Raw genomic sequence first — 131,803 nt, forward strand, 5'->3', positions numbered from 1 at the left:
GTGTGGCCTCACCATTGCCGAGTAAAAGGGAATAATCACTTCCCTCGATCTGTTGGCAATGCTCCTAATACAGCCCAATATGCCGTTGGCCTTCTTGGCAACAAGGGCACACTGCTGACTCATATCCAGCTTCTCGTCCACTATAATCCCCAGGTCCTTTTCTGCAGAAATGGTCTAGATTTACTTGGTCCTGCCATAGCACAGAGAGTTGGACTTGATGACTTCTCAAGGTGCCTTCCAGCCCCACATTTCTATGTTTCCATATAAGGTATTTGTCTTGGTACTGCATGCCATTTTGATTGAGCAATTAGAATGATACAAAATCAACATGGTACACACTAACTGGATTAAAAACTGGTTGATTGGTTCTCAAAATGTAACTGTAAACAGGGAATTGTCATTGAACCAGTACATTTCAAGTGGGTCCCGCAGAGATCGGTTTTTGGCTCTACACTATTTAACCTTGCTATTAATGACCTGGAAGAAAACACAAAATCATTACTGATAAAATCATTACTGAGCCCAGTATGGGGGTGGCCGGCTCTGCGGCTCAGTTGTGGGCTTCCCCATTAAGCAGGTGATCTTTGCCAAGTGTGGCCCAGCCCCACATGGGGTCACCTAAATGGGTATTTTGTGGATTCTGAGCAGCAAAACAATCAAACCCTCTGGGGAATTAGCCCCCTGGTCAGGGCAAAGCAGCAAGGAGGCTGCAACCCCTGGGCGGGGCAAGGTAAGCAAACAATCAGTCTATAGACCTCACATTTCTCAGGACTGGGGCATAGTTTAGGCAGTTTCCTCAATGGGCGATGGCTCGGTTTCTACGGCAGCCTCCGTGGCTGGTGGGTAGTCCAGGTCACTGGGCTTTACCACCAGGGGCGCTAGAGGTACCCCTGGAGGAGGTGCTCCCTTCCATCCACACACCCTCCCCCAACTGGTCTGAGCTGCCTCCTTTTATCTGAGTTTTCCACTTGGAGCATGGGCAGCAGAGAAGAGCGGGTGTGGCCTCTTGGGCTCACAATGATTGGTCCACCCCTAGCGGCCCAGTGTGGAAAGAATCCACCTTGACTCTCCTAGCTCTAGCAGACTTTGCAGGACAGTGGTTGGGGTGGGGGAGGATTTTTTTTATTTTGAAATTGAGCAACTTTGATATAGAATCAGTAAGACAATATCAAGAAGAAACCCCACAATATTTTTAGAGTTGATTTTCATAGTTGAAATTCTAGCTGAATTTGCCATGAATTTTGTTTTTAAATACCTATACTTTCAATGTTCAATCATAGTGTAAACATAGGTGGTCTTTGAAAGTATGGACACATGGTAACATGATTTCAAGGAGGCTTCAGTGCAGCCTCTAAACTGTGACTCGTTTTCATGTTCAGCCCCCTGACTTTTCGTACATGCTGACAGCACTTACACATGCAATTGAGGGAGGTTTGTGTCAAAATGTTTAAAAGTTGACCCTGATTACAAGTGCCTAAGTTTTTGGATGCCCAACTTGAATATTCTGACTTTCTTTTTTGCAGGGGTGCTCACCACGTGCAGCTCTAATTGAAGCCAGTGGGAGCTGCAGGTATGCAGCATCTCTGAAAATCAAAGCCAAAGGGTCTCAGATTGAGGCATGCACACAAATAGTAAACGCTTTTGAACATTTAAGCCTTAGACCCCATATTTGTTTGAATAAATGTCACTTTCATATGCAGATCAAGCATTTTCCATGTACAAATGTAAGAACAACTTTTATGAAATTTTCCAAAGCATTAGAATTTAGAACTTAAATGGACTGTAATCAGCAGATAAAATAACCTGCAGTTAATCAGTCTTATTGTTGCATCCCTGGACAGTAGCACAGATTGGTCCTAGTGCTCTTTGGCCATTTTACAGGGAGTTGCTTTGGCAGCAGAAAACTCTGATGGGATTTACAGTAAGTGTGTTGAGCTTGCAAAAGTTCTTTTCGAGTGTGTTGAGGGCTGGTAGCTCAGCTGATATAAATGGGGCTAGTTTCCTGTGTCATACAGCTTGTTGTTGACTCAGAGTTTCAAAAGAACTCTGCTTCCACTTAGGTGCCTAAATGAAGTGGCCAGATTCACAAGAACTGCCCAGCTCCCAGAGAAATCAGTAAGGGCTACTGGGTACTCCGCTTTTTTTGAAAACTGGCCAACTGGATAAAGAATGAGAGTTTTTCACATGATTTTAAGGATTTTTAAAAATTAATTTTCATTGAAAAACAACTACTTTTCAGGTTGTTTTTAAGAAAACCTTTTTTTTTCTTTCAGAAAGCTGAGAAGTTTTGTTCTTTTGTATTTGTATTTCAAAGTATTATGTGTGGGGATTTTGGGGCAGTGTCCACAAAATATTAAAAACGATTTTGAGGACCGATTGTGAACCAGCTGTACTATTTATAGTGTGCCCAAAATGTGCTGCTCTCCTTGTCCAGTCCAGTGTGTTCACACTGTCTCCTACAATGTGCTGCTTTGTTCTCTGTATTCAGGTACTAGCACCCTTATGGAAAAGGTAAGGGCTATAAGGGTGTCTTGGCTGTTGACATGAAAATAGACACTTCGTGTTGCAGAATTCCCTCATCCACTACTGCCATGAGAAATAGCTTTTTAAATTAGAGAAAGGGTCATCCAATTCCTGAGTACCGCCAGGATGTGCTCTGCAAGTAAGAACTGTGGAAGCTTCCTTTTGCTTTTAGACTCTGTGCTTCATTGACTATGGGTTTCAATCTTTTTAATAAATGCTTTAGCTGATGGAATCATTAGATCATCTGGACGGGCTCTCTTATGCTGTTATGCCTAAATGGAAGAGTAAAGGAGATAGTAAATGAAATAGCTGTCAGCTGAAAGATGAGTTTTCATGTCTGCTTTTCTTGTGACAGACAGAAATTCAATAGTATGGCAAAAGAATTTCATAAACAATTGTCAAGTTCCAGACCATTGACAAATGTGGTAAGTTTAGTGGAAGCAAATTTAGTGACTGTTTCTGAAAACAGGGGCCCATTTGGTCTTCTGAAGGTACAATCCCTGCCCTGCCCCCCCCAGTTATGCTTATGTAGCTGTAGTTCATAGAATCATAGAATATCAGGGTTGGAAGGGACCTCAGGAGGTCATCTAGTCCAACCCCCTGCTCAAAGCAGGACCAATCTCCAATTTTTGCCCCAGATCCCTAAATGGCCCCCCTCAAGGATTGAACTCACAACCCTGGGTTTAGCAGGCCAATGCTCAAACCACTGAGCTATCCCTAGTTGCCTGATTTTTCTGTATAAGACATACCAGGGGAACAAGTTGGAGTGGCCAAAGGTATCTTGAGAGCTGATATTACTAAATAAAAAGTTGTTAAATTAAAATAGCACACAGTGCTGAAGACGGGTGTGAAAACTTTTCACACATCCATTCTGTACTTCATCTGTATAAATCTCAGTTAAAACTCAAGGTTTCCCTTGGACTAGATTGTCATTTCTCTTTAGTAGTGGTCAAAGGCTTGCCCATTTAGGAACATAACTCTAGCTTGTGATTTCCTGATTGGACTACTAAGCAGCATGCTGCATCAAGGGACTTTTAGCCAGATGCAGGGTTCATCTGAATCACTCTTCTAGAAGGGAAGGTCACTAAGAATTTTTTCCCATTCAAAGCTATGTATTGAAAGAGTTTAGTTTAAATTTGGTATTTATGAAATCTTTTTCAGTCTGGAAAAAACACGTTTTTAAAACCTACTGTAGTGTGCTGTGACAAAAATGGAAAACATGCATCTGCCTGGATAACTTTTATTGCCAATATGAAGTATAATTTATATATAAAGATGCGGGGCATGAGTTCTAATCATGCATCCACTGAATGTGCTTTGTATGGTAACGAGATCATTGACAGACCATTAGAAACCTCCATGTTTGTCCAGCAAACAAAGACCTTTCATAATCAAATATAAATCAGTCATAGAAAGGTAGGGCTAGAAAGGACCTCAAGAAGTCATCTAGTCCTCCCCTGCCCCTTAGAACAGGACCAAGTATACCTAGATCATCCTTTACAGATGTTTCTCTAACTTGTGCTTTAAAACCTCCAATGGTAGGGATTCCACAGTTTCCCTTGGTAACTTATTACAGTACTTAACTATCCTTATTAGGAAAAACTTTCCAATTATATCTAACCTAAATCTCCCTTGCTCTAGATTAAGCCCGTTCCTTTTTGTCTTACCTTCAGTGGACATGAAGAACAATTGATAACTGTCCTCTTTACAACAGCCTTAACAGTCTTCTTTTCTCAAGATTAAACTTGGCCAGTTTTTTTTTTTTTAACCTTTCCTCATAGATAAGGTTTTTCAAACCTTTGATCATTTTGGTTGCTCTCTTCTGGACTCTCTCCAGTTTGTCCACATCTTTCTTAAAGTGTGGTAACCAAAACTCTGTACAGTATTCTAGCTGAGACCTCCCCAGTGCCATGTAGAGGGGAGCAATGACCTCCTGATCTTACAGTAATTTTCTCTAGGCCACATTTTTCTAGTTTTCTCATGACAATGGTACTGTGTCAAATGCCTTAGTAAACTAAAATCAAAATTACTGTACTAAAATCAAAATATACCATGTCTATTGCTTTCCCCCAACCACTAGGCCAGTAACCCTGTCAAAGAAAACAAATCATACCAAACTAGTCTAATTTCTCTTGTCAAATCCATGTGACTCTTCCTTATGACCCTATTATCCTCTAGGTGCTTATAAATTGATTGTTTAATAATTTGTGCCAGAATCTTTCCAGGTATTGAAAGGCTGACTGGTCTCTAATTCTCCTCTTTGTTCCCTTTTTAAAGATAGTTACTGTGTTTGCCCCTTTCCTATTCTTTTGGACCTCACCTGAATCCTCCATGAATTCTTGAAGATAATTGCTAACAGTTCTGATACTGCTTCAGTTTGTTCACTAAGTACCTTAGGGGTGCTTCATCCGGTCCTGCCACATCTAACTTACCTAAATATTCTTTAACCTGTTCTTTCCCTATTTTCATTTGCATTTCTCTCCCCTTGTTAATATTAATTGTGTTGAGTATCTGGTCACTGTTAACCTTTTTAGTGAAGACTGAAGCAAAACAGGGATTAGACACCTCAGCTTTCTTGGTGGCATTAGTTATCTCTTTTCCCCATCTTTCTCTTGCTCCAATGTATTTATAGAACCTGTTTTCATTTCTTTTTATGTCTCCTGCTAGGTGTAATTCATTCTGTGCCTTAGCCTTTCTGATTTTGTCCCTACATGCTTAAGCTTTTTTGTACTCCTCCTCAGCAATTTGTCCACGTTCCGCTTTTTGTAAGTTTCGTTTTTAAAAAATGTTCAGGTCATTAAAGAGCTCCTGATGGAGACACATTGGCCTCTTACTATTGTTGCTTTTTAGCCTTTGCAAACTAGGCAGTGGTGGTTTCAGAATAGATACAAAGGACTGAATGGAGAGACCAGTCATCTTGGCCCCAGAGGCAGTACCTCCAACTTGGAGTTAGAATCTTTTATTATTAATTCCTATTTATAGAAGAGGTTTTTGATTTAATAGAACAGTGCTGCAGCTTAGCTGTGCCAGTCCTCTGGATAGCAAATAGTTAGATTTAAGAGTTGTCAATGGAGTACCTTTCTGGAGCAATAAATTAATGGATACAAACATTAATAGCAGCCAGTATCCCCTGCACTGCTAGGTGGGGATACTACCTCGACACAGTTATTCACTGCACCCGGTTCTCCTCTCATTTACACTGATGTAATTCTGTTGGTTTCAGTGCAATTGCTCCTTATTTTACTCTGCTGTAGGTGAAAGGAGAATCACCCTCCCTATCCTGATTCAGCATGTGTAACTCACCATGAAATCTATGGCTTGCTTGTGAGCAGGGTACTATTACTTACCTACCAAAGATGATTGAAACCACTGCTCCCTATGGGTACATGTGATGAGTTGCTGTCACAATTTGTACCTTTTGCTGGCAGCCTCAGAGAGAGGCCATAGAGGTTGAAGTAACTTCTCACTCCTTGGTGATACTTTCATCCAGTTGAGGGATAAAGAGAAGCCTGCACTTCTGCTGTATGTGCTGTTCCTACCATGTGGACAGACAAAATTTCAGCCTCTGGAGAGCTCAGTTTGGGACTTTGCATATGTGCAAATATTTCACTTTAAGGAAAAGAAATCTCTTAAATAACCAAACAAAATACTTCTGTATGGGGGGGGGGGGAATTGGAGGCTTTAAATTTTCTTTGAAAAGATTATGTGGTGGGAGATGTCTAAGGTCTTGCAGGCTGGCTTCGCACTGGAGGATAAATCAGTGACACTGAGTACAGGTATATTCTAAAGTGCATGGGTGGTGGGTGAAGCTTCCCCTTGGGGAGGCTAGCCCTACCCCTCCTCTTCCAGCCATGGCCCCGCCTCTTATGGCCAAGGCCCTGCCCCTGCTTGCTGCTCTCTGCCCCTCTCTACCATGGCCCCAGCTGGGGCGGGGGTGGGAGGGGCTGAGAGCTCGGCCCCTCTTTTCCATGGCCCCAGCTGGGGCGGGAGGCTGAGAGCTCTCTGCCCTGGCTGGAGCTCTGAGCCCAGAGCCCCTCCCATGTTCTGCCCCTTTCCCTGTGACCCCACCCTATTCCACACACAGCCCTGTCCTTGTTCTGCCCCTTCCCCTGTGGCCTGCCCCGTTCCACCCCCACTCCACCTCGACTCCCCTGAGGCCCCACCTCCCTCCCCTGCTGTGTTCTTGAGATCGGAAAAGGCTCCAGGGCCATGGTGGGGAGCAAGAATTCCTCCAGCCCCAGGGCTGTGGCAGAGGGGATGTTTAAGGGGCCCCCAAATCTGCCACTGCCCTCCACCCAGTGGCGTGAGGTTTGGGGAGGCTTAGCCTCCCCTAGCCTCCATTATGCGCCACCCATGTCTAAGTGGAAGTTATTTTATTTACATACATACATAAGTCCTGAAATGAGATGGTCAAACAGCATGCAGGACAGTTCTTCCTTTCAGCCTGAGACCAAATGCCCAGTTCCCATGTACTTCAAGAATTGACTCCAATCAGAGACCAAGGTAGAGAGCACACTCTTTTGCTGCTGCTCAGCTCTCTCTGCTCATAACCTTGCATAACAAAAACTACAATCACCACCACATTTCTTCCCACAGCTGAACATTTGCTCGTATGCCAAGAAAAAACTAGACAGACTGCGCAGTGTCACCTGGTGACATGTTGCCAATAACAATATATTATTTTGTGAAAAGAGCAGTTTTGAGTTTTTGATCGGGCCTGGGTGAATAATTGCTTAATTTTTTTTGAATAAGCTATTAAACGTTGTCTTAAAATTCACTGAATAAATGGTTGAAAACTATATTGTGTCATGCTAAAACTGCACAAATAATAAAAAAATGGAATAATTTATTGAAAATATATTATGAAATTGACTAAATTATTCAGCAAATATGTTTGACCTGCTCTAGCTCTGACTAATAATATGGAATAATAAATTATAAGTAGGGCAAAGCAGCAACACTACTTCCATTGATTTTTGGTTGCTGCTAGTACCACGTATTAAAATGTCTTAGTATCTTTGGTAGTTTTCCACTATGATTAGTAAATTCAGATATCCAGGAAATACTTATGACACATTAGCATTGCTGAATGCAGCTATTCCAAAATAGTTTGATACCAGGGTCAAGTAATCAAATCAGGATATTTTGGAGGATTATTAAGATTTAAATTTTTCTCCTTTGATGTCTCTTATAAAGTGGCAAACAATTCCACCATATCAAATGTTTTTGAACCATGTTTCTGAAGCCTTTTAAAATCTTAATTTGGGTGAAACTCAGTTCTGCCTTGCAAAAACTGTAAGAATATGCAAACTCTTAACTTGATTTTTTTATTAAAATGCTCTGTCTGATAAATGTTTTTTTACCAAGACTTCTAAGTGCATTAAAATGTATTAGTCACATGTCTTATTCAGTGCCCATCACTGTAACAATGGGTGCTCAGGGCTGAGGTGATAAAAAGGTGCAACAAAGGTGTTGCATTTGAACAGTCAGTGATACATTACTTGTAGTTCACAAGGAAAGTTCAACTGAACAAGAAAAAGCACCCGTTTTTTGAATTCGTCTTTCCCTTTTTCTCCTTCCCCGTTAAACATTCTCCAAATGAACAATTCCATTAGTAACGTTCTTGCCACAAATACAAATTTAAAACCATTTTGTCAAATTTAAGCTGACACGACTCTGTCTGACTTATCAAAATGAGAACCCACAGGAGTCTCATTGTATCTTTTTAACACCTTCTGTCTCACTATAAAGAAGTGTGTGCACAGTTGGGGACAGCTTTTAAGTACCTCTTGTGGAAACACTGGGAACAAGATGGTTCAATGAGAGAATTAAAGTAATGAATGTAGAATCAATGTCAGAGTCAGCGAAGAGGTCCTCTAACTTCCCCTACTGAGAAACAAATGACAGCACAGGATGCACTTGATACCTTTTTGGCTCTTTATGACAGAAATAGTAAGGGGAAAAACACATTGGAGACTTGCTGCTGTACATTAGATGTCTTCACTAATTGAGACTTCACAATGAGGTTGATTTTTAAAATGTTGTTTAGTTTTGTCTACCTCCAGCACATTGTGAAGTGAAGAAAGGAAATAGCTATGAGACTGAGGTACTTAGATACTTGCTATCATAGGCCTGGTCTACATCAGGAAATTAGGTTGGTATAAACTACATTGCTCAGAGTGTGGAAAAATCCACACCCTTGAACACAGGGCCGTCCCTAGCTATTCTGGGGCCCTACGCAGCCCCCCCGCGGGGGTGTGGGGGGCGTCCCAAGCTCTACGGGGGTGGGGGTGAGGCTGGCCCAGGCCTCCGTGGGGGTGGGGCTGGGGTTGGCTTGGGGGGCAGGGGGGACCTGCCCCCACAGCACTCACCGGCGGCGCAGCTGGAGCCGGGTTGCTGCACTTCCTGCCACCAGTGAGTGCAGGCCCGGCCCTGCTGCAGCCCTTGGGAGTGGGGGTGGGGCTGGGGTGGAGCAGGGGTGGGAAGAGATGGGGCAGGGGCTGGAGCAGCACACAGCTGTGCAGGGCACCAGGAAATTTGGTGCCCCAAATTTCCTGGTGCCCTATGAAGCTGCGTACTTTGCGTATGGGTAGGGAGGACCCAACCCCCAGTGTAGACAGGGGCAGGTTGATGGGACAATTCTCCCGTCGATCTAGCTTCCGCCTCTTGGAGGAACCCTTAAAGGAATATTGTCTGTGTCTGTCTCTCTCTCATTTGATCTGTGAAAACATATTGGGTTTTATAAAATGTATTTTACACAATATTAATTTAGAGCCCAACCTACTTGAAAGTGGGTAAAATTTTCAAAAGCACCTAAATCATGTTGGAACCTAAATTCCATTGACTTTCTATGGGCCTTAGGCTCCTAAGTCACATTGGCACTTTTGTGGCTCTTATGTTTTGGGCACAATAATGAGTGAAAATGGTATTTTGTAATATTTTCACCTGAACAATATTGATGAATTGCAACTTCTTCCTAAGGATTCTGACTTCAGTGGGACTGCTTATGTGCTGAAAATTAAGCTAAGTGCTTTGCTAGGTCAGGGCCAGAACATTCAGCACTTTACAGGCTCCAGCTCTAAACCAACATTTTAGCTGGTCTAAAAACAAAGATGAAAGTTGTCAGATTGGCAGTGTAAACTTCCTCTAATCTGCTCTTTCCTTCTCAACCTGGCCTTAGAGGAATTAGGACTAATGAACATACTGTAGTGAACCTATTGGGTTGTTACTGGGCACCATGTTAACCTCCAATAATCAAGAAATCCTCTGTCTTATTTGAAATGTGCAAGTGTTCTTGGGAGCACAGCAAGAGCTTAAAGCCTTCAGCTTGGCGTGCCTACAATGGCTGTGTATAACCAGCATGCTACATTTGGGGAACTGGTGTATCACAACGTTTGGAGTGACACCTTGCAACGGAGTCAGTTATACTAGGTTAATTTAGTCTCCTTTTCCATTCTTGATCTCTCTGCAACTGACAATGAAGGTACCAAACAGAGTGGTAGTGATATGTGATATGAATACTTCTCTATTAGAAATTGATCTGAGACAATCCACTCACTTTACATAGGTGAGAAATCAACCCTTGTATTATGTTCTGTCACTGCTAATGGTAGATTTAAAAAAGTGACTTAGAGCTAAAGGCCAGTGCCATTCATGTTGCACCATGATTCCATTGCAGTGCAGGAAAGAATGATGTGTAGAATGGTGCTGCATTACAAGAGATTGTATTTATAGAGAAATGTTAATCTGCTTAGCTGTGATACAGAGTTATTTCCTTCGTTAATTTGGAAGATTCCTTTGGAAATATAATGGCCAAGACTGAACTGCTCCAGAATTGCTATGTAGAGAAGACTGTTCTTATGTAAAGAAATAACTGGACTGATCAGTCAGTGCAAAATGACAAGAATGCAGTAAACTCCACAGAATGCACAATTTAATAAACTCTGTTTACTTAAAATATATATGGCCTTTAACTGTTTTATAGTGCTTTCCGCAAATACATATGCTCTGTACCAGTATGGAAACTTTTTGCAATGGATTTTTTTTTTTTTTTTTACAGCCAGCCATTAATCTTGAAATGAGGAGGGAAAAGATATAATCCTCTGTAGAAAAAAACTATCAAATAGAGCACGGAGACATCCTAGAAACAAAGTTATGTCAGATCAAAGTAAATCGCAACAATTCATCTTGTACTCTTTAAAACACCATGCTGAGCCTCAAAAGAAAAACTCAATCCTTTTCCGCTCAGCCCACCAGACGGCATGTTCAAAAGGTAAGAAGCTGTTCTCATTATGAGTCAGCTGTTCATTATATTTCAAAAATAAGGTGCTTAATAACATTGGCTGAATTTTTTTTAAATGTTATTCTCCTGATTGAAACTTGCTCATATATCTTTTCAAGGGTACATAATTTATTATCTGAATATTATAATAGATCATATGGAACATGAGACCTTGATCGTTAAAACTAAATTTAAGCAAGTTTACCAATGTCTTCCTTTTAAATATGCAGCACAGTGTCTTTCATTAATGTTGCTTTAAATCCAAGGTTATTACAAAATTTTACGTACCCATCAGGCAATAAAAAAATAATATTCACCACCTAGTCCATAATGTTTTTGAAGCACATAGCAGGGTATACATACGTGTTTACTCTTCTGATTGAATAATTTATTTAATTGAAAATATTATGTTGGAAGGTGTTAATGCTGATTGATGAGCTAGCCGATTTGATTGGTTGCAGATGTGTATGCAAGGCAGAAAGCAAGAGATGCAGTTGTGAGCGTGACCCAAGAGGGAGCAGAGGCCCAGTACTTGCTGGAAGGACAGGCTTAGATTTCTTAGAATGGAAACTGCCTGCCTCCTGTCTGTTTCTATTGTAATCAGGGAAATAGGACTGAGGTGCAATCCTGTTTATATAAAAAAAAGGTACACGAGGAAATACCTGAGTCTTATAATCAATTTCTTCCTCCAGTGGAAACATCCTGGAAACGCCCCAAATAGTGGCTAGCCACTTAGGCCAAAAAAGGGGCAATTTATATATGTACTGTGTTCTGCACAATCCTGATTATATTCTCATTTAACTGGGATTTGATTATTGCCCCAGGGCTTTATTGTGTCTTTCTGATAAATCCCTAATCTGGCACTTGCTGGGGCATGGCACCATGTGCTACTGTGTTGATTGTGCTCTCAATCCCCTAATTATGGGGCATAGCCTCTGCTGGCTAACCAAAATATCTTCAGTGTCTAGGGGTCTTCAAAACACCACCTCTGTTCCAGAGCTGCTTAGTGTCAGAAAAGGTTTTCACTACACTCCAGCCCCCAAAGCGCAGTGTCTGAAGTAGGCACAACTAGCACTGGGAAAGTTAATCAGCTTGTCTTCATTAAGATGTGGGTTCTCTCCACCCCAGACTGCTGTCTCTGCACCAAAGCTAGATAGCTCACCTAGCTCTAAGATTATGAGAGCCTTTGAAGCGTAGACCTCAAACCTGGTACGCTAGCTTTCATTGTTGTTGACGCTCCCTGTAGACACCAGTTACTCCTGAGACCTCTGAATAACTTGGAGGTGGGTTGGAGTGTGTGTGTGAGAGAACTACATGAAAACTATCCTTTCTTCTTTTGAAAAAAAGTAGACATGGAGTTTGATCCTGCAGAGCAGAGATGTGGAGTTCTACATGTGTGAGCGCAAGTTAAAATGGTAATGAGAAGGGGCATGAATTTAGCAAGGTACTTTGAAGCATTCCCAAAGTTTAAGCATTTTTGCTAATATGCTTAAATACTTTGCTGAATAAGAGCCTAGGATTTGGCGCTCAGAGGAACCTAATCCTGCTCTGAGTGAGCTACATGTTAGGTTGGGATTGTTGGATTTGGCAATATCTGCATTTTCAAGTAATTTTTTTTCTTATAGCTCCTAATATTGACCTAAATGTTGAGTTTATTGATGCTAATCTTGATCAGTTTTGGAAATAATACGTAAGGTCATCTGGGGTAGAATAACCTCCTTTGCTGCTAATACAAAAAAATGGAGAAACAAAATACAATGAGCAGTAAATTGTAATGTATTTAATTGCATTAAATTGTGATGCTTTTTAGGCACCTAGAAACTTCATGGTTATACTTATCTTCAATACTAAGTTAATACAAGCACCCATTGAATGTTCTCTATTTAAACTGGATTTCTAGGAACCCGAAGGCAAGGGAGCATAGTTGACATTTTACATGGTGACAAGTAGCTAAGTAAGCTCTGTTGTCTAATCACTTCCTCTCTGATATGTAAGCTGCCAGCTGCATGACTTTAAATGTCCCTTTCATAGTAGGAGAGTACAGAGCCGTCTTCCTGCTCAATCTGCATGCAGAAATTCCATTAAATTGAGGAGGAAGACTCATTCTTGGATGAAGGAATATGATTGGACTCTCATGCAGTGTTGGAAGGTCAAACTACTGGAGTTATCAGCTTGTTAGAAAGTTCAGCCTCCTTTTGCAACCTTTGGTTTTAAAATAAACTTAGAGAAATATAAGGAGGATACATTTAAAGCACTGAGCAATCTTTATGTTCAGTCAGTTACTAGCTACCCAAATTTTAGATAATAGCATTCTGCTTTTTAAATGGGAAGCAGTCTTTTCACAGGCCTTTTAGAGTTAAAAAGGTGTTCTTAGTCAGACAAGCTCCCGCAACTGATAAAAGTTCTAATGGATAGAGTTACTTCTAGAAAGCAGATGAAAATGTCATTTTTTTTAAAAAAAAGCTGTCACCTTTTGCTCCCTCCTTTAAATGGAAGTGTGGCTTTATTTTTCACCCGGGTGAGTAAAGAGAGTGGTTTATCTCCGTCACTTTAAGCTTGCTTATTTTTCTTTTTTTATATTTGTGATGTTGGAGTTGGATTTATTTAGACAGGAGTTTAATATAATGGTTATAGTGATTGTTGCCACACTGTTCTCAGTATACTAACCATCGATGGTGTTTGTACAATATCTTTTTAATGAAAATATGTCCCAATAGCAGCATCTAACAGCTTTGACTTTCCCGACCTGGGGATGATTAATAAAATTGCTTTGTGGGGGGTTACGGGAGCTAGCATGGAAGCAAACTGCTGCTAGCGTCCCAAAGGAACAATTTTTATTTTAAAAAATATTAACAAAAAAAATTACAAACCTGTAATTACTAGGCCACATATATCCCTAGTATTATTCCATTGCTACCTATGGAGTGACAAGAGGCATGCATCTGGCCCAAATCTGTTGATACCAGAGAAATGCAGAGATGAATTCCCTAATTTATGTCTTTGTGTTTTTCACTTGCCAGGTAACCCTGCGAGGCTGACAGCAGAATTCTGCCTTGCCTGTACCAGGCCAATGTAAACTGGCTTTGTACAGGAGCGATAAGGTGTGGGAGATGGGAAAGGAGTCCTTCCTCACAGCGGCTTGGCACTGAGCAGCGCTGTGGCTGTTACTACCGTAGAGCAGGCACTGTAATACAGTTGAGGGGTAGTTTAGCTGGGTCTAAACTGCTGGGTCTGTACAGTGACAGACGTCTGGGCCACTGACTGGGCCTACGTCACTTGCTCCTCTCTTGAGGTAGCATGGAGTAAAGTAACTGCATGTGGAAGACCCTGCATTCCCTCTTTGTGGATTCAGAACTATGCGGGGTTAGCCACATTCTGGGAGTGAAGGTTGCAGCATTTGGAAGTTGTTTCTACAGTCACTTAGCAGACCTTCTTTCAACTGCCAGGGATAGCTGTCACTCCATAGGATTTCATTTGTCTGCTCTGCCTATGCCACCTTGGGGAAATATCCCTGTCAGAACATCAGTTGTCTTTTTTTTTTTTTTAATAACAAGCATATCCTCATGAGAACCCAGCACTGTGTTGATGTTGTGACTTCTTAGGGCTCAGAACTGAGTTGGCAGAAAGATGCATCCTTGCAATGTCGAGATAACCGATGGGACATTGCCCTCATATCACTGTGTCATTATACAAATTGGAATTCTGTGGCCGATGCGTGCACGTCACTGTGCCAGGGTTCTGTGTGGCAGGGATTCTTGACAATAATTATCATACCTACAAGTGTCTCTCTTAAAGGACATTAGGATATTAGTATTCAAACTGCAGTTGCAAAGAAGGCTTAGTGAGAACATTAACAAAAGAAACTTATTGACAACGTTAACATTAGTGGAAACAATACTGCGTTTGCCTTCAGTAGCTCACGCAAAGAAATACACGGATTGAAGGAGCATGGATTTTAAGCACCGAAACGTTTAGGTTTAATATGGTGAATATTTACTTATGTTGGACTCATCCATAATTATTTTCCTAAGGCACTAAAACCACCAACATGATAACCTCTTGAAATCAGCACCACTGAGCATTGTATTTTTCGTTGTGATTTTGGTGTACAAAAGCAGTCAGAAAGAGCCCAATCTTGCCAGGGACAGAGTACTTCCTGCAAGGGGATCTGTGCCCTCAACTAGCACAATAACGTGTGTTAAGTACTTGTCAGCCAACTGAGATAGAGAAAGAAATTCTGAATGTTGATGGCTTTATGGCATAAAGTTAGTTTGTGAATGTGTTTGGTAAAACCCACCCTATGGCAAAAACTGGATTTCTCTGTCTCCCTAAACCATTGGTTGTGTTTCCTCTATCTCAGGCCTTGTCTTCCACTAGGAAAAAGCAGTTTAGCTAAGGCCTCTGTTTCTATGCTGTGTGCCTGTTCCCCCTTGTGTCTAGATTTCCAGATCAAATTTCCTTAATTTGGTCCAAGAAAAAATATTGTTTTTCATTGCTAGCCCTGAAATTGACACTGTGATCTGAAAATCCAGCTGGAATTCTTCTTTTTTGGGCAAAATTCTGCCCTTCTTGATGGCTGTGCAATCCCAGTGCCTTCTTTTGGGTTGCAGAGAAGTCCCTGATGGCAGAAATGTGTCTTACCTGAGAAACTTAGTTAATAATTCTGTTGATGCACGAGGAGCAGGATAACTCAGTTCATTCTCTCACGATTGTGCTGGCTCTGCAAGTTTCGGAGTGGAAAACATATTTGTATTTCCTTTTTAAAGTAGAGCAGGTCTGTTGGCTTAGAAGGTGCTATTTTTTCGTTGTTAGTCACTTCCAGTTTAGAATCCCCCATCTGCATTTGTCTTCTCCTCCCAGATCTGCCTTTGTGCAATTTTAAATGCTACAGCCTTTCTGTATCCCAATCACCTTCCCTCTCTCCCTTCTTCAAAATCCACTTCTCGCGATTAGCTTTTTTTTCAGCATTCTCGGCTCTGTGCTGCTTCCCCTCATGCTCTGATTGTGTTAAAACGGAAACGCCTAAAAGTAATTAAGAACCACCATAAAACTGTGAAATTAAATAACAAGAACGCCTCAAATAATGCTCTTCAATCCATGGTTTACTTGTGGCACCTTAGAGGCTAACCAATTTATTTGAGCATAAGCTTTCGTGAGCTTTTTCCATTTTATGCATCCGATGAAGTGAGCTGTAGCTCACGAAAGCTTATGCTCAAATAAATTGGTTAGTCTCTAAGGTGCCACAAGTACTCCTTTTCTTTTTTGCGAATACAGACTAACACGGCTGCTACTCTGAAATCCATGGTTTGCCATTATTCCTGGACAGGGACTTTGCCTTGCTTATATGTAAAACATGCATACCAGTGGCACTAATACTGTTAAAACAAACAAACAATACTGTGACCTCTTGCACTACTAACACCCTATCATCAGTTACAAAAAACCACAAGATCAGACAGTGTTGGATCAAGAGAGGTAAAAGGGGAGGAGGGAAGAGTGACTGCATTCAAACAACAAATACACAATTTCAAGAGATAAGCTTTGGGTGAGGGGGGTTCAGGGAAAAAGGAAGAGGAGTTTACTTCTGAAACTAAAATGAAAAACAGAAATTGGAAGTTCAGAACAATCTGCTTTGCCAAAGTTATTCTGAGCGTCCTGTCAGCACCCTGAGCACAGGTTTCTCCTTCAGATCGAATTTAATTATGAAGAATTAGATTTCTTTCACAGATTATTCTGGTGTTTTTAACATGAATTTTCTACACATGATTAAATTCTTCAGAGGGAACCTTAGACTTTTAGCTGCTTTCAGGAAACTAAGATGAATTGTGGTCATTTGACTATACATTTTTCCACCTAGAGTGAGTCCAGGGTCCATAGAAATGCACAAGAACTCAATTATTCTCTGTTTCATCAGCAGTTTGAGATTTTCATGGGATCGCACTCCAAAGCCACTCATACACTGACAGGAGTTACAATTAGCAGCCCTGTTGGAGAGAAAGAAATATCTCCACAACATCAAAAGCTTGTTTTCTTGAATGATAATTAGAGTGTCTCCATGGGTGGACTCTTTCATAAATTATCACAGTATGAATTATTTTTCTGTACATAAACAAGATGAGATACTGTGACCATAAGGACCTCTGCCATTTCTAATTAGTTAAGACATCAGTATAAATACTAAATTAGCTAATTATGCCTGGCAAAGTAAATGAATCCAACAAACTTGTCATTTTTTGCTGGTAGAAATTGATTTTTTTAAAAAACACTTTGGTGGTATTTGCCAAGCAATTCCACTGTGATTAAGAATCGACCAGCAGTTGGATTGAAAATTAGGTCACATTCTGCTCTCACTTGCACTGATACAAGTCCATTTAGGCCAATGGACCTGATGCAGAAATTGGCTCCTCATTGTTTTAGGGGTATTGACTACAGCTGGATGAATTTGTTTTTCAGCAAATAGTAAATGCACTGCAAAATATTTTTCAGGACACCGAAACCTATTCACTAGTTCTTGTCAAATCTGGCAAATAGTTTTGCCAAAAAATTGGAATTTTAAGTCAAAACAGTTCATTTTGAAATGACAGTGTTGTGGTTAAGTATTGATAAAATGGACTTAAATATAAGTGCCAATTACAGGAGTATTACAGAAGTACTTACAAGTATGCTGTAGAAATAGTACAATGTATTTATAAGCATAAGTGCAAATACTTTTAACTCCCCTATTCCCTGCAATTGTCTAGTCAATATATGGACAACTACCTAAATAATATAAGCACATTGTGGAAGAGAAGCACAACAATGAAATTTTATTCATAGACACAAGCATGGAATAACCCTGAAAATATCTCTGGGAAGTAAATTTATAAATTTTTTTTATTTATATAGATGTATAAAATAATATGTACAGACAGCATCAATTCCATGAAGTGCGCATTTCTCTTCAATAATCTCGAACTCACCATCCTGAAGATGGTTCTGTCTTGGCAGTCCCCACTGCTGCTGGGCTGGGGAGCAAGTCTCCCAACCGCACGTCTAAATGACCAATCAGATGCGAAGGGGGCAAAGCCCCCACCCTTCTGGAGTGGTGCAACACCAGGGTCAACAAAAAGACAGCTGGAGCTCAGGGTCTGAAGCGCCCAGGCTGGGATATTGGGTTCTGGGAGCCCCCAGAATCTGAGACAGGTGTGAGGGATGTGATTGTTTCAAAAATCTATTTTGAAAAAGTACTTGCAAACTAAAAAGAAGCTATATAAAATAACTTTTAAATGTACTTAATACAAGTACTAAGTACAACAAAATAAGTAGAGTGCTTCAAAGTATTTAACTACATGGGAACACTGGAAATGAAACACCCAAAAACATAAAGAAAACCCAGAAAAAATCGTTTTGAGTCAAACAAAACATTTGCTTCAGTTTGAACTAAGGCTTGTTGTTTGCTAGGTTAAAAAGGACAGTTTTTGTTTGATCGAACCATTTTTTATTTTTCAGGGGTTTTTTTTGTTTGGGGGCCAAATTAATAAGTCAATTATTTGCTCAGTTCTAGTGTTGACTGCTTTCTGTTCAAAATGGGTCATTAATCTAGCTAAAGTTTCCTCCCTCCCCAACAAAAAGTCAATAAATTCAGCTTTAAAACTGCTCACGAAGTTTACAAACTCTTACAGAAAAGAGGGTTTTCATTTTTTGTCAACACCTTATATATGGGGTTTATGTTAGATATGCCTAGACACACACTAACAAGCATCTGAGGGATAGCCGTGTTAGTCTGTATCAGCAACGATAGTCTCTAAGGTGCCCCAAGGACTCCTCGTTGTTTTTACTAACGAGAATGTTGCCTATGAGCACTTCCAAACGTAGCTAGTGTTTGCTCTCCTTATAACCTAGTTTGAACTGAAGGCAAATTACGTAATCCGCTTGATCACCTCTAACATCTTGGTGTTTCATTTAAAACTCCCGTGTACATCTGTGAGTATATACATATTCCTGCTTTACTTTCATATTCAGAAGAAAATAATGGAAAGTAGATGGCTTAGTAATGTATATCAGTGCCCCATTCTAGCAATATGGTTCATCCAGGCTGATTAGGTTTGAATTAAACAATATTGAAGGGACACTATCAACTTTTAAATCACATATCTGCCTGACATTTCTCTTACTAGCTGTTGTTACAAGCAGCAACTATAAAGACTACATTTTTTCCCTCTTTCAGTTTGCCTGCTTAGTGCATCTGACAGTATTTTGTGTGTAGTCAGTTTCATTAACGATGTGCGGGGAATGGTCTCCAATATAACAGGAGCGAGAGAAACATCTTATAGGAAAATATGATTGTAAAACAAAATTCAGAATGGGGCCTTGGGCATATGAACTAGTTTTTAACTTCTTTTTTCCAAAGTGATTAGAGTGAATATAATTACTACAGATCCAAGCCTGCAGTCATTACCTGGGTAGAACTTCCATTAATTTGATTTCCACCACCCTTCCCCCCTCTCCCGCACCATTCTCCCCAAGATCTTCAGAATAGGGCCTTATTTAAAAAAAACAAACAGATGTGTATTAATCATTGCTAAATATTACAACTAGCTTTAATAAATGTGAATTGATCTAGAACTGAAAACTCATCTGATCAGTGAATGAGACACTGATAACACTCCCCAGAAGATCTGCTGTCCAGGTTTGTAGCACATTGTAAAGTATTCTTTATCTTGCACCACAATGACTCCTCAACCTACCTTTTCTGTTGATTATCCACGATAATGTTGTGAAAGTTCCAGGTTACAAACTTTTTTTTAAAAATGTATCTTAATATGCGAGATACCCTTTCCCCCCCTATTTTAAATAACTTTTTACTACTTTGCAAAAGTGTGTATTCAATTGCATTTTAGAGTTAAATTCCCCTTGATTTCTTATTTAAATATACATTATACTGAGTATATTTCAATATCCTAAGTAAAACCTTCTTATTGATTCTCCCATGTACCACTTCATGTGACCAATTTAAACTATTCAGGTGAGTTTGAAGACATGCTTCAAATCTCTTAACCTTCAGGTTAAGAAATGGTTTAGACCTTTACCTGTATATTCTTGCAATAGCCAGCTGGGACACTACTGTACTTTGCTAAGCAATAAAAAAGGTGTAACATGACTAAATCATGAAAGTGACACCTATTTTGTAATAATGTATGGACACATGGTACATCCTTCCTCTGGAAAAACAGGCACACAAAGCTAGTTCACACATGTCACTAGCACTAGCTGCTGCTGAATGGTATTGTTGCTGTCACTGTAATTGATTCTAATTCCCAATTAAAATGTATTGGTCTTCTAATTATGCAGACAATAAAGGGCTGACCCTGCAGAACAGCAGGAAGCAGTTTGTTGAGCAGAGCATGTGCACATACACACTGCAGAGATTGTGCAAGCACTGTGCTGTGCGAAGTGGAGGATGGGTGAGGATGCCAGGGTAAACCTCCTGTTGCCCATCCTGTCTGCCAAATTTGACCACACATCAGACATTTTGGGGTTTATTTTTAAAGTAGCAATTACTTCTCCTTAGCTGGAGGGCTAACTGGAGATTTGCTGCTGAGCCAGCTGCTGGTAAGCAGGACACACAGCCATCCGCTGTAGATGTCCTGCAGTCAGAGTATCCCCCACTTTTAGCTGATCCAAGTTTTATCCCTAAACATCATTAAATGTGTGGGATGATACTAAGCACATCTTGTTAGTTCCATTTTTAAAAAACATACAGCTGCCCCGCAGCTTCTATTTTTATAGGTAGAAGTGTGGGCCTTTAGGGAGGGATCTGAAGGAGGACAGGGTAGTACCCTGGGGTTTCAGCCTCAGGAGGACTTCACAAAGATAGGGAGTGGCCCAGGAAAAAAGAAAACCCATGATAGGAGAAGTAGACCTGTGGCAACAAGGCGGGCACCACTGGCTCAGTGAACCTTGTATTTATTTTATTCCAGCATAGTGTCATGAATGGATCTGAAAGAGTCGTTATTAATAAGACTCGAAAGCCCTGATTTATACAGTATATTTATTTCTCATGGTAGACTGTATGAGTGATGTATAATTCTTGAAGCTTCTTATACTTCACTCAATCATGAATTTGGAATATAAAATTTAAATTGGATTTTAAAAGATTTTACAGTGTAGTAATACTCTTTAGTGAGAAAACAATAGACAATTTATGGTAAAAAAATCTCTTATAAAAAGCAAACTTGGAACTATTTATACAATATGAATTAATGTTGAAATTTGAGTTATGAGTTTGTATAAGTAAAATGGTTCTGCATAAACACATTCATGCTTTATAATTCCACATGTGTGTATATAATCATTTATGAAATCATAAATTCTAAAATTTTTAGAACCACTCCTATTCATACCCATTCTATTAATTTCTCGTGTTTACGGAAAACCGCTCTTTTCAAATCTATCTTGGCTCTCCCAAATATCATCCTCACAATTAAATGGCCCACCTTATTTCTTTTCTGCCCACTCTACTATATGGGGCAAGACCAACAGAACCATCCAGTGCCTATCATACTCTGTTCTTTCCGCTGAGCCATAACCTGAACGGACATACTTAAACGCTATAAGTAACAGTGGAATACCCTTCCTTTTGCAACAAACTGTAAGGGGAGCACCACTCTACAGCATTAACTAGCAGTAAGGACAAAGAAACCTCAGCACATTTGGGGCCAGATTTTTAAGGGCCTAAAGCTACAGATAGGCACTTTTGAAAATTCTACTAGGTGCCTAACTACTATTGAAATCAATGGAAGTTAGGCATCTAGATACTTTTGAAAATCAAGCCTAAATAACTTTATAAATCTGTTCCTTAGCCTTGGTGAAGGACATTAGCTGCCAAATCTGAGGTGGCTTCTTGAAAAACCAGACTATTAAAACAATATCTAACTAAGTAAGGCCGCTTGGAGGCTCTATACCAGAGGTGGGAAAACTACGGCCGACCCTCCTGCCCGGCCCCTGAGCTCTTGGCCTGGGAGGCTAGCCCCTGGCCCCTCCCCGCAGCCTCAGCTCCCTGCGTCACTGGTGCAATGCTCTGGGCAGCGGGGCTGCGAGCTCTTGCCAGGTCACGGCTCGGCAGCTGCGCTGCCTGACCCGGTGCTCTGTGCTGCGGCTGGCTCCAGCTGTAGCACCACCAGCCACCGGTGCTCCAGGCAGCGCGGTAAGGGGGCAGGGAGTGGGGGGGGGGGTTGGATAGAGGGCAGGGGCGGGGGTGGTCAGAGGGCAGGGAACCGGGGGGTTGAATGGGGGCAGGGATCCCAGGGGGGCAGTCAGGAAGGAGTGGGGGGGGGTTGGATGGGGTGGCGGGGGGCAGTCAGTGGAGGGGGGTTCCGGGGGCAGTCAGGGAGAAAGGGTGGTTGGGTGATGCAGGGGTCTTGGGGGGCGGGAGGCCGGACAGGAATGAGAGGAGGGGTTGGATGGGGCAGCGGGGGGAGGGGAGAGTCCAGGGGCGGTCAGGGGACAGGGAGGGATCGATGGGGCCGGGGTCCCAGGGGGGTTGGATAGGGCAGGAGTCCCGGGGGGGGGGCATCAGGGGGCGAGAAACAGGGGGGGTCAGGTATGGGGCGGGACCTGGCCACGCCTGGTTGGGGAGGCACAGCCTTTCCTAACCGGCCCTCCATACAATTTCAGAAACTCGTTGTGGCCCTGAGGCCAAAAAGTTTGCCCGCCCCTGTGCTACATTGACCAAAAATCTCTCTCAGGACGTTTGGGGACTTTATATTGTACTTAGCGAATCTTTTAAACTAATGTCCTAGACTAAAACAATATATATATTATAGTCTTTTTTCTTTAAAAAGAATATACAGCATAGGCAGTTTTTGAGCTTCTGCAATTTAGTTTGGTAGAACTGGACATCCATAAATCTCCCTTTGTCTAGGAGTCAGCTGTTTTCTAAAGAGGATATGCTCTTACAGGGAACTCTCAATAGCAAATTTAATTGCAGTTAAATGCCAAGAGGCAACAGTAAAATGACTCTTCTATATTTAGTTTCTCTTTATGGTTTTCCTATTATATTTTCTTAGTTTACAGGCTTTTCTAACCTCCACTCCTGCAGACTCAAATTATGAGTCTTGTCTCTCTTATAGCACCCACAATGGTGATTTGCTAGGCAGAGAAGAATCCAGCTTGCTCTGATTGCTGTAGTAGTTCTGAAGATAAAGGCTTGGGATGGGAGATGACATCAACTGGAAGGAAGCAGAAATAGGGTGAGATCCAAAACTCATTGAAGTCAATGGAAGTCTTCCCTCTGACTTCAAAGGGCTTTGGATTAGCCCATACTGAATACGAACATGCCACATTTACTTTGTCACTTTCTGGAGGATTACCAAGCATTTAATAGAGAACATTAAGTATAATGGTTTTGAGATGTATCTTGTGGGCCATCAAACTAGAACAGAAGGGTGAACTAGAGTTGAGTTTGTCATCCAGAAGCCACTGCTCCTACTCATGGATATGCTATAAAAGTCTGATCCAGGAGTAGAGCAGCTAACCCTCAGAACAGCTCTTTCCCATTACAAAATCAATAGTGATAGCATTACCTTTATTATTTTTCATATTATAATTGGTTTCATTTCCCCTCAAAGGTATAAATATCTCTGCATACTTTTCTGCTTTGTTATTTAGGATGGTAATGAGTTGAGACAACTATTTTGGTGCATAATACACAACTGGGAATCATCTTCAGCCCACAGTAGGCTTTTTTGTTTTTGCTTAGCTAGTGTTTCTATCTGGGAAATAAAAAATGTGAATTAAAAATAAACTGGAGACTTGTCATAGTTAGAAAATGGCTAATTTTGCTTAATCAAATCCATCAGCTCTTTTTCTATTCCTTGGCTACTCAGATCATTTAAACTGCAGTATCTGTGAACAATCTTCTCAGCTGTGACAATGACCACTCTAAGCCCATGGGTATCTTCTCCCAGTTGACATCCAATTGCTGATGAAACCACCATCTCTAGATCCTTGTAGGACCCTCCGGCATTCCTATGGTAGTGTCCAGAAAATACAGCTTTAATGCCTGTTTAAAAATAATATATATTTATATTTAGTTAACACAGTCTATGGACAAAATGAGCTTAAAAACAGTATGATCTCCTTTTTTAGGCTCATGCAGCCACTATAATTCAACAGACATCTATATGACTAAGAACAGCTACAACTTGTCATGTTTATCCTTATTTTCTTAATGGGCATTTTTAATCTAATGATTAAGAAATTGTGAAATTAATAGAGAATCGTTTACATGATATTACATTTAGGAAGAAAATAAATATTAGCAACATATTGATATTCAGACCAACTAACCTCCCACTCCCTTTAAAAATATTGGAGCCCTGTATCTTTAAATTCAGATTCAAGCCAGCTATTTTCCCATTACTTCTTTGATCAAAAACAGTAAAACTGTGAGAGGATGTTCTTTTTGAAAGTCCTTTTGTAATTCTAAATCAAGTAATTAACCAGAGGATCATGCATGTAGATAGGAGCAGAAAGTCAACTGTTGGATCCACACATTACCTTCTAATTAACATTTGGAGAACTAAAGATAACAAGACCCTCAAATCTGTTTATTCAAAGGGATAATGATTATAAGAGTGAATGACATTAAAAGATAGGACAAAGTGGGGGAGGGAATATCTTTTATTGGGCCAACCTCTGTTGGTAAGAGACAAAAGTTTTTGAGCCTACACAGAGTTCTTCAGATCTGGAAAATGTGTCAGCTAAATACAAGGTGGAACAGATTTGTATAGTATACTAACTAGTTAATACACATTTCAAGTGAAAGTGGCCCACTAACACCTCTCCAGTAATGTGGTTGGGGGAGTATTTAAGTGGGTTCTAAATTGTTGTGATAAGCCATAAATCCAGTGTCGCTATTCAGTCCATGATTTTTAATGTCGAGCAAAGTTATGACTTTAAGCTCTTGTCTTTTTGAAGATGTTGTGCACGTTTCCTTTGAGGATGAGGACTGAGGTCACATAAGAGTGATCAGTTTGTGACAAGTATTCACCTACAAGTGATATGGTGTTTTCTGTGTGAATTCATTCAAGGGTGTAGTGATAGCTGGGTTTCATCCACCTTGTTGTTGTGGCCCTTAATGCATTCAGTGAGGTACACCACATGTTGTGATAGGCATGTGTGGAGCCCATGGATATTGGGAAGTGTGTTATGTGGGGTGTTGCAAATCATAGCATTGGAGAGATGTCTACAGGTTTTTGCATCTGTTCTGGGAGGGTCTGGTGTTGCTTTGAGTCCTTGCTGATGATGAGGTTGGGAGGTGGTTTAAAAGCCAGAAAGGGGAGGGGGATTCAGGAAAGATCTTTTAGGCTGTGGTCCCCATTGAGTATGGGTTATAATGGTTTGATACCCCATATGGTTGGTAGGTGACAACTAAGGGTGTGCAGTCAAAAAGGGTTTCATTTCTGTACTGAAGCAGGTTCTCCTGGCAGCATTTGGGTGGCCTGCTCCATGATGTGATCTACTCCTCTGGTGGAGTGTCCTTGTTTGGCATAGGCAGTTTTAAGTGTGTTAAGATGTATACCTCTGATGTTCTCCTCGGAGCACATTCTGTGGTATCTGAGTGCCTGGCTGTAGATAAGATTTCTTGGTGTGTTTGGGATGGTTACTGGATCTGCGATCACTTGTGGTGATCTGTATGTTTGTTGTCTGTCAGGTTCTATTGTTGAAGCTGATCATGGTGTTCAGGAAGTTGATGCTAGTGTGAGAGTGTTCTAGTGAGAGTTTAATGGAGGAGGGGTAATTGATGTTGTGGTGGAAATCTTTGAGGGTCTGTAGGTTATCTACCAGAAGATAAAAATATCATCAATGTAACTCAGGTATATGATTGACTTCATGGTGCATTTGTCCAGAAATTCTTCAAGGTGGTCCATGAAGAGGTTGGCATACTGGGGAGCCATCCTAGTAGCCATGGCTGTTCCTATGGTGTGTATGTTTAATGTAAAACTGTTACGAGTGAGGATGAAATGGATGAGTTTTGGGGTGGATATCTGAGCATTGTCCATTATCTTGTAAATGTTTGAGGCAGGCAGCAATACCATCGTTGTGATGTATGTTGGTGTATAGGCAGTTGATATCTATGGTGGCAAGGATGGAGTTCTGAGGGAAGATGATAATTCTGTGGCATTTCTGGAGGAAGTCAGTCATGTGCTGGCCCTTTGTGTGGTGAATGGTTTGAGGATGGTTTTTCTGAGTTCCAATATTCCTTCAGTAATGCTGCTGTGGTCAGATACGATGGGTCTGCCTAGGTTCCCTTATTTGTGTACTACAGGATGAGAAGATAGACTATAATCTCCTGTCCAGAGGTATTGGAAGGTACAGCCCTTTATGAAGGATGTCTGGAATATAAATAAGCCAGACACATGAAAGAAACCTGAAATGTGTAAGAGGCTTCTAAGTTAGATGAGAAGGGAAGGAAGATGAAAACTACCTGGAGTGGAGAGGCTGACAGGCCTCAAAGAGAAAGAGGTACTATAATAACATGAACTAACTCTTAAGGAGTATGTTATGCAATCGTTTTTTCTTCGTATACTTAATCAATCTTGTTTTTAATTACACCATTTGTATTTTAAACCATATTGAGGTAACATCACTAGGGCCTTGAAAAGAAGAAATACTTTTCATTTGATCTATTGCTAGAGACAACTGGGGAGAAAATTGTGCCTTATCCTCAAGAATGCTGCTCAGGTAATCCCCTAATGTGACCCAAATACTAGCTCTAGGCAGCAGGGATTTGGGGAAAGCTCACTGACATAAATGGTGGCAGGAAAAGGAAGCAAACAAATATGGTATACTTCATAAACCTTGAGATTCTGGGATGAAAAATGCTTTAACATTAGTAGAGCTGATCAGAAAAATTGTGATAAGCGATTAAAAAAATTAATCGCAATTAATCGCACTGTTAAATAATAGAATACCGTTTATTTAAATATTTTTTGATGTCTTCTACATTTTTAAATATATTGATTTCAATTACAACACAGTGTATAGTGCTCACTTTATTTTTGATTACAAATATCTGCACTGTAAAAAAAGAAATAGTATATTTCAATTCACTTAATATAAGTACTGTAGTGCAATCTCTTTATCATGAAAGTTGAACTTACAAATGTAGACTTATGTACAAAAAATAACTACATTCAAAAATAAAACAATGTAAAACTTTAGAGCCTACAAGTCCACTCAGTCCTACTTCAGCCAATTGCTCAGACAAACAATTCTGGTTACATTTGTAGGAGATAATGCTGCCCTCTTCTCGTTTACAACGTCACCTGAAAGTGAGATGTGCTGAAGATTCATATGGCCTCCCTTCATGCTTCAACCACCATTCCAGAGGACATGCGTTCCTGCTGATGACAGGTTCTGCTCGATAATGATCCAAAGCAGAGCGGACTGACGCATGTTCATTTTCGTCATTGGGTCAGATGCCACCAGCAGAAGGTTGATTTTCTTTTTTGGTGGTTCGGGTTCTGTAGTTTCCGCAGCAAAATGTTGCTCTTTTAAGACTTCTGAAAGCACGCTCCACACCTTGTCCCGCTCAGATTTTGGCAGGCATTTCAGATTCTTAAACCTTGGGTTGAGTGCTGTAGCTATTCTTAGAAATCTCACATTGGTACCTTCTTCGTGTTTTGTGAAAGCTGCAGTGCCAGTATTTGTAAATCAAACAATATGTGCTGGGTCATCATCCAAGACTGCTATAACATGAAATATATGGCAGAATGCAGGTAAAACAGAACAGGAGACATGTAATTCTACCCCAAGGAGTTCAGTCACAAATTTAATTAACACACTATTATTTTTAAATGATCAGCAGCAGCATGGGAGCATGTCCGCCGAAACGGTGGCTGACGCGTGAAGGGGCATACAAATGTTTAGCATATCTGGCACGTAAACACCTTGCAATGCCAACTACAAAAGTGCCATGCGAATGCCTGTTCTCACTTTCAGGTGACATAAATAAGAAGCAGGCAGCCGTATCTCCTGTAAACTTGTTTGTCTTAGCAATTACCTGAACAAGAAGTAGGACTGAATGGATGTGTAGGCTCTGATGTTTTAGAATGTTTTGTTTTTGAGTGCAGTTGTGTAACCAAATAAATAAATAAATAAATCTACATTTGTAAGTTACACTTTCACAATAGAGATTGCACTACAGTACTTGTATGAGGTGAACTGAAAAATACTATTTCTTTATATGTTTTATTATTTTTGCAGTGCAAATATTTGTAAAGTGCGCACTGTACACTTTGTATTCTGTGTTATAATAAAAATCAATATATTTGAAAATGTAGAAAAATATCCAGAAATATTTAATAAATTTCAATTGGTATTCTATTGTTTAACAGTGCAATTAAATGTGATAAATTTTTTTAATCACAATTAATTTTTTTGAGTTAAACTGCATGAGTTAACTGCAATTTATCGACAGCCCTTGTTTTCAAACTTTGCTGCTTCATCAGAATCAAAACTGCTTCATTTTGAACTTCAATTTTGATGAAGTTCTGATGACAGCTCATCCACCTGGTTCTAGAGCCAAGGACTCCAGTGCTGTTGGACAGTCCACCATGCATGCTGCCTGAAGCAGGAGCTCCATACCATTTCTGGTACTTTTAAAAAATACTGCAAGAATAAGAATGGTCACATAATTCCATCTGCAGGGACTAAAATAAGAAAATGCCCGTTCAGGTATGTATGATGGTGACTCTCTCTTTTTTCTCTTTGGTGAATGCCAATAAACGTGGCATGAAATTTAAACATAAATGTATTCTTACAGCTAAGTATTGCTAATGTGCATTGCTTTCACACTTAATACAAATCACTTCAGATACAGTACAATTTAGAAATATGAATTAAGCATAAATAGCAAATTTCACAAACAGAGATTTAGCACCTCCAAAACAAACAAACAAGACCAGCAAAATGCTTTGCATGTCAGGCTGTTACAAACTCCCTAAGGCTGCGACTAATCCTATTCCATCCCATTCTGCTTGAAAACACTACTGGACCAGATGGCTGAAAAAATCTGAAAATTGTTTTATAATTTATCATCACGTATAATGCATACGATTTAATTGTATACTTTAGGTTAGTATCACTATAGAAGGACTTTTATACCTGTTAGTTAAGATACTGTGAATGGAAAGAAAGATTTTCAAAAGCACCTAAATTACATAGGAGCATATCTTCCCTTGAAAGCCAATAGAATTTGTGCTACTAAATCACTCAGGGCCAAATTTACTGAGTTATGTAAGTGCACCATTTAGGTGCATGTAGCTCACTACACAGGTTGAGATACAGTTGTGCTATATTAAAAACTTTGCATACTACTTACCTCTGGTAGCAAGACATGCAGCCTATAATTTCTAGGCTAGCCATTTTCTAATAAATTAACATTGTGTTTAAAAAGCCCAAAATATAAAACAAAACAAGCTCTAAATCAAGCAACTTAAAGCTAAGAAATGTTAGCACAGAAATTCACTGTGAGGCGGAATGTAAATTGCCTGTTTAATGTATAGGCAAAGTGACTCCCCCGCACCCCAGGAGGAATAATGCAGTATTTAACAGGTTTCAGAGTAACAGCCATGTTAGTCTGTATTCGCAAAAAGAAAAGGAGTACTTGTGGCACCTTGGTTAGTCTCTAAGGTGCCACAAGTACTCCTTTTCTTTTTGAAGTATTTAACTTTATTCATTTCTGTGAGGAACTGGGAATAAGAGAGGGACCTAGTTTGGTTCCATTTTTAAAAGATATAGATACAAATTTAAAAACAGATGGTTAGCTGCTTTCAGTGTCAGTGACAACCCCAACAAAGGTTTTTGATCAGATACATCAAAGCCGCAGTTTGAGTGGAATACTGAAACAGCCATCTCTGTGTGCATTACAGCTGAACCACAGTTTAAGTAGCCTAAACAAAACAGTACCGACAGAGCTACTTTCATGCTAAGAGTATTTCCAGAATCAGCAACCAGATTCATCTTCTGCACTATGGAGGGAGTTCAGAGGCCCCATTTAATTCAAGGCAAATTATTGTTTCAGGAAGCTCAGCAGAACACCTTGCTAGAGCCACCATCATTTCAAAAAAGGGTCGTGTTTCCTCTGCTCTTAGGATTTCCTTTGGATTTGTTGATCATTCATGTGACAAGCAACAATAGGACCTGCATAACTTATTGGTACTTTAGGAGTGGAACAAGAAAGTACAAATTAAATCCTGAATGAAGCAAGAGAAGTTCTCTTGCTCCAAGAGCCGTTTTTTGGTTTTGTTTTTATTTAAACTAGTGCCCAGTGTGTGCTCTCCAAGCAGTTCACAACACAAGGCATCTAATGATTAAAACCAGGACAGGTAAAAACAGAATTAAAAAAAAAATTCAAATCAAATACAAGTTTAAAAAAAAAAAGAGCCTAGGTAATAATTTCAAATTAGGCCTAAATTTAGGATAGTCTATTAAAATATTTAAGCAGTACAAGTTTGTCAAAGTTTTAAAGTCTAGTCACTGATCTGGTGGAAGTCACTCTAAACTGGACAGTCTCTATGTAAAAGAATAAATGGACACAAATCAGACGTCAAGAATTATAACGTTCAAAAACCAGTTGGAGAAAACTTTAATCTCTTTGGTCACTCAATTAAAAGTCACAATTCTTCAACAAAAAAACTTCAAAAACAGACTCCAACGAGAGACTGATGAATTGGAATTAATTTGCAAACTGGACACCATTAAATTAGGCTTGAATAAAGACAGAGTGGATGTGTCATTACACAGAGTAAAACTATTCCCCCCCCCCCCCCCCCACTGTTCCTCACACGTTCTTGTCAACTGCTGGAAATGGCCCACCTTGATTATCACTACAAAAGGCTTTTTTTCCTCTCCTGCTGGTAGTAGCTCACCCTACCTGATCACTCTCGTTACAGTGTGTATGGTAACGTCCATTGTTTCATGTTCTCTGTGTATATAAAATCTCCCCACTGTATTTTCTAGTGCATGCATCTGATGAAGTAAGCTGTAGCTCACGAAAGCTTATGCTCAAATAAATTTGTCAGTCTCTAAGGTGCCACAAGTACTCCTTTTCTAAGCATCTTTAACCACTGTTTGTGAAAATGCCAAAACAGCTTTTGATAGCATCAGCAAGGGTAGAGAGAATATTTTCTTCATTTCAGTTTATTCAGCTAGCTCAGTTTAAAGTTTGAAAAAAGAAGAAAAACTTGTCCTCCAATCTGAATAAAAAATAAGGTGTGAGAGGATAAGATCTACTACATTTGAAATCTTAAAGGAAGTAGTAGCCTGAAATAATCAGTTAATTTCACTAACTACAGATAATACTTCCTCTGTTTAGTAAATCAGTTTTTAATGCAAAATGTGTTTTGCTAAGAAAAAATAAACTTGTATATCAGCACATTTAAGGTAGTTTCTTTAATTTAAAATTTTAAAATGCCAGTTTTTGTGCATTTTTAATTGAATTCCAATTTCCATCCAAATTCAGCTTGATACAAATCACAAGTAAAAAGTTAATCTAGTAAACAGAAAAAGGATGAATGATGCATTTTAGCTAATAAAAATTAAGAATCTGAAAGTGTTTTATATGCTTTTATAGGTATAATGCATTCTCCTGGTTAGCAAACAGTACCAAATTTATTGTAAAGGTTCAAAGGGCTTGTCTATACAAGAGCTAACAGCATGCTGGGGTGTAAATTTACAGCATAGTGCACACTCACTGGCTGTGAGGACCCTTCTGCTGTGCACTGAAAACTCTCTTGTGAGTACTGTCCTACCCAATGTGCACTGGGGAACTTTCTGTCCACAGGCAGAGTGACTGTGTGGCACACTTTAGATTTACACCTCAGCTTGCTCTGCACTAATGGGTCATACAGACATGCCTTTTGAGCTGCAAATCAATATAGTTTAATGGTTACCAGCCACTGAAAATCAACCTCTCTAATTAAAGTACAAATGCAAAAGATTAAAACTGGTTTACAGTAAGCCAACCTGGTTAAAACTACATAAATTTTAACAAAAGAGCAGCTTAAGTGTCATCTGCCTAAGCAGATGGCAATTCACACATTATCATGTCAACTAAGTTATTGAATCTTCAAGAAGTTAGCAGAAGGGTATTGGCCCAGCCCCCATCATCTCTGATCCCTACAAATATCACTTCAGCATCTTTGAACCTCCTAACTCCTGGACTTACAATTCCTGAAGCTGTGGGCTTGAAACATATTTTGCCTTTTAAAGCCTGACTATCAAGGGGAGTTCATGGACTTCCTGTTCAAATGCTTCACAAATCAACGTGTTTCAGGGAATTCTAAGAATGTGATCCTCCTGGTGCTCTTGAATGGACAAAAAGGAGACCTTGTGGCATCTTAGAGACGAACAAATTTATTTGGGCCTAAGCTTTCGTGGGCTACAGGTCACTTCATCAGATGCATGGAGTGGAAAATACAGTAAGCCAGTATAAATATACAGCACATGAAAAGATGGGAGTTACCTTACCATGCTAACGAGGCCTGCTCAGCTTTATCAAAGGCTAATTCAATTAGGGTGGATGTGCCCCATTCTGTAATTGAATTGGCCTCGTTAGCACTGACCGCCTGAAAGGCCTGCTCAGCTCTATCCAAACATTGCAATATATTCATTCAGAAATATAATATGGCTACCCTATGGCTTAAAGCCGCAAGAATAAATTCATGTCCCATACCTTTCATTAAACCGTTAGTATTAGTGGCTGTGTAATGGGTGTACCAACTGGCTGTGTAAAATAACTTTCTAGGTGAAATGGGAAGAGAGTACGTGCTGTCAATGTGAGGGGAAATTCTAAGTTTTTTCAAGAAAATATTGTCACTTTTAGAGATGAAGAAAAACTGCTTAGATTTCCCCACCCCCCTTCCCCTCCTGTTACTGTCACTTTTCTTGGCTCTTCTCTACAATTCCACAGAAGGCAGAAAATGTCATTTGAAAACTCAATTTCATCTTCTGGTCTTTTATGAAAAAGTTACAGTGATAAAGCTGCAGGGAGATGTTAACCTGTGTGACAATTTTTTTTTTTGAACTTAGAAAGGAAAATACTCTCTCTTTTTTGGTATGTTCCTAAAGTGACATCCTATTGCCTTCCCCAGAATCCTACTGGTCTGAAAGAAAACAGCCAGCAGTGACAAGCTGCCCCGCCCCCCAAACCCCCTTACTGTTGTATTGTCTTTATCATTGGAAAAGCAGTAACAGAGAGGCTATAAAAGCAACGTAAGTAGCACAGCAAGATGCAGTCTGATAGGTAACTTTAGTCTTGTGTTTTGCCCTGATCTAAGGGCTGTACCTCCTTCTATGACAACTCAAAACTTGTTCACAATGCTGTTGTAGCCATGTTGGTCTCAGGGGGAGAGGGAGGAGAGAGAAAGAATAGAAATCTATATTAAAAAAAGCCCCAAATACCAGGGCTGTCCCTAATCTGGTAACCCTTCTTCCACCAACCAAAGTGGGTCAAAAAAAAATTACCCCACCCACCTTGTCAACCTCAAAACTTGTTTAGGGGGCCTGTTACCATACTGCAGCAACTTCATACACCCTATGGGAAATTAAAATGTGGTAAGATACACATGAAAAAAAGGTTTCATACGAAGCACTTTCAGCTTTGTAATTTAATGGGTCTGTCGCCCCAAGCATATTTAATGTTTATTGATGCTAATCTGATTTAGCTACACTTATCAAGGCAATCCTTTAATACAGCACTGAAATAGCATCAGTGCCACTACAACAAGACCCACCCCTTTATAGCCAATGGCCCAGATGCCAGGACAACTCTCCTTGAAGGTGGGAGACCTGTTTTCAAATCCCTATTCTGCCTCATCTGGAGCAGGGGCTTGAACCCCGGTGTCCCACCTTCCAAAAGGGGGTGGGTCTCAAATTGTTCCACTGAAGCGGTTTCACTTTGTATAAATCATTTAAATATTTGCTGAGTGAGCGAAAGCAAGACAGACTGACACTACAGCCAATGATTACGGATGTACACAAGTCTTGTGCAAGTCCTGGCTCTTTCTTCACTAATGCACAGTTTGGGTTTGGGTTTTTATTTTTATTCACTCATCTACACTTAACTTATTTTTGTTAGTTACCATAAGAAGCCAGTGTGAACTACTCAATGCAATAATACTAAGATGACAAGCAGGCAATTTACTTTTCTCTTACCTTTGATCTTGAACATAAAAAGAATCTTATAAAATGTGTAATGCACTCAAATTTCATTTATTCACTTAGAATGTTTTGCTAAAGTAGTTCTGTCAAATTATTATTTCAGAAATACATCCTATTAGAAAGAATACTGCATTTTGTCCAGGCAGGCATCATTTAATGTCCTGCTTCAGAATGTCTGGATAAGTTAACTACAATTCTGTATAACTTGCTATGTTCAAAGAGCATGGTGTTGCCCGCTATGTTAGAGAAAGTATTGTGATTAAAGCAGTGGATGGTTGCTAATTCTTCATGTTGCAGGCATGCTGTTGATTTCTGAACTAACTGTTAGTAAAACCTCTGGTACCAAGAGAGGAAGTATAAAGCAATCAAACCATTGTGCCAAGAAATGTCCAAGCATTAGCACCTTCACAAGTATACATTACATCAGTTTAATGAAATATGCTTTAAAATCAAAATTGTTCTGTAAATATTCTGTGTTTACATAACCTGTTCACAAAAACCAGGACCTGTTACATCAATTACTATTCATGCATAATAGACTACTCGGTAAAAAAAAAAGTATATAAAGTGCTCAGGAAAGCAAGACATTAAATGCACTGGGCAGAGCCAGGAACAGTGCAGGTAGGTACTGAATAAAATTTTATACACTTATCTCTGCTGAGGCTCCCCTAGTCATGACCTGCAAAACTATTGTATCTAGATTTCATATTACACCTATCATTATGATACCAGAATGTCTATAAGGTGGGTAGAAAGTTGGCTAGATTGTCGGGCTCAACGGGTAGTGATCAATGGCTCCATGTCTAGTTGGCAGCCGGTGTCAAGTGGAGTGCCCCAGGGGTCGGTCCTGGGGCCCGTTTTGTTCAATAGCTTCATAAATATCTGGAGGATGGTGTGGATTGCACTCTCAGCAAATTTGCGGATGATACTAAACTGGGAGGAGTGGTAGATACGCTGGAGGGCAGGGATAGGATACAGAGGGACCTAGACAAATTGGAGGATTGGGCCAAAAGAAACCTGATGAGGTTCAATAAGGATAAGTGCAGGGTCCTGCACTTAGGACGGAAGAACCCAATGCACCGCTACAGACTAGGGACCGAATGGCTAGGCAGCAGTTCTGCGGAAAAGGACCTAGGGGTGACAGTGGACGAGAAGCTGGATATGAGTCAGCAGCGTGCCCTTGTTGCCAAGAAGGCCAATGGCATTTTGGGATGTATAAGTAGGGGCATAGCGAGCAGATCGAGGGACGTGATCGTTCCCCTCTATTCGACATTGGTGAGGCCTCATCTGGAGTACTGTGTCCAGTTTTGAGCCCCACACTACAAGAAGGATGTGGATAAATTGGAGAAAGTCCAGCGAAGGGCAACAAAAATGATTAGGGGTCTGGAACACATGACTTATGAGGAGAGGCTGAGGGAACTGGGATTGTTTAGTCTGCGGAAGAGAAGAATGAGGGGGGATTTGATAGCTGCTTTCAACTACCTGAGAGGTGGTTCCAGAGAGGATGGTTCTAGACTATTCTCAGTGGTAGAAGAGGACAGGACAAGGAGTAATGGTCTCAAGTTGCAGTGGGGGAGGTTTAGTTTGGATATTAGGAAAAACTTTTTCACTAGGAGGGTGGTGAAACACTGGAATGCGTTACCTAGGGAGGTGGTAGAATCTCCTTTCTTGGAAGTTTTTAAGGTCAGGCTTGACAAAGCCTTGGCTGGGATGATTTGATTGGGGATTGGTCCTGCTTTGAGCAGGGGGTTGGACTAGATGACCTCCTGAGGTCCCTTCCAACCCTGATATTCTATGATTCTATGATTCTTACAACATTTAAATAAACTGAGTGATCTACAGAGACACCCATTTATGATACTCTTTCCCTCCAGAGGTAGGTAGAGAAGTTCAAACAAATTTGTCATCCCATGTTCTTCTTTCCCCACTGTGAGAAGAAACAGAATTAGGAGGTTTTACTGTTTGGTCAGTTCTCTCTCAGAGAGGGGGTGCGCACAAATGCGTATCGAATGTTAAGTCTAGCTACATATATGGCTTTGTACTGAAGGTGGCTGGATTCATTATTACCCTCAGTTATAGAAAGGTAATGTACATGAAGCTCCAAAGCTTTAGGCTGGCTGTTGAAAAAGCTCTGTCATCTGCTTGGACTAGTCTTTCATGACCAATGAGAGTTTCATCATCCCAGAGAATCATAGGGGCCTGTTTCCTATAACTCCTGCTGATCCAAGTCATGACCATCTCTCAGAGACTAACAATCATGCAGAGATCTGTCAAGATTTATGATGCTGACAAAGTGTCGACTAGCACCAAACTCGATTGAAATGCGATTTTATATCAGGTCTTCAAGACATGAATCAATCAGCTACATCACCATGCCTCTAGTAATCTGAACTGAAACTACACTCAGATTGTGTACAAATATCTAAGAACATTGACATTCTCATCTGTAGACCGAAGATGAACTTTCATAACCACCTGAACACAAACAAACAGTTCAAAAATTCCTGAACTTCCTTTAAAATAGTGCCTGTCAGAGTTCCCTCCCCACTCTGGGGTATAGATGTGGGGACCCGCATGAAAGACCCCCTAAGCTTATTTCTATTGTAGGTTAAAACTTAGGTTAAAACTTCCCTAGTTTATCTTCAAATGATACTTAACAGTTGTTGCAAAATTTTGATAACTCTGCATTTATTGAAAATCTTGACCATGAAGTTTTAAAAGGTCCCTGTTTTTATTCTAACCAATATAAACATTAGATTATGTTGCTTTGACTCACACTTTCAGACAATATGTATTATCTAGTGGGACAGGTAAAGGAAGAATAAAATTCCTTCAGAAAGTAGAATGTAGTTTATATAATTCAAAACGCTACCTTTTAAACACACTTTATATGGATGCTTGATCAAGTAAAAAAAAAAGTATCACATTTTGGAGAAATGAAGCAACCTGCAGTGCACTGTTCTGACAAGAAATTATATACAAGCCTGAGCTTTTTGGTCCTGAGAAAATCCCCCTCCTTCAATCAGTCATGTTTAGTTTCACAACAACTAACTACAACATTTCTCAGAGTAGCAGCCGTGTTAGTCTGTATTAGCAAAAAGAAAAGGAGTACTTGTGGCACCTTAGAGACTAACACATTTATCTGAGCATAAGCTTTTGTGAGCTACAGCTCACTTCACTGGATGCATTCAGTGGAAAATACAGCGGGGAGATTTATATACACAGAGAACATGAAACAATGGGTGTTACCATACACACTGTAAGGAGAGTGATCACTTAAGGTGAGCTATTACCAGCAGGAGAGCGGGCGGAGGGGTGGGGGGGGACCTTTTGTAGTAATAATCAAGGTGGGCCATTTCCAGCTGCCCCTCTGCCATGTACATTGGTCAAACTGGACAGTCTCTACGTAAAAGAATAAATGGACACAAATCAGATGTCAAGAATTATAACATTCAAAAACCCGTCAGAGAACACTTCAATCTCTTTGGTCACTCTGTTACAGACCTAAAAGTTGCAATTCTTCAACAAAAAAACTTCAAAAACAGCTCCAACGAGAGACTGCTGAATTGGAATTAATTTGCAAACTGGATACAATTAACTTAGGCTTGAATAGAGACTGGGAGTGGATGGTCAATACACAAAGTAAAACTATTTCCCCATGTTTATTCCCTCTCCCCCCACTGTTCCTCAGACGTTCTTGTCAACTGCTGGAAATGGCCCATCTTGATTATCACTACAAAAGGTTCCCCCCACCGCCGCCATTCTCCTGCTGGTAATAGCTCACCTTAAGTGATCACTCTCGTTACAGTGTGTATGGTAACACCCATTGTTTCATGTTCTGTATGTATATAAATCTCCCCACTGTATTTTCCACTGAATGCATCCGATGACGTGAGCTGTAGCTGTAACTGAAGTGAGCTGTAGAGACTAAATTGGTTAGTCTCTAAGGTGCCACAAGTACTCCTTTTCTTTTAACTACAACATTGAGGAATGTAGAAGTGGCCAGACCAGAATGTTAAAGGATTAGAAACAATTACAGAACATCTAGGTAGCTAAAATTTAGTTACAAATTAAATCTTCAGCACCCTGAAATGTAATGTATGACGGACGAGGAAAGGTTTCATCTTTGAGTAGAAGCCACATATGAAATCCTAAAGAAGTCTATTCCCCTGTCAGCAAGAGAGCGGAGTGAGGTTATTTAGAACTTTAAAACTGCAGCACCATCTTCTTCTAATGAAATATAGTCTTACTTACAAATAAACCCTTTAGAATATCAGTTTTGCAGCACCAGGGAAAAGGGGTCAGGATGATTATGATATAATTGCACTGTAGTGGAACAGAGGAAGTTAGTTGTGTGTAATGCATCATAAGCCCTGGAAGGGTAATTCTATCACAATAATTACACCCCGGTCCTGCCTTATTGTTTAATTACACTTCTGTGATTCCAAGCCCCCCCCCGCCTCCCCCAGTACTGTTCTACTCTTATTTTCCCTTAGTAATGGAATGAGTGCAAGAACTGTGTGATGCTAGTGCCTCTAGCCAGCCTTTACAGGCTGGAAGAAGGAAGGGCTATGTCTCCACATGGACCAACAGAATTGGCTGGCCATTAAGTTGAGCATTCTCTATACCTTTTTAAAAGGGGGGAGCGGGGGCAGGACAGGGAGTGCATGCCAGAGAGCACAAAGACTCTGGAATCGCTCCCACCCTTGATGTGGGTGAGTCTATAAGGAACAATCCAGCTCTTAACCTCAGACTGATAATCTTCATCTTTATACACACTGTTGCCTAATATAAAGGCTATTTGTCTATTTCACCTTCAAATATATATATTTTTTTAAACCACAAGATAAATGTCAGGCTTTCTTCCTTTTTTAATTAAAAACACCACCACCACCAGCAGACCTTCCTTGCTTGCTGTTTTACCAAGAGGTTTTCTTCAACTCTGCATTTCTAAGCAGTACTCTCTTGGGCACAAAATCATCTTTTCAAAATCTCTCACATAACACTGTCTGTAATTTTGGTGTCATCCCTGACCACAAACTCCTCTTCCCTAATCTCTTTGGTCTATAAATCTGCTCACTAAACTAGTTCCCAGTTCAACAAAACTCTTAATTACATTTGTGTTCTGCTGAATTAGGGCTATCGGCAATCACTTTACTGGGTGAAGCACTTGCTAATCTAAGCAGTCCCACCAACCTCGTTGCTCGTGTATGCAGAGTACTAAGTGTTTGCAGGATGAGTACTTAAATTGAACTGTAGTTACATTTTCAAGTCACAAATATATGTAATTTACTGACAAAACTATACTTATTTAAATAAAATAGAGTCACAATTAATTATGCTTTGTACGAAATAAACAATTGTTCAGTTTTAAGAAACAGTATATATTTGTTCAAGTAATATGAACTAAGGGCCAAGCTTTCAGCGTGACCTGCACCCAGCCTTTCACATACAAAACTGTGTACACATACACTTGAGCCTGCACTTTTCAGGTGCAAACACCTGTGTACGCACTATAAAAATTTGAACAGCTGAGCACGCCTACAACTCCTTTAGAATCCATTGGCTCCAACTGATATTGCAGGTGCAAATCCTAAAATGCACAAGCGTTAGGGTAGGTCAAATATGTTTTCAGTCCATATGTTTCACATAGGTTTTCTTCACCTTCACTGAGCGAGAGAGAATGTGTGCGCACATAAGGGAGACTGGCCTTTTCAAACAGAGGTCTAAAACTCAGAAGTGAAAGCATTATAGTTTCAGAAACAAATTTCTATTTGCTGATAAAAACTGTTTTGGATTGAGCTAATCTACTATTACATTCCAAACCAAAAATCTCTGACTATAGGCAGGAAAATGGATAATTTGTTAGATATATAGTTATCTGTACGGTTTAACTTCATAAAGTAATAGTACACATTTACAAGTGCCAGATTTTCAATTTATAAATATTTATCATAAGGACATGATTTTATCTTTAATTAGCCCAACTGTTAAGGACACGTCTAACGTGAGAAATGTAATTCAGCATTTTGCACCAGATGTAGCTTCTGTCAGTTAGTCTTTTATCTTTGTTTGTAATGAATGAGATATTGAAATCAGATTAAAAACATGTTAAACATGCAACTGATTATTAGAGTAACCGCACCAAATCTGAGCTCTAAACTTGAAAAGGATATTGAGGTTTCTGAAATCAAGTTAATTAATCTGAAGAAACTTTATGCAATATTTGAATGCTAAAACACCATTTACTTCCTAAATATCTCCATGTACTTTTTCTTCATTTATAGTACAACCAAGTTTACCTATTGCTATATAGCCCTTTATTAAGTGCAAATGTTTTCCCTATTTCACTTTCCCTGGCAATTTCTTCCCCGCCCACCCCCAACATTAAAATTGCTTTTTGGTATGAGAGAGACAGACAGACAGACTTAAAAACAGGAAAAATATTCCAAGTTCAGACAAAAATATCTTGTTAACCTTTACAGAAGAGAATTCTTTACTAGAATTTTTCATCATTACAAACCATTTTGTATAGCATTTCAAGTCATTCCCACTGAGGCAGAGAAAAGTAGTAGAACATTGGCAGGTGAGGGCGTGGAGGGGTGTTAAAAAACCTTTCATTAAAAAGACAGAATAATTTTCTCAGATTAGAGTCAGAAAATTAGAATAAATATTAAGTGATCAGAAGGTTAACCTCCTTAACCTGCAAGAGCCAGAGTGTCTGGGTTTTTTTTTTTTTTCAGAAAATAAGCAGAGTACACTGGGACTTTATTATCTATTGTCTCTCTCTTTCCTCCATGTATGTATGAGGTGAATTATATGGGGGAAAACCAATTTCATAACCAAGGGTGTGCTGAAATTGATTAATTCTTGGGAAAAGCATAAAGATAGAAAATAACTGGTGTCACTACACATCTGTGCTACCATGATAACTGTTTTTTATACTCCTACAGAGAAGGCTCTTCAAGAGAATAAAAATAAAAAAAAAAGGAAGCAGAATGCATCTGTTACTAAGGAAACTCAGCCACAGAGAGTTCTGTTTTTGATTCAGAGAATTTTTCACAGCTTATTTAGTTAAGCTGTTGTATTGCTAGCTTTCTAGCGCTTTATCCTCATTTCATTTGTTTAATTAATACAAATGTAGTAAGTGAACCGAACACAATGTGGCTCTGGGAGTGGGTGATTTGTTCAATAGAGTGATCTTTCATTACTGTCTCTTTTTCCCATAAATTAAAGCTATCTTGGTATGATAAAGTTTTAACATATTTAAAGTATAGACATTTTAAGTACAGCTACCAATAGATTATTATGAAATATCACTGAAAGAAGAGAGACTATAAAAAAGCCAGGGATGCACCAAGTTAAATACAACAGTCATGTACTATTTAATGTTATCTTTAAATTAATTAACTCTGTAAAACATTATCTGAACAGATAGCTCTTTGAAGTGTTAACATGGTTGCAACCAGCCAGAAAATAGGAATGACTGACCTTTATCTACTGATAAAAGTTTCAGTCAACCAAGTTTCAGTTTAATGGCAGGATAAGTCTATGCAAGATGTAGTTTTGTGAAATACTCTGATAGGGAGAAGCACTGTATAACGTGAACTTTAAAAGGCAAGTGGAATGCTAATTTTCAGTAACACTATTACTCTGGGGGAATTCTGCACCACTGTGTGTGCATAATTAATGAGCAGTGCATATTTTTAATATTTTGCACAGAAAAAAGCTTGTGTGAGAATGTTGCGGCAGTTCCGCCTTTTGCCCACCAGAGGGCAGTGTGGTGCTAGAACACAGCAGCTGCTCCAAGCCAGCTGGGGAAGAGAAAGAGCTGGTCTTCTTCACAGCACCTGCTGTGGGGAGCTATGGGGAGACAGACAGCCTGGGCTGCTGAGGGGTCAGATGGGGCTCATAAGGGTTAGTGGGGGAGGACAGACTGGGGCAGGGGCTGAATGGGAACTGAGGTGCAGAGCCACATGGGTAAAGAAAGAGGGAGGTGCAGAGCTACAGGGGGCAGGGGGTGACTGAGTGGGGGCACAGAGTCACATGGGGACAGGGGGAAGGGGTGCAGGGCCATAAAGGAACAAGTGGGTGGCTGAGTGGGGGCACAGAGATACATGGGGGTACAGGGCCACATGGGAGTACAGGGGCAGATGTGCCTGACTGAATGGGAGAGGCTAGAGGTCAGCCAGCATCTACATGGGGGAAGCTCCCTAGCAGTCCCTCTCCACCCCCCCAACCTTTTCCATACTTGTCCCACCCATACCCAACAACCCTCCAAGTTCATACCTAGGCTCCTTCCCAGAAATTATTTCCCTCTCCTTCAGCTCCTTCGTTAACCCGGACTCCCTCAAACCCTTTTCACTGCTTCTGAGGGGTGCGTGAAATACAGTTCTGTATTGTAGTTTAAATGAATTATTATTACTCAGAGTTTTGTATTAATATGCCTAGTAAAGGAATCTGTTTGTCAAAAAACATTTTCTGATTCTTTTTTGTTGTCTGTATTGCTACAGACATACTTGCTGATAGGTATTTTGAAACAAATGACCAAAAATAATTGAAACTGCTGTGATTAAATTGTGTTATTTTGACAAATAAAATATGCAGAATATTGCAGAATTTGAAAACACTGTGCAGAATTTTTAATTTTTTTGGTACAGAATTTCCCCAGGAGTATATAATGCACTAGTGCTTTAATACAGTATCATTTATCATTTACAATGAAGGCATTTTACATAAATTAATTCTGATATCAAAGGAATAATGCCACAATTATAAAATGGTACCAAATGTTAGTAAGTCAACTGAATGAAAATGAACTCGGAAGACAGCAATGTTTTGACTCTACATTAATGCTTATTTACCTACGGGAGACTTATGACACCCATTTCATTTTAGGCCTTGTCTACACTGCAGAGTTTTATCGCTTTAATTAAAGCACTTTAAACTGCTATTGCATGTCCACACTGCTCGTTGTGTCGGCAGAGTACATCCACACTAGCAGCTCTTGCACTGGCATAGAGAGCAGTGCACTGTGGGTAGCTATCCCACTGTGCAACTGGCTGCAGGGTTCTTTGGGAAGGGTTTTCAATGCCTCATGGGGCAGGTACAGCATCACATGATGCAGGTTGCACAATCCCATCATTCCATGGGCATCGTGCTAGATTGCCAGCCGCTTTTCAACTGAAGTGTGCGGGGAGAAGCATGTGATGGGGAGTGTGTGTGTGTGTGTGGGAGACAGACAGAATGTGTGTCGGGGGAGTGTGTATGTGAGAGAGACAGAGTGTGCGTCGGGGGAGAGGGAGTGTGTTGGCATGCTGTCTCTCTAAGTTCAGCCAACCACCAAAAGCAACCAGTCCTGAGGCAGTGAAGGGGGACACCCCCAACATCAGCCCCCGCCTGCCTGCACAGCAGTCTCTCTCTCTCTCTCACACACACACACACACACACACACACACGCCTCTGCCTGCTTGCCTGTGTGTTCCATAGTGCGGGAGAGAGCAGCATTCCAAGGTAATGATTTCCTCTTTGCTGCCGGAGCTGAGCGGCATGCTTAGCTCTCAGAACTTCACAGAGCTCTGAAAGGGGAGGGGTGCCTTCCTGTGTAGCAGGAATGCAGGGCACCCAAGTTCAAAACAGTGAGGAGAGAAGTCATGACCGACATTGTGGGATACTGGGGGAAGCCAGTTACAGTGATATAATGAACGGCAGCATCTACATGGACACTTTGTCGCAAAAAGCTCAGTGCCTCTCATTGAGGTGGTTTTATTTTGTTGCTGAAACTGAAGAGTTTTGTTACCAAAAGTGGCATTGCAGCACGTACACCTCCATTGTTTCGTCGCCAAAAGCTGCCTTTTGGCGATAAAACTCTGCAGTGTAGACAAGGCCTAAGTAACACTATCTCACACATACATTTTTAAACACTTTAAAACAAATGTACAAGTATTTACCCGATTAAAGATATTTCCTATTAAACTAGTACTGATATGAACAGCTCTTTAAAAAACTCCATAAACAGATATGCATATTGTATTTTTCTTAAAAAATGCTAAACAATTTAATTCACAAAGATTAAAAAGGACAAAATGGAAAGGTTATATTTTGTACAAGAACCTCCACTATGATCTTCCAGGATAGTCTTGAAAGGGGATACTTTTCCTTATAACTCTTATATTATTTCCCATCCCTCTGGGACATTTTGTTTCATATTAGGGTGAGGTTGGCAGCAGGGATCTAATATCTAAAATAAAATGTGGCAGAGTATGATTTTGTAATAACGCATCTGTGAGGTATATTGCAATGTCAGTGAATCTCTGTGATAGAAAAGGTTTAAATTTTAACAGTACCAATGGATAGCTTTGGGTTTTGTTTTGTTTTTTAAAAACAAATGTATTTTAAAATGTTAAAATTCAAAGATGCTTGCTGAACTACTGCAATAGTTTCTGGGCTTGGGAAATAAAATATTGACAATTATTTTTGCAGGGAACATACACACCCATAGGCATAGACTTAAATACCCCTCAAAACATGTATGTGAAATTCTGGGTCACTGTTTTAGAACAACCATACCTATTCTTTTTTGCGACTGGTTCACGCAGAGTGCATTTTAAAAATGGACAATGACTAAAGTGATCAAGGTAAAATACATGGTGATATGCAGCAATGACATTTCATTGTGACAGCAGCTCTTCTTTTTATGGGGAGATGTAAAATGGGAGGTGTCCTGCTGAGGCTGTTGGCTCACAAAGTTGAGCTGACCTGCGTGAAACTACTCTTTACCATAGGTAAACCTTTACACCTGTCAGATCAAACAGATTTGTCAATCACATCATTCTAAACCAGACTTGAATCAGTATTATCTGGTGCTTCACTTGTATGGGATACAGTCTATTCTCTGGATCTAATTTTAAAAAATATTTATATATTATACACAAACACACACACACACACACACACACACACACAGAGCAGTGGGAGGCTTCAACCTGTGGGATACTGTCCATTCACACAATCAAGCATCTTGGGATCCATCTCTCTTACACTCTTGTCAAATAGGCAGTCTAAACTAATGGCTGTCAAGGAAGGATTATTTGTTTGTTTGTGTGTTTTTTTTTGGGGGGGGGGAGGGGGGGAGGAAGAGAGTTTACCTGCTGTATGTAGTTCATTTGTGTTACCCCAGTTAACCTCATTGTTTTAAATGCTATAAAAAGGAGCTTCTGCCCTGAAGAGCTTACTGTTTAAAAGATAGAACCTGTAAAAAGGTAGAGGAAAGAGAGACGAAATACACACACCCACCTCGTGATATTAGTCACACATCTTTTTTATATATAATAAAAAAAATACGTAGTAATATGTAGTAAGATAATAAAATGCATCCCCAGATGCTCAGATCTTTCTCATTTTCAATTTTAACCATCACTCCTACTTAATTTCTATTCTACTTATAAAAATATAACGTACTGCCCAACTAGTACACATTTACCTCTAACTGCTATTCTTTTTAAAAAGGCTAAAAGTAAAAATTTCCCTTCCTATGCCAAACCCAAAACAAAGCTCTTAACCCAAACGCCACCCAATGTCCACTCATTGTATCCCAGGATATGAGCTGTTCACATCATAGCGCTGAAAAGAAAAATCAGTTAAATGCAAGTAGCAGCGATACCTGCTTTATGAAACTTTTCCATCAGCTCCTGCCGAACCGACTTCTCCAAGTTAAAATAGTCATGGTCTTCATCCGGGTTTTGTAGAAATAGAGGAATATGCTGAAATACTATTACATGTTTACACGTCTGTTTTTCAGCTACAGCCAGTTGTGCATCAAGCCACTCATCTTGGGCCTGCTTTAACTCAGGACATTTAGAGGAATCAAAGTATAACTGTGAGTTAAGCACAAGAAAGAAAACTCCTCCAACCCAAAAACTGAAGTAATCATCTCCCCAGTGCTTGCAATAATCATCTATTGTTTCAGGTGTTGGAACATTGCCGATATCATGATTTCCGCTGACAAATACCAATGGAATGTCTTGGTCAATGTTCTTCAGGACATTTTTCAAATCTTGTTCTTGGTCCTTTCGCCACTGAGTTCCTATAAAAAGAATGGAGTTATTTTACCTTTTATGTTTATGCTACACTCTTCTACCACCACCACTTAAATTTTGTTAATACAAACAGCATGGACAGTAAAACCAAATGACACTGCTATCCAGATAAAGCAAATATGCAGCAGACAAAATGTATAATGTTATTCTTTAATTGTTTTTAATGTATCCATCAGTCATCTAAGCTTGACGCCTTCTCTACTGTCTGTTTCCTTCATGCCTCCCTCCTTCCTGCCATGGCCAGTATTCTGCCATTCTCTATACCTTTCAATGCACAAGACTGCCGAAGACAATTTACAGATTGCCCAACAGTAGATGCCATAAGGATGTGTGGTCAATATTTTGCACCAAACACATCATCTCTCTCCCCTTTTTTCCATCATAAGAACGGCCATACTGGGTGAGACCAAAGGTCCATCTAGCCAAATATCCTGTCTTCCGACAGCGGCCAATACCAGGTGCCCCAAAGGGAATTAACAGAACAGGTAATCATCAAGTGATCATAGAATCATAGAATCATAGAATATCAGGGTTGGAAGGGACCCCAGAAGGTCATCTAGTCCAACCCCCTGCTCAAAGCAGGACCAAGTCCCAGTTAAATCATCCCAGCCAGGGCTTTGTCAAGCCTGACCTTAAAAACCTGTAAGGAAGGAGATTCTACCACCTCCCTAGGTAACGCATTCCAGTGTTTCACCACCCTCTTAGTGAAAAAGTTTTTCCTAATATCCAATCTAAACCTCCCCCATTGCAACTTGAGACCATTACTCCTCGTTCTGTCATCTGCTACCATTGAGAACAGTCTAGAGCCATCCTCTTTGGAACCCCCTTTCAGGTAGTTGAAAGCAGCTATCAAATCCCCCCTCATTCTTCTCTTCTGCAGACTAAACAATCCCAGCTCCCTCAGCCTCTCCTCATAAGTCATGTGCTCTAGACCCCTAATCATTTTTGTTGCCCTTCGCTGGACTCTCTCCAATTTATCCACATCCTTCTTGTAGTGTGGGGCCCAAAACTGGACACAGTACTCCAGATGAGGCCTCACCAGTGTCGAATAGAGGGGAACGATCACGTCCCTCGATCTGCTCGCTATGCCCCTACTTATACATCCCAAAATGCCATTGGCCTTCTTGGCAACAAGGGCACACTGCTGACTCATATCCAGCTTCTCGTCCACTGTCACCCCTAGGTCCTTTTCCGCAGAACTGCTGCCTAGCCATTCGGTCCCTAGTCTGTAGCGGTGCATTGGGTTCTTCCGTCCTAAGTGCAGGACCCTGCACTTATCCTTATTGAACCTCATCAGATTTCTTTTGGCCCAATCCTCCAATTTGTCTAGGTCCTTCTGTATCCTATCCCTCCCCTCCAGCGTATCTACCACTCCTCCCAGTTTAGTATCATCCGCAAATTTGCTGAGAGTGCAATCCACACCATCCTCCAGATCATTTATGAAGATATTGAACAAAACCGGCCCCAGGACCGACCCCTGGGGCACTCCACTTGACACCGGCTGCCAACTAGACATGGAGCCATTGATCACTACCCGTTGAGCCCGACAATCTAGCCAGCTTTCTACCCACCTTATAGTGCATTCATCCAGCCCATACTTCCTTAACTTGCTGACAAGAATGCTGTGGGAGACCGCATTCCCAGCTTCTGGCAAACAGGGACTAGGGAAATCATACAGACTGATGATCCATTGAGGAAAATGCAGAATCATTGGAAGGTGTCATTCAAGTTCATGTACAAGGTAGCAACTGATGAAACGTTTGGTTTATACTTCATAGGTAGGTAAAAGAATGGAGTTTTTGTTCATTACTAGAACTGCTTCAGCAAAAACAATTAGTGTCTTGTAGAAACTCATTTAGATTGTTAAAACAGTCTTGTACTATTACTAAAACATGGGATTAATTTCAAGGAGGGGTAATTGTGCACTTTACCAATTTGTTTTCCTCCCTCTCCCCCTCCCCCGTCTGACTTATAATATGCTTGTCTAAAATATTTATCATTCTGCTGACAGGAAGTCCTATTACTCTTGGGATGGGTATATTTAAACACTGGAGAAATATACATGATGTCATGAAAAGTTAGGAAAATGTGTTTTTGAAGGGTGTTTGTTTATTTTACATTAAATAAAAGGATAGAAAAACTTTGCTTTACAGTTGAGAAAAGAATACTTTTTATATATAGAGAGAGTTGCTATTATAAATGAATTAAAGTATTACATTTCTAAAAAAAAAAAAGTATGTATTTTACCGCAGGGAACAATGTTACAAAGGTAAATTTCACAGTTGGATTTTAGAATCCAAGAAGCCATTTTTATAAAACTGGGTTTGGATTTTTATAAGTCTTTATTTACAAGGAGGTCTGAATTGAGACTCACATTGCAGCGGTGACCATAAATGTAACAACTATGCAAAACATGTTCACTTAAACAAATTTAGAACTCTCAACTACATAGATTTTATATAAAATCTATTACACAGTTTTTTTTAATTGCACCTATCACTATAAGGTTTATACAATTCTTTTTCATGCTTCTTCAAAGTTTCTAGAATCTGAATGCTGATATACCCTTGACTTAAAAAAAAACAAAAACAAAAAAACGGTTACTCACCCTTTTTGTAACTGTTGTTCTTTGAGATATGTTGCTCATATATATTCCAGTTAGGTTTGCGCGCACGCTGCGTGCACAGAAGTTGGAAACTTTTCCCTAGCCCTACCTGTCGGGCCGGCTATGGAGCCCCTAGAGTGGCGCTGGTATGGTGCTCTATATATGACCCTGCTGGCCCAACCCCCGTTCAGTTCCTTCTTGCCGGCAACTCCGACAGGGGAAGGTGGTGGTGGTGGGGGAGAATGGAATAGATATGAGCAACACATCTCGAAGAACAACAGTTACAAAAAGGGTGAGTAACCGTTTTTTCTTCTTCGAGTGCTTGCTCATATCAATTCCAGTTAGGTGACTCCCAAACCTTATCTTGGAGATAAGTCTCAGTCAAGGTATTGCAGACTGAAGAATCGCCTTGCTGAAGGCCGCATCATCACAAGATTGATGGACGATGGCATAGTGCGACGTGAAGGTGTGCACTGTAGCCCATGTGGCAGCCCTGCAGATTTCCTGGAGAGGTACATGTGCCAGGAAGGCTGCAGGAGGCTTGAGCTCTTGTGGAGTGAGCCGTAACAGCAGGCGGAGGGACATTTGCCAAGTTATAACTAGCACGAATACACATTGTGATCCATGAAGATATCCGCTGGTAAGAAACCGGCGCACCTTTCATTTGTTCCGCTATAGCGATGAACAACTGGGTTGTCTTGCGGAATGGCTTTGTTCGATCTATGTAGAAGGCGAGCGCCCTTCTGACATCCTGTGAATGCAGCTGCTGCTCTCAAAGATTAGCATGCGGTTTTGGGTAGAAAACCGGCAGGAAAATATCCTGGCTGACATGGAAACGGGATACAACTTTTGGTAGGAAAGCTAGATGAGGCCTAAGCTGAACTTTGTCCTTATGGAAAATGGTATACCGTGGCTCACACGTGAGAGCCCGTAGCTCAGAAACACGTCGTGCTGAGGTAATGGCCACTAGGAAGGCAACCTTCCAGGAGAGATAGAGGAGCAAGCAGGAAGCTAGCGGCTCGAAAGGGGGACCCATGAGATGGGAGAGGACTAAGTTAAGGTCCCAGGCCGGCACAGGGGGCTTCATCAGGGGATGGACTTTTTCCAGACCTTTTAGGAAATGTCCCACGATGGGGTGTACAAACATGGAACGCCTGGCAACGTCTGGGTGGACTTTAAGAGAGCCAAATGCCAGATGCTGGTCTTTTAAGTGCACTAGATAGTCCAGGATGCACGGGATTGAAGCCTGGAGCAGGAGCATCTGCTGTTGAGCACACCAAATGGAAAACCTTTTCCACTTTGCTTCATACATAATCCTGGTAGAAGGTTTGCGGCTTTCCAGGAGCACCTGTCTCGCCAACTCCGAACAGGCAAGCTCAGCCCAGTTCAACTACGGATCCTCCAGACCATGAGATGGAGACATTGAAGGTCTGGGTGGAGGAGACAACCATGATTCTGTGAGATGAGGTCGGGGGTGAGAGGTAGACGCAGCAGGGTGTGGATCAACAGATCCAAGAGAGTGGGGTACCAGCACTGGCGAAGCCAAGCTGGGGCCACCAGTATGATGTCCGCCTTGTCCCTGCGGACCTTGAGAAGCACCTTGTGGACCAGAGAAAATGGCGGGAAGGTGTATAGTAACTGACCGGACCATGGAATCAGGAAGGCATCCGCGATCGAGCCCGGGCTGTGACTCCGGAAGGAGCAGAAGGTTGGATGCTTCCTGCTGGTCCGTGTGGCGAACAGATCAATTCGGGGAAACCCCCAGCGGCGGAAAATGGAGTGGATAATGTCCATACGAATTGATCATTCGTGTATAAGGAAGCGTCTGCTCAAGCTGTCTGCCAGTACGTTCTGAACACCCGGCAGATATGAAGCTTGGAGAAGGATGGAGTGGGCTAGACAGAATTCCCACAGTAGAAGGGCTTCCTGACATAGAGGAGACGACCGGGCCCCGCCTTGTTTGTTTAAATAAAACAAGGCTATGGTGTTGTCCGTCAGCACCACTACACAATGGCCCTGCAAGTTGGACAGGAACACCTGGCATGCGAGGCGGATAGCCCTGAGTTTTTTTGATATTGATATGCAAGGCCAGCTCCTCTACCTGCCATACACTCTGAGTCGTCAGGCTTCGGAGATGCGCTCCTCAGCCCAGCATGGACGTGTCCGTTACCAGAGTCAGAGTGGGTTGGGGAGGGTGGAATGGGAATCCAGCCACCAATGCAGGGAATTGAGGGTATGCCGCAGGACGGTGAGCACCATGTCCGGACTGTCATGGCCCGGGCGATATATGGACGCCAGCCATGCCTGTAGGGGCCTGAGCCTCAACCTGGCATGCTGCACCACATAAGTGCAGGATGCCAAGTGACCCAGCAGCCTGACATACTGCCTCGCTGTGGTAGTGGGAAAACTGCAGAGACCGGCGATTATGTGTGCAAGGGCTAGACATAGGGCCTCTGGGAGGAATGCTCTCACTTGGTTCGCATCCAGGACTGCCCCAATAAACTCTGTTTGGGTTGGGGTGAGAACAGACGTGTTGACATTGAGAATGATGCCCAAGTGGTTGAACGTGTCTCTGACCATTTGCACCTGTGATTCTACCTGCTAGTGAGACCGGCCTCGTATGAGCCAGTCATCCAGGTACAGGTAGACATGCATGTGATGGTGGCGAAAAAAGACTGCCATGACCATAATGCATTTGGTGAAGATGAGAGGAGCCGTGTACAGGCCGAATGGGAGGGCTGTGAACTGATAATGCGTCTTGTTCACCACGAAGCGGAGAAAAACGTCTGTGAGACGGAGTGATTGAAATGTGAAAATAAGCGTCCTTCATATCGAGGGCGGCGTACCAGTCTCCCGGATCCGGTGAGGGAATGATTGTGCCCAAGGATACCACGCGGAACTTCAAGTTGACAATGTATTTGTTGAGCTCTCTGAGGTCCAGAATGGGCCGTAGGCCTTCTTTTGCCTTGGGAACGAGGAAGTAATGTGAATAGAATCCCTTGCCTCTGAGCTCCTGAGGCACTTCCTCCATGGCTCCTAGAGCAAGGAGGGACTGGACCTCCTGAATAAGGAGCTGCTTGTGAGAGGGGTCCCTGAAGAGGGATGGGCAAGGGGGGTGGGAGGGCGGGGAGGAACAGAAGTGGATAGACTGTCCCGCCTCTACCATGCGGAGGACCCATTGGTCCGATGTAATAAAGGGACCATGCATGTAGAAGTGGGATAGATGGTTCAGAAATGGAGGATAGCTGACCAGGATGTGGACTGGTAACCCATCCTCATGCGCATCTTCAAAAAGGTGTGCTTAGGGCTTGGAGGGGGCTTGGATTGTCCCTGGCTCTGCCCAGGAGGAGGGCACGATGGCCTGTGCCAAGAGTATCTGCTCTTCCTACGGGAGAAATCCTGCCTGGGTTTACTGGGGAAGGATCGCTGTTGGGTGGGCTGTGGCTTGAACGGCTTTCTCTGAGTTGCCGAAGTATGCATGCCTAAAGACTTAATGGTATTATGTGACTCTTTCAGGCTATGCAGTCTCAAATTGGTCTGTTGGCCGAAAAGGCCTTGACTGTCAAACGGGAGGTCCTGGATCGTTTGCTGGACTTCCGGTGGGAGAACTGGAACCAGGTGTTACGTCGCATGGCGATGCCAGATGCCAGTGTGTGTGCTGCCACGTCCACGACATCCAGGGAGCCTTGGAAAGGAGTCCGGGCCACTAGCCTGCCCTCCTCGGCAATGGCCTCCAGCTCTGTGCATGACTCAGATGGGAGAAGCTCCTGGAACTTCTGAAAAACAGAACAAGAATTGTAATTGTATCTGCTAAGGATCACGAGTGATTAGTGATCTGAAGGGAAAGGCCACCCGTGGAATAAACCTTTCTCCCAAAGAGATCCAGGCGTTTCGCATCCCTTGATTTAGGGGTGACCCTGCCTTTCTTTTTCATTAACCGCATCCACCACCAGGGAGCATGGGGTGGGGGAGAAATGGGTAAAAAGGTATTCGTACCCCTTAGTGGGGACAAAGTACTTCCTTTCAGCTCCCTTGGCCATGGGGGAATGGAGGCTGGAGTTTGCCAGACTGTTTTGGCACTAGACTGAATAATTTTAACAACTGGCAAGGCTACTCTAGAAGGCCCTTCTGGTGTCAGGATGTCCACCATAGGGTCCTCTTCTTCTACAATCTCCTCCACTTGGAGGTTCATGTTCAGGGCCACCCGCCGGAGCAGCTCCTGCAATGCCCTGAAGTCTAAGGGAGGTGGGCCGGATATGGACGTGCCCAACACAGCCTCGTCAGGAGATGAGGAGGATGCGACCGGCAGGACCGGGTCTGAAACAGCCCCCTGGTCTGTTGGGTCCGGATCCTCCTGAGCACCGGGAGTAGCCGCCACTGGGGGTGGGACTGGTTCCAGAGTTTGTGCGGGGTCCGGAGGAGGGCAGCTGAGGATTGCCTCGGGAAGACGGGACCCTGAACATGGCGGCGGAGGCACAACGTGTGTGTGTGTGTGTGTGTGTGTGTGCGCGCGTGCGCGCCCTGGGCCTGGTGGAACACCCAGAGGGTCCAGAATTGCCACTGGGGTTGCCAGTGACGCACTGAGGGGTCCTGTCCGAGACTGCCTGGGCCTGATTGGTGTACGTCCAAAGCGCCTGATGCCCTACCCGACCTAAGGGAGGGAGACTGGGAGCGTGACGGCCAAGGGGGCCAAGTGCACCAAGGAAGGCTCTGCGGCCCCCTGAAGGGTGGGATGGGTACCGTGAGGAATGGCGAGATCCGGATGGCAACCGGTGCCGTTGTGGAAAGTGGTGCCGTGAGGTCGACGGGTGCAGAGAAGTGGGACCTCGCCTCGATGGGGTGCGGCGTTGAGAGTGTGACCGTGACTGGTGCTGTGCCGGGGAGCGGTGCCATGCCGGAGACTGGTGCTGCGATGGAGAACGGTGCCGAGCCAGAGATCACCGCCATGCCGGAGAGCAGTGCCGTGATTGGCAACATGGAGGGGTGCGGTGCTGCGACGGAGAGCGGTGCACGGAATGATGTTGGTCTGAGTGGTGCCGCAAGGTCTCAGAGCAGCGCGGTGATGCTGATCTGGGGGGCAGAAATTCCAAACATTGCTGGTTTGCCCCTTCACGGTACCTGGGCTCGAGCTGGTGGAGGCCTCGAGGCCAGGGACACAGGCGCAGTCATCTCAATGAGCCCTCTAGTGGCCTCAAAAGTGTCCAGAGTGGAGGGCAGGGTGACTTCCTCCACCTGCTGCAGGGGCACTGGCAGTGCGGGGTTGCCCAGGGGGCCAAGGGCCTGTATGGGCTGAGGCCTACTGGAGGATCTGTCAGCCTTATGGGCATGGTCCGCACCGTGTCCTGCCGAGGCCGCGGTGTCCGCTTCAAGTCTCTGAGGAGGTCCTCCCATGGCCTGGGAGCGATGCCGGGGGGAGCGCTTCTGGGCCCCAGGAGATTGCCAGCCCCTAGGCGGGCGTGCCAAGTCCTTTTGTGGTGCTGTAGACAGCACCGCTGGAAGAGCGCTCCGCATCAAGGCGCTCGGGGCCAAGTCTTGTGAAGGATGGAGAGGAGACTCAATGAGGAATTGTTTCAGGCAAATGTCCCTCTTCTTTCTGGTACGGGTTTAAACGCCTTGCAAATTTTACATTTGTCAGCCTGGTGGGCCTTCCCCAGACACTGAAGACAGGAGTTGTGGGGATCGCCCGTGGGTGTAGGCTTGCCGCAGGAGCTACAAGGTTTGAAGCCCTGGACGGCATGCCCTGGAGCCCCGCGGGGCACTTGTTGCAGGGGAAGACCCCCCCCCCCCCCCGCAACTGCTATAAACTATACTTAGCACTAGAGATAACAATTAACTAACAATGGGTAACTATATATAGAGCTAAGAAAGATAGCTAGGGAGTAGTGGAGCACTTGAGAACAAGAAACCACTGTTCCAACAACCGTCACTGGTGGTAAGAAGGAACTGAAAGGGGGTCGGGCCAGGAGGGTCGTATATAGAGCGCCATACCGGCACCATTCCAAGGGGATCCACAGCTGGCCCAATGGGTAGCTCCTAGGGAAAGTTTCCAACTTCCATGCACATGGTGCATGTGTGCACACACCTAACTGGAATTTATATGAGCAAGCACTCTAAGAAGAAGAATAAATTTTACTAGTGACTTTTAAAAAAGGAATTGAAAATTTAACAAACACACAAGCTTAAAATAATCACCTTACCACTTTCATTTTGAATCTTTAACAAATGACAGAAGTTTACTCTAGTGTTTTACTACTACCACTAGGATTCTGTACAGGAGTGGAAAAAAGCTGAAAAAAAAAAAAAAAAAGCAAACTGGTACATGGCAGAAAAAGCCCTAACACTTTATTGAAAGCAATGCAGTGGTTTCCTCAATTAGTACAGTTTTATTTATATAGCAACACAGATGTACACGGTGCCTTACAACAATAAAAAATAGCAATCAAAACAAAAAACAAGGTCTCTGCCCCCAGAGCCTCGGTGGTTGTATTAAGTGGTCAAAAGAATAATTTTAGGAGAATTAAATAGTTGGTTTCATATTTTTATTAAAGATCCAGACAATTTTTATTTATTTATTTATTTTTTAAAAAATGAGAACAAGGAAGGGTAAAGGTAGCAGTGCCTGCGTATCAAGAGAAATGGAGAGCTAAGGACCTAGATGTTATTTATATTACAATGGCACCTGGAGGCTTCACTGAGGGACAAACAGAGAGAGTCCCTTAGCTAAGTGCTTACAATTTAACTAAACAAGATGGATAAAGAGTGAGAGGGGATCCCAGGCGTACAGAGAAAAACAAAAATAACTTGTCCAGAGTCCCAGTCATACAGTAGGGCATTGGCATAGCAGAGAATACAACCCAGGTCTCCTGAGTCCCAGTTCAGTATCACACTGCCTCTTAGTATACAAAATAACCAAGGACAAGGAAGAGTCAAAGACAGCAGCACCTTTGGATCAGATACTGACAGCAGTTGTTGCAGTGAACAAGTGTTTATTCTGGACGAAGTCAGGAGAATGTTAACTACCTGCACATCTTGGTACTTCAAAAGTTATATATGCAGACAGTAGAAAAATTAAATAGTACTAAAAAGCAGGTTGCTATAACAGAGTTCTTTGCTGTATTGTAGCGGATTACTATGACTGCTTATTCTTCTGTATTCAGCGTGCTTTGTGTGAGCTAGTATTTCCTGGCAACCGGGTTTGTTTGTTCTTATCTACTTTTCAATAAATGTGCACTCTTTCTAAATACAGAAAGTGATAGTACTTTTGTTTCCCCCACTGCTTATTCAATGGCCTCTCAATTATCCAAACTCCCGATTATCTCAATAAAATCCATGTCCCCCATGCTTTTTGGATGAACAGGAGTATGCTGTATGTAATCTAATACACATATCAACATAGTGTTCTCCATGGGCAAGGTTAAATAAAAGTGAAGTGATATTTATTAGTCTTGTATTTTATTGTAGCTGTTTCTTGAAGCATGAAAACAGCAGAGAGCGAAGGAGGACTGCTGGAAGGCATGACAGGGAAACTGACTTGGGAAGTGTCAGGGTGGATATAACTAAAGTAATGAATAGTTCATTTTTGTTCAGTTTATCCTGGAGTTATAATGTCACAATGCCTACAGTCACTAGCTATACCATACTATGTTGATATTCTATATTATGTTCTGTACATACAGCTTTGCTCTAAGATAAATGACTTTAAAAATTAATAGCCCATGAAGGATAGTTTTGCTTTTCAGGAATATAAAGAAGCTAGAACTGTCACTAGAGCATAGTTGTCTGCAATTTTCCTTTGAGCTTTCTCTATCATTTTTTGAAAGTTGAGTGACCTGAGCAAAAGTATAAAGGGGAAATGTCAACATCTCTATTGCAGTACATCTTTCTATTCTAAGTTATTTGTAAGTCTCTATTTTTCTAAACATTTCCAATAGTCTATTGCTCAAAAAAGTCAAGATAATCTTTCTTCTCTCACTTAGAGCACATTTCAAGAAAGGAAGAAGTCTATTTTGCACGTCTTCGCCAAAGCTTGCTGCAGTCAACAGGAGCAGTAGTTGAAGTTTATTCTGCAAAGGTAATAATCCTTTTGCTAATAATCCATGCTACAACTGACCTTGGTAAAACTGCAGAGGGAACCTATATATTTAAAAAAAAAAGTTTTTCAAATGCATTAGCTACGAATATGCTTTAAAACACCACATAACTAGTGCCACAAAGTTGTAGTTTTGTAAAAGTGTTTTATTGTGAATTTTACATCAAAAAGACAACTCTTCATTTATGTTAGAGTTCACCCTCCTTTGCAGTTATTACAAAGAAATTATGCAATATAGATCTTCTTTTTGGCAGATGCTATTTTTAGAAGCCCTCACTACCAACATACCACCACCTGCTGTTTTGTACGTAATCTGTATGGTGGGTAGACCTTTCTAGGGCAACTAGCACTACTGACTGCAAACTTGTGTGCTCAGTCTAGGTGTGCTGCATCTGGATATCTCCCACTGATATGCAGCAACAGTGGTGAGAGGTGGTCCCCTTTGGGTTCTGGTGGATGTCTAGTCAGGCACCATATAACAAGAGAGTTAATCATTGGAGGAGTCCTGTTATCCAGGTCAGTGGGGGCTGCAGGTCCCAGTTGTCCTTGCATCCTATAAATTGGGTGCCAAATAATCAGACTAGTCAACAATGGAGTGTGGACTCTCACAACCCTACTGGCTATAGAGTTGACACAGCACAACATATACACTCTCTATTCTGCGTGATTTCTCTATCTGACCTCCTCCAGATCAGAAAGGGCTTTCTAATTAGCTTTGTCCTACTCAAATTTGGTTTTACAGAGATAGATTGAAGACTGGGAAGAACTGCATTTTATTTTAGAATAATACAAAAAATGGTATTCTCATGCAGAAATAGTACCAAGTCCAAAAGAGTAAAAAGATGGCACAGCACCACTGATGGAGGAATGAATGAAGATATTGGGCCTGTTTCTTCTTTCATTTACAGTGATGTCAGTGGAGTTACATCACCGTAAAAAAAGACAATTAGGCCCATTTGAAGAAACACACATGATCACTAAAAACAGCACTCTAAGTCAAAGGCACATACACAGTATTCCATCCTAGAACCTCTTCCATCTGGCTTTCATCCCTTGCACTCCACTGAAACTGCTCTCACCAAAGTCTTGAAAGAACCCTTCCTTACCAAGGCTCAGAATCAGTACTCCATCCTCATCCTCCTTGGCCTGTCAGCTGCCCTTGCCACCACCTACCATGCTCTTCTTGAAATCTTGTCCTCTTCTGTGACTGTCCTCTCCTGGTTTTCCTCATCTCTCTAACTACTCCTTCAAGTGTGTCCTTTGGAGAATCTTCAAGCCCCCACCCCTTTCTGGGAGTTCTTCAGGACTTTGCCATTAGTCCCCTTCTCTTCTCCCTCAACACCTTATCTGTGGGTAATCTCATCTGCAAACTCAAATTCAGTTACCATCTCTATGCGGATGATTCCCAGATCTACTTCTTTCTCCAGACTTTCTCCTTCTGACTAAACTAAAATCATGGCTTGTCTCTCTGACATCTCCTTGTGGATCCAGCCATCAGCTCAAGCTCAACATGGCTAAAATAGTTCTTAAAACTTCCCATTTCCTCCTTTCCCAATCACTGTGATCATCATCCTGCCTGTCACTGAGGCCCATAATCTGAGTGGCATTTTTGACTCAGACTTCTCTCTGTATTCTTACATCCAGTCTATGTCTAAATCTTGCCAATTGTTTCTGCACAACACCTCTACATCCTTACTTATCCATCCACACAGTTGAAACTCTCAACCATGGTCTTATCAGCTCATGTCTCATTAACTGCAACATCTTTCTCTCTGGCTTTGACAAACGCAGTCTTGCCCCACTCATATCCATTCAGAATGCTGCTGCAAATATTTTCCTAACCAGTTTCTTTGACCATGTCATTCCTCTCTTTGTATCCTTCCTCTAGGTCCCCCCTTCTTTACCATTAACATAAGCTATTTGCTTCACTTTCAAGACCCTTCACAACAGAACTCTACACACTCATCTTCTATTGAGGTGTCAACTCCCACCTCCCCTTAGTCCAGGATGCCAGCCTCCATCTCCCACTTGTTAAATTTTCAAACAAGCACCTTCATGCTTTCTCCCATGGTGCCCCTCACACTTCAGAGGAGGTCCAATTAACATCCACAAAGCGACCTCACTATCATCCTTCAAAACTCTCCTTAGAGCTCTCCTTTTCTGTGATGTGTACAAAGAACTTGACAATCATTAGTGTGCTGAGACTGCTGTCTATCATGCTGACCAATGTGGTCTCTGTTTCCTTGTACTCCCTCATCTGTCTGCATCCAATCTGTTGGACCTCGTTTTATATTTAGGTTTTCAGATCTTTAGGGCAAGGATCATCTTTTTGTTGTGTTCATACAGTGCATAGCACAAAGGGCTCCTGGTTCATGATTAGGCTCCTAAGTTGCTAAAGAAATATAACATATTGCAGAAGTTTGTGGGTTAACAATTCATTTGGAATTGAAATAGTTATTTTACCACAGCTAAGATATGAGAGGCTGATTTAACAGTATTTTGGGGCATTCTATATTGAAGTAAGCAATACAAAAATTTAACTACAGTACTAGCTCTTAATGGATTATTAGATTTCTGAAATGACAGTGAAATAAAAAAACAAAAATGGAGAAAACAACCTTTCAGCAGCTTAACTATTCCTGGAGTTTCAATGCATTGCATTATACTGTTGACTGAACTAAAGCTTCTTTCCTAGTTTTCAGCAGCACAGGTGTCCATTTAACTAACTATTCCTTCAGATTAGTTCCACCTTCTGCTGTGAAAATAATCACTATGCTTCATTTAAGCACACTCAGCTCTTTTATCCACACACATACCGTAGCAATTTAGTCCTTGCATATCAAGGGTACCTCATCACTACCAATCCTTTGTTTCCGATTGTTACCATGACAAGACTACCATAATTACACAAAATTTACAAAAGTAACAAATAAGTTAATAGAGAGCCACTGAAGATGCAAACTACTAGTTTCCAATTGCTATTTTTTATTCAAGAGGCATGGGGGTGAAGTTTAGCTATGAAAACTTTAAATATATTCTGAGAGTTGGTTACTGCTTTTTTGAGAAGAAGCTCACCAGCTCGGAGGTCTTCATGATATTTTTCGTCACCTACTGAAGCATTATCAACACGTCTAATATCTACTGCAAATATTTTTACCGAACTGTGGGTTAGTCCCATTACAAGCTTGATTTAAAACCACCAAACCCAACAACTACATTCAACCAGAAAACTAAAGAAGTTTTTTGATGAAAGTGCGAAGATTGAAGGGGAAATTTCCCTACTCTACTGTCTTAGGCCTTGTCTTTACTTACTGTGGTTTGCCAGTATAGATATACTGGTAGAATGATACTGGCAACGCATCCTAGAGGGATGCATCTTATACCTGCAAAAGAACTCTTAAACCAGTTCTCTTAACAGAGTAACGGAGCAAACAGTCCCTGCACCAAAGAGTTTACAATTTAAATCAGCATAACAGACTGATGGGACAGAATGGTGAAGCAGCTCGTCCATGGTCTGTGGCAGACTCAGGAATAGAATCCCAGGACTCCCAGTTCAGTACCCTACCCAACAGGTCATGTGGTCTCCTACTGACTCCATGAAAACTAGCATACTGAGGTCTCCCCATCTCACTCCAGCTTGATTAACTCAGAATCAAACTTGGTGCTGGTTGGGCATGGACCATCATCATCCAAGGAGGAAGAAGTAGAAAACAATTTTCAGTTCAGATGGTCAGAAAAAAAGGCCTAAAGTACACCTTTTCAAAATTCATAGAATTTAAAATAAGACTGGGACCATTATGATCTAGTCTGACCGCCTTCATGATACAGGACATAGAATTTCACTTAATGGTCTTTCCTTAAAGCAAAGGACAGTTTCAAGAAGACAAATGAGGAAGCAAACACTATACAACAGAGTTTCTGTACTGTATAATGTGTCAGCCAAATGGTTTGTTATGCAGAATGCACACAGTATATATAAGCTACACCTCATTACTCACCCAGAAAATGGTATCTATTCACTGTTCAACATTATACTTTGGAATAATATGGCCTTCCATACCTGCAAAGTTAACATCAAGACAGTTTCTAAGAGTTGTAGTTGAGACATGTTCATAGAAATTAGCCTTCTACTATCGGAGCTTTCCTCAAATGACATAGAAATATCAACACTTACATTCACATCTCATCTTCTAGCAAGTATTTTCATACCACAAACAAATGGGATTGTTACCTTTAAAACATGGCTGCCAATTTTGTATAAATATATTTGTCGGTTCTTAGATACCACAGTGAGTGAGCAGCCTAACAACCAGAGAATAATAATATATGGAATCAAACCTCTTTGGGCTGGGAATCCTTTCAATTGTCTCAATAAATACTTGTAGCTAATCTATCTATACCTACACAGAAGAAAAAATAAAGATGTGGTGAAAAAAAAAAAAAACCTTAAATTTTATTTTGATGGATGAAATTTTTGCTAGGATATGGGAGGGAGGAGGGGGGAATCAAACTAGCCTCTTCAACACCAGATCTCAGTATACATCAAAACAAGATATTAAATAAATATAATTGGATAGACGACCCAGTTAAATTAGCAGACTCTGCAAAGTAAATATATATCTAAGGTTTTATAAGAAAGTTGATAATATATTGTATTATATGTTCATGTAGTTAAAGATTATCACAATATCTGAGCATAGGAAGAGTGGTAAGATTGTGTTAAAGTCAACAAGATTCTTCAGGGGCACAAGATTCACTACAGCAGATCTCATTGCAGGATTGGGACATAGCACATGAATAAAATGAGAGCACACTTGCTCAACAGATACAATTATTTTCCACTGCACTATGGCTCTTTTGGTCCCATAAGCCAAAAATATATTGTCAAAGAGATAAATCATGCCTTGAGTATATTTCATAATTCCCTGCTCATGGGATGATTAGAGCAAATAAAATTTCATACTAAGTTGTTTGGCGGTCGTGAGCGCTCCGTTAGCTTTTATTGAAATCAGATAATTGCACAAAACTATTTTCATAGTAATGTACAAATATAATGAATTTTATAGGGAATATAAAACCCCTTTGACAGTTTTTGCTCCATCTAGAAAGCTCTTTGGACATGAAAAATTACCAATGGGCTGAGGGTTTGGGGGAAAAATAGTCAAGTGTTCTTTGGATGTGGATTCCATTATATCTAAGCCATCAAAGTTTGTGATAGTTTTGGCTTCTTCCTAATTAGCAACAAATTTAAAAATAGCACACACACAGCCACATGAAAAATTTGTTCAATTAATTTATTTAACTACTTTATTGGCAGGAGTCTAGATCAAACACAGAAAACATGTGCAGAGTCCATCAGAAGTAAATCAGTTCACATTACTTGATGCAATGTCAGACATGTTAATATCCCAGTTATTCTCCCACGACTCATGTAGAACTTGAGCAGTTTAAACACCAGAGCAAACATTTTTGTAAATATCATCATCGCTCAAGTCTCAGCCTGGTATCTGAAAAAATCAAGCTATATTCTTCCTACTTTGCACTCCATCATGAATCACCATCCAACAAAGATCCTGGAATCAGGATTTAGCTACTGATTTTGCTGAAAATGCACGAGATGAAATAGAATACAGCTGACTTCTCCACAGCTGTGCAATGGTGATGGTAGTTAAAAAAACTAAACAAACTTGTTTCTGTCAGTAAACTAAGCTGATCAGCTCTCAGAAGACAAAAAAGGAGTAAATGTGTGTTCTAATAAGGTGACATGTTTACAGTCAGTCACTTTGTAAAATCATCATCATATTTTAAATATCATTGGAAGTATAATTTTTTTTTTAATCTAGTAACCACAGCAATCTGGGCCATATAAGCAGACAAAACAAATACATTAGAATTTATGCTGTCAACTTTTGGATGCGGAAGGGAATTTTTTTTTAAAATAAACTAAAGTATTGTTAATTAAAATAAAATCCCCATTAATTAAAGCAGACCTTATAAAAGGTATCCCCATCCCTTTTGGGCAAGCTGTAAGGCTTCAATTTTATATGACAAGCTTTTATTTAGTTACAAAGACAAAGGAGACCAATATCACAAGATTAATGACAGTATAACAGCAATAACAAACGTGCTTCTTGACCAAAGACGAGTGCTCAATAACTTAGTATATACTATGAGGAAAGCACTTTGAGAAAAATATTTAAAAATTTCAAGTATTTCTTTTCTTTGTAAATTTTGCTGATAATTCAATGCACACAACCTTAAAACTTTGTATGGGAGCCGTCATTTCTCTGTAAATTGCTCAATTCACAAGTGCATAAATTCTGCTTGTGTGCCTGAATGCAGATTGTCAGCATTACATCCATAGCACATATCGGGTGCAAAATTCCACCAGCAGCACCAAAGAGCTCCAAACCTTATTCAACTACCCAACTGCTAAAATGTGAACAGGATATTTCAGTATCCTTATGTAATAAACTATGAGTACTGTAGGCTCTTGTTTGGAAAACACATCAGTTAGTTTAAATCAACTGTAAAACTATGCTAAAGTTTACCACTTTGTATACCTTCACAGTGTTGCTGACTTCTTTTGATCAAACGTCAACAGCTAGATGGAGCTTCTGCCTAATATTATCTCAGTCTCCCTTTTGAGAAAAACACTGAAGGATACTTAGAGCCTCTTGGGATGTGGTATGTGACCTCAACTCCATTGCAATCAAGCGTTCAGTGCCTTTTCAGGCTCATAAGTGCCTCATAAGTAAAACGGTTTAGAATATTTATAATCGTCATGCCCCTTTATGGCTAGGGAAAACACTGGATTTTAAAATATAGCCCTTTCACTGGGAGAATTTTGAGTAGCGTATTTTTTCCCCTGTCTGTTCCACACTGAATAAAATGTGTTTCTCAGACAACCCTATAAATGCCCCCCAAAATAATCCCTTTAGTAGGTCTCAGGATGGATTGAAAAATAATGGTTTTAAAACATTTCAGTGATTATGAATTGAAATGAAACCTTCGTTCTACCTAGACAATAGCACTATCAACTTTGATGTTCCTTAATTCTAAAGCTCTCTCTTCTGAACATAAATAACTTCTCACTACAGTACACTAATCATGGTTTGTAAAAGCACCTTTATACAAGTACTGTACAGTTAAAAAAAAAAATCAATGTGCCTAATTCATCTTGTGTGCTGACCTTCAAAAGTTCCTGAGCAGTAAAGTCAGTGGGAGCAGCAATGATTTGGAAATAAGGTCACTTATCTAGGTGCCTAAATATGAACTTAGAAGCCTAATATTAGGCACCGATTTTTGAAAATCTTGGTAAATATTACCACTATTACTTTTCTCACATGGAGAACATCCACCTATCTGAAATTACTGAAAGCCTTGCCAAATTTGGGAACACATAGAAGCAGTACAAAAATGTTATTTGCTGTGCGAGTGTGTAGTGTAAAGAAATTGGGTAGTACTGCTTTAAATAGTTTAGGAGCTCTTCTGCAATAGAAGACAGCGAGGTTCGCTACTGGGAGCCCAGACTATTAAAAGCAATACTACCCAAATTCCTATACACTACAGCATGGATATCTTGTCTTGACAGACTAGTTGCATAACACAGTTCTCTGCCTCCATCAAGATCAGCAGACAGTTTTTCCTTCTTGTGGACAAAATGACTAAAATTCAGTTAGGTCTTAAAACAATCCACCTCCTGTATTACCTCAGCAAATCTTCTCTCTCCTGGATTAAAGTTCAGTCACTGCTACAATGAAACCCAAATGTGCAAAAAATTGCTGCAAACATACTTCACTTGGACTCTATTTTTTCTGTTGCTACATGAATTACTTGACAAGTTTCTTGAGGCAATATATTAACTTTACTATATCCAGAATTTCAGTCTGATACGTTTTGCAATTTCTAGATCCCATGATCTTTTGTGCAGACACAGTTCATTGGACTTGTACAGAATTTGGCCCCCATGTTTTTGACGACTGTAGTACTTAGAGATTGAAAATAACTAACTATTAGCAGATCATTGAGTCCATCCCCAGAGAGGACACAGTTCGTGGATTGAAGATTTATTAGATTTAACTCTGCTTGATCTTATCCATCAGGCCAAAAATGCCGGATTAATTAAACACATTGCTCCTAAATAAATAAACTTCATACCTTCTCTAGAGAGTGTGAGCAAACTGAAGTGGAAGACTGCTAAACACATGAAGGATGGAGGACCACACATGCCCTGAGCTTTTTACATCTCTCAATACAATCTGTGGGCAAAAAGCAAACACTTCCAACAAAATAGAGAGATCTAGGACTAGGTCCCAGGAAGGGGAAGAATCAAGGAGGTTTAAAAACCACCTTTAACCACCTCCCTCTCCTCAGCTTCATCAAGTGCTGCTCAGGTGCAGACTCTCTGGCCCCAAAACTATAAATCAAAATGATAGATTTCTGGAATGCAGTGTCTCATATTAAATGCACATTAGAGGGCTCACTGGAGTTTATTCATTACAATAATGAAATGAATTATTTAACATAGTACTTGAAAATAAAATCAAAAGGTTTTGAATAGGACAGTCTGAAACATTATTTAGTAGGGTCACTTATTCTGTATCAATTGCTAAATATACTAGTGTCTTCCACAAGAGTTTAGGAAAGGTGGATGAGAGGTGGGAAATGCAAGTAAAGCACCAGTGACATAAGCAAATAACCAAGGGATACTAGGGGATCCCCATATTTTTTTTAAACTATATTTTTTCCTTATATTAAAAAAAATGCATATATGTATAGTACTTGGTTAGTGGTAAGCACATTTTTTTTATTGAACCCTAAATCACCTACCAAAATACTGGTTTCAGGGTAACAGCCGTGTTAGTCTGTATTCACAAAAAGAAAAGGAGTACTTGTGGCACCTTAGAGACTAACCAGTTTATTTGAGCATAAGCTTTCGTGAGCTACAGCTCACTTCATCGGATGCATACTGTGGAAAGTACAGAAGATCTTTTTATACACACAAACCATGAAAAAATGGGTGTTTACTACTACAAAAGGTTTTCTCTCCCCCCACCCCACTCTCCTGCTGGTAATAGCTTATCTAAAGTGATCACTCTCCTTACAATGTGTATGATAATCAAGGTGGGCCATTTCCAGCACAAATCCAGGGTTTAACGAGAACGTCGGGGGGGGGGGGGAAACAAGGGGAAATAGGTTACCTTGCATAATGACTTAGCCACTCCCAGTCTCTATTCAAGCCTAAGTTAATTGTATCCAATTTGCAAATGAATTCCAATTCAACAGTCTCTCGCTGGAGTCTGGTTTTGAAGTTTTTCTGTTGTAATATCGCAACTTTCATGTCTGCAATCGCATGACCAGAGAGATTGAAGTGTTCTCCGACTGGTTTATGAATGTTATCATTCTTGACATCTGATTTGTGTCCATTTATTCTTTTACGTAGAGACTGTCCAGTTTGACCAATGTACATGGCAGTTTGACCAATGTACATGTAGGGGCATTGCTGGCACATGATGGCATATATCACACTGGTGGATGTGCAGGTGAACGAGCCTCTGATAGTGTGGCTGATGTTATTAGGCCCTGTGATGGTGTCCCCTGAATAGATATGTGGGCACAGTTGGCAACGGGCTTTGTTGCAAGGATAGGTTCCTGGGTTAGTGGTTCTGTTGTGTGGTATGTGGTTGCTGGTGAGTATTTGCTTCAGATTGGGGGGCTGTCTGTAGGCAAGGACTGGCCTGTCTCCCAAGATTTGTGAGAGAGTGTTGGGTCATCCTTCAGGATAGGTTGTAGATCCTTAATAATGCGTTGGAGGGGTTTTAGTTGGGGGCTGAAGGTGACGGCTAGTGGCGTTCTGTTATTTTGTTAGGCCTGTCCTGTAGTAGGTGACTTCTGGGAACTCTTCTGGCTCTATCAATCTGTTTCTTCACTTCTGCAGGTGGGTACTGTAGTTGTAAGAATGCTTGATAGAGATCTTGTAGGTGTTTGTCTCTGTCTGAGGGGTTGGAGCAAATGCGGTTGTATCGCAGAGCTTGGCTGTAGACAATGGATCGTTTGGTGTGGTCAGGGTGAAAGCTGGAGGCACGTAGGTAGGAATAGTGGTCAGTAGGTTTCCGGTATAGGGTGGTGTTTATGTGACCATCCTTTATTAGCACTGTAGTGTCCAGGAAGTGGATCTCTTGTGTGGACTGGACCAGGCTGAGGTTGATGGTGGGATGGAAATTGTTGAAATCGTGGTGGAATTCCTCAAGTGCTTCTTTTCCATGGGTCCAGATGATGAAGATGTCATCAATATAGCGCAAGTAGAGTAGGGGTGTTAGGGCCACACTATCAGAGGCTCGTTCACCTGCACATCCACCAATGTGATATATGCCATCATGTGCCAGCAATACACCTCTGCCATGTACATTGGTCAAACTGGACAGTCTCTACGTAAAAGAATAAATGGACACAAATCAGATGTCAAGAATGATAACATTCATAAACCAGTCGGAGAACACTTCAATCTCTCTGGTCAAGCGATTACAGACATGAAAGTTGCAATATTACAACAGAAAAACTTCAAAACCAGACTCCAGCGAGAGACTGTTGAATTGGAATTCATTTGCAAATTGGATACAATTAACTTAGGCTTGAATAGAGACTGGGAGTGGCTAAGTCATTATGCAAGGTAACCTATTTCCCCTTGTTTTTTCCTACTCCCCGCCCCCCAGACGTTCTTGTTAAACCCTGGATTTGTGCTGGAAATGGCCCAACTTGATTATCATACACATTGTAAGGAGAGTGATCACTTTAGATAAGCTATTACCAGCAGGAGAGTGGGGTGGGGGGAGAGAAAACCTTTTGTAGTAGTAAACACCCATTTTTTCATGGTTTGTGTGTATAAAAAGATCTTCTGTACTTTCCACAGTATGCATCCGATGAAGTGAGCTGTAGCTCACGAAAGCTTATGCTCAAATAAACTGGTTAGTCTCTAAGGTGCCACAAGTACTCCTTTTCTTTTTACCAAAATACTAGAATAATCACATCTAAACTTCAGTGACCTATTTCATATCAACTACTAATATTTTCTGCTCTTTACTAACCTTGATGCCCTTGCCAAATTACAGCATCGGTGATTACGTTCCATCTGTAAATTTATACAGCATACATTTTTCTTCATTGCATCTCTTAAAATGTGTGTTACCATGCATTGATGGTACAGAATGATATTCCATCCCAGAGACGACTGCATTTCAGCAACAGGCAAAATAAAGTAGTATGAAAGATAGAGGGCCAAGTTTGGCTTTGCCCCCAATGGAATTTGTCCCTAATTACATCAGGCCTGAATATGACCTAGACTTTTAAGCACTTAGAAATTCCTTCTGGAGGAAAGGTGCTATATATGGATGCTGCTATTCATTATGCCATCATTAATCCTGATCACACAGATAAGGCTGGGATGTCCTCACATATGTTCCATATTCAAACACCTCATTTAGTTAATGATTTCACAGAGACAGCATTATGCTGGATGTTTTACCGAGTTCTGAATAAGTCCAGCTGCCTGATGCAATAGTGTGGTATCAGAACTATTATCGCAAAACATGGCAGTCAATCAAGCCAACTAGAGATCGTCTGAGCAGTTAATGTTTCAGTTTGAGGAAAGAGAGCAGTTTTTTTACTAACAGTTCAACACATTCAGTTTAATCTAGAGTTTTCATTCTATTATAGTGGGCATCTTATAATTTAGTGCAGGTGAAATACTAAACTAAAATTGCTATGATACACATTTTCAATTATTAATTATTTATATTGTGCTAGCATCTAGGTGCTCCAGTCACAGACTAGGACAAGAATGATGAAAGGAGGGACCCTGGGAGAGCTACACAAATGACAACCTCAGTACACAGGAGCATGTTGAGGATTGCACGTGCTGCCTTAGCAGCTAAGGAGGAGAACTACAATAAGGCCGCAAATCAGCAAGGGACTTTAGCACAGGCTTCACTTTAAGCATGTGAGTAGTTCTATTGACTTCAATGGGAGTATTCACGTATGTAAAAAGTGACACTTGCTGAAGAAGCTTGCTGAGTTGGATCATCATTAAATAAATAAATGAATAACCTCAGCATTGAATGAATATGTGCTTGAAAACTAGAGTAACCCACTCATGACCAACCCTATGTCTTAAGCCCTTATTTCAAAATAGAGCAAGTCCCCATGGTAACAGTGGATTGGTATCAGTGGATTGAACAGATTCCACGCTGAGTTGTCTGGAACAATTCAGGGCAACAATAAAATTAAGAATAAGATACTGATAGGTCAAGCAGAAGAATGGTGATATCTTAAAAGTGACAACATTGATAACTATTCAGAGAATATTCTAAGAGAATATTCAGAGAATATTTTAAAAGGTAGATTTTGCTTTGCTTTGCTGAAAAGCATCCTTTCATACTCAAATTCTAACCTGATATCTGATTAGTGCAGAACATCCCACTGCACATGTTTTAATAAGATGTCATGGTTGATAACAATCCCTCATGTTTTCTATTACTATCCTGTCCAGAATTGGGCAGCTTTGTTTAAACTTGACAGTTCCAGCTTAATTCTCCCCAGCTGCCCCTCTGTTCTCTAAAACTACAACTCGTTTTTAAATGTCTGAAGAAATATCAATTTCTGTCATTTTTACTGGGCTGAACCTACTCATTGCATTTAGCATGCTAAGGATCTGAAAGATATCTTGGCAGGTATGTAAACAGAAGATCACACCGAGAAAGCACACAATAGCAAATGAAAGCAAGCAAAATGTATATTCCACCAGAAAGTCAACTTACTTAATACATATGGCAATCAAAGATACTTTCCTAACTTTTAGACTTGAATAAAGGAAATCATACAGTAATGATGTGACCCTAACATATTTAAGTGTAGTTAACCCCATACCCTTCATTTCATCTGAAATGTCAAAAATCCTACTGCAATGCTCTTTGCTCTGCAAAGTTGTGGTCTTTCCTTCGGGACTTCTCCTACTACACTATCTCAACCACTAAAATCTTGGAAATGCCACAAAATGTCCCAATATCCTTTGGTAGGAGGGAGGGAATCTCTCCTTTAAATATGATGGGCATCAGGCCTAAATGAATAATACTTCAAAAGGATATAGCAATACATAAAACCATATCTGAGGCAGCAGGGCACAAAGGTGGCTTTAAGTCACCTTACCACTTCCTGATTCTGGGGTCATTTGGGCATCAGGTTTACCAATAGCAGCCTAGAGCCTGTCTAATCTATGTCAGCTCTAACACCTGACCACTGCAAGAGCAATTCAAGACGTCAGGGGTTGGTAGGATGAAGGGATGCCCTGGCCACACCACCTCCACCACCACCAAGGAAGAAGGGAGTGTGACCCTTTGTCTGGGCATTCAGAACTGTAAGTCACCTTGTTATGCCACTGCCTTAGCAAGAGAGATTTGCTGGTGCTAAACTGAGTGACAACTCCCTGCCACCCCAGTTTGTTAGCCAAACAAATGGGACTTTGCCAGCCCTTACTTTGCATTGCACTCCAATACCCTGAGCCCCCCGGAAGAGGATTCTTCTGCAGCATCCATCCCATCACTGGACAACATCAGAAAGTACCAGGTATGCTGTCTCTAAAGAGACAATATACAAACCAGCCTATCAGCTAAGGATTTATACTTTCCTATAATATTACAGCCCGAGATGAATTTATAGTAAAACCAAGAATAATTTTATTAAAAGTGAAAAGTGATAAGCAAAGATAATAGAAACAGAAAATGGTAACAATAAAACAAAAATATTACAATTTCTAGTAACTAAAATTCAACTTAACCAGCTACAGTCCTGTCTAAGGCAGTTTCTCACCTAAAGTCACCTCTATCACCAACTCCCATGGCTGGAGATCCACCCTTCAGGGACACAAGAGAGACTGACCTCTTTGTTCCCTCATCGATGGATAACCAAAAGGTGTTTTTTCCCCTTCTCCCTTTAGTCCGGTAAACCTCTGAAAAAAGTATTATTTGTTCCCCAGAACGCTAGCACCATGGCCCCTTTTCTCATCCTCTACGTGATTTGCTTTTCCTGTTGACTTCAGATGCAAATATAATTCGTACTGACTTTGGCTTACCCTACTCCATTTACATTCGAGACCTAGGCAAACGGGTATATCAACATTTCTTTCTCTGGGACAAACTTGTTTATCAACTCTTCCCGGTTATATGGCTTGAGCATAATTTTAATACATACATACAACTTAATTGTTACCTTGCATACATCACACAATGATTATGATGACCGATACAAGTTCTCATTTGATACCAGACACTGCATTCTTTATAGATAAATACCAAGACAATCATGTGTTAGGTGTACTGTGTTTCTCAGGCCTGACAGAAGTTGCTGCTACATGACAGTGAACCCTTTGCCAGTCAGCACTGAAGGGCTCTTAGTGTCACAGGGAGGATGGTGTAGAATCAGCTCTATGGTGCCTAAGAATCCCCTAGGTGGGAGAAATTTTCCAGTAACCAGACCTGCCTAAAAGGCCCGGAATAGCACAAAGCAGCCCTATCCTAGAAGGGTAACATGGCCAGCTCTCTGGAGTTTCTTCTTCTTCTGGAAATTATAAAATACAAGTGAAAAGAGCTACAAAAGAAACTAGAAGTTACCGGTAATTAATTTTTTTTTAAACCAGAAGTTGATTAAATGTGGCTGAGATTAATAAGAACATTAAGAATTTATCAGCTATAAAAAGAAATGCAGTAACAGTCACTTACAGAGAATCTTTCACTTAGCATTGCAGTTCAAGAGTCAGCCCAGATTGGTGCTGGTAGAGGTGATGCGAGGAGATATTAGTTTATCAACATGCAATTACAATTATTATTTGTATTACACCTATGCCCAAAGGATTGGAGACCCCCATCACGCTAAGTGTTTTACAAAGACCATGATACAGGACTTGCCCCGAAGAGCTTTTAATCTTTTATTGAACAAATTTTTATTATTTTAAAAAGACAAAGCATAGACAAAGCTTTGTGAAAGGAATTAAACATACAGGCAAAGTGATCAAGGTATCATTAGTTTTTTGAAAATTGTATATGCAGTCTATAAACACATGCACAAATACATAAATGACACACACAAACTACCTCTAACTGCCTCTTTACTAAGCAGCTGTTGCAGGCTTTTCTCTCCTTTCCAATTTTAAGTTACACACATCTATTATTTTTCTAAGCACAACCTCCTGCTCTATGTACACATTGAGCATTTTTTTACAGTTTGAAAGTGAAGAATTGCCTTTCTGTGCCACAGTTTATTGCTCTTAGTGCAAACATCACCCAACATCCATTAAATCTTTGGGGTTAGTCACGTTTCCAGTGGACAGTGATCCACATTATCACAAATTTCAGAAGAGAACTGAATTGACTGTGGAGAATGAGCTACTCTCTCACTACCAGAGGTGTTGCCTTCCAGGTCACAGTAGAGGCATGCTGGAGGGAAAAGCATGGCGAAGCTTGCATAGCAGTTACTTAGGCTGTATCTCTTCTGTGGATAAACAGAAGCTGTTAGCCTCTCTAGACTACAAATCTAGCACTCTGCACAAGCATTACATTTCACATGTACACAAACCGTAAGACGATAACCTAAATAGAAAGCCAAAATAATATTATTAGTAGTAATATATAATTTGATACTATGCTATAACTCAGGGAAATTAGTGGATTTTGACAGCAGTGGAGATTTATGTTAAATACTCCCTACCACCAATGCCCACACACAACTGACAATTTTGCTTAGTTCTGAGAAAGAGCTAAAGAATTCTATTTAATGTTTTCTTGATCAAACTCACTCATTCAGATTTGGGCTAACCATTCCAGCAGTGTCCTCTGACACTGGTGCATATAGTTTTATCTTTGACTGTGTTATTAACAGACAAAAAGGCAACCAGAATGTATCCATCAGATATGCCAGGAGAGTAAGGCATGGAACTGTATTCCATTTCTAATTTAGTAATTTAAAAAGAAAACATGCGGCTGGATTGAATTGGCCTATGCAGGTGGATTTAAAAAGTGAAATCTGTGCCTCCCTCAGAGAAAGCTTCTTTGAAGCTGAAAACTCCACAGCAATGTGAACTCCTGGGAAGAAACTGGAGCTCTGTGGATGAGGGGAAAGCAGTGGATGTGTTGTTCCTTCACTTTAGTAAAGCTTTTGACAGGGTCTCCCACAGTATTCTTCCAGCAAGTTAAAGAAGTAAGGGCTGGATGAATGGACTATAAGGTGGATAGAAAGCTGGCTAGATTGTCGGGCTCAATGGGTAGTGATCAATGGCTCCACGTCTAGTTGGCAGCCCGTATCAAGTGGAGTGCCCCAAAGGTCGGTCCTCGGACCAGTTTTGTTCAATATCTTCATTAATGACCTGGAGGATGGTGTGGATTGCACCCTTAGCAAGTTTGCAGATGACACTAAACAGGGAGGAGAGGTAGCTACGCTGGAGGGTAGGGATAGGATACAGAGGGCCCTAGACAAATTAGAGGATTGGGCCAAAAGAAATCTGATGAGGTTCAACAAGGACAAGTGCAGAGTCCCGCACTTAGGATGGAAGAATCCCATGCACCATTACAGACTAGGGACGGAATGGCTAGGCAGCAGTTCTGCAGAAAAGGACCTAGGGGTTACAGTGGACGAGAAGCTGGATATGAGTCAACAGTGTGCCCTTGTTGTCAAGAAGGCCAATAGCATTTTGGGATGTATAAGTAGGGGCACTGCCAGCAGATCAAGGGGCGTGATTGTTTCCCTCTATTTGACATTGGTGAGGCCTCATCTGGAGTACTGTGTCCAGTTTTGGGCTCCACACGACAAGAAGGATGTGGAAAAATTGGAAAAGGTCCAGCCGAGGGCAACAAAAATGATTAGGGGACTGGAACACATGATTTATGAGGAGAGGTTGAGGGAACTGGGATTGTTTAGTCTGCAGAAGAGAAGAATGAGGGGGGATTTGATAGCTGCTTTCAACTACATGAAAGGGGGTTCCAAAGAGGATGGATCTAGACTGTTCTCAGTGGTAGCAGACGACAGAACGAGGAGTAATGGTCTCAAGTTGCTGTGGGGGAGGTTTAGGTTGGATATTAGGAAAAACTTTTTCACTAGGAGGGTGGTGAAACACTGGAATGCGTTACCTAGGTGGAATCTCCTTCCTTTGAGGTTTTAAGGTCAGGCTTGACAAAGCCCTGGCTGGGATGCTTTAGTTGGGGATTGGTCCTGCTTTGAGCAGGGGGTTGGACTAGATGACCTCCTGAAGTCCCTTCCAACCCTGATATTCTAGGATTCTATAGAGCTAAGAGTAGCTTAGGGTTTTTCACCTTCCTTTGCAGCGGGTGGGCAGGTCACTTGCCAGGATTATCTGGGTATATCTCACAATCATTTCCCTGCCATGACAGGGACCTTTGGCACTGGTGCACCTCATACCCTCCTATTTTCTGCCTGTGTCAAATAATTAGTTTAGACCCCTAAACTAAGAGGACACATTAAAAGGGATCATTTGAAGTAATTAGCAGAGCCAGGACTGGAATCCAGATCTCCCAGTTCCCAGACTCATGCTCTAACCCCAGACGACACAGGAAATCTATGGCAAAAGAACCTTCAATGCCCCATCACCACTCGTGTGCCCTAGCCACAGGACCATCCATGCCATCCAATAGGGAGTTTGTTATACTCATTATGGTCAATTCACCTCAGGCAGAGCCAAATTTTTTTTTCAAAAAAGCGTTAGAAGAAGCAGCATGACAATTAGGCTTGAATTCAGCAACCTAGGGATTCAAGACTAAAAATGAGAACAAATATGCAGAGAATGAAGAGTCCTACTACTAGGGCTTGCCTAACTAGATGCTAGTGTCAGATTACTTAGCACATTATGACCTGAGCAGCACTTGAGCAGACATTAAAGATTAGGGATTTAGTCCTTCACTTACCCAGAGCAATTAGCATATGTAATCACAATGAAGCTGAAGTGCCATAATACTTTCCAGTTCTAGTGATTTTAATTTTTTCTAATTAACATATGACTACAAATGCATTGATCTAAAATGGTGAAAGCATAAACATTTGTTCATTGGTCCATTATCACATTGCTAACAGATCAAGTTAATCAGGTTCTACTCATTTTTTCGATTATAGACATTATTAGACAAGACTGGTTTCATTTAGTCTCTAACAGCTACATCTAATTTAGAGTTGAAGATAACTGAAGCATGTAAGAGGTCACAGAATGTACTTACACTCACCCATAAATAGTACAATTCATGAAACACAATTAAACACCTGCCCTAATAGTCTATCATACAGTGGACTTAAAAAATTCAATTTATATTACAAGGTGCATATCAAGTTAATAACAAGCAGTAGGGAAGGAAGTTATAGTCATAAGGAAGTTACAGAATGTAAGCAAGTTTCTTCAAGGAAACTCAGCTGTACAAAAGATTTGGGGTCGGATTCTCAGGTAGTGCAAGCCAGTGTAGACCTCTCAGCTTCAATGGAGTTATGCTGATTTACCCCAGCAAAGAATCCAGCTCTTTGTATTTGACATATTAGTCTGTGGTAGCCATTTTCAGTTGGCAAAATAAAACTACTGTTATGAAATGAAGAGGGAAGCACTGTATTGTATGTTACATCAAAATGCAGCACACAGAGTATCACAGCCTGTCCATCAGTCATCTCCCCCAGAATGGCAAAGGGTATCAGAGTGCTAACTGGAAATGTGTCCTTTCAGCTGTTTCAGCTTTTAAACAGTTCTGATTTTCAGATCTCCAATTTATTTATTAATTTACTTACTTCATCTTCTCTCTCACCTTAGATGGCAATTCTAGTCCTCTTTGGGCCATTTAATAATGCAAATTAGACACATCAAAGTGGAGAAGGTACTAGGTGCCCAGCAGCAGGGTTCCAGAAAAGGCACATTTGCTATTCGATCCATGCAAAAATTAGATTCCAGAACTGGTGTTTTTACAGCTTAGGGATTCAACCAAACCACCTCAGTGAAGGATGTAGGTTTGAGTGCAGACAAAGACATACATGCCGTGTCCACGTAACTGCAAAATGGCAACATCATTGATATTATGAAGCTGACAAGGGATGCTGCAAGTGCATTAGTGGACAAAAAAAGTCAGCTCCTGTCATAAATATAAAGGGAAGGGTAAACCCCTTTAAAATCCCTCCTGGCCAGAGGAAAAATCCTCTCACCTGTAAAGGGTTAAGAAGCTAAAGGTAACCTCGCTGGCACATGACCAATGAAGAGACAAGATACTTTCAAAAGCTGGGAGGAGGGAGAGAAACAAAGGGTCTGTGTGTCTGTCTATATGCTGCTTTTGCCGCGGATAGACCAGGAATGGAGTCTTAGAACTTTAGTAAGTAATCTAGCTAGGTATGCGTTAGATTATGATTTCTTTAAATGGCTGAGAAAAGAATTGTGCTGAATAGAATGACTATTTCTGTCTGTGTGTCTTTTTTGTAACTTAAGGTTTTGCCTAGAGGGATTCTCTATGTTTTGAATCTAATTACCCTGTAAGGTATCTACCATCCTGATTTTACAGAGGTGAATTCTTTACTTCTATTAAAAGTCTTCTTGTAAGAAAACTGAATGCTTTTTCATTGTTCTCAGATCCAAGGGTTTGGGTCTGTGGTCACCTATGCAAATTGGTGAGGATTTTTACCAAACCTTTCCCAGGAAGTGGGGTGCAAGGGTTGGGAGGATTTGGGGGGGAAAGACGTGTCCAAACTACGTTTCCCAGTAAACCCAGTTAGAGTTTGGTGGTGGCAGTGGATATTCCAAGGACAAAGGATAAAATTAATTTGTACCTTGGGGAAGTTTTAACCTAAGCTGGTAAAAGTAAGCTTAGGAGGTTTTCATGCAGGTCCCCACATCTGTACCCTAGAGTTCAGAGTGGGGGAGGAACCTTGACAGCTCCTGACAAGGTTGCCCATTATATATTAACATTTGTTTATTAATTTTATAATAGAAATTAACAAACAATATGATGATAGAAATTTTAAAATTTCTACTTCCAGAGTAGAAATTAACCCTAAAGCCATCAAATTCAAGAGTCCTATTTTTATTCACTTTGCACTGGATGCTATGGGCCAGTCAAAGGTACTTAGGCACCTAAAGGTGCAGGTCCAGTGGGATTTGCCAACAGAGGCAAATAGGCTACTTAGATTTGAAATCAATGGGTATTACCCAAAGCCAAATTTTCAGAACCTCTCATTGCACCTGGAGAATTTAAGATATAATCATTGGCCTATGTCATTAAAGAGACTCAAAATTTTGTCCTATATTATTTATTGCATTGCATTATGCAGGTTCTTCCATAATATGACCACCAGGATGGATAAAAATCGATTTAAAAAAATGAATTAAAAAACAATTTTTAATGTAAGTTAAATACAGGGTTTGGGTTTTTTTTAAATAAATACATTTAAAATTGACAACCTATGTTGAGGCTAAATTATAATGTATTAAAATAATTTTGATTAAATACATAATGTGATGCCAATTTTTAAAAAGGGCTCCAGAGGTGATCCTGGCAGTTATAGGCTAGTAAGTCTGACTTCAGTACCAGGCCAACTGGTTGAAACTATAGTAAAGAACAAAATTGTCAGACACATAGATGAACATAATTTGTTGGGGAAGAGTCAACATGGTTTTTGCAAATGGAAATCATGCCTCACCAATCTAACATTCTTTGAGGGGGGTCAACAAGCATGTGGACAAGGGGGAATCCAGTGGATATACTGGACTTAGATTTTCAGAAAGCCTTCGACAAGGTCCCTCACCAAAGGCTCCTAAGCAAAGTAAGCTGTCACGGGATAAGAGGGAAGGTCCTCTCATGGATTGGTAACTGGTTAAAAGACAGGAAACAAAGGATTGGAAAAAAATGGTCAGTTTTCAGAATGGAGAAAGGTAAATAGTGGTGTCCTGCAGACGTCTGTAATGGGCCTAGTCCTATTCAACATATTCATAAATGATCTGGAAAAGGGGTAAACAGTGAGGTGGCAAAATTTGCAGATGATACAAAAACTACTCAAGATAGGTAAGTCCACAGCAGACTGCGAAGAGCTACAAAAGGATCTCTCAAAACGGAGTAACTGGGCAACAAAATGGCATATGAAATTCAACACTGATAAATGCAAAGTAATGCACATTGGAAAACTTAATCCCAACTATACATATAAAATGATGGGGTCTAAATTAGCTGTTACCACTCAAGATCTTGGCATCATTGTGGATAGTTCTCTGAAAACATCCACTCAATGTGCAGCAGCAGTCTAAAAAGCTAACAGAATGTTGGGAATCATTAGGGATAGATAATAAGACAGAAAATATCATATTGCCTCTATATAAATCCATGGTATGCTCACATCTGAAATACTGCATGCAAATGTGGTCGCCCCATTTAAAAAAAAAATATATATATATATATTGGAATGGGAAAAGGTTCAGAAGAGGGCAACAAAAATTATTAGGGGTATGGAATGGCTGCCATATGGAGAGATTAATAAAACTGGGACTTTTCAGCTTGGAAAAAAGAGACAACTAAGCGGGGGGGTGGAGGGGATATGACAGAGGTCTATAAAATCATGACTGGTGTGGAGAAGGAATAAATAACACTTCCTTATTTACTCCTTCTCATAATGAAAGAACTAGGGGTCACCAAATGAAATTAACAGGCAGCTGGTTTAAAACAAACAAAAGGAAGTATTTCTTCACTCAACATACAGTCAACCTCTGGAACTCCTTGCCAGAGGATGTTGTGAAGGCCAAGATGATAACAGGGTTCAAAAAAGAATTAGATAAGTTCATGGAAGATAGGTCCATCAGTTGCTATTAGCCAGGAATGGTGTCCCTAGCCCAGAAGCTGGGAATGGGCAACAGGGGATTGATCACTTGATGATTACCTGTTCTGTTCATTCCCTTTGGGGCAACTAGCATTGGCCACTGTTGGAAGACAGAATACTGGGCTAGATGGACCTTTGGTCTGATCCAGTATGGCCATTCTTATACAAAATGTAATACTGAATAGTGATAAGTTTTAAAGAAAGTCAAACCGCTGAATTGGTAAAAGTCAGTGGCTAAACACCTGGAACCAGAGTTTGCTGAAGTGCTAAACCAGCTTTTGACAGGTGCAGAGACAACGCTGCAGGAAGACAGAATATTTTCTTTATTTCAGTTTATTCAACTACTTCAGTAATTAGTTCATTCAAAGTTAAAAAACAAATAAGGTATTGAAAGAGCAGGAAAGCTTGACTTCCAATCTATGAATAAAATCTAGGTGAGAGATCTACTAGTTTTAATATCCTGAAGGACAATGTCCTAGAGAGCTAGCAAACGGGAGTTTTGTGAGGTAGTTCTTCAGGTGAAGGAGGTGTGACTACATGACCCTTGGGGTGAGCTTGTTGTCTGTTGTTGTGTGCTTGCTTGCCATGTGACTACTTGATTGAAGTTTACATTGTAGTTTGTTTGGGGGGCTGTTTGTTAAGCATAGCAAGACTGAGAGCTTCCTAACAAGGCTCTAGTTTGCCATCCTTTGATCCCAAATCCCTTTAGGATTACAAGCGGGAAGGGCTAACTCAGAGAGGACAGAGGTTTAAAAAGCCAGCTCATAAGATAGCAAACAAGAGCAACAAACGGGAGTTTTGCAAGCAAGTTTAAGAGAGGAAGAATGAGAGCTAGATATACCTAATAAAGATTCTCTAAACTAAGACCAGTAACATTCCCCACCCCTCCCCAAACACACATACACACAAAACAAAACAAAAACCCCAACAGGAGTGAAAATAATGCAGGTCAAAGTCCAGCAGCAGAGCAAGGGCTATCCAGTTAAATGCACTGAATGCATCATATACAATTACCTGCCTTGTGGGCAGGTAGCATATCTCTGCGTTTGGTGCAAGCAGCTAATCTCCCTCAGAGACAGAGTATGGGCTCTTGAATTTGGAGTGACTGAACTGGAGGAGTTACAGGAGACAAAGTAGTACACAGATGAGACTTCCAGGGACACAGTCAGAGCGGCCCAGCTTTAGTCAGCCAGCTTCGGCGTTGCTGAGGAGAATGAAAGTCTCAGGGAAAGAAAAGATCAAGCTGGAGTGGAGTTGGGTTTTTAAGGCCTCAGAGAACCACATGGGGATTGGCCTACCAGGTGTGAAGATTACAGATCCCTTGAGACATCTAGGCCAGTGGTTCTCAACCTATTTATGCGGCCCACAAAGTGTTACCTGGGCCGCAGGTTGAGACCCACAATGCCCCCCACCAACTGCCCCCCCACAAACACCTACGCTCAGCGCCCTCCGCCCAGAGACCCCTCCACAAAGTTGAGCTCTCCACAGGAGCTGGGCATGGGGCAGGGACCTGCACCCCAGACCCTGCTGCGCAGGGACCCCCCCGAACTCCACCGTGTGAGATCTGGGGGCAGTCAGGACTGCCGGCAGCCCATGGCCTTTAGCACACGGTTGAGCTGGCCCGCAACTGTGTGCTAATTGGGCCACATGCGTCCTGCAGGTTGAGAATCGCTGATCTAGACAGACATATTGGCAGTACGGGAGAAGAGCCGGTGGTCGTGGTACACGTAGGTACCAATGACATAAGGAAAGGTAGGAGAGAGATCCTCGAGGCCAAATTTAGGTTGCCAGGTAAGAGTAAAGTCCAGGATCTCCATGGTAGCATTCTCTCAAATGCTTCCAGTTCCATGTACAGTGTCAGTTAGACAGAACTTCAGGGTCTCAGTGCATGGATGAGACAATGGTGTTCTGAGGAGGGATTCAGGTTTATTAGGATCTGGGACCTTTCCTTTTGGGAAAGGAGGAGCCTATACAGAAAGGATGGGCTCCATCTCAAGCAAAATGGTACTAGATTGCTGGCATGTAAAATGTAAAAAAGGGTGTAGAGAAGTTTTTTTTAAACTAAGGGTTGGGGGAAAGCCGACAAGTGCAGAGGAGCACACAGTTCAGACAGACACATCAATCAGAAGTAAAATCTTTATCATCCAGTAAATAAGAAATCAATAATAAAAAAGTTAAAATTTAGAATCTGAATAAAGGTAAGTGAAACTATATAATTGCTTAAATAAAAATATTTTCAGGTATAGCATACCCTCCTGGCTGGCAAAAAGAAACACCACATTTCGTATCAATGCTATGTTTAGTTGCACATCAGCATGGTTTAATGGTTACCAACCAATGAGAATCAATCTTTCTTTAGGAAAAGAACTGAAGTACAAATGCAAAACACAATTAAAATCAGTTATTTAATTCAAGGCTTCCTGATTGTTGATTTAAATCATGATTAAAATTGCTCAGATTTAAATAGCTTTGGTTTAAATCAGTCTACACTGAGGACCACATGTAATCAACAGTTGTCCAGTTCTCTCTCACCTTCACAGACACAAAATGTTAGGCTCCATAACTTCTGTAAGCATCTAGCAAATTGTCAACAGTATAATCCAAGTGAGTTTGGCCTGTATTCAGGAAAGTACTTAAGCACAGGCTTAAAGTCAAGCATGTGCTCAAGAGCTTCCCTGAATTGGATTTGTAACAGTAATATTCTTTAGACCACTGTGTACAACAGATGGCCCTCGTGAGCTACAATCATGTTGAGAAGAAAACATGCAACTGATTATAAGTTGAAAAACGTGTTCTTTGTGACCTGTGCTCAGAGATTTTTCAAAGGAAGTGTTTGAATCAGCTGTTTCACTACCAGAACCACTGCCTCCACAACCACCTCCTACCACTTCCCCTGTAGACCAAGGAGCACTCACATGAGTGAGATCACTCCTAGCATTTGCTGATCCCTTTCTTCAGTAGCTTCTCAGCAGCTCCCCAGCTGACCACTTGCTGCACTGCAGGGGAGAGATAAAAGTAACTTTGAGTGCTCCACTGCCTGCTTACTTGCCAGGCTGTTGGAGTCTCAGGGAGTGTAGGATAAGAGCTACATTCACTCTTCCTGAGCTTAAGGGTTCCCACAAAAAAGGATAGTTCCCAAACCCACCATGTCACCCAGGGGAGCCTGGGACGGTGGAAGAAGAGGAAAAGCTGAGACTCAACACCCAGTTATGGCTTCCTGACTCTCTTCCCCAGCCCAGATTAAGCAGCCAGAGGGGACATTAACTGGTGCTAATGGACAAAAGTCCACTAGGGACCATAGGTCATCCGAGGCTAGCAGAGTACAGTGCACTCCAGCCCCTGCACCAGGGTCAGGGGGAAAGAGAGAAAGATGAAGGAACCAGCTATGCTGTCTCTACATCCTCTGGGGCAGTGATACTCAGATGTCAGTGATTCAGGAGCCAAATTAGCGATCAACATTCCCCAAAGGAGTCACAGTAGTGTGAATTCATTGTTTCATTTACTATACATATATAATTATTCACATAGCAAAATGACTGACCAAGTATTATTTTACCAACTACAATTGGTTAATAACATAGTAAAAGCATCCTGATTGGTTGTTAATTAAATCACACTGTTTTAATACCACGTGCTGCAAAGCACCTCAGACACATTAACGAACCATTTGTGGCTCAGGAGCCTCAGTCTGAGTATCACTGCTCTGGGGAACTCCTCCACACTTGGAGAATTCCCTTTAGCAGACTGGCATTTGGTTTCTGCTTCCTTTACTAAGCAGTGCAAGTATTGACTGTGGCCCCTTAACCCTTTGTGAGGTTTCTTGGTTAACATTTTTGATATACCAAATTATGCTGACTTAATATACACATGGAAGTCTTCAGGAAAAAAAGTTTCCAATGATCACAATACATCTAGTTATAAATATCTAAGGAGCTTGTAGAAAAAGTTATTTTTAGAAACACCTTATACTGCAACAATATTTTGTAAAATTCTTGATTTAGTGCCACAATACTAGGTTAACTATTCTTGGTAACACTATTTCTCATTACATAATCAAGAGAAACTTTTCAAAATAATGTTCTGAGTATAAATCAGTTTTAATCAGCATCTATATACTGAGACATTGGCACTGATTACTTAGCTCCTTTAATGGCATGTGTAATGGATAACAAGTGTATTGCTTGATTGCTTCCTAGCTTGGCTGATCAGGATTCTATTCATCACTCCTAGCTGTTGGAATCCTGAGACTTCTTGGAGTCCCTGTTCAAAGGTCTTGACATCATTTCAACCAAAAATCTGCTGTGCTTTATAATTCAGTCATAGTCAAAGCTCTACATACTTCATGTGTTCCTCCTAGTTAAAAATGTATTTAAGATGGGTAGTTTTTTTATTATTATTATTTTTAACAGATTGAGATGGAAGTTAAACATAGAAAAATGTAAATACAATCCAAGAGAGCACAGATAATAATATGAAGTCAATGGATGCTAAAAATGTATTCAAACTTTAATCTGTCATTCTTAAGCAAAAACCATACTGGGAAAACAACTGCAGTACTCTTTGATTAACATTATTTTTGTCAGCTTAAGCGTAGTTTAAAACCACAACTGAACTAGAGAGCTCTTATCAATTTGATATATCAATTAGAAATAGTAATGGGCCAAATTCAGTACTGTCAGACTGAAATCAAGGATTGCCTCCTCTTACGCCTTTGGTGATTTATGTCCATTGAGAAAACTTTTTTTTAGCCTTTTCTCCCAATACATTATGGAACTAAAATGATTAAACAAATTGACACACAGATCACTAGAAAAACTCCACTGAGGAAAAGCATGAAATGAAGTCAGTACCACTTCACTACAAATGTATTAGTGTTGATCCAAATGATCTTGTGTTGAACAGTAATGAAAATAGTGAAATCAGAAAGTATTAAAAGGATAAGAAAAAAACCCAACAAAAATAGTATTCGACCCCAATACTGCAAACACTTTATGCATGTGAGTAACTTCACACACATGAGCAGTCCCAGGTCTGATCTACACTTAAGAGTTTAGGTCGACATAGCTAAGTTGCTTAGGGCTACGAAAAATCCACACCTTGACATTTTCACTGACATCACTACAGTTGCTTGTGGAGGTGATGTTCCTCACTGTTGGAAAAAACCCTTGAAGTTGATGTCGGCTGTGTCTACACTATGGGGTTATGTCAGCATAACTACGGTGCCATAGCTATGTGCGTATACTCCCCATTATATAGATATATCCCTGTTTTTTACTTTAAGCCTACGGTGGAAGTATCTGTTGGAATGAATTTTTAAAAAGTTAAGTTTTAAAACCTCTGATTATTGATTATTATACACTGCAGAAATGTGTTACTTGGAAGGAGGTAATTTTTTAAACATCAAAAAATTAACTATTCATAACAAAAAAAAAAATACTTAAATTCTCAAGCAGTTTGCCTTTTGCTCCTTAATGCTGGAGAAGGTTTTCCTACAACTTCACATTCTTGGCATAAAGTGAAAGCACTTACAGACCAATTCAAGTCTTCCTATGGTGATTTCCATAATCAGCTGCTGATTTAGCTTTACTTCAGTCTAATTAAGGCATCCCTGAATGACAAAAGAATGTCACTCTGATTTTTAATCGTGGTTAAAAAAATATTAAATCCCAAGCATAACAGGAGCCAATGGACATGTGACAGGGTATATTATTTTGTAATCTTGACCCAAACCATACGACTGCAGAAAAGAAACAAAACAGTGTGTTACAAGGACTCGTGTGTGTCAGAAGAGGAAGTTTGACAAAGAGTTTTACCAATTCTGTGGTAAAGTGGAACAAATGAAGCCATCTGAATCTTTAAGTGAGAAAGGGAACTCAGCATGTGATTGCACTACTTTCAAGTTTTCTTAGAAGCAAATGTTATTACAAGGAAATTAGAGAGGGTAATGTCAGATAAAATCTCTAATTCTAATGTCAGGAAATTGAAATTTTGGTGGAGAAAACACAGCAAATGAGTTGTTAAGGAACCAAGATCTTGATTCATTGCAAAATGCCTCTTAAAAAAAAAAAAAGAAATAAAATATCCATCAACCATCTGGACTTGTTTCCGCACACATTTTTCAAAACATTTTCAGTAAATGTTTCATTAGGACTTCTCTAGGATTTGGGTTTGTTTTCAAAATTTTCTTCTTTTACTTGATTTATTATTCCATTCATTTGGCCTTTTCATAGAATTTTTACTTAAGATTATTCCAAAAGCTTACTACAAATAAGTGAAAGAAAATGTTAAGAAAAAAATATAAGATCCCACCAAAAATTTCAGTTCCTCCAAGGCATCCATATTTTTATGTTCATTCATTTATGATTAGACCAGAATCCTTTTCTTTGTACTTTTCTAGAATATTTTTCTGATTGCGTTTCCATTCCACTTGCTGCTTCAAGCAAGTCTGAATGACCTTTTGGGCAAACATCCAAAGAATCCTGCACACGGTGTCTCTTAGCCAAAGAAGTATTTACTTTAGCATCTTTGTCTCTTTTCAGTTTAGACAGAAAGACAAATTACTGGCTATAAAATGTATTTATAAAAAGTGTCAGTAAATCGTTCGTATAAACTTAAACACATGTAAACAGCAATGTAAAGCAATGAAAGAGCTGTTCTAGTAGGAGCTACACTTTCCTTTAATAGACTATTTCCTTAACTCTCCATAAAGTGCCTAATAATCATGAAGCGGATGTGCAGAATATTGCTTCCTTGATTTAAGAAAAATGTTTACATTTTAAACAATGGATTGTTAGGATCAAAGCAAGATATACCTGTACTACCTATAGTTACTAGTTATCTTTACACCAGAAAGAAGAGATGAGACAAAGGTGAAAGGCCAATGAAACTGCTCTCTCCTGCTACTACTTGGAAATTGCAATAGGCTGCTGGCAAAATTTATACAATGCATAAGAAATACACTATACAGAACATAAGCATTCTTAGCTCTACAATCTGTTCAGTTTAACATTAATGTATTTTGTAATTGAGATGACTATTTGATAACAATTTGCCATACTCTGACAAATTTGTTTCTTACGTTTTACGATAAATCAGAGCCCTATGCTCATTAAAGATGCCGGACTGGTGATAGTCAGACCGCAGTGGTTCAGGAGTCAAATTAACGATCCACATTACCCAAAAGAGTCACAGTAGTGTGACTTCATTGTGTCATTTACTATAGTATTATATATTCATATTTAAACAGTGTGACAGGGGAAATATTTAGTTTTTTATACCTGTATATATTCTCACAGCAAAAATGACTGAGCAAGGATTATTATTTATTAACTACAATTGGGTAAGTAAAAAAAAAAAGTAATAGTAAAAGCATCCTGATTGGTTAATAACTTAGACAGGTTAATAATAAAATCACACAGCGTTTTAATATCACATGCTGCAGGAGACACATTAACGTGCCACTTGCAGTTTGCAAGACCCAGTCTGAGTATCGCTGTGCTAGACAGATAATACTGGTTGGAAAAGTCCACTATCCAACCCCCACCCCACCAAAAAGAAGTTTCCAGGGGTGACAGTGTACAAATTTCCACATTCTGTCCTGCCCGAACCTGATCTGTCTAGAGATGAGAGGATAGATCAGGGTCTATGCCGATTCAGTCCTTAGTCCCTCTGAAACTTTTAACAAGAGGGCTACTTATGACAGAACTGGTTATATGGACATGAGTCCTGAGTAGACAAAATTCTTTTCAGAGGCTTAAGAGCCTTTTTATGTTAATGACTTTCCGGAAATACCCATACAAGGTGAAATCCAACATATCAGTTTTATATTCAGTTACTGCATTATTTAATTTTGTGACTGGAAGTCCTCCAACAGTGCAGCAGACATATTATAGCTAGTTTCTGGAGTGTCCCCTGGCTAGAGTCCCTATACTGTTTATGAAAGTAATACTTTTGGTGAAAGAACTTTTACATATCCTCTTAAAATTTTTATTTCATTCTAACAGCAAATTTTCTCTAAGCCACAGGAAGAAGTTACTAACAGAGGCAGAGCTAGCACGCATGAATGGCACAGGAAGTCAACTGGAGAGGTCAGAATACTACTTCAAGTATGGGCTTAGAAGTACATATCCATGAGAACACAATACTATGCCTGACTGTAAAGCTAAGGTAATTATATATCACATCTAAAAATTAAAAAAAGAAAATGGGAATACGATTACCAGTGTACATTAACAGTCTTACCTGGCATACCATGTATGAGGTCACCACACAGTACAAAGAACTTGGGCTTGGGGTTTAACTGGTTAATGGCTTGCACAGCTTGCTCTGTTAATTTGATCTCCTCTCCCCATTCATCACCTCCATTGTCACAGTCACCAATTGCCCAGGCTTTCATCAGTCCAAACTGAGGATCCGCTCCTTGGATGAAGTAGAAAGGGGCTTTCCATTGACCTTCATCATCTTAAAGAAAAAAATGAAATATTAGTAAAATCTTAAAGAGAAAGGAAATTTTCCCTGTATTATCAACACGAAGGTGAAGAGTAACTTTCTTTAAATTCTTCAACAACAAAAAACTTCAAAAACAGACTCCAACGAGAAACTGCAGAACTGGAATTAATTTGCATACTGAACACCATCAAATTAGGCCTGAATAAAGACTGGGAGTCGATGGGGGGTCATTACACAAACTAAAAACTATTTCCCCATGCTAATTTTTCCCCCCTATTGTTACTCACATCTTCTTGTCAACTGTTTGAAATGTGCCATCCCGATTACCACTATAAACGTGATTTTTTTCACCTGCTGATAATAGCCCACTTTAATTGATTTGTCTCATTAGAGTTGGTAAGGCAACCCCCATCTTTTCATGTTTTGTGTGTGTGTGTGTGTGTGTGTGTGTGTGTGTGTGTGTGTGTGTGTGTGTGTGTGTGTGTGTGTGTGTGTGTGTGTGTGTGTGTGTGTGTCTTCCTACTGTATTTTCCACTCCATGCATCTGATGAAGTGGGTTTTAGCCCACGAAAGCTTATGCCCAAATAAATTTGTTAGTCTCTAAGATGCCACAAGTACTCCTCATTCTTTTTTCTTTAAATGAAGGCCACTTTAATACAGTAGGCACAATACTTTAATAGAGTAAGCACAAGCATAATATTTCCCTACTACAGATTAGAGCATTTTTATTTATTCTAATTATGCAATGCTGACACGTGGCTGTATGATGACTAGAGAAAAAGTGTACCAACAACAAAGCAAATGCTGCTTAAAACTGCAGGACTACAACATAGCTCAATAGCATGGAACATAAGAGATTCATTTTCAATTATTGCCTTTTTAATTAAATAAAAAATGCACACACCATTTTATGGTGTCAGGAGGAATATACACTTAAATTATTATGTTAAATGCTTTTTGCTCTTACCCTATTAGAGAAAGCTTGAAAAATTCACTTGCTAGTGCAAAGCTCTTGCTAGCTAGAGACACATCTCCTGTATAGGATACAGGACAGCAACCCAGTAGGAATCGCAGCATTCTTTCCTCATTCCCAGCAGCTCTGGGCTGGCCCATGCCAGCTGAATTGCTCTCATGAGGCTTGGGCAGGAACCTTCCTAGGCTCAGGCTGGGACCCTCGCTCCTCACTGGGTCCTAGAGCCTGCGCTTCCAGCCTGAGCCTGGAAGCTACACTGCAATTAAACAGCCCTGCAGCCTGAAGGCCAAGTCAGCTGGCACAGGCCAGCTCCAGGAGTCTAACTGTAGTGTAGACAAACTCATACGGTCAATTGGCAGTGAGGTCCAGGCACATAACCTCCCACCCCCACTTGAACTTTGGGCTGGTAGTTTTAATCCTCTGGCAATTTTTTTCAAGCCTGCTCTCATACATTTTAGTTGTACTATTTAGACTTACAAAAGGCTCTCCCCACTACCACAATATGGCATTATAGGGAGATCTCATATTACTATGACTGAACTGCTTTTCCTCCTCAAAATGCTACACAACATTTACTAGTATACCATAAAATATTATAAATAATTTAATTGCATTTTTAAATTAATATGGTATTTTGTGCAACAGTACCCATGTTTATTTTGTTTGTTTGTTTATTTGCTAGCTTCGGTCATTTACATTGGACCTCAAAGTGATTAGTGAGAATTAGAAGGGTCAAATGGAAACCTTAATTTAGGATGTTCATAATGGCTCCTGACTGAAGCCTAGAATAAAAATATACGAGCCTGGAGGCAAACTAAAATGTGTACAGCTTCCCTAAAACCCTGCTTAAGGCCAGAAACTTATGGAGGGGAAAGAACAGGATTTTTGTAGTTTCAGTTAATTTTTTGTACTTTTGTGCCTCAGATATCTCAGTAATGGGTACCACAAAAAAAACCTTAGATAATACAGATAGCAAAGCAGGCTAAGAAAAAATTTCTCATTACTCATCCATGAATAGCTAAGACCATATTCTGCTACAGATAAGAGAATGTGGGTGTCTTAACTTTTCTCTAAACTACAGTACAAACTTTTCAAAAGTATACTGTTGCTGCCCTGGATTGTCTAAAGACATTTCCTTGCATTCCAAGTGTTTGGTTTTGGACTACTGCAGCTGGGTTTCTCCTTTTTATGCTCTTCTTTAAGGTATGTCTGACTAGTCTTCACTAGAAGCGCTAGTCTACACTAGAAGCACTACGTGGTGCAGCTGCACTGAAGCTCTCCCGACACAGCGCTGTACACACCAGCGTTTGGGTCGGTGTAACTTATTTACATCCCTGAGCGACATAAGTTGTACCAACGTAACCTGTGGTGTAGACAAGCCCTTTGTCTTACCCCTTTTAGTTTTATCCTTGCTTTAATACATTTGAGGACTTCAGTAGCTCAGACATAGGTGAGAGGTTTCTCGCAGGAGTGGGTGGGTGAGTTTTGGTGGCCTGCGTTGTGCAGGAGGTCAGACTAGATGATCATAATGGTCCCTTCTGACCTTAATATCTATGAATATATGAATATCCACAATTAAAACATTCACTTGTAGCTGCCTGAAGTCCTGGAGCTTGTTTATTATACAAGTGGGTGGGTTTGTTTTTATTAAATTCATGATGAAAAACCCACACATTCTACCACTATAGTACTGCAGAACAAGGAGAACTGTATTTCCACCAGAACTCTCTCTAACCAGGGTTACCACAGTTCCAACTATTATGTTGTGTAACTGCAATAGTGGAATTAAAATATAATAAAAGGCTAGTGTAGAAACATGCTCAGCACCCCTGGAACTACAGATTCAAATGTTATTAAGGTCAGCTCAGAACTTCATCCTTCCATGGTAGCTACATTGATTTCTAGGCAACCTACAACAAGTCAGTTTTTTCAGATAAAAGACCTTAAAAATCAAAGACAAAAATTTCAAAAAAATAGGCTCAAACCCATATTTAGCCAACTAAATAAGTGGCTTGATTTGGGGATCCTTTAGGAGGAAACACTTAAAAAATAAATTGTTTAACAACATTGAAACTGAAACACAGACTGGGAAAAGTACCTGCTATTCTTAACGTACGCCATTCCACTTTCCTCTCATTCAACAGCAAAAGCAAGAGATGTCAGGATCAGTTCTAAGTTATTAACTGCTGCCATTAGACCCACATCCCTTTGCCAAACATAGTTCCTACATTACAATTAATTTAAAATGTAATTGCTAAATAAAACAATTTATAGTCTGCTAACGTCATCAATTCATATAGTCATCGTCCTCTCTTGTACATTAATAAGACCTCTAAATCTCACGTTTTACAGAGACTGAAAACCTTTAGCCATTAGTTTTTAAATCTGAAATGCAACCTTTCACATTTGCAAATTAGAAAACTCATTCAGACAGGTTTTTATTCAGAGAAGTGAAATGATCAATCAATCTATCTGTTTTCTATGGAACCCTTTTGGAACTGGTTGAATGACACAACATAATTTAGGTTTTTATTTCATGTGTCTTGCATGGAAAATGAGAAATACAACTGTCATAAAAATCAGTTTACGTGCTGCATCGAAGACCTTGTTTAGGCAGAGAAATCAAATTAGATTTTTTAAAGTGAAACGCTATAAAGAGGAGTTAAGGAAGCCTGCAACTCTAAGGGTTCTAACTCAGCAGACACGTTCTGTGACTTAGTAAGGAAAAGGAGGGTTTGAAACAGCTACTCAGTTTGGAGGAGTAGGAAGCTTTCCCAGGTCAGGCTCTCTGGTGCTGCTTGCTCCTGCTCAAAGTTTCTCCATTCTGCTACACAATGAAACCAGACCAAATTCCTCTCAGTTTTCACTGCTGCCAGTGAGAACCCTGTAGGCAGCTGTGCAACTGATAAGAATCAAGTCAGTTTCACTGCTGCTCTGGAAAGCTCTGAGCAACACAGGAGGCAAGCACTACAGGAGTATACAAAAGTGGAGTCTCTGGGAAAAGTAATCAGAAATGCCCATCCAGCAGCCCAGAGGAACAAGGAGAAAGTACTTCTCTTTTCCAGAAGCTAGAGAAGGCTGAAGGCTTCAATTTTATCAGACACATACTAAACAGAGGTTTACACAAAAATGAACCACGTGAACGGGGTCAAAGAAAGAATCCCAGCACCCACCCCTTTTTCAACAATTTGAGCTACAGAGTTGGCTCATCACCTGACAACAAGGACGTCTACTTTTTTCATACTAATTGGTCGCTGGCTAGTAAATTTAGTCCTCTACCTTATAGATGTCTGAAAGTTCCTATGACTTAAATTGTCATGTATTGTCATCAATTGACATGTATTGGTGTGAGTGGTGATATGGGGACAGAGAGACTGTTGGGATACATTAGAAAAGAGAAGTTCAGTATACAGAGAGATTCTAGGAGGAGAAGCGGCAGAAGAACTTATAATGGAGAAAGGGAAAAAGATATACGGGAATGCGAATAAACAGAGGAAGGAAAGGATTGCGAACAAACAGAGGAAAGAAACTGAAATGATGCAGCAAAAAAGAGTTACACCATCATCACCTATTATAAGAAAGAAAAAAGAAGAAGAAATTGAGTGAAGCCAGAAAGGAAAAGAAGATATATCACAACTAGATTCATAGATTCACAGACATTTAGGTCAGAAGGGACCATTATGATCATCTAGTCTGACCTCCTGCACAACGCAGGCCACAGAATTTCACCCACCACTCCTACAAAAAAAAAAAAACAACCTCACACCTATATCTGTCCTATTGAAGTCCTCAAATCATAGTTTAAAGACTTCAAGGAGCAGAGAATCCTCCAGCAAGTGACCCGTGCCCCATGCTACAGAGGAAGGTGAAGCTCTCTGATTAAGAGAGCTTTAAATTAGGAATTTGGGGGAGATGTCCACGTAATGTCCATGCCGGATTTTAGTATTGAGAGGGAAGAAAAAAAAAAGTAAGGAAGGATACAGCCGTGGGTAGGAGAATGGACATAAGGAGGAAGGGCAGTGTGGATACCAGTCTAATAGGTCATACTGGCTGTAGAATGTCTGTGCCTAATCAGGTATAGATTGTGAGTGAGGCCAAACAGCAAAAATTAAGATGTTTGTACACCAATGCAAGGAGCCTAGGTAACAAAATGGAGGAACTAGAGCTACTGGTGCAGGAAGTAAAATCAGATATTATAGGGATAACAGAAACATGGTGGAATAGTAGTCATGACTGGACTTCAGCTATTGAAGGGTATGTGCTGTTTAGGAAAGACAGAAATAAAGGTAAAGGTGGTGAAGTAGCATTGTATATCAAGGATGAGGTAGAATGTAAAGAAATAAGAAGCGATGGAATGGATATGACAGAGTCTGTCTGGGCAAAAATCACATTGGGGAAGAAAACTACTAGAGCCTCCCCTGTGATAGTACTTCAGGTGTGCTATCGACCGCCAGGATCCAATTTGGATATGGATAGAGCCCTCTTTAATGTTTTAATGAAGTAAATACTAATGGAAATTGTGTGATCATGGGAGACTTTAACTTCCCAGATATAGACTGGAGGACAAGTGCTAGTAATAATAATAATAGGGCTCAGATTTTCTTAGATGCAATAGCTGATGGATTCCTTCATCAAATAGTTGCTGAACTGACTAGAGGGGATGCCATTTTAGATTTGGTGAGTAGTGAGGACCTCATAGAAGAAATGGTTGTAGGGGACAACCTTGGTTCAAGTGATCATGAGCTAATTCAGTTCAAACCGAATGGAAGGATAAACAAAAATAAATCTGCGACTAGGGTTTTTGATTTCAAAAGGGCTGACTTTCAAAAATTAAGGAAATTAGTTAGGGAAGTGGATTGGACTGAAGAACTTATGGATCTAAAGGCAGAGGAGGCCTGGGATTACTTCAAGTAAAAGCTGCAGAAGCTACTGGAAGCCTGCATCCCAAGAAAGGGGAAAAAATTCATAGGCAGGAGTTGTAGACCAAGCATCTCAGAGAGGTGATTAAGAAAAAGCAGAAAGCATACAGGGAGTGGAAGATGGGAGGGATCAGCAAGGAAAGCTACCTTATTGAGGCCAGAATATGTAGGGATAAAGTGAGACAGGCTAAAAGTCAAGTAGAGTTGGACCTTGCAAAAGGAATTAAAACCAATAGTAAAAGGTTCTATAGCCATATAAATAAGAAGAAAACAAAGAAAGAAGAAGTGGGACCACTAAACACTGAGGATGGAGTGGAGGTTAAGGATAATCTAGGCATGGCCCAATATCTAAACAAATAGTTTGCCTCAGTCTTTAATAAGGCTAATGAGGATCTTAGGGATAATGGTAGCATGAAAAATCGGAATGAGGATATGGAGGTAGATATTACCATATCTGAGGTAGAAGCAAAACCTGAACAGCTTAATGGGACTAAATCGGGGAGCCTAGATAATCTTCATTCAAGAATATTGAAGGAATTGGCACATGAAATTGCAAGCCCATTAGCAAGAATTTTTAATGAATCTGTAAACTCAGGGGTTCTACCGTATGACTAGAGAATTGCTAACAGTTCCTATTTTTAAGAAAGGGGGGTGGGGAAGTGATCCGGGTAACTACAGGCCTGTTAGTTTGACATCTGTAGTATGCAAGGTCTTGGAAAAGGTTTTGAAGGAGAAAGTAGTTAAGGACATTGAGGTAAATGGGACAAAATACATGGTTTTACAAAAGGTAGATCGTGCCAAACCAACCTGGTGATCTCCTTCTTTGAGAAAGGAACAGATGTTTTAGACAAAGGAAACGCAGTGAATCTAATTTACCTAGATTTCAGTAAGGCGTTTGATACGGTGCCACACGGGGAATTAGTTAAATTGGAAAAGAAAGGGATCAATATGAAAATTGAAAGGTGGATAAGGAATTGGTTAAAAGGGAGACTATAGCGGGTCATACTGAAAGATGAACTGTCAGACTGGAGGGAGGTTACCAGTGGAGTTCCTCAGGGATTGGTTTTGGGACCAATCTTTTTATTACTAACCTCGGCACAAAAAGTGGGAGTGTGCTAATAAACTTTGCGGATGATACAAAGCTGGGAGGTATTGCCAATTTAGAGAAGGACCGGGATATCATTCAGGAAGATCTGGATGACCTTGTAAACTGGAGTAATAGTAATAGGATGAAATTTAATAGTGAGAAGTGCAAGGTCATGCATTTAGGGATTAACAACAAGAATTTTAGTTATAAGCTGGGGATGCATCAATTAGAAGTAACGGAGGAGGAGAAGGACCTTGGAGTATTGGTTGACCACAGGATGACTATGAGCCGCCAATGTGATATGGCTATGAAAAAAGCTAATGTCTTGGGATGCATCAGGAGAGGTATTTCCAGTAGAGATAAGGAGGTGTTAGTACTGTTATACAAGGCACTGGTGAGACTTCATCTGGAATACTGTGTGCAGTTCTGGTCTCCCATGTTTAAGAAGGATGAATTCAAACTGGAACAGGTACAGAGAAGGGCTACTAGAATGATCTGTGGAATGGAAAACCTGCCTTATGAAAGGAGACTCAAGGAGCTTGGCTTGTTTAGCCTAACCAAAAGAAGGTTGAGGGGAGATATGATTGCTCTCTATAAATATATCAGAGGGATAAATACCAGAGAGGGAGAGGAATTATTTAAGCTCAGTACCAATGTGGACACAAGAACAAATGGATATAAAATGGCCATCGGGAAGTTTAGACTTGAAATTAGATGAAGGTTTCCAACCATCAGAGGAGTGAAGTTCTGGAATAACCTTCCAAGGGAAGCAGTGGGGGCAAAAGACCTATCTGGCTTCAAGATTAAACTCGATAAGTTTATGGAGGAGATGGTATGATGGGATAACATGATTTTGGCAATTAATTGATCTTTAACTATTCGTGGTAAATAGGCCCAATTGTTATACCAATAAAATAAAAACCAGCAGGATCTTATTAAAGGGGAAAAGGCAAAATGCCACGTTTATTGTGAATACAAAAAGACTCATAGTAAGCAGTTAGTTATAGCTATAACATTCCATTCAATTTCATATTTATTCATACACACACACACACAGGTTCTGCAAGGTTGTTATCATAGTTACCAGCCTTAGAGTTGCTCATGCCAAGCCACTGGCCAGGTGGCCTGGACATTAGGAGGGAGCAGGGCCTTGTCAGATGCTCATCTGATGCTCCTGGAAGTTGGTTTGCAGAATCAGACCCCAAAGTTCTCACTTTCTAGAGTCCATTTTTATAGGAATTTCTTCCTATGCCAGTCTATGTGAATTGCTTCATCATGCTGTTGCTGAATCAATCAGCAGATGGCACATTCCTGACAGCTCCGTGCTGCCAGATGTTATCTTGTTCTTTGGTTCTCCCATTCTTGAGGCTGTTGGGTGGATTCCAGTCTGCCCTCCGGGGGTCCTCTGGTTATTTCCACTTGACGCCTTCTTCAGCCATTGGACACTAGATTCTTGGGCTGGCACCTCCCTGATCATTCAGTTATTATCCACACCAAGCATCCATCCACATATATCCTCTATCTCTATTTTAATCACAATTGTTAACAAAGTGAGATGAATACAACAAAAGGGCGGGGAGTCTCTGTGTGCTGTTTCTGTTGTTACAGAGTATTGCTTTGAGTCTCTCTGTGTGTGAGTAGTTGTTGTTACAAAGAATTGCTTTGAGAACAGACTCTGTCTTAGAATGTACTAACACAACTAGCAGCTTGCAAGTTTCACACATAGAGGGAGAGAAACAGTACCAAACACCAAGAAACCTCTTAATTAGTAATACCCTGGAATTTAAACTATGGGGAATCAAACTCATTTGTGATTTTAATACAGAACTTCTTTAATATGATCCAACACAATGGCCTGTGATGGGATGTTAGATGGGGTGGAATCTGAGTTACTACAGAGAACTCTTTCCTGGGTATCTGACTGGTGAATCTTGCCCACATGCTCACGGTTCAGCTGATTGCCATATTTTGGGTTGGGAAGGAATTTTCCTCCAGGGCAGATTGGAAGAGGCCCTGGGGGTTTTCGCCTTCCTCTGTAGCATGGGGCACAGGTCACTTGCTGGAGGATTCTCTGCATCTTAAAGTCTTTAAACCATGATTTGAGGACTTCAATAGCTCAAACATAGGTGAGAGGTTTATTGCAGGAGTGGGTGGGTGAGATTCTGTGGCCTGCATTGTGCAGGAGGTCAGAGTAGATGATCATAATCGTCCCTTCTGACCTTAATATCTATGAGTTGTAATAAACAGGGATGGGCAAACAGTATTTGGTTACTGTGTGGTTTGATTAATTTTCATGGCATTGTTGAATAATTTAGTAAATAGCTATATGTTTGTGGTATTAGTTCAGCTACACAGTACACAACAATGAAGATCAGTACATAATATATTCAAACACTTTTTTCTGCTATTTGGTCAATCCAAGTAGTAAGTTTCTTTTTCCAAAAAAGAAATAGGGCTAATTTACACAGAGCTCCACCGGTTTACTAATTCTTAATTAATACTGGGTGCAATTATAAACCAATTTGGTTACACTAAATGCAAAAGGCTGTATTTTGGTTTAAGACAGCCTTATTATAGTGTAGTTTAAATTGATTAGGAACACATTTAAAATAATCCAAGATAAACCACTCTTCACACACAGTTTGCACCAGTTTAGTGTAACCCTCTGAAAAACCCTGTGTGAAGAAAGATTCTTCATAAATCAAATGTTCATGGACAATACTACAATTAAATACTGTATAGCAGTTTTGTTCCTTCAAAACTGCACCAGGCAATGGCTTTTTTGAGAGTGCACAGGTATCTCTAGCAGTTGTTTTAGTCCTCAATGCTAGTGGAGGTCAGGTACCTTTGTCATGCCCCTTTGGGTAGGTTATAGAATTACATAAACACAAGGGTTATTCAAAGGGAGAGCATCAAATGACTAGAGATTCCACATTAGTGAGCACTCTTTCCATCTTAGTTGATCATCATATAATTTAGCAGAGTCCAGAGAATTAAAAACTGGCTCTCCATCTCCATGGTGGCTGTAATGCTCCAGTCTCAAATAAGGCCAGTGTCTGAACAATGTACTGAAACATCACTAATTCCCACATGTAGTCACGAGAAACAGATATAATAGCTTCTCCACAAACATGTGCCAGGTGCAGCCAAAAAAAAAAAAAAAAAGTGTAAAAGTTTTGAACTGAGTTTTAATCAATAAGGAGGAGGATAAAGTTTTGTTTCTGGAAGCTAGATTATTCTTAGTGTTCCATGTTTTCAGTTTTTACCTATTTTCACCAATAAATTACCAGGATTTTTTTTTAAAATTAAAGGAGTTCAGTTTTAACTGATTTACACCAGTTTAATCAATCCACTCAATATTTTTTCGGGTACTTATTTTTGTTAAACACCAATGCTTTAAGTGATTGCTGTGTCCTGCAGCTCTGAGACTGAAACAGTTTCTCAATGTAAAACACTGATGGAAGTCAGGAAAAAAAAAAACAAAAAACCCCAATGTTAATATTGCTCACAAGGAGACGCTTCCCACCTATTTCTTCGCACCCATTTACTGCGGTGCTGAATGTAAATCAATCAATCCTCCACAGATAAAGATAAGGAAAATGTGGGACAAAAATGCAAATCTGTGCCTGAATACCAACAAGAAAATCTGTGCTTAGAAATTTTCAAGAAAAGTAAAGACTGGAGTGAAGAGGATGCACTGCGCTGCAATTACTGCAGCACTGAGGTCCATGCTCGTGCTGACAGAATAAAGAAGCAAGTCGAAAGCAAGCAACATTTCTTCTTAAAGAAAAGAGTGAGCTTTGGGATGAGCACTCAGTATCAGGAGCTTATCAGGGTTTTAATGAAAGAGCGGACACAGTAGGATTGTGTCAGTGAAGTTGTGCGTGCTTTTTGTTTTGCCAGACTACCACTGTTAATTGCAGAGGAGCCTATTGATGAATTTGTGCAACTTATAAATATCTGAAAGAAAATTATGCTTTAGTATCTAAACTGATGGAATGAACGGATGGAACTGTGGCGTCTAGTCTGATTTTTGACAAGTCTCCTGATGCTTTGGACCGTCCAATTCTTGGCCTTTTATTTTTTTATTTCAAAGGGAATTATTTTGTGCTGATGTGACCCTCATTCCCTCTGCTGACCCAGTTTTGTCGACACAGCAGTAACTGACATGTTTGAGATGTACCAACTAACTTGGTAAAATGTGGCCACAACTAACACATATTTGGCTTCCTACATGGCTAAGTTTGCACAGGAAATTAAACTTAATCAGAAACCAGAGTTGCTACATATTACCTGTCCTGCTCATCAGATTAACATTGTGCTGTCAGCAGCTACTGCTACAGAAGAAATGAAAGATGTGAAATCTTGCATCATTAGATTTTGGGCCATTTTCAAGCATGCGAACAAGTTGAAGGCTTTGTTTTACACAGTGCAAGACAAGTGCAGAGGCTGATGGTTCGGGGGCTCAGTGGTACCACAGTTCCAGGTGGCACCTCAGGGGAACCCGTGACAACCGTACCATGCCATCAACTTCTGTGATGCTGCTGGCAGTAGCTCCGCCTTCAGAGCTGGGCTCCCTGCCAGGAGCCACTGCTCTCCAGCTGCCCAGCTCGGAAGGCAGTGCCGCCAGCAGCAGCAGCGCTGAAGTAAGGGTAGTAGTACCGCGACCCACCCCCGCCCACACACCCCATTTCTTTTTGGGTCAAGATCCCTACAATTACAACACCATGAAATTTCAGATTTAAATAGATGAAAGCTACAATTTTTAAAATCCTACAACCATGAAATTGACCAAAGTGAATGGTGAATTTGGTAGGGCCTTAGCTATGGCATTAGGTAAGTATGATCACATTTTTAAACTACACTATAAAATTCCAAAAAAATTGTTTACGCTACACTGTATTGAACAAACCAAGCATTTAAAAATGTGTGATTTCTTTGGAAAAAATTAGCTGTCTAAACTATAGAGGGCTAAGCAGCTTAGCTGAAACACTGCAACTGTTCTAAACAATGAGGAATTTGGGGACACAATTTCATGTGTGTAGAGGGAATTTGGAGGAAAATGTGTATAAAACAAAAAACAAAAAAACCCCACAGCCTAAAGTCAATATGGATCCATTTACAACGAACAGTGTGAAAGCGGAGTACCCAAAAAATTCTGAGATAGAATGCAGAAGGAGTGGATTAGCAAAAGAAACAATAAGAAAAGGAAATGAGGCCAATGGTTAGTGTTTTCATGTTTTTTGAAGAAATATTGTGCCAAAATAACATTATAGGTTAGAGGCATCTCAAAGTAGTTGAGAGATTCGTGAACAGAACAATGTCTGTGGAACAGATTAACAAGGACATTTGGGAACCCTAGCCCAAAATGTGAACAAATATTTTTCATTTTCAGATGGAAGAATCTTGGACCTATGGAGCCTGGGATCTGCATTTTCCAGCACTTTACTCATTATTTAAACATTTCTTCCATTGAACTTCAGCCTCTTTCAAAAAAACAGAGTAAGTCTGGAACAAGGAAACATCACAGCTAGAGATGGCAGACAAACACTGAACACAAGTTTGTAAGTCCAAATCAATACTGGTTTCAAAGAAGATTTTATTGGCAGTATTTATTTGAAGAATACCAAGTTACCAGATGATATGAGGCAGAAAGAAAACACTTGTAACATCCGATGAAGTGAGCTGTAGCTCACGAAAGCTTATGCTCAAATAAATTTGTTAGTCTCTAAGGTGCCACAAGTCCTCCTGTTCTTTTTGCGAATACAGACTAACACACAAAAAGAAAATGAGTACTTGTGGCACCTTAGAAACTAACCAATTTATTTGAGCATAACCTTTCGTGAGCTACAGCTCACTTCATCCGATGCATAAAGTGAAAAATGCAGTGAGGATGTTTTATACACAAAGACCATGAAAAAATGGGTGTTTATCACTTCAAAAGGTTTTCTTCCCCCCCCCCCCCCTTTCCTGCTGGTAATAGCTTATCTAAAGTGATCACTGCTACTCTGAAAAGAATTAAGCGTTACTAGGAGGTGGTATGAATGGGCCAGGGGCAGTCAATATTCTCAAACGCATCAGCCATGAACTACCGTGGGAGGCAGCTTACTAGACTTAGTGGCCAACTTTATTTCACATTTGCTATTATGGATTGGTGTTTGTGTCTTCCAGAGTTATTCACTCGGGGTGGGGGCACCGCAGCAAGTGCAGCAGGGCCGTGGGAACTGAAGAGTCATCTGACAGAAAAGGGTACTGGTGGCTGATCGTTCACAGCTGTAGGACACCTCAGCGCGGCGGGCGGGAGTGTACGTGGAGCGCCCCCAGCCACAGCTGCCCACAGCTCCCTCCTGCGGGGCTGTGGCGGGCGGGGGCTGCCTGGTACCCCTCCACCATGGCCCCACAGCCACGGCGCGACCGAACCGCCGCGGTTCACAGCCGCAACCTTCCGCCGCTCGGCGGCCCCGTTTCCCGGCGGCCAGCCCGCCTGCACGCTCTCCAGGACCCTCACCCCCGCCCCTGGCTCCCCCAGCCCCCCGCCAGGCGGGGCCTGCGCACCGCCCGTTCCGTTCCCCCCAAAGCCTGGTAGCGCACCGGCGACAAGAGCCCGGCTGAAACCCGCGCGCGCCGCACCAACGTTCCGCCGGGTGCCGAGCCCCAGCCGCCTCCCTTCCCCGTGCTGGGCCGGGTGGCCGCGTACCTTCACGAAAGGCGCTCAGCGTCCTGCCCCGGGCTCTCGGAAACACGTCCCGCTCCTCGGCCATAGCGTCCGCCTAACTGCGGCTGCGGCCGTGTCCCGAAACGCCAGGTGGCTGCTCCGCTGCAGGCTCGGGAAACCCGCGATCCAGCGCTGGGGCCGGGCCGGCTAGGAGGGGAGGCGACGCCACCGCACGAGGGGCGGGGCCCGAAGGGAGCGCGGGACGGTGCGGGAGCGGGGTCAGCCACGGGGGAAGCAAAGGGGAGACAGCGGGACGGGCCCTACCTGGCTCGGGCAGTTTTGACCTTCGCTCGGGCGTTTCCAGCGCCGTGTCACGGCACCGAGTGAAAACACCCCGCGCCCTGAGCTGACCTCACCACTGCCAACTTTTGCACTGAGGCAGCCGGAGCGCGGGCCTGCCGTGCCCGTGCCCAGGTGGATGGCTCGTGTGTGAAAGCCAAAGCGTGGGCCCGTGAGACAGGAACTGAATCTGCCCCCACTGTCGTCTGTTTTTAAATTAAAATATAAAGGGATCTGAAGTTTCTGTGATTCAACTGTCTCCTTATTTGTGAAACATAGTGAATCGGTTTCTCCCTGAAAGCACCGGCAGGCAACGTAACAACAATCCCCTCAGGCTTATGCTTGCTTTACAACTGGTTTTCAGTTCAGTTCACAGTTCCCTTTTCTCCTACCATTTTTTTATTCAAGATGTTATGCAGCTCTACAAAGCATCTGTTTAAATTCTTTTTGTTTTTAAAACCAAAGGCACAACCTCTCTCACTCTGACCCCCATATCCACCTGGTGCGCCCACTGACCCCTTTCCAGGATCCGAGTCCTCTGAGGAGTCTTGCTTGTAATGAGGCCATCTTAGAGGCCTTAGAAATTGTACAGCACAGTAGACAGCAGCCCCAGTCAGCATTGCCTCATTTTGCTTTGAGCTCAGCAGCAGATTAAGTAGTCACACAAAGACTGGGAGGGAGGAGGAGTTCTTTCTGTATGTGCTGTGTCCAAACTGCTGGTAGGTACTGTATACACACCCAGTCAGACATTACCTGCCCTGAAGAGCTTTAGAACATAAATAGACAAGACAGACAAAAGTTGGGAAGGGAAACAAAAGTACAGAAAGGAGAAGTGACTTGTTCAAGGTTATCTAGCAGGATAGCAGTAGAGATAGGAATAGAATCCAGGCCCAGTGCCATATATAGTAGACTACACACTACAGCAGTGGCTCCCAACCTTTCCGGAGTCCAGACTACTGTACCCCTTTGAGGAGGCTGATTTGTCTTGTGTACCCTCCTCCCCAAGTTTCACCTCTCAAAAACTAGTTGCTTATAAAATCAGACAAAAAAATACAAAGCGTCACAGCATACACTTACTGAAAAATTGCTTACTTTTTCATTTTTACCATATAATTATAAAATAAATCAACTGCAATATAAATATTGTACTTACATTTCAAGTATAACAAGTCAATGTCTGTATGAAGTTTTAGTTTGTACTGACTTCCTTAGTGCTTTTTATGTAACCAGTTGTAAAACTAGACAAATATCTAGATAAGCTGAAGTACTCCCTGGAAGACCTCTGCATATCCCCAAGGGTACATGTACCCCAGGTTGAGAACCCCTGCTCTACAGTATGGATTCTTAACCATTAGAAAGTTGTGGAAAATTCAGTTGCTAATCTTTCCAATATTAATTGCTGCAATTTAAGGTATAGTTCTATGCACTCCTGAGAGATTTATTTAAATCTAATACAAGTAATTAATTTTTAAATTCATCACCTTCTGATGAACAGTAGTTCAAAAATGTATTGAAAGAAAGCTACTTGCCTACTCTCAGTGAAGGAAGAAATCATATTGCAAGTATGGAGGAATGCTAAAGGTGAAAAGAACAGGGAGGTCTAGACCTAGGAATTAAAATTACAAAACAGAGATCCACATTTGAAGCTAAACCCATTTTAATTTTATACATAGTCATTTTAGTCTATGTGCCATCTGGAATTCAGAGAATCCAGTGAATGCTGGGGGTGTAAACAACACACATAGGATTATCAACATCTGTTTCTGATGTGTCCTGATATATACAAGTCCTTGAGGGAAGAGTTAGACAAAATAAGGGAAATAAAACTTGATATAGAAAGGACCACCTCTTTGTGTCTGTTAAAGGGACAATATGGATTTAGAAGGATTAGCTAAATAAGGAATATAATCTGATTTTAAAACTATACTATTCAAAACACTATAAACTTGCAGCAACCCTACAATAAGAAAATGGATTACAGCCCTATCAGTTATAACTAGGGGCCTACTTAGATCATGATTTCACAGGAATGTGAGATATGGGATCATTCACAAAGTTAACCTTCAAAATAAAAATATGTATTAGTCATAAGATGTTGCAAAACTTGTGATTGCCACAATGCAGAAAACAGTTGTCTATAATCATTCAATATCATTCCAATCATCATAGTGGATAATTGATTGTGTCTTGTCAAGTTGCATGATGTAGACTAAAGTGAGCACAGCAGTCATTACAGTAGATTGTTCATTGAGAATGTGTCAACATTTATGACGATAAGTGAGCACAAGCAGATTGAGTGAAAGGATTGTTGTTGCATATAAAGATGGCTGACAGATAAAAAAAAAGCAAAGAACATTTCAGCTTTGGTTTGTGTAAAGCAGTACCCGCGGAGAACCTTACATGTAGTAAGGTTCAGGTGGTAAATTGTTTTGTTCATCTTGCAGTGAGACTCTGGATTTGTTTGGAAAAAACATAATTGATTGCCATTTTGAGTCTGAATTGCATAATAAAAAGCACGTATAGAGACAAGTCAGAACAAAAAAAAAGCAACAGTGTTCACAAAGTTTAAAAGAATGACTGAAAGTAGCCTGGAAAAAAAAAAGACACTACATTGGAGCTAGTGGAGGCTTTTGAGGCTGCTAACGTAACTTATGGGGGAAAAAAGATGGATAATCCAAAACTAAGGGAATACTTCAGAAAGCATGTAACAAAGGCTGGCAGTTCCAGTGTGCAGACAAAGGTCACCAAGATTATCTAACAGAAGTAACTGTGAAGCGCCTTCAGTTTACAAAATCTGTGCTGGCAGAATATGATTCCATTTCAATTGTTGCTGATGAAGCAACAGATGCATAGGATAAGTACATACTCCACATTTTATTCACACCTGACAGCTGGAAAGACAACTGTATGCCATTTTCCTAATGGAGCCTGTTCAGCTCAAGTCAGTACATTTTTCAGCTGTATCACAAGCTATAGTAAAGGCTGGTGTAAACTAAGGGTTAGATTTCAACAAGGTCTCAGCATTTCTCTGATAACATAATGTACATGTACAAAGCTCTCTCTGGTGTACTACAAGGAATGATGCCCAATGCAATTCACGTTACCTGTAATGCACACATTCTTTCAATGTCCAGTGATATCTGGCATACATATTTTCCTGTTTCTTTTTTTTAAAGACTATTCAAGCATCGTCCAAGCCGTAAACTACAATTCAAGGAGTCCATGTGGCTAATCAAAGTGGTAACCAAGCAGTGTCGCTTCCACCTGAACCAGAGATTACAAGATGGAATTCATGGTTTAATGCAGTTGCTTACCATGCAAGGAATATTAAATACTACCAACAATTTGTGGTTGAAGAGCTTGAAATCATGCCAATCACACATTCTGTGCTTAAAGTCTCTAATCTGTTAAAACAGAGCAACACTGAAGACCAAGTGAAGGTCATGGCTGAGAATGCAATCCAGTTCATGCAACTTCTAACATGGTTTGAAAGTCGGCCAGTTTTGATTCACAAAGCATACAACAAACTGATAGATTTGATCATATGGACTGAAGATATGGCATCACAACAACTTCAGACTGCAAAGCCGAAAACAGCCTCAGACAAGAAATGTTCCAGTCAATGGCAGAAGTTAAACCAGTACTCCAGGTACCACCACCTTGGTTTAAACAGCCAGATGCCTACTTTTTGAGTGCTATTCACATTTTTTAGCTAAATTGGGTGCCTTTTCTGTGTTTTGACCCTGAGCTAACTCAAGCAATTCCTGGATGGGAGAAAGATCATGACAATGAATGTGCTGCTTACTTGACCTTTGTCAAAGAACGTCAGATGCCAGTAAAAGTAACTGAGTTTTGAGACTGTTTGTGGTTGATTTCCAAATCTCCACAAGTTGGCAAAATGCTGCCTTACAGTTCCTACCAATTCTGTGGATGAAGAACATGCAATTGTAATGTATGGACAGGTATTCACTCCATACTCCTGGAGGGAAATCTGCATCAAAGTATTAAAAATTCTGCAACAAAAATTTCAGATTCTGCATATTTTATTTGTCAAAACAACACAAAATCATACCCATTTCAATTATTTTTGGTAATTTATTTCAAAATACCTGTCAGCAAGTATGTCTAGCAATACAGACAAAAAAGATTCAGAAATTGTTTGACAAATAGATTCCTTACCAGGCATATTAATACAGAACTCTGAGTAATAATTAATTTAAACTACAACACAACTGTATTTCCCCCACCCCCAGAAGCAGTTCAAAGGCTTGGGGTAGTCAGGGGTAATGGAGGAGCTGAGGGAGAGGGAAATAATTACTGGTAAGGAGCTTGGGTGTGAACTTGGAGGGTTGCTGGGTATGGGTGGGAAAGCAGGGAACAGTTTTTTTGGGGGGTGGGGAGGGACAGTTAGTGAGCTTCCCCCATACAGACCCTGGCTGACCCCTAGCCTCTTCCATTCAGTCAGGCATGTGTGTCCCTTCACTCCCACTCAGAAACCCACTCCCCCCATCCCCATGTGGCCCTGCACCTCCTCCCCATGTGTCTCTGGGCCCCTACTCAGACACCCTCTGTCTCTATGTAGCTCTGCACCCCCTCCCCCACGTGGCCTTGCACTCTCCTCCCCCCTGTGGCCCGGTGTCTCCAATCGCATTCAGTCCCTGCTGCAGTTTGTCCTCCCTCACTAGCCCTTATCTGATCCTCCCTCCCCCCAGCAACCCATGCTGACTGTCTCCTGATCTGGCCTGCTGTAAAGCAGGCTCTCTTCCCTAGCTGGCTGGGAGCTGCTGCTGTGTTCTATCACCATAGCGCCCTCTAGGGGGCAAAAGCAGCAACTTTTCAGCAGAAGCTTTTTTCTGCACAAAAAATTAAAAATATGCATGGTTCATTAATTACGCAAGTATGCAGTGGTCTAAAATTCCCCCAGGAGTAACCCCACAGAGAGAGAAGATGTCAATTGCAACTGCTGGGGGATGCTGCATGCCATTTTATTTAGTTAAGCATAAACGTGTATTTCTAAGCTTTATGTACAACTTTGGATATTATACTTTTTAATCAATAATTTAGCAGACTTCCTTATCCAGGGCAAATTACAAAGGTAACAGTAGCACAGTACAATACTTGCATATATACTGTATGAACATGTGCAAAATTTGCTATTTATGCAGTGACCAACATGTGAAAAATGTGTGATTTCTCCATGATTTAAATTGAGCTGTAGTTACAACACTTGTGAGGGGATGGTATTTACAAAAAAAAAAAAAGTTAATAATGCTTGAAAACTGTTTTGGTGCCATATTGCAGCCACCCACTCCTATCATGATCATACACTATCCAGGAAAGAACCAATCCAGCCAGGTCCTAAGAGATGCATGCCAGCAGACCACCCTAATATTAGGAGGAAAGTAAACTGGGTGATTCAGAACAATGGTGAGCGCATAAGGTTCATGGATGACTAGAACAGGATGTGCCTAAAGAAAAATGGGATATGCCAAATCTTGAGGTCTCCATTCAGTTTTTACTAAATCCTTACTCAGGCAAAATTCCCATTGACTTCAGTGGGATCTGAGTGCGTGTGTCTGATGGTAAAATTTAGCCTAAAGCATTCAAAATTCTATATTATGAAAGCCTCCTACGTCAGTTTCAAAGGCAGCAGTTTGGCATTTGTTAACTAGGTTGAGCAGGGACCCTCCATCTGATTATGGGAGGGGAAAGTAGCTTGGGACATACTAAATAAGTGCGAGTGAGTCATTACATTGATGCTTATCCTATTCAAAGAAGACAAAGGCAAGAAATAAATCTTTACTAATTCCTGTCCTTCGATAGCAGTGAGCCTTCCACGCTCAAAGGGAGTCAAACAAATATTACTTGTTTTATTAAGCTATGAAGAAAATTAAAAATATTTTGCACCACCCAACTTGAAAATCTGTTGACCAGAACCGATCTGCTGTTGCTAAGGAGGGGACTAAAGTGACATTGATTGTTTCCACAGTTAAGAATCTACAATGTAATTGATTTTTATCTGACTCATTTAGTGTGGGCAGGCTCCATTTGTTCAAGAAACCTATAATATATTCCTTGAATCATTGTAACTCTGTGAGATATAAAAGTTGATGTAATGTGTTAAATACATTATTTAACTCAATTTGTTTTGCACACTGAATTCCCATTCTTGACACGGATACAGATTCTGTCTAGATATTGTCCATGTTTGCAATATTGTAACTGGAGTTTTGAGTGTTTAGCAAACCAAGCCCAAGGTGTCTGAAGTTGGCCACCCAAAAAAAATTGAGGCATTCCAGAGTAGAGGCTACTTCTGAAAATGTTGGTCATAATATTTTAACATACATAAATTCTTGGCCTTCCGACTGCTTATATATGTAAACTTGGGGCCCAGTCCTACAAGACTGAGCACTTCCTGCAATCTTGATTCAAGGGAAGGGTGCTGACCAGCTTACAGGTGGTGTTCAGCACCTCACAGGATTGGGCTCATTTATAGAATCCATTATAACAAAGAAGAGAAAGGACTCACTGCTAACAAATACAAAGGAGATTCTTTGCTGAATCTGCTGGATATCCTGACTCTTTTGCTCCCTACCTAAAGAGAGCCTTTGTTCCTACGGACGGACGGCACACATTGACTATACTACACAGTTAGTTAGCCATGACTACACCATTAGTTAGGCATTAGTTAACATTAGTTAGCCATGGTGCAAACCTGATGTCATTAGAAGTATTGAAGGACAACCCAAGGTACCGGGGGGGGGGGGAAAAAATCAGTTAAGTGCCTCACTGCTTTTGAAAAAAAAAAAACCACCACTAGATACCTATCTATATTTTTAGGTGCCTAAATACCTTTTTAAAAATCAGGCCCCTAAAGGCTACTACTAGGTGGCCCTGGATCAAAACCGCACATTCAAGTATCCTTAACTTTGGGAAAGATCTGAAGTTTACAGCTTGACCTGTCTAATTTTTAAATCAAGTGAACTTTCCCATTAATGACAGGTTTCAGAGTAACAGCCGTGTTAGTCTGTATTCGCAAGAAGAAAAGGAGTACTTGTGGCACCTTAGAGACTAACCAATTTATTTGAGCATGAGCTTTCGTGAGCTACAGCTCACTTCATCGGATGCATACTGTGGAAGCTGCAGAAGACATTATATACACACAGAGACCATGAAACAATACCTCCTCCCACCCCACTCTCCTGCTGGTAATAGCTTATCTAAAGTGATCCAGCTGGAAATGGCCCAACTTGATGATCACTTTAGATAAGCTATTACCAGCAGGAGAGTGGGGTGGGAGGAGGTATTGTTTCATGGTCTCTGTGTGTATATAATGTCTTCTGCAGCTTCCACAGTATGCATCCGATGAAGTGAACTGTAGCTCACGAAAGCTCATGCTCAAATAAATTGGTTAGTCTCTAAGGTGCCACAAGTACTCCTTTTCTTTTTCCCATTAATGTGCAAGGTTAATCTAGCAAAAGAAGATGATTTAGTTTTGGCTTTTGTGTGCATGGTCCATCTTGCTTTCTCAGATTCCTTTCTCCTTTGTTGATAAAAAGACATTTTATTGGGGGGAAAAATGATTAAAGTGCAGTTGCTATTTCTGAAATGGCAAAAGAAAAAGATTCAAATAATCAGCCCTCAGATCCTTTTTTGATCTAGACATGTAGAGAAATCCTCTCAGATTGGATAGGATACATTGTTTTATTACAGGTGACCTGCAAAGAGGGCTGAGACTTTTCTTTCTCCCCACCTCTTCAAAAAGAGGATTTCTATTTTCCATGGCTTGGTTTTACCTTAGAAATATCATTTATGTTAATTCTAGTCTTTGCTGGAGAATACTTTGCAGGTCACCTGTTTAGACAAATAATTCTGTTTGAGAAGTATATGCATCATTAACATTGGATACACCAAATTAAAGAACAGAAGCATTAAAGCACATTCACTTAGGAGGAGTTCTTGCCTTAGTGAGGGCAGAAGAAAGGATAGAGGATTCAAAGAACAAGATGCAGAGAGCCTAAGCAGACAGGGCAGAGCCCCTACGGGACTGTCCTCTTAGGGACTGGATGGAGTTACAGCCAGGGTGTTGCGGGAAAACTTGCTTCCACCAGCCATATACCCCTTTTGTAGGAGTTGGCCACAAGAGCTGCCATGGCTGCTTAGTCTCCCTTTAGGCTGTAGCCTCACCCCTAGATTGCAGCAGCAGCTAGAGAGAAGCTCTGCTGCTACTTCAAGTTGGGGGATGGGGGAAGGGATTCTGTCCCTCCAACATTTACAGCATTCCCCTCTGCATTGCCCATTTACTCAAGCAGTGTTCTGAATGTGTAACAGCTATTAACACACTATGTACTTACTTTACCAAGTGTTTTATCAGTATAACCACTAACAAACAGAACCCATATGTTAATCACTGAACCTCCTGAAACAGAAGGCCCATCTATTGAAACATACATATATTTTGCTATGGCTTTTCTATCCTTTAATACATTGGATGTGCTGGATATCTTGCAGAACAAAATACTTCTCTGTAATTAAAACTGGAAATGAACAAAAGCAACTATTCTGGGAAAATCACAGATTAAATTAAGCACAAATGACCCATCTGAGGTCTTTACAACTCAGGTAATGACTGAAGAAAATGAATTAAGAGACTGATGGACTCAGAATGGATAATTGATATTATAAACATTTTAGTTTAATTTACAAAAAATAGGATTGCAGAATTAAATATTACTTGATGTTTTCTGTGTTCCAGTGTTGACTACCTTCCAGCTTTGCTCGAGCTTCTGTTGCAGAGAATTTCAAGCACCCTTTCTATTTCATTAAGGATAATTCTTAACAAATGTAAGCTTCCATTTTCAATATTATCTTAGTGATAAATAATAGTATTTTTCACTTCTCTAGGTTCCTTCATCCAAAGATCTCAAACTGTGTTACAAACCTTGAATAAAGGGAGAAGAGAGAGGAGATCCTTATGCTCCATGGAATCCCATAGTGACGCAGTCACACAGGCGAAAGATGACAACACACAGAGGATGAGTTTTACACAGCAGGCTGATTTATTAATTCATTTAATAACTGGGGTGAACAGTACCCCAAGCCCTACCAGGCAGAAACAATGGTTAAATGCAGGAGGGCATGGCTCTATGCCATAACTTCAATAGAGATAAGGCACCCTTGGCCTAATGCCTTAATCCATCCAATTGATTCAGACAGATATTTCTATCTTCCACCACCTGCCTTCATACCAGGGAATGAGGATAGAGATGAGGGGTGCCCTAATCTGTGCTAAACTTTCCCTCATCCCATATTTGCCGGAGCCCTCCTTTCTGTGTGCCATACTCGGATTTACACCATGAACACTGAACTGTCAATTCTCCCAACCTTGTACTGGAATGAGGCAGGAGGATTGGGGGAGAGGGGAGCAACCAGCCAGTATTAAAAGGGTAAAACACGCAACCTTCCCATTTCCCTGGCAGACTGAACTAGCATCTGAGGGAATTACTTCCTCCCTACTGGCCTGAGACAGCAGGGGCACTTCTAAAAATAGAAGCATGCAAAAGTATATGCACATTTTTGCACCACTGATTTAGACGTGCAAATCCTCCTGATGTTCCACCTTGTATTTAGCTGTGACACTAAGTACCTTTCCCAGACTTGAAGAAGAGCTCTGTGTAGCTCAAAAGTTTGTCTCCCTCACCAACAGACATTGGATCAATAAAGGATATTACTTCACCCACCTTGTCTCTCTTATTCCAGAAGTTGCTGTATAATGGACTGCACTTGAATTTACAAACTAGTTCCTTGAAAGGGAGTCTGACAACAGAAATATGCTATAGCTTTAGAGAGATTTTTTTTCTTTAAACAGAATCTTATTTGTTTTTTCAGTCCATCACTCCTAGCAGTGAAATGCTTGCATCCCTTAGCCTAAAAATTGAGCCACTACCAATTGAAGTGAGAGGTTAGGTAATTCGCTGTCTCTGATGTGTCACCTCTCACTGGACACTACTCAGTCATCTCTGCCAGAAATTATGTATCTCTGGAGATCATAAAAAAAAACTTGTGAAATTGTTTAGTCTTTGGAAGGCACCAGATTTCACCAAATGGCGGGTGTTTTCAAAATCCACTCTGGGTGGAAATCTGCTGGCTTCCCTGTAATGTCTCCCCCATCCATTCAAGCCACACAAGTTCTATATTCTATTATGTCAGTATATTCAGTGGGCCTGCTGGTCAGAAGTTCTGAGCATACACAATTCTGTGGAACATATTTCAGGAATGAAGTATAACCATTTCCCGCAAAGTGCCCTTAATATAAGCTTGCTTGCCATGTGGCCCTTTCTTGGTTTTAGTTATGAGAAAGCATTCTTCTTTAAATGAGAAAACAACTGACCAGATTCTCCAGTCTCTTACCCTACCATCTGTAAAACACATATAACCCTTATATAGGGGTTTATTTCAGGCTTACAGCCCATTATTAAGCTCGTTAGAAATATATATATTTTTCTATTAATTTGTTGAGCTGTTACACTGCTTTTGTACTAACCATAAGTTTCAACTATGTCCACAGGAACGCTAGGCAGAGAGGCCTCTACAGGACATATAAGTGTTCAGATATTAAAGTGATGCATGCTTTGGAAATTCTTAAAATAGTTGGACAGCCTGACAAAATGGATCAGGCCCGGTTGTTGGTGCTGTCCTAGGAGCTGTAGGCAAAGATAGGATATGATGTCTTCCCACCTCATTGTATGTACTAGAATCCTGTGTATAGCCAGTGAAAAAATTCTCAGGCAGCTGGTTTACCCTGACATCTCTCAGATTCTCTCACTATTGCACTTACGCTATTACAGGTTCCCAAATGATAGCAGCATACCATTTCTGCTGGTGTTTGTATCACCCTGGAGATTAATGATATCTTTCACAAAACATTTCTAAAAATCTATAGTGCAAATGTAACATGCCCAAGTGTTAAATGAAGCTGTTATGAAGGAAACAGACTTTAATGTACATGAGTAAAAATAGGCTTTAACTCCCTTTGAATGTCTTCTGTTGCTGAATATTATGGGGGTAATAGATTTTATCAGTGGATGTTACTTGTCTCCTTATTAGTACATTCCTACCATTGCTGGGAGATGATCACATTCAAAATACTTTCACTATACAGCAGGCAAGAAACAAATTAAACTCACTTACCAATGCTCCAGATGGGCTCACACCATTAAAAGTATTTTTCACTGTTGTCATTTGGTTGCAAGTATATGTAGCAGGCAGTATATAGAAGTGGTGTTGTCTTAAAGCGAAGGACTGAGCAGGAGAGGAACTCTAGATGCAAAGCTTGCCTGAATTGCAAGTTCACTGTGTGACCCTGAGGAGTGGGGGCGGGGGGCAGGAAATAAATCACTTTATGTCCTTGTTCCTTAGTCATACCAGCTGTAAAACCTGATAGGATCCCACTAAAAGCCAAAATCATTTGAGATTGAGAGACCAACCAATTAAAACACACAAACCCTGTAGGGCAGGGGTTCTCAATCTTTCTCTCCCCCCCCCCCCACCCCAAAACTTGCTATAAAAACTCCATGGCCCACCTGTGCCACAATAGCTGATTTTCTGCATATAAAAGCCAGGGCTGGCATTTGGGGGTAGCAAGCAGGGCAGTTGTGTGGGGCCCCATGCCACAAGGGTGCTCACGAAGCTACATTGCTCAGGCTTCAGCTTCAGCCCTGGGTGGTGGGGCTCAGGGACCTGTGCTTCAGCCCCATGCAGTGGGGCTTCGGCTTTCTACCCTGGACTCCAGCGAGTAATGCTGGCCCTGCTTGGAGGCCCCCCCGAGACCTGCTTGAGAACTACTGCTGTAGGTTACTAAGTATCCTAAACTCCCTAGCTTTTAGCACCTAGCAGTATGTGCTCAGCACCTCATGGGATTGGACCTTATTTTTATGATTTCTCTTTCACTGGGTAAATGTTAGACAACCATGGCATTTAAAAGTGTTATCCTGTTGTTGCTGAGAGGTCATGGTCTTCCATTAGTTCTAATATGAAATACTCTGTTTAGAATGGTACAAGTCTATTCTAACACTGCAGTCGCAAGTAAAGAGCATCCCCACCTCATTGTGATAGTGGAGTGTTTCCAGAGCGACTCTCTGGCTAATAGGGCTCTGAGAAGCATATTCCCACCATGAAGTTTCAGAAGAGAGTTCAGAAATGTGATGCAACTACATGGGGAAACCAAATACATCACCTCTTGTGGTTTCCGGGGAGGGGTCAACAAAAATGTTACCGCCACCTTTAACATCATGCATTTGAGTGCAATGGGCATCCAGAACTGTATCAGAACTTGAAAAAGTTCTTCGAGGAAAATATCTCTGTTGCTGCTATACAAGAAACAAAGCTTTCTAACAAACAAAGTGTATCTATTATGGGTTTTGACTGCTTGAGAAAGGAATGCAGGGGATGAGCTGGTGGAGGTCTGATGTTTATTGTTAGGGAGACAAACATGAAAGAGATATGGAAATGTAGGAGATGACAGTGATACAAGCCAACTTAGTATGCATGTTCAAGTTTGGGGGTGAGGAGTTAAGAGTTATCAATGTCTAACATCCTGATGTCAGCCCAACTGATAAAAACAATCTTGTGATAGCATTGGGAAACTATCATCTGTGGAGATTTCAATGCCCAAAGTGAAGTTTTTGGGGGAACAGAATGAATGATTTGAATGGAACTTTGCTGGGTGGCATTATTGCTGACAATGATTTAGTTGTCTTGAATGATGGCACTCTGACTTATACGTCAAGATCACATGGCACACAGTCAGCATTAGATACGACTGGTAACCAGCAGCATGTCCATGAGCTGCACATGGAATGTTTTGGAGGATGTTGGATGTACTCACTTGTTGGAATAGGAAGATAGTCAGCTTTCAGTTGATAAATAGGAGGTAGAGCTTTCATAAAGTGACTAGCCCTATTTTAAAGTTGAGAATTTTATTCCTCAAACACCTATGAAATTTAACCTTGAAAAAAACCTCATTCTTTTTTTTCTGCACAGCAGATTAAAAACAGTAAAAAAAGGAGCATCCCAAAAGGAAGAAATGGGTCCCATGCTGGACTGATACTGGCATGAAAAAAATCTTAAAGAAAGGAATCTAGTTTCATTGGAAGTTGAACAGACCCTGGAGATGAAGGGGACAGTTGAAAATGAAATGAAGCCTCAAAAGAGGTCACCGTGACAATAGATGAAGACAGTAGGAAGAGATTTGTAAAGGGCTGGATCCTCAGATTAAAAGATCTGTGGATGATACTGAAGTGAACTGAGAACAAACAAACAGACTAAGGTTTGCAATTTAAAAAAACCCCACCAAAATCCCCAAAAGTGGAGGTGTTGTGGAATTAGATGACAAAAAGGCTGCAAATATGCTGGTCGATCATTACACCAAGACTAGTAGGCTCATGTATAATGATAAGGATAGGGCCGTTGCAAAATATGACAGATAAATTATTCAGGAGGAAAGATGGAGAATTAAACGTGCACATATATCTGAGTACCATGGCTTTAGAAAGATCTGTCATATGTGAGTAACAAGTTCTAATACGGAAGCTCAAACCACGCAAGTCACGTGGGCTGGACCGCCTCTATGGCCATGTGATAAAGCACCTTGGGAAGAAAGTTAAAATCATAAGAACATAAGAATGGTGATACTGGGTTAGATGGACTATTGATCTGACCCAGTATCCCTATCTTCCGACAGTGGCCTATGCCAGGTGCTTCAAAGGGAATGAACAGAATAGGTGATCATCAAATGATCCATCATCTGTCAAGGGAAATATTAGCTGGAATAAATGGTCAAAAGATCCTCTCTTACCAAAACATCTCAGAAAATAGCATCCACTATCATGAGACTGCAGATGGGACTCACTGTAAGAATGAAAATCAACAGATGGAACCAAGCTATAAACCACTCTGCAAGATGTGTCAGGTGTAGGCTTTAAAACCTGCCCACATTTTAAATGTCATTGTAAGGAAAGTAAAGCCTTTTGGATTGGACACCTTGGATCAAACCCTTAAAAAAAAAACCTGGATGAGATGCCAAATTCATTCTTGAAATTCATGGTTTGATAGGATTATTGCAGAACAAGACAACAAAAAACAATTCTACAGTTCATTCCAAATCAGACCTTATATTTACCACAATGGGATAATAACTCCTGGATGGACTGCAGGACCAAGACAATGTATTATACTTAGATTCATTGCAGCCAAAAAAGGTCACTCTTAATAATGGTGTTCTGCTCCCAGTGACAAATCAGGGGTATGATTTGTGACTCTCTCAATTTCTCCCCAGCAGACTGTATTAGAGGAAGACATCCAAATAATTTAGAATTGCCCAGAATGACAGGCTATGCTGTCTCTGTAAATCAAACTCCATTCTCTTTGTTTGTTTTACTAATAGAATATCATCAATACGCATGGAGATATTTTAAAGGTCATGTTCTGGCCTCTCTATGATGAGCAGTGCAAGGGGGATTTGTGGAGTGGTGGCAAACATGATGAGGGCCTCTCAGGCATTTGGGCAAATGCAGAGAGTGACTAAGATTACTGTGGGAAGAAGACATGGCTGAGAGCTCCATACACCTGCTGCTGAAAGGTGAGGCATTTGCATCTCCGAGCATCTGTTTCAAAATACTGAGATATACAGAAGGTCAGGAAAGCCCTGACCGCATCCCCACCCCACCTGTCCACAGTTTGCAGAACTACTTGATGTAATAGAGCTCTTTAATTGTCAGGGGTTTGGCTAATGTCAGCATTTATGTGGCCTGCTAGGCGGCAGAAATTTCTCCCTCCCCTGCTTTTTCTGGGGTGCCTGCATTTGACAGAATAGATCTTTATCTATGACGGAGCTTGGTTCTTTGATTCCTATCAACCGTTCCCATTAATGAGAATGCTGTATTAGAGTTCCTGTGCAATGCGTCCTCAAGTCTTATGTTCCGGGGGCGGGAGGGAAGCCAGCAGGGTATGTTTCCAATGCAATTTAAAAAATGTGGCAGCAAGTCTCAGAGCCCAGATCAGCTGACTCGGGCTCAGGCTGCAGGGCTACAAAATTGCCATGTAGCAATTTGGGCTCAGGAGCCCAAAACCACTAAACTGCAACTTTATAGCCCTGCAGCCTGATCTTTGCAAACCTGAGTCATCTGGCCATGGCTCTTTCATTGCAGTGTGGACACACAAAAATTCTGGCTTCTCAGTGACATTTCTAGGATTTAACATTTTGGGTGAGATGGAATTGTAATGACTTTTCCTATGGAATTGGAGTTCTGCACTAGAGATGAGACATTTTAGAATTGTATTTTAGTAACATGTCAGGGCCCTCATCTCATAATTCAGGGACTAAAATACCCATTAGCTACAGCAGAACTCCTGTTGATGTCAATGGAATTTTCAGGCATGGAGTTGGGGGAAGTATATGGCCCTAAATATTAATAATAATCCTTGGTAAATGAATTGAAAACATGTGCAGTGCATTCTGCTTCTGGTTCCTGGATTGTGGCCACTTGATAATGTGTTACTTTGATAAGAGATGGGGGGCGGGGGGGCAGGGAAGAACAGGGGGAAGCATAGCTCTTCTATAAAAGTGGTATCTGTCTCAGAAGATATTCCTCTGGAGTTTTCACAAGCTCCCTAAAGCTAAAACTAATACACTCAACACATTATGACACAAATATGGAGTTGCCTGTAATAATTTATCAGTATTATGTGCTGATCTGGTTATTGTGATGTTTACTGTAAGCATATATTGAGTTAATTCAGTAGCAGGATTGTCAGAAAGGGGTGGAGATAGATCCTGAAGTACACTGTTCAAGCAAACACTAAAGCTAGACACTGCTAGAGCCATTCACTTTGCTGTGTTACCGCCAACACCCTGCTGAGATCACTGGGCTAGTTCAAGAGGTAGAGCCTGAGTTTATGGAGACAGAAGAACCAAAATCCCAAGAAACTAGGACTAAGGATTTCTGGGTGGATATAAGTGACTGTCTCTTTAGGGAGGGACAGTTACTGTTGTGGAACAGAAGAGACTGACTGACACACACAAGCAGCTAGGTCTGCCACACCACCTTCACAGGATACTAGGTCTTTAGGTAAGGTAGACATGCAAATAGACCTTTTGTTGTTTTAAAATCCTCTCTCTCATGTTATACTTTGTTCCTATTGTTAAGATTAACCAGTATTTTGGTTAGAGAAGGCTGGCTGATCATTGTATATACTACTGGACACAAGATCCTTAAGGGGAGACCTACAGGTACTCAGCATAGCTGGATCTGTTGGGTAAGGTGGTAGCCCAGAACCCAGTCTAAGAGCGGGGGGCAACTATGTGAATCCAACCCAGTAGAGGTAAAGGTATGAGACCTGATACCTGTGAGGGTGCGCTTTGAAAGATCAGAGAGAGTTCAGAGGTGGAGCTATCCTTGGAATTGTGACAGGTTGATTAAGCTCATTCAGAATAGAAGCTGGAGCAATTAAACCTAGGCACTTGGACTGTACAGTAATTTACAGGGCAAACTATGGGGATGAACAACACAGTAACATCCTAAAAATAGTGAACAACATGATCAACATTTTTGCTGAACACAGTAGGATGGATTCATCAGCCACAATAATTTCTTTGATTAACTTTGTGTTGAAATTTCATAAACAGAGAAGTACAACAGTCATACAGTATAATTATTACAGTGTGAAACAGGCATGAATTAGAACAAGATACTTTTTGTCAGTGGGCAAGTAAATTCAGAGTGTCAGGAAATATTCCCACACCAGGTGCTAGGAATTATGTGCCTATACTCTACTGCAGTACAGAGCACAGGCTGACTATTAATATATTTATAGCTGAACAAGGTATGGAGGGAATATTTAACATGTTTAATTATTCAGATAAAGGAACTAATTGACTGTGCTTCTCTTGCAGTTCTATCGGTTTTCTAAACTTAAGAAATGCTTAGGATGTTATAAGTATATAGGAGAAAGTTATGAAAAAAAATTTACAGCAGGAAAAAAGTCTTAATGACTTACATTATGGTGTATACAATGTCATTAGGAACTACAAGCTCATAAAGCATGATATAACCCTAAGTATTTAAGCCTGTAGAAAAAAACCCAGATAAATCCATGTTTTTCTTAGAGTATTGGTTGGTGGCATTTGGGCATTAATCTCCCTTATCGGAGCTTTTGTGAAGGTAGCAAAACCAAACAATTTATACTTTGTTGATGTTAAGGTCAGCAGATAATTTTTGTTATTAAGTCTGTGGCAAAGACAGAAGTTGAAAATAAAATGATCTGTAGAGGTCCATTTCCTAGAAATCATTTTTTTGTATTCACCTCATGGCATTTACAGTTAAAGTGTATTTTTTCAGATAGCCGATGCCTCAGGTTCAGCCACTGATACTGCATTGCTACACTTAGACCCTAAAAATGTTGATTTTTCTAGGTCTTGACTAAGAACCACCTCCCTCTTTTTCCTCATTATTTCACCCTGGGCTGAGATGATCACAGTGTTTCCATTGAATGCAGCTGTCTTGTGAGTTGCAGATGATGAGGGAGTTAGATTTGTAACCCACTGAATGCCTTAAAGGGAAAGACCTTCTTGAATATGACCTGGTACTGAGTGGAGAGCTGGGGTGCACAGAAAATTGATATGATGCATGTCAGTTTCAAGGCAACTACACCTGTATTCCCCTACCAGAGTCCAGCAAGGGCACCCACTTCAGTTTTCTGGCTCCTAGCAGTCACCTCTCTTAGGCAGAGACCCACATCTCATTTCCTCCTAACAGGAAATTTTAAGGCTGCACCACTCCCTGCCTTTCTCTGTGATATCCCCAGCAAGCCAGACTGCTTAGAAAGGCCAGCACCTGTGCTTTGCTTTTTCTCTGAGGCCTACAGTTATAAGTTACTGCATAGTTCCTTTTAAGCAAGCACATTATTCTTAAGGTAAAAGTATTCCAGAGAAAACATTAGAACAATAAAAGAACCTACATGCATGCTAAAAAGTTTACTAGATGTAACCCCCAACTCCAACCTAGGGGGGTCTTGTAATTTTTAGTCCTTCCAACCCACAACTGAGTTTTCCCTGTGATTACAAGTTCATCCATCTTAGATCCTGAACCAAACTGAATCAGGGCTTTCAGTCTAAGATCAGCCTATTTATCCAAAAGTCCTTTCTTTGTCTATAGATCTCTGGAGAATCCAGTGTCAACCAGACTATGTGAGCCTTCCCAAGAAGTGGTACCTCTCTGGAGAGGTTATGACCTTAATCATTCCCTATTGTTTTTAACTTCCTGGAGGTGATATTGGTCAACATGTAAAATAGTTATTTTCTCTGGGATAAATGTGATGGAATAAGTAGAGATTTTGCTATACTACTTGTAGAATTGGATTTAACAGTTAATGTTTCTCTTTCAGTAAGAATCAGGATATATCAAATTTACTATGCAGTTTTTTTATTTCAATGTGTAACATACATATCAGTAATGTGTATAATGTATTCCTTTCTGAATTTCAAACTGCACAGCACCTTGTTGTCTTCACCAGTATTCAAGCACTTTTAAACCTAATCTAACATGACACTATAGTGCTCAATTTCCGGTAAAAATGTCAAGGAATTCTCATTTGAATCCATTCTTTAGAATACCTCTGCTGAGCCACTAGCAATATAGCATTAGGGTGACCAGAAGTCCCAATTTTATAGCAACAGTCTCACTATTTGGGACTTTGTCTTATATAGGTGCCAACTCCTATTCCACACTTGCTATCTAGTCACCCTATGTAGCATGCATAATTATAGCTAGATGATGTCCAAGATGGGCATCATCATATTTTCTGCTGGAACATAATGATGGGGAAGCTGGTATTGTGCTAGTTCCCCCCAGAAAACTGAAGCTAATTTGCTAAAGAAATGGTCAAATTAAATTGGAAGTCAGATTCATTTAGAAATCTTTTTTCAGATAAGCTGGAGTCAAACAGTTTAAATATTAGTACAGTACACAGATGGTAAATAATGTAGTATAAATTGAATAATCATATAAACTGGATGTTTATATAGCTCAGATAATCTTTAGTGGGCATGGACAATCTTGTCTGTCCCACATGTAACTGTGTTCATCACATTCATTTGACTTCACATACATGTGTTCAACTACAGTGTTTGCTGAATCATATGTCAACAGCAACATGAGACTACATCGCTTTGAGGGTTTTATGGGCCTTAAATAGTGCATAGGTATAGTGCTGCCTCTCTACACAGGGGTGAAATCCAATCCTACAGCAGAGCTTTGCAAGCTGCTTTTGCTGGACATGTACTGAGAGGGCCCTTCTACTTTAAGGCATTAACCACTGAATCCTATACAGCAGGCTAACAGGGTGGCATTCACCTTTCATGAGACCCCTTCTAGTCAGGTGTATCTGCAGTCTACAAGCCCTGCCCTGGTATCAGGGCCATACCCCGAGGGCTTCCTCCCTGCAGGTAATGGTTTTCCCCTCTTGGTCTGTTCTGGCCTCAGCTCTCCAGCTGTGCCACTACAGATCCCCTTCTGGGTATTTATCACTGTCTGACTGTAGGCCACTTCACCCAAAAGCCTGTGGTGGGAGGGGGGAAGGGAAGAGACCCAGGCCCACCCACTACTCAAAGGCCCCACCCAGGGACCCTAAAAATAGCAGACACATGCCACTGTATCCCTTTAGCATAACTGCTTTCAGCTCCCTGGGCTACTTCCCCACAGCCACAGCCTTCACTGATGCTGCACCCTTACCATAGGGCTCTCCTTCATTCACGCCCAGCAGCCAGCAAGGAGCTCATCCTTCCTTCCCTAATCCCTGCCAGCATTGAACTGTCCATGGTGCAGCCATTCCCTTCCAAGAGCACCCTTTGTACTCCTCTGGCTCCAGCAAGGAACTGATTGGATTTGGTTCTGCAGTTCCTTTTTATAGGGCTCACATGGGCCCTGATTGGCTGCTCCCTGTAGCCTCTCTGATTGGCTAGCCCTTTGCAGCCTCTCTAGGCCACTTGGAGGACATAGCACCATTGCTCCTTTCCAGGGATGCATGTGGCAGGACCCAGAGGTCTCCAGCAGGGGGCCCCTGGGCCTAGCCCATGACAAGCAGGCTTGATATGTGATATGATATTTGAAATCCACATAAAATTGTAAATAAAGACAAGACACTTGTGTTGTAAAAGGTTGGAATGCCTTGACCTGGAGAAGCATCTGTTTCTTAGCTGTTGGCTAAAGTAATGATATAATAAACAAACTGGTAGCAGAACTTCCAGTATGTGCTTCAAAGGCAAAAATAAGTCTGTGTGGGGAAACTGAGCTGTTTTCTCCCTTACCATTCCTCATTAGGGAAATAAGCACCACCTGATTTAATACAAAGCAAGAAACTGATAATTTTTTAATGCCAAGAGAGAGATGGGAGATAGAGATTACTCTTCTGACTTCTATTAGGTCTTGGTCATTGGACTCTGGTTTAAAAAAAAGTTATGCTACCAGTACCAAAGCTTTGATTTCCATATTTTAATACTAACTGAACTCAGGATAAAAACCAGTTAATCAGAATTTTGCAATTCTTGCAGATACAGGACCAAATTCACTCCTGGTGAAAGGGTGTGCTAATCCCATTTAATCAATTAAAATTGCACCCATTTTTATTTGCCTCACTGTTTGCCTTTTTCTTATCTTATGAATATAATTGTTTTGGAATCATCCAGCAATTTGCCCAATACAGTGCCTTAGTAACTAATTATACCATTTGAAAAGTGGTTCTTTAGAAAACAAATATGTTAATATTAGTTACAGTGGCTGGATAATTGTACAGGAGAGTTGTAAGCCTATGGACCTAAGAAGTCTTTCTGAAGCAACGGTGCAAGTTGCTTCCACATTGCCCCATTAAAGTGCCCTCAATCAGACCTGGGAATAACTACTTTTAGAGATGAAGTTTAGCTGCTTTTCTTTAGCTATTCAGTCTTTGTCCTCTGCTGACACTACCAACAAGGATACTGATAACTGCCAGTTGTGGTCGTAGTTTTGTTTGGGGAATCGGTTTTTTTTTTAAGTTGTGAAAGTTTGAATTGTGCAAAAATAGTAAAGTGCTTAATATTCAAAACTAGGAAAAGTCTGACAGGCAAAGTAAATACTTTCCAACCTTGAAACAGTTTGTGAAACTATAGAAGTTTCCATTACTTTTCAGAATCTTGGTTTCCTTAAGAGATTTGTGTTATCTCTAGGATACTTCTGATACAACCTATGATGCAAAGACTGATATAGTAAGTATTTATCTTCGAGATAAGAAAAACTGGTATCTGTCTACAAATCCTATGTAAACAGCAAAAGTGCAAGTTAGGACTCAACTTGGATGAGTCTTTCTAAACCTTTGAATAATAAACATTATCTGGACAAGCAGGGTCATATCGTTTTTTATATATCCTCTTTAAAATGACACAGACAGATAGATGTATGAAGGGCTTTTTTCATTGGAAGAACACTGTATGTTTATTTATATATTCATTTTTATATTTGCTGCTAATCAAGTGTGTAAAGTATTGTTTGTTTGCTACGGGTGTCATTTCTGCAAAATATGTGCCCATACACTTAATAAAAAAAGTGAACTGATATACTTGCTTTGGTGAGCACCATGGTGTGTGTAGGAGGAGCTGAGAGGTGCCAGCTGGATCCATCCATCTAGCTAGGCATTTATACCATGCTCATCACCATGGTATCAGAGCACCTTACAAATTCTCAGAGTAAATACAATAAGGGATCTCTAGCTTTCTGTCCAACTCCCAGGGAAGATGGCTTCATTATTTTTGTTAGTATTATTATGGAAGTACAGATTAGAGTAATGGGTTTTACATTTCAGTCCCAAGGGGGATTTATGATTTTTCTAATATCTTAAGGGAGTGAATTACCTAGCCATGGGCCAGTTGCTGAGAATACTCTCCCTGTCTTTGAAATGAAGGTGACTGTCCCATTGTTCCAGTGTAATGTAACTGTAGTGGTAGGTCCTGATCTTGGAGAGTGAAACAGTCTCTCTGCTCTCAGAACCATCTAGTCAGGGAGCAGAAAAATGGCTCAGTTTGGCTGAAAGGTTGCAGGGGTGCTAGCAAGTGTGGTGGACCACACTACTGATTTTTTATATTGGTTTCACTGCTAGTGCATGATGCACTCCTGAGCATATGAGCTAGTGAGCTGTGTGTGAGGTCAAATCACCAGGCTGTAAGACCATGCCTCCTTGGGTATGCTGATGGACCTGGTGTCCTGGCCTCTCTGTTAATACTCTGTTCAGCACTAGCTATCTTGCATTGGAATGTAAGGTGTCTGGGTAATAAAAGGCTCCTTCCACCACCTCCTGCCCCAAAGGCATCCATCCAGCACAGGTCAGAAAGTGGCCCTTAGTTTTAACTTCAGCCACATTTTGTTTTTGACCTTTTATTTAACCTCTTCTGTCTCTAGCCTCTATCCTTTTGTGTTTATAGGCAGGGAGCCATCTTTAGCACCATTTTGCTCACAATGAATAGCACCTTCCTTCTAAAGTAGTCCCATTGAAACTAATGAAACTCCATGTGGAGTAAAGCACTATTCAGTGTGAGAATGGGTATTACACTGCGACCCCAAAGGTGAAATCTTGGCCCTATTGAAGTCAATGGCAAAACTCCCATTGATTTTTAAACCTGGGAAATCATATTTAAAGGCTGTACAGGTGTACATAAAATTACAAAATTGTCTCTTTAGTAGCCAGCTTTTTGTCAGGCGTGTGGGAGTGAATGACAGACTAACTCCCACATTCACCCAACAAGATTGGGAGTTGCCCTTTAAAAAAAATTAAATTACAGCTGCCCCTATAGACATATGATTTCCATGTAAGCTGGTACCATTATTTTGAGACTATTCAGATGCTCGTATAAAATATTCTAAAAATTGTAGATCTTAGTTGCCAGCATGTTGTATGAAGTCTAACCTTAGTGTAGTCTGCAGGAATGTCCTATATATGTGCTAGCTGCCACTACCCTAACGTGTTATTAAATTTAGATGATATTTAGCAGGTTAGAGATAATATGCTGATTTAAGAAAATGTGGCAACACAAGACATCTCAGGATCTGCTTTCAGCACCTTGTTGCATTACTTCTCCCAACTCTCTGATGTGCATTTTACATTGCTGTTAAAACCTTTTTATCTCTCCTATTATTTATCAGCTGTGGGAATCACTGCCCTTTCAAAATAAAAATACCTCAAGCAAACCTACTTTGCAAAACCACAAGAAAAAAAGACTACAATGTATTAATAACAAACATGCTTTTCCACAGAGCACTTTATTTACTTAAGACATTTATTCTTCAATGTACTACTATCATGATGCAAAGAGGAGAGAGATGGGAAGGATTTCTTTTTGTTCAAACTACAAAGGATTGTACTGTGTTGAAAAATACCAAATGATAAATCATATTAAACATATCACAATGCCTTTTTAGAAAGAAAATATATGAAGCTGCATTTGCATCTTGATCTCTTCATACTTTTTTGGCCAAGCTATTAGTATGCATGGATCATAGATTTTGCCTCACCTGTTATTTTTACCTGGGAGGCAGAAAAGAAAGTCCCCGTGGGGTCAATTCCAATACTACTCTATGGATTGACTGTTGAATAAAGTTAAGAAGAGGCTGTTTTTACAGTCTGCCTGGAAAGCTAGTAATATACATGCATGTGCATTCTTGCACACACTCCTCTCATTTTCAGACTGGGGTGTCTTAATTTAGGTCTCTATATCCATTATTAGGCTCTTAGGTTACATGACTTTCAGAAGCATGGAGCGCTCAGAATTTCTATTAACTTCAGTGTTTGTGAGTCTCAGCTCTCTTCATGAGAGAGGTCCAAACCAACTCCCATTTAAACCAATTCCCATTTAAGTCAATGGAAAGACAATTGTTGATTTCAGGGGACATTGAATCAGACCCTGAGTGTGTAAATTTTGGCAAGCAAATTTGAAATTGTTGGCCACATATTTGCAGCTGATTTCCATGTGAAAAATTGCAGCCTACTTGCTGTATGCCTACTATTCCATCTCTCCTGTGACTTAATTTACCATTCTAAACCCCTGAGTAACTTCAGACTGCTGACATGTTTAAAAATATCAACGTGCCAGCAAAATGTTGCCTTTTCTTTTTTCAGATGTGAAATCCTCCCCCGCCCCCCAAAAAAACAAAACAAAACAAAAAACCATGACCAGGATGGGCAAGTGGCAACTTTTCTATATATGAAAATATCATGGCTTTAAAGTTCATTATCTTGTGGGCATGCACCACTAAAAATGGTGGTCTAATTTTTCAAAACAGTGATTCATGATTTTGGTTGCCTGACTTGAGACAGCATTTCAGAAGTGCTGAGCACCTTCTCTCTGAAAATTAGGCTCCTGAAATGTGTCTAAAATTGGTACACCCAATATCATTGGGCACTTTAAAAATGTAGACCAGCAGCTTTATAACACTGGAAAGAAAAGATACCCAACTTTCCCCAAGACGCACCACTCACTTCTAGCTCTAGAAAAATCACTGACACAAAGCTGGCAGAGATGAGATAGCTGCATTCTGCACCAGCTGCCCCCTCCTCTGGCATATGGGGAGAGAAGTAATGTGTCCAGGGTATTCTAGGGGTGCAGAAAAGGCACGCTAGAGTAAAGCTTGGCTACATGTGATCCTCCACTAACACAAGGTCACTTATAGACCTTAAGCAGTATTGTGGGTCAGCTACTCTAACACGTCAGGGCCAGGCAGCACAGGATTATGGATTTCTCCATGCAGTGCTACCTTCCACTGTGCCTGAGCTGAGCTCACACATGGTACAGAATTTCTCCCATTGCTTTTAAATGTGTGACATATTAATGCTATTTTAGTCAATTTAAAAAGGGTTTTATGGCTCCCTCTGAGCACTGCACAGTTGAACTCATGACAATGAAGGCATCTGGCTTTGCAGGTAGAGGGATAGAAAATCCAGTTCTAATTTCTTATTAAAGAGTTTCTAAAACATTCCTAATTTTTTTGCTCAGCAACAAGTGTCATGTCCAGAATACATGATGGTGTGGTGTGCTATAAAGGTTCTATTGTCATGAGTTTGGAATGATCTGCAGTGGCCACTCTGTTAACTGCAGTAGTCCACAAACCCCAGGGCAAGTTACCCTTAGTTCTGAATTGTGCAGACAGCCCTGATTTTTAATGAGCAGAAACATAAGTTATTTTCATGTACTTGCAAATACTATTATAATTCACGAGCCGTATCAATGCTTCAGAAGCTAGAAATTAACTGACAATTTGCTGTGTTCCAGAGGCAAAGCAATAGCCATGCAATAGACAAACTAGGGCACACCTAGTTTATCAACTATTCTGCTTAAAGCATTTTTGGACTTTTTGGCATGTTTCCTTTTTTTGTATATACAGATAACCTGAGCATTGTAAATGGATTCCCTCATATATTTACAAGTACTCAGATTACATTTTAAATTAAACTGAACTTGTAGAATTGAATAATCTAACCTTAAACAACTAGAACTGTCAAGGGTTCTTTATCTCCATTCAAAGAGAGAAAATACCCAAACGTAAGCAACTACTAAACTTACAGTTTTACATTAGGATTGAAAAGGACAATATCAGGTGTTAAATGTAGTTTCAATATTGTAGAACTGCAGTGAACTGTTTTCCCTGGGTGAGTCAGGAAAACATGCCTTGCATGCTAATTAGCTTTAGCTCATGAAGTGCTTCCCATTGGCCTGGCAATATTATTGGTGAGCCCACTGTTACATGCTTGTCATATGAAGCTAATTTAAATAAAATATTAAAAATTGCACTTCTACAGCAGCATGGTGCGTAATATTTTCTCAGACCTAGCACATTCTGTTACAATCTCATTATGTGTGTGCGAACGTTTTTTAATGGAAAGGACCAAAGGAGTTCAAGAGTGGACTGAGACACATGCCCAAGAAAAAATGAAAAAGGAAAGTTAGATTTAGTATCAAATCACAATAGCCAGATTTTCAGACCTTGATGCACTGGTATGATGGTAATCGGGCCATTGCATTTGTTCATCCTTTTCTTAATGGAGAGAACTGTACCTCAGGCAGGGCTCGGGGTGGCATGATGCATCACCATGCAAGGAGAACATTTAGGTATTCCAAAGAAACAAACCAGGTTCAAAAAAATAAAGTAAATCAAGGGACCCACCTTGAGAATTTGTAAACCACAGATCTCCTGCAGTCTCCATGCTGAACACATTTAGTTCTTGAAGCCTTTCTCTCCTACCCTTTGGATGCTCCCTAACACTTAAATGTCCTCTTTAAAGATCAGTGACCAAAACTGTACGCAGTACTCCAAAAGCAGCATGGCAAAGGACTTGTATAGAGGAATCATCTCCTTTATTTTCCAAATGTATTAAATCTCTTATCTATACATCCAAGCACCCTGTGATATTATGAGTTATTACTGTTAAGAAGATGGACATTGACGGCTTCATTGCAGTTGCCACATGACACTTCTTCTCACAGAATGCCCCTCACATCAGTACTGTCTAGGGATTGAGTGCTGTCTGGCTACTGTTGTAGTAATTTTCATGGCTCTGGAATGTCTGTTTAATAATAATTAAGGTGCAGGGCATTAATGACTGGTTAGAAGGAATTGATGGCTTATGGCCTCTACTGAGCCTTTCACCCTACTCAGTCATTAATCCCAGGGAAATGCCCTGAAGTCAATATTGTTATTATAAAATGAAAAATATGAAATATGGATTTTTAAACATGGCAATTGCAATTGGTATGTACACAGCATCGCTAGAGTAGTTGCCTATCAAATTGCTCTCAACATTCAGTTTAATTCATAATTATTATTTCTTGCTTAATTTTCAACCTTGCTTTAAAGGTTGTTAACCTTACTTCCCCATTGTCTATAAAGGGAGGCTGTAGTGATTAGCTCTAATACCTTAGATAGCTAAATACAACATATTATACACATAGTGTTACGAACTAAATTATTTTACATGTTTTGTGGGTGGTGCTCACCTGATGCACCTAGAGACCAAATTCTGTTTAGCCATAAAACAAGCACAGCATGGGCAGTGGTATGGCAAACTTCCGCAATGCCTCACCAGCGTGGCTCAACCTTGATGCAGACAGGCCATGTTTAATGGTGAGAAAGTCATCCTGTTTCCATGCCCATGTAATCCTTAGTTTGACTGCTGGGACTGATAAGGATGTCTGCCAGGAAAAATTATAGTATTATTTTTATTAGATAAATATATGGAGTGTATATATATATAGTGTCTGGTGGTAACTTGATGGAAACCATATGTTGCTGATATAAAGAACATGACTCTACTAACAAACTTCATAACATTTTAATAGACTGTGATCATGGTTTTAACATCTACACCATTTATTAATTGTTTGTACAGTGCCTAGAACAACAGGGCTCTGACTGGATCTAGGTGTTACTGAAATGCCACTGCTACTAATGATGGTTGAATTGTTTACCTAACTCTCATTGAGAGCTGGCTTTTTACTGCTACAGGACTTCCCAGCAAGAAGCCTATTATTCTAACAAATTTGGGCTACATCCTGTCATTGATTCGCATCTGAAAAATCTCAGTGACATCAATGGGAGTACTTGGGGTAAAGGGGGAGTCATAGTAGGATCTGACCCTATGTAAAGCCTGATCCTGCAATGGACTGCTCATATGGCTAAGGACTATTTGCCTGAGTAAGGCAGCAGAGTGAACCCCATAGGTATGAGTTGGGAAAATAATTATTCTGAAAGGCTGCAAGTTTTCAGCTGTTTTGGAAGCAAGTAATAATATTTACCAGAAAATATTGTGGAAACTATATAAATATTTTTCATTTTAAACCAATATCAATTAACAAAAGGGTTTAAAAAGTGATAGTGTCGTAGTAGGATTTTATGTTTGTAATTTATATAATTTAGAATAAAAAATAAAGAATAATAATGTAGCATGTATTAAATGTATTGGTGTATGATTTGATCATATCCTGCTAGCTACCCTTTTTGAATAAGGGTAGCTAGCAGGATGTGGTAGTGGGCCAATGGGTAGAGATACATCAGCCAGAATCTGTGTCTGGACTGATTTCAAAGCGGTAACAGACCTTTGAGGGTCACCAATTTGTTGTAGGTTTAGCATTTTAAAATAAGTAAAAAAAAAAAATGCCATGATTGTTTTCTTTTGCATTACAATTTGATGTTTCTGTTCAAAATGTTTTGTGTAAATTAATTTTGTTTTGTGTGTGAATGAGGAATGTGTGTGTTAAGAAATAAGTGTGAAGGCCACTGCTGAACCAGATGTACGACAGAGGAACCGGAGACAGATGCAAGGGCGCCAAGAGGCTGCAACATGCCCCTATTGAAATGTCAGAGGAGGGCAGATTGATGACTCTAAAAATGAGAAGGCACCTGTCAATGGGGACAAGATAGCTGTGATCAAAACCAGCATGGGATAACTCCCTGAGGAACTTGATGAAAGAATTAGATAAAGGATGAGAAAGACAATTTAAGAAAACAAGCACTCATCAAACAACAATTGATTACAGCATGATGGTGCAAAACTCATTGGTCCTAATGAAGGAAAATCACTATATAAACAGGGTGCCTTGCCATGAAACTTTGGGTTCGTCCTGCCAAGACTTTCCTGGAACATCATTTCATGACTGATGGAACCTGGCTCCTCCCTACCCGTGATCAACCTAGCTGGCCACTAGGTTGATCCGGACTCTGGACTGGTAACTATAACATCGACTGGTGGGACTGTGCATGTGTGTGGTGTGATTGAATGCATATGCTAATTGTTGTATTTGTAATAACTGTGGTGTATTGCCTTTTCCCCTAAAAAAGATCCTGTGTGCTTCTTATAAGCATAACATTTTTGGTGGAGAATACGACCAGGGGTTCTCAAACTGGGGGTCGGGACCCCTCAGGGGGTCACAAGGTTCTTACATGGGGCGGGGAGGGGAGTTGCGAGCTGTCGCCCTTCAGCCCAAACCCCACTTTCCCTCCAGCATTTATAATGGTGTTAAATATATAAAAAGTGTTTTTAATTTATAAGGAGGGGGTCGCACTCAGAGGCTTTCTATGTGAAAAGGGTCACCAGTACAAAAGTTTGAGAACCACTGTGATAGACTATAGCTTAAAACTGTAAAAGTCTAACAATCTGATCCAAAGTCCATTGAAGTAAATGTAAATCTATTTCCTGACTTCGGTGGGTTTTGGATTAAGCCCTAATGTTGAACAATACTTCCTTTGTCACATAATGGCCCATATTCTACCCCATCATTGTGCAAACTCCCATTGCTTTCAATGAGATATCTGTGTCTGAAATAAGGGTAAACTACAGCAACTTCTTGTTTCTTTTGTACTATTTATTATACTTAATGATTTCACATTTTGATGATTTATTATTCTTTTTAGCAACTATATTTTGTCACTGAAGTCATTTAAAAATACATTGTAGAGGGCCAGTACCATAGGGTCCTGGTCCATGATTAGGGCTCCTAAGTGCTATGGCAATACAAAAATAAAATAAGATAAAATAAAATAAGGCAGAGTGTGTAATTGAAGTAGAAACTTCAAATTAATGAGTTATAGGCCTGGTCCAAACCCCCGCTTAAGTCAGTGGGAATGTTTCTGTTGGTTTCAGTGGGCTTTGAATTATGCCTTGTGTTTCCCAGTTCTACTCCCCGGGGCAAATCACTTAGAAGCCGATTCTGATCTCATTTCAGTGAAGCAAGTGGAGTTCCTGGTGTAACTGAGATTAGAATCTGGCCTTAATCCTTCAGGTTTTGCCTTTATTAGAATTTAAGAAATCTTTCCATTGTTATCTCTGGTTCAACTAAATTAGTGTTAACAGCCCAGGTTTGGGTTTAATTTATAATTTTATTGTATCTACATATTTATGGCCCCAATCCTGCAGAGCACGTTAGCACCTGCCTAACAAGTGAAATCAATGGGACCACTCAGGTTTGCAAAGTGACACACCTTCTCAAGTGCTTGGCAGGCCTGGGACCTCTATCTCTGTATGTGATTATAAAATATGGTACAGCTTCATTTTGTGCAACATCCTCAGCACAAACTCTACCACAAAGTGCTTTATAGAGTTAAATAATAAATAATAGGGGAGAGAAATATAGGCAAGGCAGGAGAGAGATGATTGCTGATGAGATTTGAAAAGAGATGGAAATGAAGATGGAGGTTTTAGGAATTAAATATTAACACCAAAGAAAGCTGGATTTGAATGGAACTGATTGTTTTCCTCTGCTGTGGAATTTCACGGCTTTATTTCCTACCCACTGGCCAGGGATGCCAGGCTTCCTGTCAAAACGTTCAGTAGACTCACTGTACTTAGAGTCTATTTTTAAGAGATGGCAAAGGATCGCAATTAGCTAACTACAGCCCTCTCCGATTCCAAACGTCTGCTTTGTCCTCTGATTCACCTTTCTGCTTATTTACTGACTCTTAACAATTCCCATAGGAAGCTGGCTGAAGCGCTGGAAAATGCATCGGCAATCCAGCCCTCTCGCAAAGATGGGAAAGAACCACCACTGAATTGTGACCTGCCACCCTGCACACGCGGCTTCAGAGCCCCATCAACAAGCCACTCTTCCTTAGAGATAACAGCAGAGAGGCC

General features: G+C 40.7%; 1 protein-coding gene across 4 annotated transcripts; it reads right to left on the reverse strand.

Annotated features, from left to right (window-relative positions):
• Nucleotides 1-20,817: 20,817 nt before the first annotated feature.
• CPPED1 (calcineurin like phosphoesterase domain containing 1) lies at nt 20,818-112,418 on the reverse strand. 4 transcript variants are annotated; one of them, XM_043523244.1, is made up of 4 exons: nt 112,298-112,418; nt 86,928-87,146; nt 45,675-46,097; nt 20,818-23,846 (listed from the first exon to the last, which is right to left on the reverse strand). In XM_043523244.1, exons 2-4 carry the CDS (start codon nt 87,079-87,081, stop codon nt 23,617-23,619), a joined length of 807 nt encoding a protein of 268 aa, XP_043379179.1. In that variant the 5' UTR covers nt 87,082-87,146; nt 112,298-112,418; the 3' UTR covers nt 20,818-23,616. The 4 variants fall into 4 exon arrangements, with proteins under 4 accessions (XP_043379179.1, XP_037766771.1, XP_037766769.1 ...); XM_037910843.2 differs by lacking the exon at nt 112,298-112,418 and adding an exon at nt 101,093-101,233; XM_037910841.2 differs by lacking the exon at nt 112,298-112,418 and adding an exon at nt 100,811-101,083.
• Nucleotides 112,419-131,803: the final 19,385 nt, after the last annotated feature.

This window comes from Chelonia mydas, chromosome 10 (assembly GCF_015237465.2).
Source record: "Chelonia mydas isolate rCheMyd1 chromosome 10, rCheMyd1.pri.v2, whole genome shotgun sequence".
In the NCBI taxonomy this organism is placed as follows: Eukaryota; Metazoa; Chordata; order Testudines; family Cheloniidae; genus Chelonia; species Chelonia mydas.

Bases quoted from the DNA above. Each gene is read 5' to 3' on its own strand.
- CPPED1 (XM_037910841.2), bottom strand. From the start codon at position 100,874: ATGGCCGAGGAGCGGGACGTGTTTCCGAGAGCCCGGGGCAGGACGCTG. The intron at 46,098-86,927 runs GTAAGACTGTTA...TTCTTTTTATAG, and splicing joins CCTCATACATGGTATGCCAG to GAACTCAGTGGCGAAAGGAC. The intron at 23,847-45,674 runs GTATCGCTGCTA...ATTTTTAAACAG, and splicing joins GGAAAAGTTTCATAAAGCAG to GCATTAAAGCTGTATTTTCT.